The sequence below is a fragment of the Ostrea edulis genome, chromosome 6 (assembly GCF_947568905.1).
Source record: "Ostrea edulis chromosome 6, xbOstEdul1.1, whole genome shotgun sequence".
Lineage (NCBI taxonomy): Eukaryota > Metazoa > Mollusca > Bivalvia > Ostreida > Ostreidae > Ostrea > Ostrea edulis.
The window spans coordinates 77,634,791-77,778,969 of NC_079169.1; the positions used below are offsets into that span (position 1 = coordinate 77,634,791).

The window sequence follows — 144,179 nt, forward strand, 5'->3', positions numbered from 1 at the left end:
TTCTTTCCTATATAAAACTAATACGATTTAGAACCGACATTTTAACTGTTAAACAATTCTCACACTAATGTCTATTGACCGGTAACTGTTGACCGGGCAATAGTCTGCCTTCTTTCCATTGGCTACGCAAGTCACGTGATTATTGGTCTGCTCCTTTGCTTACGCAATGGCGAGGTTCAGTGATTTAACTGATGATAAAATACAGAATTTATTGAATGAAACGCTAAGCAGGAATACGAAAAATGTCATGATTGATTATTAATTCGGATATTGGGTATGTTTTCTTTTAAACTAGTGGATACGTATGCAATTACACTGTCTTGTTAAAAATTCGAAGTCAACATCTCGTAAAAACAACCTTTAAAAAATGAAGATGTATAACAAAACAGTTATAGACTGTGTCTTCGGACAACAGCTGTTTTGTTTGACCCTCGAACGGATTCGTTCTCGGGTCAAACAAAACAGCTGTTGTCCTCGAATCCAGTTAATAACTGTATACTAGTTCGTCAATACAACCTATCATTGGGTCAAATGCTATCTGACGTGTTTCATTCCGATTGTTAGGTCGTTCTTGGCACACTGATTTAGACTACGGATGACTCCGTTTACCTGATCAGGATATAGGACTCACGGCGGGTGTGACCGGTCGACAGGGGATGCTTACTCCTCCTAGGCACCTGATCCTACCTCTGATGTGTCCAGGGGTCCGTGTTTTCCCACCTCTCTATTTTGTATTGCTTATTGGAGTTAAGAGATTGATCACTGTTCGTTATCTTCACCTTTCATGTATTGCTGTCCTCGATAACTAGTGCTTTTTGTATGTCTTGTTACCGGAACTGTCTGCATAATGCAAAGGTTGTTTTTATTTTGTAACACAATAGAGGTCAGCTAATCCGGGTAGTTGAAATTATTACAGGTGTGAACATCGGCGGCCCACGTGTGTTTAAAATTTTTGACTCTCAAAAAAAGAATGCAATTTTCTTTAGGTTTAAAAATTGAGGCAAATACAACAGTCTACTTAAAATTAGATGTCAGATCCACTCGCATACATGTACATGTAATCGAAGAATCTGTTGATCATTACTGTACATAGTTAGTTGTTATTTATTTTATTTATTCATTTATATATTTGTTTTATTTCTCAATCTATTTATATTTGAATTGTTTTTCAATCTTATTCAATCATATTTTGATTATTAGTCTTCTATGGACGAAGTCGAAGGGGACTTTAGGTTTGCACTCCGTCCGTCCGTCCGTCTGTCTGTCTGTCCGTCAGTCCTGCAAATCAGTTTTCCGGACTTTTTTTTATGTGCTTGCAGATATTCATTCGATATTTGGTACATTGCTTTGCCATAACAAGTTACAGATCAAGTTCGAATTTCGTCTTGGTCCATTGATTTTTCACTAAGTTATGGCCCTTGGATTTAGAAAAATAGCAAGCATTATTAGTTTTCCGGACTTTTTTGATGTGCTTGCAGATATTCATTTGATATTTGGTACATTGCTTTGCCATAATAAGTTACAGATCAAGTTCGAGTTTCGCCTCAGTCCGTTCATTTTTCACTAAGTTATGGCCCTTGGACTTAGAAAAATAACATGAATTATCCGTTTTCCGGACTTTTTTGTTGTGCTTGCAGATATTCATTTGATATTTGGTACATTGCTTTGCTATAACAAGTTATAGATCAAGTTCGAATTTCGTCTCGGTCTATTGATCTTTCACTAAGTTATGGCCCTTGGACTTAGAAAAATAGCATGAATGATGTCAGTTTTTCTAACTTTTTCTTTTGTTGTGCTTACAGATATTCATTTGATATTCAGTACATCATGATAATTGCTTTTCCATAACAAGGTACGGATCGATTTTGAAGTTTTCCTGGTCTAGTCTTTGTACCTGAATAGTAGTTGATTTCCAACCATTCCTATCCGGTTTCCCAATCTTCCCTTTTACCATAACCTTGGTCTCATAATGAACTTCGAATATTGTTGCGGTCCAATAATTTTTGCCTCCGTTAGGAGACTATGTATTGCTATACAATACTCTCAGAGTGCTTGTTTCTTTTTGTTTTGTACTGTTCCTTCTTATCCAAGGCGACAGGTTCTTATTGATTGGTTAATATGATGTCTAGATGCACCCCCTCTCCCTTCCCCGCCCGAGAATATGTTTCAGTCTTGCCTGACGAGAAGCTTTTTAAATCATTGTATCTGTTGTCATATACACGTACATATGTATATGGGGGGGGGGGGGGGGGGTTAGTCATCGAGTCTTCCGATATCATAGATAATAAAAAATATATAGCACGGGTTTCTGACAAAAATTGTACAAGCATCTAGATGTATGATAAACCCCATTACTTGTTTCGCGTGACATAATGTATGATATCGTTTATTTGTTTCTGTCATGAATACAACCCTATATCAAATAATACAAAAACGTATACACACATTTATGCAAAACAAGCGCAGATCTAGAAATTCTCCAAAGGAGGTTATCAGTCAAAAACCTTCCGATAATATTATATGCAGCTAATGTGCTTGTTTGATGTGTCTGAATTATATCTATTGGAGACATCACTTATAGCACTTTGATGACTGGAGTTAAGTCTGTCCAACTCTTCCGTTATTCCTAAGGAAGATTTTTCCTAACCTTGTAGAATGTAGCATGAAGCGTGCAGCACTTTCTGTACACGTGAGTTTGTTTACTTTTATAGTATTCAATGTGTATCCATTCAAGATTAGGGATATAATAAGAGGAAATCACGTGGTTCAAGATTTCTATCAAATGAATATTTTATTTATTTAGCAAAACAAAAAAAAAACAGAAAAAAAAAAGCCAGAATTCTCAAAAGTTGTACAAAAATCTTGTTCAAATGCGTTGACAGAGATATATGGGAAGCTTGCGTAATGCGCCCTCTGGTGAAAGAATGATCATTTTCATTTGCCCTGTACCACATTCCCTAACCGCTACATTTTACTGCGGTGACGAAACTTTTTCGTTCCGTCTGTATCGTGGAGCCAATGTAGCGGACTGTTAAATTGTTGAGAATTTTTATGTTTTCTTTTCGTTGAATTCAGTAACCTACACTCATTCGATTCAATGTCAAAAAAAAGTTGTGACTGACAAATAACAGGACATGTTTACATACTGCTATACAGTAACAAACCAAGGAGGTGACTCTTATCGGGAAATTGTTTTTAAATTAAAAGTTAGAAATATTAATAATGACATGAATTACTGTATGATATCGTACAAAGAATAATTAGAAGCTGTGACACAGGTCACAGGCATGGCTTTATATATTTTTTTATTTCTGTCAGCGCCATCGTACACCATCCTCATAAAATATATGCTAAAAGATGACACTTTTTAAAAGACGTTGGCGTAGATATTCGATATTCACGCAGAAAACCTGTGAACATTCGGTTTTACTGTGTTTTGTAAGACGGTGTTCATATTGGGCGCCCCATATCACATTAACCAAAATCTCAAAATTAATGTGTTACTTGAAAGACCATATATCATAGTTATTTTTGTATGTAATGAAGGTTTCATTTTTGCTCGTTACTAAAATTGTACAACCAAGAAAAACAAACCAAAAAAAAGCACACCAAAAAAAAAAAAAAAAAAAAACAACAACAAAAACAAAGACGCAAATTATCAAAACACAGCCATTGTCGTACGTTCTTTCCAATTACATTAATAAAAAAATTATCCCCTTGGTTTTCCTTATATACACATTGTCTACATCTTTATTTTAAAAATATCAATTCTAATGAAATATCCATTAATAAATGATCCCATGGGGATCCGGGTTAGAATAGTTCCTCAGTACCCCTTGCTTGTCGTAAAACACGACTACATGTGGGGGTGGGGGGTGGGAGGGGTACTTCGGATGAGACCGCAAAAACTGAGGCTCCGTGTTACAGCAGGTGTGGCACGATAAAGATCCCTCCCTGCTCAAAGGCCGTAAGCGCCAAGCATAGGCCTAAATTTTACAGCCCTTCGCCGCCAATGGTGACGTCTCCATATGAGTGGAAATTTTTTGAAAGGGACGTAAAACAATATACCATCAATCAATCTTTGATAGGTGTGTCTTCATTGGAATTTCACTATTTAAATTATCTATCAGGCGTCATGATACCTTAAACTTCACAGGGTAATCTACAAACAAAGGAAATCCAGAATAAACGGAGAAATTCACATATATTTCAAATGTCTTGTTCTTCATTAATCGGCCTGTATGTGTAATTTGTACTTTGTTTAAATAGTGGAGTATATGAATGGTGGTATGAAACAATTCTTTACGCGACTATGATAATACATGTACCTGCAATGTCCTTTATGTCTGTCTGCCTCCCTCCAGTAAACAGAACAACTCCCTCATAAAGATAGGTCATTTGTTGAAATTATAAATGACGAAAACGAACAAAATACCATAATGAATAACGAAGTGTGCAACCAGGCTACATGTAACCGTCCAAGAAATAAAATACTGCATAAAAGCATAGTATGCAGAACCAAAACAAAACAATATACAACATGTAAACATTTGTGTTTTACCGAAACATAATTGGGACTAGTTCATTGAGGGGATAAGAAAAAACACAATGATCCCATACGACAAAATATGTTATAGGGTGCCTGCAATATCCCTTTTCACACATGAGCCGTTCCTAGCAAAAAAGACCCTTATCTTATCCAACAATGTTTTTCAAAAAACATCATAATGAAAAAATATGACGTAATATTTTGCATACTTGTAAAGAAATAAGTCACGATTACCAATCACGAGTTGGTTGTCATCTTTGATTGACTGTAATATTTTAACGACAATCAATATTAAGGGATTTTTCTCTATATGTCACACTTTGGCACTGAGATACTTAAGGGCCCTTTTTGCTAGGAATGGCTCAGTCATGATAATCTCTCGTGACACTTTCATAGAGTGTGCATTAGGCTACCCCAGGTTGCGATATATAAATCTAACTACATACTTCGACATGCACTTATCATCGAATGACAACACCTACTCTAACTGCTGTTTAAATATAAACTATGTAAATTGCTTAAATAAGGTCTTACGCTTTAAAATCTTTACGATCCAAGATTTAATATTAGGGGAAGGGTTAGTTCCCATTATTGTGATAACAAGTCATACACATTTACTTAAATCATTAGAAATCTGATTTTTTAATAGGTAAAATAATAGCAGCTTATCTTTTCACATGGTGTTTGCAGTTAAGGGAAGCTAATGTGTACCCACCGCATTATATATGTATTAAGATATATGTATAGGATGTCGCCATAGAACTCAATAGAATTCTGTGATTCCCTTTAAAAACAGTGAAATCATTTATAAATCTGGTTCCAAAATAAAATTTACCGGTCATTCTAGGTTGAGCTGTTGTAGTATATAGATGCAGTAGTTAGTAAGATATTGTTTCCATATCGTAAAAAATGGAAAAAACACAAATAATTCCAATCGCCCTATTAATCTCTGGGACTGTTTTTGTGAGCGTGTCGTTAGGGTTGGGTGTGATGAGCTTGAAGGAAGATTACTGGATTGATTACGCATTAACTACCACCACCACCACCACCATCTCAAGTTTTCCCGCCACTATTGTGGCGGTGACCAAAGCCAATATTGGTTTGTTTACCACGTGTTACAACGTCGATACCACCACGACCATCAGCACCGGATTTAGCACTTCCACCTCCAACTCGAACTCCAATGGCTGTGTAGATACCGAAACTACTGGGTATATCGGAAAAGGTTTGTAAGTTTTCAAGACTTCTCATTTTCATTTGTCTGCGGAATGTATGATGCTGTGATTGGATCTTGAATCGACGGGTTCAGTGACGAACAAGCCTGTCAACAAGAGTTAAGCGTCTTTCACTGGTTCCACGAAACCCATCCTCAGAGAAATCGGTTTTATTATTTCCCCGAAAAAGTGCACATTCTCGTACAATTTCATTTCCACAAATATAGTGCTACTGTACATTAGACAGATATATTAATCCTCTAAACAAAGCCGTTCTATGGTTTCTGATAAGAATAACGTGACCATAGTCAAAGACGACCGCAGACAATAAAATGCGTCATTTTTTTCCGCGCCAAATTACAAGAAATGACACGAATTTACTGGTAAATCAAAACAGTTTTATCACATATTAAATATGTCATTAGGATTTTAGGCCCCTTAGTACATGGGTCTGATATAGCAGACTTTCTTACAAAGTAACTTTTCACCCCGGAATGTTATATACTGACTTTACCCTCAGGTAATTACTAATTAGTAACATTCCACCATATCAGATCCCTTTCAAGATTTGTATTTCATATTTCAAAGAAAAAAAATGATGAAGTTAGCTAGTTTGCACATTACGAGAAAGGTTAAGGAAGTTAGCTAATTGTTTGCACATTACGAGAAAGGTTAAGGAAGTTAGCTAGTTGTTTGTACATAACGAGAAAGGTTAAGGAAGTTAGCTAATTGTTTGTACATCACGAGAAAGGTTAAGGAAGTCAGTTAATTGTTTGCACATCACGAGAAAGGTTAAGGAAGTTAACTAGTTGTTTGTACATCACGAGAAAGGTTAAGGAAGTTAGTTAGTTGTTTGTACATCACGAGAAAGGTTAAGGAAGTTAGCTAGTTGTTTGTACATCACGAGAAAGGTTAAGGAAGTTAACTAGTTGTTTGTACATCACGAGAAAGGTTAAGGAAGTTAGTTAGTTGTTTGTACATCACGAGAAAGGTTAAGGAAGTTAGTTAGTTGTTTGTACATCACGAGAAAGGTTAAGGAAGTTAGCTAGTTGTTTGTACATCACGAGAAAGGTTAAGGAAGTTAGTTAGTTGTTTGTACATCACGAGAAAGGTTAAGGAAGTTAGCTAGTTGTTTGTACATCACGAGAAAGGTTAAGGAAGTTAGCTAGTTGTTTGTACATCACGAGAAAGGTTAAGGAAGTTAGCTAGTTGTTTGTACATCACGAGAAAGGTTAAAGAAGTTAGCTAATTGTTTGTACATCACGAGAAAGGTTAAGGAAGAGTTAGCTGCTCGGCTTTTGAGCAGGAAGCTATAACAGTGTAGGTACCGGTTCAATACTTATTGCATTGGTCCAAACATAATTATACCTTTATTACTTAAAACCATCCAGCTGAATATTGTTTTATGTCGATTCGAAAGGGTTTGGAAAGGACTACGTTTTGTGTCGGAAGGGTTGTTTAACGGTTTCTGTTATCATATTTATGAAACAAGTAGTGGATACGTGACAACCAATTCAAATTCTGATAAATCTCTCAGAACTTAAAAATTTCTATATGTTGATTAACCGAAATGTTGTATGAAAATTGGGTATTTTTGCCATTAATTTAAAAATTCAATATATTTCGCAGGTTTATTAGTTCTATATTAAATTTTGAGATAGACTCTGTATTTCATATGCTAATTTAAAACTGACAATACTCTTAGTATTTTCTTGCAAATTCTAACTTTAATGAATTTTTGCATTCACTCACATTAATCTTTTTTACATCTATATTGTTAGAAGACATGGGTATGTATTAATGTTGACACCAACAAACACAACACTAGTTTATGCGATTGATTGATTGTTTATTGTTTAACGTCCCGCTCGAGAACTTTCCACTCATATTCCTGGTGAAGGACTGCGAAATTTACAGCCTTCGAGCAGGGGGGGATTTTTATCGTGATACACCTGCTGTGACACCGGGCCTCGGTTTTTGCGGTCTCATCCGAAGAACGGAATAAATCGTAAATGCAAAAAGGTCAAGTTTAACACAACAACAAGCATCATTACCCCTGTTTATCTTTTTAATTTCATAATGCCCTTTCAATGTAGAAATTTAAAGTGTACCTTCCAAAAAATTTACATTATTACAAAACTTAGGTTCGTATATTGTATCTCCATAATGACGAAATTGGGGTCTTCTCCGACCTCGTTAAAAATTTCTTTCTTTAATAACAACGCTTTACAAAACCAAACCAAACTACATGTACTTCATGTGCAGTTCGATATTTCCGGATTTTCTCAAAAGCAAGTGAAGGTGTCATTACTATATTTTTACAGTCACGGTGAGTACCACGGTCTTTTAAATTCTCTTAAGAAATAAATTCTATGGATAAATAAAGTAGAAATTTCAAAACCTGTCAGCCACTAATACAATAGGATCTACCCAGATATTCTTGATGGGAAATGAATCAAAGCTGCATGCAATGCCTGGCACAATAAATAACAAAATCATAAAAAAGCCAGAAAAACGTCAGATAATTCGGCCTAGCAATTACCTAGAAGCAACCGTTAAACACTATGATTCGATGTACTGCACATTCATGATACTATCAGGTATATCATTACACTTGTGTTTTTAGTATCATTTAGTCACTAGCTAGTACCTGTAAAGTGGCGGGTCATAAAATTATAATCACAAGTGAACACAGTTCATCATCTATAAGCTCTCTGTATACCTTTGGGTATTTATATTACTGTTGACACCGTAACTGTCAAGTTGCCAGATGCATTCCAACAGATGCAACACCAAATCATTCTTAACCATCATTTCATTAAGCTAAGTCGAATACTGTATAAAGGTTTTCAAAGCGTTTTACAAGAATCTTGTAATTTCGACATTGACAGAGGTGTTGGCTAGAGGAAAGAACACAAGGGATTTATATCCCCCTTGTGGCAAACTTCTTTAAGGCACATGTATTTACACATAATACGGTGTATACTTACATTGTTCACGGACGTTATGATACATGTATTTAGCATTCAGTAATACTGCCATACAGGGAGTGTGGTACGTATGTTAAACAAAAACGATAAATCGTGATCTTATTAAGTCAACAAGTTGAACATCTTGTGTTTGATTCATTATCTTTCAACTAACAGAGACCGAGTGACCATAGCATTCTAATACTGAATAGGCGAGAATGTTCTTGTTTATTTTCTCAAATATGATATTTTTTGCCCTTTCCGTCGCCCATCGAAAACTACGTTATAAAATATCCATAGTTTCATTGGTATTGTGTCAACCGCCCGATTGGTGGGACGTTCATGATTTAGAAGCTTACCTCTGAGACAGACTGAAGAAAATAGTAGAGCATAAAAAAGGAGTCTAATTTTACTTTATATGGCAAAGATCTGGCTCCTTATGACAAGATTGATTGATTGTTTTGCTGTTTTCCGCCACACCCAACAATTTTTCAGTTATCTGGTGGCGCCCAGTTTTTTTTTATCGGTGGAAGAGGGAACCCAGATACAATGTATCTGGGAAGTGACCTTATGACAAGAAAGATGTGACAAATTCGTTCACTCTATTATCATACACCTCCTGATATGTTTAGCCGGGTGCAGGACAAGTCACTCCAAATGCAACTTGCCCTCCGCCCTCCACCAAGTCGCCTCACCCAACAATCAACTCGCCTCCACCTAAAAACTAAATCACCCCTACCGGATATACCAGCTCGCCCCAATGTCACCTCGCTTCGATACCAACATTTCTTTTTGATATATTTATAATGTCTATTTGAAATAAACGACACCACACTGACCAGCATGCAGTTGTGGTACATGTAGATTTCGAGAAAGGGACGTGGAATACGCAATTTTCGAGATATCAGCTCTTTTGTGATGGAGGTACGTTCAGTATTCTGTTGAACGCTCGGGTGGGTACAATATTTATACATGTACATATAGTATAGACTGACTATGTAAATAAGGATAAAAGTTCTGAAAGCGTAAATTTTGTTTATATCAGCCGTTGGTATACATTAAACTGACCATATCAAGAATAATTTGTTTGAATTAAACCATTAAATTAAATATAAAATTGTGATTTAGTTTCTCTTCTACATGAGTGATACTTTTATTTAAGAAAGATGGTGATTATCGATTTTTGGTTAATGTAAAACTTATACGGTACCAATTTTGATACACCAGATGCGCATTTCGACAAATAATGTCTCTGCAGTGATGCTCAACTGAAATGTTTGAAATCCAAAATAAACTTGCTAGAGCTATCATAGGGAAAAACTGTGTGCCAAAAAGTGGAGTCAAATTCGTCTAAGGATAAGAGCTTTGCACGAGGGAGATAATCCTTAATTTTGAAATGAATTTCTAAATTTTATCACAGCAATTAAATATACATCCGTATTTTCAAGCTAGTAACGAAGTACTTAGATACTGGGCTGTAGAGACCCTCGGGGACTAACAGTCCACCAGCAGAGGCCTCGACCCAGGGGTCATAATGTAAAACTTATACGGTACCAATTTTGATGCACCAGATGTGCATTTCGACAAATAATGTCTCTTCAGTGATGCTCAACCGAAATGTTTGAAATCCGAAATAACGATAAACTTGCTATCTAGAGCTATTATAGGGAAAAACTGTGTGCCAAAAAGTGGAGTCAAATTCGTCTAAGGATAAGAGCTTTGCATGAGGGAGGCAAGTTGTCCAGGTACCAACGGAAACAGTTAAAGCCACAGCAAGCAATCTTGCTCAATTCGTGGTAACAATATACACAGCCAGAGTCATTACCACGACCAAGCTGCTATCTTTGTACGATCAAGTGAATGCCAAGAACGGCCTAACAATCGGTATGAAACAAGTCAGACAGCATTTGACCCAATGATAGGTGGAAGTGGCAAACTTCATTGCTATAACGACCATAGAATTTGCGAATTGCTTACTTTAAACAAGACTGTTGAAACTCCCGTAACATCAACTTGTTTGTCAGTAGCCTGCCTCGATTTAATAAAAATTACCATACGCAGAACAAGATCTTGCGTATCGAATCAGTTGAGATATATAAACACCATATGCAGGTGATAATGGAATATTGCTACATAAATATGAAAAGTTTACGATGGAGAAGCTGAGATCATCCCGTTTATCATAAAGATGAGTTGTTAGTTTGCCGTTGATATGTATTTTCAATAGAATATCTAAGTATGAAGCAGAAGTGAACCGATGTGGGAGAAGGGGAGTTGGAATTTAGAGTATTGGTAAGGGTTTAGGGTTCGGGGACATTGGCATTTGGGTGAGTTGGAGTTTAAGTGAGAGCAAGTTGGTTGTCATGAGGCGAGTTGGTTTTTAGATGGGGACGAATTGGTTGCCGGGTGGGGACGACATGGTAAAAATGGAGCGAGTTGTCAATGGGGCGACTCTTTTGCAATTCGTCTAGATAATTCTCAGCATAACTATCATGAAGTTGAATATGATGCCCTAGACGAAGCTTAAAATGCAATTTCTTTTTTTTTTAAATCACATCATTCTGATGAAATACCTTTGTTTGTATTTCACACAAATAATACACGATTTTTATCAGACACTATCTCCAAGCATAGTAGCAAGATGGTTGGAATTCTAAAGCATATTTTGATATAAGAATGTCACCTAAACAAACCTGATAGATAATTATATTCAAACCCAGTCACCTGCTTCTTATAGCCGGCTATCAGTAGTCATGCTTTATCCTTTGTAGTATATGTAGCTACTACTTGTAGCTAGTTTATCTCACTTTCAATCGCTGGCTACTACTAGCTAACTTTTCCACTAGCCGGATACTAGTAGCCAACTTTTCTCTTTTAAAGTAGCTAGTCATTAGTAGCTGGTTATTAGTGGCTGGTTATTAGTAGTTGGTTATTAGTAGTTGGTTATTAGTGGCTGGTTATTAGTAGTTGGTTATTAGTAGCTGGTTATTAGTAGCTGGTTATTAGTAGTTGGTTATTAGTAGCTAGTCATTAGTAGCTGGTTATTAGTAGCTGGTTATTAGTAGCCAACTTTACCTATATTTTCCATCTGTTCTCGTCCATTTCACTTCACTCATACATGTAATACTGTATATAACAGATTCATTCAATGTATTCGCGATTCGTGTGATACTGTATTTTCTTGATATTTGGAGGGTTAAGAGTGAGGGGTGTTTGTTTGTTAAGAGTGAGGGGTGTTTGTTTGTTAAGAGAGAGGGGTGTTTGTTTGTTAAGAGTGAGGGGTGTTTGTTTGTTAAGAGTGAGGGGTGTTTGTTTGGTGAGAGTGAGGGTGTTTGTTTGTTAAGAGTGAGGGGTGTTTGTTTGGTGAGAGTGAGGGTGTTTGTTAAGAGTGAGGGTGTTTGTTTGGTAAGAGTGAGGGGTGTTTCTTTGTTAAGAGTGAGGGGTGTTTGTTTGGTAAGAGTGAGGATGTTTGTTTGTTAAGAGTGAGGCGTGTTTGTTTGGTAAGAGTGAGGATGTTTGTTTGTTAAGAGTGAGGGGTGTTTGTTTGTTAAGAGTGAGGGTGTTTGTTTGGTAAGAGTGAGGGGTGTTTGTTTGGTAAGAGTGAGGGTGTTTGTTTGTTAAGAGTGAGGGGTGTTTGTTTGTTAAGAGTGAGGGGTGTTTGTTTGGTAAGAGTGAGGATGTTTGTTTGTTAAGAGTGAGGGGTGTTTGTTTGTTAAGAGTGAGGGTGTTTGTTTGGTAAGAGTGAGGGGTGTTTGTTTGGTAAGAGTGAGGGTGTTTGTTTGTTAAGAGTGAGGGGTGTTTGTTTGTTAAGAGTGAGGGTGTTTGTTTGGTAAGAGTGAGGGTGTTTGTTTGTTAAGAGTGAGGGGTGTTTGTTTGTTAAGAGTGAGGGGTGTTTGTTTGGTGAGAGTGAGGGTGTTTGTTAAGAGTGAGGGTGTTTGTTTGTTAAGAGTGAGGGGTGTTTGTTTGTTAAGAGTGAGGGGTGTTTGTTTGGTGAGAGTGAGGGTGTTTGTTAAGAGTGAGGGTGTTTGTTTGGTAAGAGTGAGGGGTATTTGTTTGTTAAGAGTGAGGGATGTTTGTTTGGTAAGAGTGAGGGTGTTTGTTTGTTAAGAGTGAGGGGTGTTTGTTTGGTAAGAGTGAGGATGTTTGTTTGTTAAGAGTGAGGGGTGTTTGTTTGTTAAGAGTGAGGGTGTTTGTTTGGTAAGAGTGAGGGGTGTTTGTTTGGTAAGAGTGAGGGTGTTTGTTTGTTAAGAGTGAGGGGTGTTTGTTTGTTAAGGGTGTTTGTTTGTTAAGAGTGAGGGGTGTTTGTTTGTTAAGAGTGAGGGTGTTTGTTTGGTAAGAGTGAGGGTGTTTGTTTGTTAAGAGTGAGGGGTGTTTGTTTGTTAAGAGTGAGGGGTGTTTGTTTGGTGAGAGTGAGGGTGTTTGTTAAGAGTGAGGGTGTTTGTTTGTTAAGAGTGAGGGGTGTTTGTTTGTTAAGAGTGAGGGGTGTTTGTTTGGTGAGAGTGAGGGTGTTTGTTAAGAGTGAGGGTGTTTGTTTGGTAAGAGTGAGGGGTATTTATTTGTTAAGAGTGAGGGGTGTTTGTTTGGTAAGAGTGAGGGTGTTTGTTTGTTAAGAGTGAGGGGTGTTTGTTTGGTAAGAGTGAGGATGTTTGTTTGTTAAGAGTGAGGGGTGTTTGTTTGTTAAGAGTGAGGGTGTTTGTTTGGTAAGAGTGAGGGTGTTTGTTTGTTAAGAGTGAGGGGTGTTTGTTTGTTAAGAGTGAGGGGTGTTTGTTTGGTAAGAGTGAGGATGTTTGTTTGTTAAGAGTGAGGGGTGTTTGTTTGTTAAGAGTGAGGGTGTTTGTTTGGTAAGAGTGAGGGTGTTTGTTTGTTAAGAGTGAGGGGTGTTTGTTTGTTAAGAGTGAGGGGTGTTTGTTTGGTGAGAGTGAGGGTGTTTGTTAAGAGTGAGGGTGTTTGTTTGGTAAGAGTGAGGGGTGTTTGTTTGGTAAGAGTGAGGGTGTTTGTTAAGAGTGAAGGTGTTTGTTTGGTAAGAGTGAGGGGTATTTGTTTGTTAAGAGTGAGGGGTGTTTGTTTGGTAAGAGTGAGGGTGTTTGATTGTTAAGAGTGAGGGGTGTTTGTTTGTTAAGAGTGAGGGGTGTTTGTTTGTTAAGAGTGAGGATGTTTGTTAAGAGTGAGGGGTGTTTGTTTGTTAAGAGTGAGGGTGTTTGTTTGGTAAGAGTGAGGGTGTTTGTTTGGTAAGAGTGAGGGGTGTTTGTTTGGTAAGAGTGAGGGGTATTTGTTTGTTAAGAGTGAGGGGTGTTTGTTTGTTAAGAGTGAGGGTGTTTGTTTGGTAAGAGTGAGGGGTGTTTGTTTGTTAAGAGTGAGGGGTGTTTGTTTGGTAAGAGTGAGGGGTATTTGTTTGTTAAGAGTGAGAGGTGTTTGTTTGTTTGTTGATAAGAGTGAGGGTGTTTGTTTGGTTTCTTCTTCTAATCCCTTCTGTACACTGTGAAATCTCTATTCGACGATTATTCAAAAAAAGGTGGAGGGTCAAAATTCGAAAATCGCTAAAACTATTCATTGAAAATGACACAGACAAAAATACGCAAGTTTAGCATTTTTCTAAATCTAACTGAGCAGAACATAATATCACCTCTGTATTTCATCTTTCATCACATCCAGGTAGGTTTTTATCAAGAAAAGTTTTCGTCGTAAGATTGTTTTTAGTACAGCTGTAACTCTCTTGGTGTTTTGGGGGGAAAACTACTAGCCAACTACTTGTTCTTGACCATACTGTGCAAATTTACCAATAATTTGGCCTCTTTAATGATTGAGACTGACATATACTTACCCTCTCATCAAATATTAAATTGTCAAATATTATCTATATAGCAAGTAGCATACCATGTTCTGTGTTTTCACAACGCATTACAATTCTTTTCAGAAATTGAGATCATTTAATCATAATTTAAATTCCTGAGTGTAACACAATTGAGAAAACATCATAAAGATATGTATGGCAACTTCTTCAGTGTGCAATCGTTCATTTGACGGGATTAGGAGTTTTAAGATTTTTTATAAACACAGTACCCTCTATTTATTGAAAGAAAAACACCTTAAAACCCTTCGTGGAGAAAAATTCAAAAGCTAAATTCGAAGTCAAAACAGTGACCTAAATAATCGTGTAGATCTAGATATGACACATTTATTGAGGTGACCCCTTTAGTGGTCAAGACAAATATTTTGCATTTGAGGATTTATTTCTTTTTAAAAACGTCACGTTTATAGATACCGCTACTGTAAAGAAGTTGCGTTGGCATTAATCGGTATCATATTATTCATTAAAGTAGATTAATGTGTCATGCTGGAATTGAAATAACTTCCCAATCATTTCGTTGATTTTGAAAAAAGTAGCAAATGACAGTCGTATAAGAAAATTTTATAAAAGGAGGTATTTCTTTAAATCTAATTTTCTCAAAGTTTTTGGCTGGGTAGTCAACTCCTCTCACATCTCTAATTTGGCATTCTTCAAACTTTGTACAGTTATGTACACATTGAAGATGTGCATATGTCTTTTTTCACGTGATCAGATTTATTTGTAGTTGAACTTTGTCATTTTTAAGCATGTCTTGAATTAACGGTACCTATTTTTGTAACCAACTCCTCTTACAGCATTTACTTGACATTATTCAGACCTTGTACAGCTGTTAAGGAAGCATTGAAGATGTGCATGTGTCTTTTTGGAAGTAATCGGACATTCTTCGAAAAATTTACATGTAGATGAACTTTGTATTTTTTTAAGCATGGTACCTACTTTGTGTAAACAACTCTTACAGCTTTTACTTGACATTTTTCAGATCTTGTACATTATAATTGTTATAAAAACATTGAATATATACATGTGACATTTTAAAAGTGCTCCTGGTTTTTTTTTAATTCTACATTTAATATGTCATTTTTCCAGTATGTTTTGTAAAAAGGTTACCTACATACTCTGACTTTTATTATAAATGCGTACGAAAACGCGAGGTATCTCTAGGGCAGGCTTCTTAAAAGCATTACATATTGATTTTCTACCACAAATACTTCAGTTTATTTTTCATTTCATCTGGATTCATGTGCTCCTGTTTCTATGATAGATAACATATTCTAAAGCAACCTGGCCATTTCTGTTCTTGAATCGATTTCATTGAAATTTTTGGCATCCCTGTGTGTTTTGAGAACAATCATACATTTATTGGAATTTTAAAGTCAATTTTGAAATGTATAATTACAACTGTATCTTGCCGATGTTTGGGAAATCGAATGTTATGTTCACTTCGAAGGCACGTGTAGATGAAAACAACATTCTATTCTTCTAGTTTGTTGGATCTCAGCCAATCAGAGAGCTCGAAATTATTCTATCATCATATACAGTAATAATAACCATTATTTACTCATGGAATAAAGTGCATGGAAGAACATATACCGCGCGATAGATATTCTCGGAGACAGGTTGCTTACCGCATTTGTATCAGACATAATTATTTTTTTTTTTATCAATAATTGGTCAGTGACTTATATGATAGAGAAATATATTACACGTTTATTGACAAATCATGAATTATCAAAATTCTAATGTACGTGGATCTCGAAAGCAGTAATTTTCTAATATATACGAGTCGAAATTTAAGTGCAAAAAGAGTGTATCTATTACTCTAATCCACAACACTTTCTAGAATTTGATTATTCTTTCGTCCTGAATCAAACATAAACTTCATTCAGATTTTGAATTATATACACACATTTACTAGTAGTTTGCGCAAAGAGCATACATATTTGATATATTTATATATATATATATATAACATAACATATATATATATATATGCATCTCTTCGTCGTAACTATTTCAATATTGTCGTATGTTTTTTTTTTATTTGAAACATGCCAACAGTACTAATAGCAATAGATGATGATTATCTTAAAAAAATAGAACATACTCTTTTTATTTACTTAGCAAACCTCGTTCTACTTTAAAGGATCAACTTTATATTATTCAATTTTCTACAAGAACATGTTTAATCAAAGTTCTGAAAGTACTGAAAGTGGGTAACGAACAATACAAAATGCCCCGAAGATAATGTTGTTATATACTGTTCAGTTCTTTTGCTGCTAGGGAAGAATCGGTGAACAGCAGGAAGCAAACCTAAGATTGAAAATCCACACACTATCATTTAAACAGCAGTCTAGATTAGCATTTAGTTCCAATGAATGAAGATCAAATACATAGGATTTCAAATCCACGGAGAACGTAGCAACTGAACTGAACTGTCCTTGCATGTAAAAAAAAAAACAAAAAAAAAAAACAAAACAAAAAAACAATGTACCAAATTCTTTTGACTGATTTGCAAAACAAAGATTTAAGGCAAAAGCCAGAAAAAGGAGAGGACAAGTGTCTTGAGAACCATCAATCGTATCACACGAGTAAACATTTGATATCCCATACATGTGTTCATTGATCTGGAAGGTAGACATGTACATCATGTGGAAGAAGATATGAATGCTTATTTGAAACGTTTGACATTTCTGTACAACGAATCACTTTCTTTGATCACAAAAATGAGTATCTCCTGGAGGTCACGTTCCTAGTGATTTTTTTTTTTAATTATTGTCTACCTCGTGCAGTTTCTTTCCGAAAAAAAAAATATGGGATCCCTGGTAGATGTTAGCAGTTACGCGTTTCTGTGTAGAATTCTCATTGGTTTTTAGCTCACCTGAGCTGAAAGCTCAAGTGAGCTTTTCTGATTGCCTGTTGTCCGTCTGTCTGTAAACGTTTTACGTTTTCAACTTCTTCTCCAGAACCACTGGGCCAATTTCAACCAAACTTGGCCAAAAGCAGTCTTTGGTGAAGGGCTTTCAAGTTTGTTCATATGAAGTGCCATGTCCCTTTCAAAGGGGAGATAATCACAAAAATGCAAAAATAGGGTGGGGTCATTTAAAAATCTTCTTCTCAAGAACCACTGAGCCAGAAAAGCTGAGATTTACATGAAAGATTCAAGTTTGTTAAAATCATGGCCCCCGGGGGTAGGATGGGGCCACAAGGGGAATCAAAGTTTTGCATACAAATATATAAGGAAAATCTTTTAAAATCTTCTTCTCAAAAATTACTGGGCCAAGAAAGTGGAAATTAACATGAAAGCTTTCTAACATAGATCAGATTTAATTTTGTTAAAATCATGGCCCCCGGGGGTTGGATGGGGCCACAATAGAGGATCAAAGTTTTACATACAAATATATAGGAAAAATCTTTTAAAATTTTCTTCTCAAGAACCACTGAGCCAGAAAAGCTGAGATTTATATGAAAGCTTCCTGACATAGTGCAGATTCAAGTTTGTTCAAATCATGGCCCCCGGGGGTTGGATGGGGCCACGATAGGGATCAAAGTTTTACATGCGAATATATAGGGAAAATCTTTAAATATGATTCAAGATGACTCAGGTGAGCGATGTGGCCCATGGGCCTCTTGTTCTTATTCTCTTCTTGAATTTTTTTGTCCTCTGGTCTGATCATTTTTTTTAGTACAGTCAAGTTTTCTTTTCACACCATTCAATTCTTTGTTCTGAGGGCATTGTTTTAGAAAAGTTTTACCTCCTGAATTGTAATTGCTAAAAGAAAAGTATGGATCCTATCGAGTTACCACCATATTAATTTTCAAATAAAGATTCTGAAAACATGTTCCTTTCGTAACTGAATTTGATTGTACTGCTCAAAATATTTCAAGAATTAGATGTATCATCTATTTAATGTATTGCACTCTTGGAAACCAAAGAATTGTCAACTCTTGAATTATTCAACTCCTGCAGATCATGTTAATTTTAGAATATTTCGGCCCATGAATTGTGCAAGTCTTGCAAATCATTCTATTGTCTCATCGTTTGGATTTTTCAACTCTTACAAATCATCCTATATATTGTTTCATCGCTTGGATTTTTCAACTCTTACAAATCATCCTATTGTTTGTTTCATAGCTTGGAATTTTCAACTCTTACAAATCATCCTATTATTTCATTGCTTGGATTTTTCAACTCTTACAAATCATCCTATTGTTTCATCGCTTGGATTTTTCAACTCTTACAAATCATCCTATTATTTCATCGCTTGGATTTTTCAACTCTTACAAATCGTCCTATTATTCCATCGCTTGGATTTTTCAACTCTTACAAATCATTCTATTGTTTCATCGCGTGCATTGTTCAACTCTTGCAAATGATGTGATCTCCTGAATTCACTCATATTGTATTCATCTTTCTCACTAAGAATCGATTCTAATGAAATACCAATATACTTGGTATGTCTCTACGTAACACGTTATATAAGGTATTGCCACGCTAGACATGCACGAATCGCTTGAAGTTCATGCAATTCAGAATTCGACGGCTTTCTGCAAGCCCATGAAACAACAACCTTAGTACACCATAGTGATACATGTACATGTACAGTATACCATGTTTGTAATGGTCTTGATGAAGACGCGTTTATTTCGAATGAACAGTATTCAACTGCTTTAAACAGAAAACATGGAGGGCAGAATATTTTGATTTAACATGTGTACGACCTTAATGTGTTTTACTGACCGGTCACTATCGAGGGTGTCAGTTTAATGGGTCATCTCATTACTCTGCAGACAATTGTTCAACTGGTGGCCTAATACTTTATCTAAACTTCTGGACAAATATTGACGCATACTTATAGTGAACAATCACACTAATTCTTTCTATTGAAATAGGAAAAATTGTCTACTCTATATATTTGTTCGTAAACCACATCTTGATCCTTACAATCTATTGCAACTATTTATAAATTTATAAGATATAGACCGGTATATAATGTAGTTATTTATAAGATATATAAGATATAGACCGGTATATAATGTATTTATTTATAAGTTTATAAGATACAGACTGGTATATAATGTAGTTATTTATAAGTTTTTATAAGATATAGACCGTTATATAATGTAGTTTTATAAGATATAGACCGGTATATAATGTAGTTATTTATAAGTTTATAAGAAATATACATATATCTGTCTGTAAAGGTATCAAGTCGGTCTTTCACCGAGTACTCACCTGAAGCTGATAAATACTCTTATCAGTGTGTGAAAACATGAATAAATGAGAATCGATAGCAATCGTAGCAAATTATTAGTTGTATGTATCGAGAATTTTCGCGGGTATGATTTTGTCAAGTCGATTCTGGAAATTTCGCTATAGATAAATGTATGATAATTTTGTGGATGTGGAATTCGCAAAAATATTTTTGTAGAAATAAAATCTCCTGTTTTCCTTTAGTGAACAAAATAATTCACAAAATTTAATCAACAATCTGATCAATTTTGGAAATGATAATTCTACGCAATTTTAAGGTACCGTCTTGCCTTACAAGGAAAATTACGACTACACGGTCTGGTACAGTCTTACTCATCTAAATATAATGGTACCGCAGTATTTCTGAAATTCTTACAAATATTCATTTCAATATGAAATCATTCTCTTTGAAGTAGACAATGGTTGATAACGTTATGTTTTTGATCGTTACAGACACAGTTGAAATGATACAGGAAGTAGGCAAGGCCGCTGCTGCAATTGTTGGCCTGGCCCTGATAAGTGGAATTGCTGTCCTTGTTCTGGTCTTCCTCAAGAAACTCGCCAAACCTGTTTGCTTCGCTTCCCTTACTCCAGTTGTGTTAGCTCTTCTGTCCAGTAAGTGTTTGTTTTCACTTTCTAACAGGGAAAGAACTGCGAAGGTGACGTCATACAACTGTATCTTTGTAAATAGAAATGGAACTTTGTCAACAGTTTAGGATTTGTTCACCGAATTAATTCAGTTATTGCGCGCAATAATTGAATTGATCATGATGATCTCTTCAAATAATTAAATCTATCTTCAATTAGTTGAGTTTGTGTTAATTTGGCGCTCCATAGACATCAAGGAGCATTATCGAAGACTTTGTGACGTGCTTTAAGAGTTAATTAAGGTGGCATTTATAGTATATTTATTGCCTGTACACAGAGGTATCTTGTAACACAAGATTTATAGGTTATAGACTTTGTATGGGAAAATATGACGACCGAGTTTTTTGGCGCGTAGACAAAAAACGACAAAAAACGAGATCGTCATATTTCCCATACAAAGTCTATAACCTTTTTATTATATACTTTCAATTTCATTTAGAAACTAACAATAATTTTATTTTTAACAATAACTTTATCGGTTTAACTGAGTAAAATATGAAAAACACGAAAAATTTGAAAATTAACGGCGTAGAAATTTGATTGTGACGTAATGTTTGCGGGCCGGAATGTTTCCAGGCATATATCGTGTGATATATGCCCGCAAACATTTAAAGAAAAAAGAAGAGATGAAATTGAAAGTATATAATAAATCAAAATATGATCAGACCTACAGCTGTCGTATCATAACATAACATGGAAACTATTGAAAAGTGATTAAGAATACATTTACATGTATATCCATAAATAATATAAGAAACAAGTATCACTGACAAAGAGTATCGTTATTTTCAGCTGTGATGATTTTGGCAGCCATTTTGATCCTAAAGGACGAGCTGAAAACTGGAATGACCTTCGGAGATACGGCAATCTATGGCTACATCGCCACGGGTTCTGCTTTCCTGTCAACAGTCATGTATTCCGTGGCAGCAGTCTTCATCATTAAATCTGCGCTTACAGTCTCCAAAACAACCCCGCTGGAGGTCATCGAAAAGCCAGAAAAGGAGAACACAACACTCAAAGAAAATATTTAAGCGTTTTACTTGCAGACTTTAAATAAGGCGTGTTGTATACAAGAATATAGAAGAGTTCACTTTGGGTTATTAGTGGACACTTCTGATTAAGAACTGTGTATACATATATGTATTTTGATGATCACACAATGTCAATCATCACAAATTCTTTGGTTTGATATCGTAACAATTTTATATACCATTATTGTTAATTTCGATCTCAATCATTTACTTTTAAATTGATCACTAATTGAAGTTTTCAGACTGAGATAATCTCGTGTTAAGGTTTGCCCCCTCTGTTGTGACCAGAGCTACGTCATATATACAAACGCCTTAAGCTATGGAGATCGACTATTATTTTACATACGTCCAAATCCGTCCTTAATTCCCATCTATTTACATGTATCCTTACACTGGCTACATGTGATTCTAAAAAAAAAAAAAGCTGTCCAAGAGGTAATACAATGTTGTACAAATACACAATGAAGCAGGGATCACTCGTTACTTCATAACCCCCTATTCTCTTTAGAGAAGTCGAGAGGCATTGCCTTCATGAAGGTTATGCCTCTTGACTTCTCTAAAGAGAATACATAGCCCCCGCCTGCCTGTCTAGAACTCACTATTTAGTTCTTGCTTTGTACGGGGTGTCTATATCTCAACACAGGTCCAAATATAAACAAAGGTCAGACATTGTTTCCCTACATGCTTCTCAAAAATATATGTTGTTAATTGTTGAGTATGTAACTGTCTTTTCCATAAAATATCAAATAAAATTCGGTACATTTGCTCATGGTTATGACATCGTTTTTCAGTACAAACGTGATTGTTAAAGGACACATCGTATGTTACTAAACTTTTTGAAACCCAGATAAACTGCGAGAAAATGGTTATATCTAAACTAAGCACTGCTAGGTCTACAGCATATGCATTCTGTTCTGGTCTTCAAATTCAATACAGAGAGAGACAGAGACAGAGAGAGACAGAGAAAGAGAGGGGGTATTTGTGCCTTGGTAGTATGCCAAAGCATTTGTTTAATTCGTCTATCCTTAAACTCGTTTTTCCATAAATTGATTTTTTTAATTGTTAAGAAAAATAATAATTTAGGTTAATGAAAACTAGATTATAAAACGATATGCACCAAAAAGAAGGAAAGTCAACAGAAAACTATTAATCCTATATTAGACTAAAATCTCCTTAGTTCCATTGTGTGTGGTACACTAGTACTGAAGGATGTGCCAGGATAAAGGCATTGTATGGGATGTCACCATAGATCTAGTGTTGAAAAATAACGCCTTTTAAAAGCAATTGCTTCAACTTTGTAACACCATTTTGTGATCAGGTTTTATTTCAAAACGTGCATGTATATATTTCCCATCATTTGGAACGTGTATATTTAGTTTTGGTTCCTTTATCTTATTCACAGAGTTTTTGTCATTATTTTGTTCTAGAACAAATTAACTTTCGCTAAAAATATGGAGAAAATACAACTCCTAACAATTATCTTGATATCGTCTGGCATTGTTTTGATGGCCATTTCGTTCGGGGTGGGAGTGGCGAGTCTGCTAGGGGAATATTGGATCGATTATGCTTTCACCACTACTACGTCCGCTACGGTGAATGGCATGCCGGCGACAGTAAATGTGGTAGGGAAAGCTAACATCGGCTTGTTCACCACCTGTTACAATGTAGATACCACCACCACCGTCACTTCTATATTTGGATCTAGCACCACCACTCTTAATGCTAACAACTGTGTGGACTCTGACACCACCGGATACCTCAGTAAAGGTTTGTCATCTTTGTAAAGGTTTGTCATCTTTGTAAAGGTCTCTCATCTTGTAAATGTTTGTCATCTTTGTAAAGATTTGTCATCTTTGTAAAGGTTTGTCATATTTGTAAAGGTTTGTCATCTTTGTAAAGGTCTCTCATCTTTGTAAAGGTTTGTCATCTTTGTAAAGGTTTGTCATCTTTGTAAAGGTATCTCCTCTTTGTAAAGGTTTGTCATCTTTGTAAAGTAAAGGTTTGTCATCTTTGTAAAGGTTTGTCATCTTTGTAAAGGTCTCTCGTCTTTGTAAAGTTTTGTCATCTTTGTAAAGGTATCTCGTCTTTGTAAAGGTTTGTCATCTTTGTAAAGGTCCCTCGTCTTTGTAAAGGTTTTTTGTCATCTTTGTAAAGGTCTCTCGTCTTTGTAAAGGTTTGTCATCTTTGTAAAGGTATCTCGTCTTTGTAAAGGTTTGTCATCTTTGTAAAGGTCCCTCGTCTTTGTAAAGGTTTTTTGTCATCTTTGTAAAGGTCTCTCATCTTTGTAAAGGTTTGTCATCTTTGTAAAGGTATCTCATCTTTGTAAAGGTCTCTCGTCTTTGTAAAGGTTTGTCATCTTTGTAAAGGTTTGTCATCTTTGTAAAGGTTTGTCATCTTTGTAAAGGTTTGTCATCTTTAATCGTCATTTATTCACATTGTCGGGAATGTTTCCTGTAGAAGTTTTTTTAATCAATGATTTTCTATGGTTCTGGTCTTGTGCAGTATACATGTACTCTGTTCTGAAAAGTCATGAATACGGAATATTTACCATTTTAAGCATGTACTAACATCAGTACTTAGGGAATGACTAAAATACCGAAAACTGTCTATAGTTATAAGTGATGGGGAATATCTAAAATACAGAAAACTGTGTATAGTTATAAGTGATGGGGAATATCTAAAATACAGAAAATTGTTTATAGTTATAAGTGATGGGGAATATCTAAAATACAGAAAACTGTGTATAGTTATAAGTGATGGGGAATGTCTAAAATACCGAAAACTGTGTATAGTTATAAGTGATGGGGAATATTTAGAATACAGAAAACTGTCTATAGTTATAAGTGATGGGGAATGTTTCTAAATACCGAAAACTGTCTATAGTTATAAGTGATCGGGAATGTTTAGAATACAGAAAACTGTCTATAGTTATAAGTGATGGGGAATATTTCTAAATACCGAAAACTGTCTATAGTTACATGTATAAGTGATGGAGAATATTTCTAAAATACAGAAAACTGTCTATAGTTATAAGTGATGGGGAATATTTCTAAATACCGAAAACTGTTTATAGTTATAAGTGATGGGGAATGTTTAGAATACAGAAAACTGTCTATAGTTATAAGTGATGGGGAATATCTAAAATACAGAAAACTGTGTATAGTTATAAGTGATGGGGAATATTTCTAAAATACAGAAAACTGTCTATAGTTATAAGTGATGGGGAATATTTCTAAATACCGAAAACTGTCTAAAGTTATAAGTGATGGGGAATATCTAAAATACAGAAAACTGTGTATAGTTATAAGTGATGGGGAATGTTTAGAATACAGAAAACTGTCTATAGTTATAAGTGATGGGGAATATCTAAAATACAGAAAACTGTCTATAGTTATAAGTGATGGGGAATATTTCTAAAATACAGAAAACTGTCTATAGTTATAAGTGATGGGGAATATTTCTAAATACCGAAAACTGTCTATAGTTATAAGTGATGGGGAATATCTAAAATACAGAAAACTGTGTATAGTTATAAGTGATGGGGAATGTTTAGAATACAGAAAACTGTCTATAGTTATAAGTGATGGGGAATATCTAAAATACAGAAAACTGTGTATAGTTATAAGTGATGGGGAATATCTAAAATACAGAAAACTGTCTATAGTTATAAGTGATGGGGAATATCTAAAATACAGAAAACTGTCTATAGTTACATGTATAAGTGATGGGGAATATTTCTAAATACCGAAAACTGTGTATAGTTATAAGTGATCGGGAATGTTTAGAATACAGAAAACTGTCAATAGTTATAAGTGATGGGGAATATCTAAAATGCAGTAAACTGACTATACTTATAAGTGATGAGATATCTAGAATACAGAAAACTGTTTATAGTTATAAGTGATGGGGAATATCTAAAATATAGAAAACTGTGTATAGTTATAAGTGATGGGGAATATCTAAAATATAGAAAACTGTCTATAGTTATAAGTGATGGGGAATATTTCTAAAATACCGAAAACTGTCTATAGTTATAAGTGATGGGGAATGTTTAGAATACAGAAAACTGTCAATAGTTATAAGTGATGGGGAATATCTAAAATATAGAAAACTGTGTATAGTTATAAGTGATGGGGAATATCTAAAATACAGAAAACTGTGCATAGTTATAAGTGATGGGGAATGTTTAGAATACAGAAAACTGACTATAGTTATAAGTGATGGGGAATATTTAGAATACAGAAAACTGACTATAGTTATAAGTGATGGGGAATATTTAGAATACAGAAAACTGACTATAGTTATAAGTGATGGGGAATATCTAAAATACAGAAAACTGTCTATAGTTATAAGTGATGGGGAATATCTAAAATACAGAAAACTGTGTATAGTTATAAGTGATGGGGAATATCTAAAATACAGAAAACTGTGTATAGTTATAAGTGATGGGGAATATCTAAAATACAGAAAACTGTGTATAGTTATAAGTGATGGGGAATATCTAAAATACCGAAAACTGTGTATAGTTATAAGTGATGGGGAATATCTAAAATACAGAAAACTGTGTATAGTTATAAGTGATGGGGAATATCTAAAATACAGAAAACTGTGTATAGTTATAAGTGATGGGGAATATCTAAAATACAGAAAACTGTCTATAGTTATAAGTGATGGGGAATATCTAAAATACAGAAAACTGTCTATAGTTATAAGTGATGGGGAATATTTAGAATACAGAAAACTGTCTATAGTTATAAGTGATGGGGAATATTTAGAATACAGAAAACTGTGTATAGTTATAAGTGATGGGGAATGTTTAGAATACAGAAAACTGTGTATAGTTATAAGTGATGGGGAATATCTAAAATACAGAAAACTGTGTATAGTTATAAGTGATGGGGAATGTTTCTAAATACCGAAAACTGTGTATAGTTATAAGTGATGGGGAATGTTTAGAATACAGAAAACTGTGTATAGTTATAAGTGATCGGGAATATCTAAAATACAGAAAACTGTCTATAGTTATAAGTGATGGGGAATGTCTAAAATACAGAAAACTGTCTATAGTTATAAGTGATGGGGGAATTTCTAAAATACAGAAAAAGGTGTACAGTTAAAAGTGATGGGGAATATTTCTAAATACCGAAAACTGTCTATAGTTACATGTATAAGTGATGGGGAATATTTCTAAAATACAGAAAACTGTTTATAGTTATAAGTGATCGGGAATGTTTAGAATACAGAAAACTGTCTATAGTTATAAGTGATGGGGAATATTTCTAAAATACAGAAAACTGTTTATAGTTATAAGTGATGGGGAATATTTCTAAATACCGAAAACTGTCTATAGTTACATGTATAAGTGATGGAGAATATTTCTAAAATACAGAAAACTGTGTATAGTTATAAGTGATGGGGAATATTTCTAAAATACAGAAAACTGTCTATAGTTATAAGTGATGGGGAATGTTTAGAATACAGAAAACTGTGTATAGTTATAAGTGATGGGGAATATCTAAAATACAGAAAACTGTGTATAGTTATAAGTGATGGGGAATATCTAAAATACAGAAAACTGTGCATAGTTATAAGTGATGGGGAATGTTTAGAATACAGAAAACTGTGTATAGTTATAAGTGATGGGGAATATCTAAAATACAGAAAACTGTGTATAGTTATAAGTGATGGGGAATATCTAAAATACAGAAAACTGTTTATAGTTATAAGTGATGGGGAATGTTTAGAATACAGAAAACTGTGTATAGTTATAAGTGATGGGGAATATCTAAAATGCAGTAAACTGTCTATAGTTAAAAGTGATGGGGAATATCTAAAATACAGAAAACTGACTATAGTTATAAGTGATGGGGAATATCTAGAATATAGAAAACTGTGTATAGTTATAAGTGATGGGGAATATCTAAAATACAGAAAACTGTCTATAGTTATAAGTGATGGGGAATGTTTAGAATACAGAAAACTGACTATAGTTATAAGTGATGGGGAATATCTAAAATACAGAAAACTGTGTATAGTTATAAGTGATGGGGAATATTTAGAATACAGAAAACTGTCAATAGTTATAAGTGATGGGGAATATCTAAAATACAGAAAACTGTGTATAGTTATAAGTGATGGGGAATATCTAAAATACAGAAAACTGTGTATAGTTATAAGTGATGGGGAATATTTAGAATACAGAAAACTGTGTATAGTTATAAGTGATGGGGAATGTTTCTAAATACCGAAAACTGTGTATAGTTATAAGTGATGGGGAATATTTAAAATACAGAAAACTGTCAATAGTTATAAGTGATGGGGAATATCTAAAATACAGAAAACTGTGTATAGTTATAAGTGATGGGGAATGTTTAGAATACAGAAAACTGTGTATAGTTATAAGTGATGGGGAATATATAAAATACAGAAAACTGTGTATAGTTATAAGTGATGGGGAATATCTAAAATACAGAAAACTGTGCATAGTTATAAGTGATGGGGAATGTTTAGAATACAGAAAACTGTGTATAGTTATAAGTGATGGGGAATATATAAAATACAGAAAACTGTGTATAGTTATAAGTGATGGGGAATATCTAAAATACAGAAAACTGTGTATAGTTATAAGTGATGGGGAATATTTAGAATACAGAAAACTGTGTATAGTTATAAGTGATGGGGAATATCTAAAATACAGAAAACTGTGTATAGTTATAAGTGATGGGGAATATCTAAAATACAGAAAACTGTCTATAGTTATAAGTGATGGGGAATATTTCTAAATACCGAAAACTGTGTATAGTTATAAGTGATCGGGAATGTTTAGAATACAGAAAACTGTCTATAGTTATAAGTGGTGGGGAATATCTAAAATACAGAAAACTGTTTATAGTTATAAGTGATGAAGAATATTTCTAAATACCGAAAACTATCTATAGTTACATGTATAAGTGATGGGGAATATTTATAAATACCGAAAACTGTTTATAGTTATAAGTGATGGGGAATATCTAAAATACAGAAAACTGTGTATAGTTATAAGTGATGGGGAATATCTAAAATACAGAAAACTGTCTATAGTTATAAGTGACGGGGAATATCTAAAATATAGAAAACTGTGTATAGTTATAAGTGATGGGGAATATCTAAAATACAGAAAACTGTGTATAGTTATAAGTGATGGGAAATATCTAAAATACAGAAAACTGTGTATAGTTATAAGTGATGGGGAATATTTAGAATACAGAAAACTGTCTATAGTTATAAGTGATGGGGAATATCTAAAATACAGAAAACTGTGTATAGTTATAAGTGATGGGGAATATCTAAAATACAGAAAACTGTGTATAGTTATAAGTGATGGGGAATATCTAAAATACAGAAAACTGTCTATAGTTATAAGTGATGGGGAATATTTCTAAATACCGAAAACTGTCTATAGTTACATGTATAAGTGATAGGGAATATTTCTAAAATACAGAAAACTGTGTATAGTTATAAGTGATGGGGAATGTTTAGAATACAGAAAACTGTGTATAGTTATAAGTGATGGGGAATATCTAAAATACAGAAAACTGACTATAGTTATAAGTGATGGGGAATGTTTAGAATACAGAAAACTGACTATAGTTATAAGTGATGGGGAATATCTAAAATACAGAAAACTGACTATAGTTATAAGTGATGGGGAATATCTAGAATATAGAAAACTGTGTATAGTTATAAGTGATGGGGAATATCTAAAATACAGAAAACTGTCTATAGTTATAAGTGATGGGGAATGTTTAGAATAAAGAAAACTGACTATAGTTATAAGTGATGGGGAATATCTAAAATACAGAAAACTGTGTATAGTTATAAGTGATGGGGAATATCTAAAATACAGAAAACTGTGTATAGTTATAAGTGATGGGGAATATCTAAAATACAGAAAACTGTCTATAGTTATAAGTGATGGGGAATATTTAGAATACAGAAAACTGTGTATAGTTATAAGTGATGGGGAATATCTAAAATACAGAAAACTGTGTATAGTTATAAGTGATGGGGAATATCTAAAATACAGAAAACTGTGTATAGTTATAAGTGATGGGGAATATCTAAAATACAGAAAACTGTGTATAGTTATAAGTGATGGGGAATATTTAGAATACAGAAAACTGTGTATAGTTATAAGTGATGGGGAATGTTTAGAATACAGAAAACTGTCTATAGTTATAAGTGATGGTGAATATCTAAAATACAGAAAACTGTTTATAGTTATAAGTGATGGGGAATATCTAAAATACAGAAAACTGTCTATAGTTATAAGTGATGGGGAATATCTAAAATACAGAAAACTGTGCATAGTTATAAGTGATGGGGAATATCTAAAATACAGAAAACTGTGTATAGTTATAAGTGATGGGGAATATTTCTAAATACCGAAAACTGTGTATAGTTATAAGTGATGGGGAATATCTAAAATACCGAAAACTGACTATAGTTATAAGTGATGGGGAATATTTCTAAATACCGAAAACTGTCTATAGTTATAAGTGATGGGGAATATCTAAAATACAGAAAACTGTGTATAGTTATAAGTGATGGGGAATATTTAGAATACAGAAAACTGTGTATAGTTATAAGTGATGGGGAATGTTTAGAATACAGAAAACTGTCAATAGTTATAAGTGATGGGGAATATCTAGAATATAGAAAACTGTCTATAGTCATAAGTGATGGGGAATATCTAAAATACCGAAAACTCTCAATAGTTATAAGTGATGGGGAATGTTTAGAATACAAAAAACTGGGTATAGTTATAAGTGATGGGGGAATATCTAGAATACAGAAAACTGTGTATAGTTATAAGTGATGGGGAATATCTAAAATACAGAAAACTGTCTATAGTTATAAGTGATGGGGAATATCTAAAATACAGAAAACTGTGTATAGTTATAAGTGATGGGGAATATCTAAAATACAGAAAACTGTGTATAGTTATAAGTGATGGGGAATATCTAAAATACAGAAAACTGTGTATAGTTATAAGTGATGGGGAATGTTTAGAATACAAAAAAACTGTGTATAGTTATAAGTGATGGGGAATATCTAGAATACAGAAAACTGTGTATAGTTATAAGTGATGGGGAATATCTAAAATACAGAAAACTGTGTATAGTTATAAGTGATGGGGAATATTTAGAATACAGAAAACTGTGTATAGTTATAAGTGATGGGGAATATCTAAAATACAGAAAACTGTGTATAGTTATAAGTGATGGGGAATGTTTCTAAATACCGAAAACTGTCTATAGTTATAAGGATGGGGAATATCTAAAATACAGAAAACTGTGTATAGTTATAAGTGATGGGGAATATCTAAAATACAGAAAACTGTGTATAGTTATAAGTGATGGGGAATATCTAAAATACAGAAAACTGTGTATAGTTATAAGTGATGGGGAATATCTAAAATACAGAAAACTGTGTATAGTTATAAGTGATGGGGAATATCTAAAATACAGAAAACTGTGCATAGTTATAAGTGATGGGGAATATCTAAAATACAGAAAACTGTGTATAGTTATAAGTGATGGGGAATATCTAAAATACAGAAAACTGTGTATAGTTATAAGTGATGGGGAATATTTAGAATACAGAAAACTGTGTATAGTTATAAGTGATGGGGAATATCTAAAATACAGAAACCTGTCTATAGTTATAAGTGATGGGGAATATCTAAAATACAGAAAACTGTGTATAGTTATAAGTGATGGGGAATATCTAAAATACAGAAAACTGTGTATAGTTATAAGTGATGGGGAATATTTAGAATACAGAAAACTGTGTATAGTTATAAGTGATGGGGAATATCTAAAATACAGAAACCTGTCTATAGTTATAAGTGATGGGGAATATCTAAAATACAGAAAACTGTGTATAGTTATAAGTGATGGGGAATATCTAAAACACAGAAACCTGTCTATAGTTATAAGTGATGGGGAATATCTAGAATACAGAAAACTGTCTATAGTTATAAGGACATTAGACAATTCACAGGAGAAACTACCCAACAAATCTAGGAAATAAGCCGTTCTAGAAAAAAAAAGTTTTAGCCAATAAGAATGGGAAAATGTCTACCTATAAAGAAGGTTAATTAAACATATATGTATGATAAAAAGTGCACGGAAACAATCATTGAACCTTCGTGTACAGGTGTACATATGCAAATAGGAAACCTGGTCAAGTACTATGCTGTGGTCGAATATGCACCTGGGCGGTTGGGCAGAATCATCAAGACTTTCATGTGTTTTAAATTCTTTCAACGTAACATAGACATGTTCTAGAAGGCTGATTTAATGAAATGAAAATTACATTTTTATTGTAACAGGTTTGACAGACACGATCCAATAACGAAGAAAAACAACAACCGTGAATTAAACGGCACATTATGTAAATTAAATTGAAAAATTAAATCAATAGCACAAACAACTTCAGAGTCTCTCTCTCTCTCTCTCTCTCTCTCTCTCTCTCTCTCTCTCTCTCTCTCTCTCTCTCTCTTTACTGCACGATCGTATAACTCGGCGTAAGCATGACATTTACACAATAGTTTTATCGCGCGTCATCGCTGTTTTCTACACGCGTAGGATCCTACCGGATAAACAGTATCAATTTTTATTCCTCATAGAACTCCGTACAAACTTTCGTCCCTCTCTTTCTTTCTCCAATCTAATATATTGATCTTAGGCAAATGTCCGCCAACATTTGAAAATTCATTCCAAGCGCTGATAAAAAAAAAAATAAAGCACATAACCTGTGTAGGATTCCATTGCGTTTATTATAGGTGATGAAATGAAATGAATGCCTCTCATTGCAACATTTGTCTGATTGGAGATTTTAACTCCTGGGTTGCCGACGAAGATGATTAATATGAAATGAACAATTTTTCAGAGTATGAAATCCATCTAGATGATTTTGATTTAGATTATCTTACGGACAAAGACAAGTTAGATGAAATGAATGTCAGTCGAAAACTTAATAGACGACGAATTTTATAACCTATGTTTTGTCATGCCAATATTTAAGACTTTCGAACAATGTACGTATCGCAAAAATTTCATTACAGACCAAATATCATAAAATTTCACGATTTATCTCCTTCTCAGAATTTCAATTTACAAGATTTGTCGAGGCTGGATACTTTAACTGAACTCTTATATGTTTGCTTATCCCATGTAATTATGATAGGTAGATTTGAACTGATCTCAGCGAGATTTGTCGAGGCTGGATAATCTAACTGAACTTTTCCATAGAGGCTAGTCCAAATATCCTGCCTCGACGAATATCGCCGAGATCATCGTCGGAAACCCACGGTCGGTCGCAAAAGGCGTGGGTTTCCGAAGATGCGATGTGATTAGTTTAAACATAGTATTAGCGTTTTAATTTCACAGTGGAAACAGCGAAATTAAATACAGATATCAAAACAATGTTATGCACAGTGTCAAAACGGCAAAAATTAAATAATACATTCTACATTCCTTTTGGTTCATCACCTTTGATTGTTTAGGTTTTTCCTCCTTTTTGCGCTTTGTAAATTGCATTGCTTTCTGGATTTCTTCGCTATACTGTGAGTACTCTTTTTGGAATGTTTCAGACACAGTGCAGACGATCCAGTCAGTAGGTCAGGTGGCCGGCGTGTTCCTGGGACTAGGCCTTGTCGCCGGTATAGTCGTTCTTGTGCTTTTCATCCTGAAGAAACTCGCCAAGCCTCTCTGTTTCGCCACTCTCGTTCCAGCTGTACTAGCCTTCATTTCAGGTTAGAACATTTTCGTTTAAAAGTAACATTCTTTTCGATAGCTGGAACTTGCTTTTATGTCTATATTTTAATGAAAACATACACATCAGTGTTATAACATTTCAAAATGTGATCATGGCGCAAAACGCGATATAAAATCATGGTAGCCCAAAGTTGATACGTGTATGTAAAAACTTATACGGTACCAATTTTGATGCACCAGATGCGCATTTCGACAAATAATGTCTCTTCAGTGATGCTCAACTGAAATGTTTGAAATCCGAAATAACAATGAAGTTTTAGAGCTATTATAGCCAAAAACAGCGTGCCAAAAAAAGTAGAGTCAAATTCGTCTAAGGATAAGAGCTATGCATGAGGGAGATAATCCTTAACTTTGAAATGAATTTCTAAATTTTATAACAGCAATTAAATATACATCCGTATTTTCAAGCTAGTAACGAAGTACTTAGCTACTGGGCTGTAGAGACCCTCGGGGACTAAAAGTCCACCAGCAGAGGCCTCGACCCAGGGGTCATAATGTAAAACTTATTCGGTACCAATTTTGATGCACCAGATGCGCATTTCGACAAATAATGTCTCTTCAGTGATGTTTGAAATCCGAAATAACATTGAAGTTTTAGAGCTATTATAGCCAAAAACAGCGTGCCAAAAAAAGTAGAGTCAAATTCGTCTAAGGATAAGAGCTATGCATGAGGGAGATAATCCTTAATTTTGAAATGAACTTCTAAATTTTATAACAGCAATTAAATATACATCCGTATTTTCAAGCTAGTATGTTGATGCATGTTCTCAGGACTGTGTAAAATTTCTAATAATGCAATGTGAGAAAGAGAGGTTCACCAACCCCAAAAAAGCAGCTTCTCAATCTGACTAAAGTACAGAGCTATATAAGTGTGTACTGTAGTCAGATTGGCAGTTTGTCCATTAACATTATTTTCTATGATGTACCCTGAATTTTACAGTACAGAGCTATATAGGTCTGTACTGTAGTCAGATTGGCAGCTTGTCCTTTAACATTATTTTTCTATGATTTACCCTGAATTTTACAGTACCAGTCAAAAGACAATCAGTGAATGACCGAACAAAGTAAAAGTCTATAAAATAATCCCCAGTTCTAATAAACGCTTATTCAATACCCCGTCTTGATATGTATTTTCAGCCATCATGTTAATATCAGCTCTGGTAGTTTTGAATGGAGAACTTACAAGTGATATGAAACTGAGCGAAACTTCGAATCTTGGAATCGTGTCCCTAGTCTTTGCCATTCTAGCCACAGTGGCCTACTCGGTGGCAGCTGCCTTTATCATCAAAGGAGCACTGGTCGCCAAAACGGGCCCCATGAAGGAACAATCTACCACAAAAGATGAGAATATTACACAGAGTGAGGACAAGTCTGCTGAGGCTACTCCATGATACACATTCCCCCTGTCGCTGTTGTTGAGGACGTGATTTTTGTTAAATAGAGATTTGATTAGGGGCCACAAATGAAGCTTGTGTTGTGGATGACTTGTTGGTACGCGTATAGTACTTTCTTTCACACTATATCTGTCAGGAATACTAAATGTACATGGTATATAAGGATATGCTTTTCTAAGGTTACAACGACTGTTTATCAACAGGGCTAAAGAAAACTGGTCTTTCGTTTGAAGGTCATAGTCGAATTCTTGTTGTAAAATTAGTACATCTTTCTAGGAAAGAAATATATTTCACAATATACTTTCATGAAAATGAAGAAAAAATATCTGTTTATTTGAGTTTAATTCAACAAGCATGAATATACTGGATCATTCTTTAGATAGGGATGTTGGAGAGACTTGATATTATATATGTACATAATATTTTGGTATGCATAGTATTATAATTGATTCTAATAAATTGCGACTCCCAAGTAGGCGACAAATTCAGAGAATTCGCTTGCTGCTCAAGTGTACATTTAATTGTCAATATTTTGTTGTGAGTTTTCAATAAAATTGAAAAGGAGCAAACAATTCTTCACTTTCATAAATTGTTAACAAGAGTACCGCAAACGGTACAATATACACCCGTCGGACACACAGTTGCTTGTGGACAGGACTTCCGGTACCCCCCTTCTTTTATTTTTAAATGTTCAATTCCTTGGGTATTTCGGACGTATTTTTGATAAAATATGTAACTTCAGAGTTTATCTATTTCAATGGAATACACAAATCTCGCATAGAAACCGTTTTTAAAAATGTCATATCACCGATCATAATATATGAACATATATTATGATCAGTGATATGACATTTTTAAAACGGTTTCTATGCGAGATTTGTGTATTCCATTGAAATAGATAAACTCTGAAGTTACATATTTTATCAAAAATACATCCGAAATACCCAAGGAATTGAACATTTAAAAATAAAAGAAGGGGGGTACCGGAAGTCCTGTCCACAAGCACCTGTGGTCGGACAGTGAAATTCAACCTGGAAGCATATTGTGCACTCTGAATTGATACAACACACATTCTGAATAGAAAAGCTTTAAAGTGGGTCATGGTGCACCAATCCATCTGACATGTGAACTGATTGTGCATTTCTCCGAGAGTGAGGTTGAAACAAAATGTCAGTGCAATATCTATGATGATAAAAAGTCCAGGAAACCATTTGATCTACTTTTAGCCCTAAAGTAGGCCATGGTGCACCAATTAAGTTGAAATGTGAACTGATTATGTATTTCTCTGAAAGGGAGGTTGTGACTAAATTTCAGAGCAATACCTGTGACCATACCAAAAACAATCTGGAAAACTGTTTGACCTACTTCTACACCTAAAGTACTGTAGGTCATTGTGTGCCAATCCAGCTGGAATGTTAACTGCACTTGTCTTCCTCCAAGAGGAAGCATTTGACTAAATATCAGGGCAGCATCTGTATCCGTAATGAAAAATGTCTGACCCATTTTTCAGTCCAAAAGTAGGTCAAGGATGGACCAATCCAGTTGAAATGTTAACTGAACTTGTATTCCTCTGAGAGGAAGCCTTTGACTAAATATCAGGGCAATATCTGTATCTGTAATGAAAAAAAGCCCGGAAAACTGTCCGACCTATTTTTTAGTCCAAAAGTAGGTCAAGGATGGACCAATCCAGTTGAAATGTTAACTGAACTTGTATTCCTCTGAGAGGAAGCCTTTGACTAAATATCAGGGCAATATCTGTATCTGTAATGAAAAAAGCCCGGAAAACTGTCCGACCTATTTTTTAGTCCAAAAGTAGGTCAAGGATGGACCAATCCAGCTGAAATGTAAACTGAACTTGTATTCCTCTGAGAGGAAGCCTTTGACTAAATGTCAAGGCAATATTTGTATCCAAAAGGAAAAAAGCCCAGAAAACTGATTGACCTACTTTTAGTCCTAATGTAGGTCATGGATGAACGGACCAATCCAACTGAAATGCAAACTGAACTTGTATTCCTCTTATGTGTAAATTTCAGGACAATATCTGTGTCTGTAACGAAAAGTCCTGAAAACTGTTTGACCTACTTGTAGCCCTAAAGTAGGTCGAGGATGGACCAATCCAGCTGAAATGCATATTCATTCTTACAATTCTTGAGGGAGATATTGTGACTAAATTTCAAAGTTGTACATGTATCCAATACGGAAAAAAGTCCGGAAAACATGACCCAGGACGGACAGCCAACCAGCCGGACGAATGCAGACAGCGCCTTAACATAATACGTCCCATCTAATAATAGGCCTAAATTAATCGAGGAGAGATTTACCTGTTAAATTTATTTCTGAAAAGATGGATTTATTTCACACACTCACGCATTCGTGCATGTGTGTACATATCAACAGATGTTCACTATTCAGACTATCTTTGTTACAATTACAGTTTTATTAATGTTTGTTAGTTTTATTTTTTATTTTCAATTGCTGTTGCATGTGTATTATTACTAATGCTACCATGGCTATTGCAAAGATCAAAGGAATACCGTGGATTCTGTGATATACATACATGTACCTTCATACATAATAACTGACTGAGAAAATTTATACTCATCTCACTCGTACATGTTGTAAAACAAATTCATAAATGACTGAAGAACATATGTCATTTATTACAAAACAATCATCTGCATTCCCAGAGCGATACACATGTAAACATTGCGATGCACCTTTTTCTTCAACTTTGTATTCAAAGCAATTAATATAATCCATCAACATTAAAGTAATATTTGAAATATATTTTCAAAATAGAATTAGAATACCCCTACCATCTCACCTTTTTTATCAGCAAAAAAACGATGAAGGCCTTTTTGGAAACTGCCATGACGTCACAAAGACCTAATTCGTAGTTATATGAGAAAATGATTGGTTGTATATTTGTGAGCCGTAGTAAAATAGAAATAAAGTTCTTGTTTTCGTGTATGTTGCAGGATAACCCCCTTGGTCTCGAAATGTTGATTTGAAATATAAAAGCCTTGGCTAACGCCTCAGCTTTTTACATTTCAAATCAACATTTCAAGAATAAAAAGGTTATCCTGCAACATATACGAAAACATGATAATTATTTCTTAATTCTAACCCTCCCCCTCATTATATTCATGCAGGATTATTGATTGATTGAATATTGTTTAACGTCCCTCTCAAGAATCTTTCACTCATATGGAGACGTCACCATTGCGGTGAAGGGCATTATCATCTCGACAGACTTCACCACCAATCTTTCATCATTGTTTAGTTAAAATTTGAATATATCATACATAACTTTATTAACTATGTTAACAAATCTTTAACTCAATGAAAGAGATACAGTGTCTGTTTACATATCCGCAGAGCAGGCCAGGGATCAATTACATCACAATGTAAATTACATTACCATTACTTAGAAAATTTACCATTACCATTACCCCGATTTTTAAATGTAATGCATTACATTACACATTACTTGAGAGTGCATTACGTTACATTCCACAACATACAGATATTAAAGAAATGGCAGAAAAATTATTTCTTTATAATAATTTACGAATTTTAAAGACAATATATATGAAGTTGATCCTTTTGTTCATACGGTCTTAAAGAAAATCACTAACATAATGAATTAATTTAAACCTCCAAAATATCATCAAATATTTAAGAATGGAATGTGCATTACAGTATATTTTCTACAAGTAATGCATTACATTACCATTACTTGTAATGCAAAAATGGCCCATTACACATCAAACCCCTATTACACTGAAATTGGCATTACATTACCATTACACATTACCCCCAGGCCTGCACACTCTCGTCTTCTCCTATTCTCTATAGAGAAGTAGACAGGTATAGCCTATATCCACAGAAGTGTATGTAGACTATGCCTGTCCACTTCTCTAAAGAGAATAATCTTCCAACTGTATTTAGTAACTGCTGTAGACCAGATATTGATGCCTGGTTTTAAAATATTTTCACATTCTTTCACAAACAATGTGTGCATTCCATTGACATTACCAAGAATTTTATGTGCACAGCAATGATTTCATATAACAAATCATTTAACATATTACGCTGCCAATCAAACTGTATTCCGTTGTGTATGAGGGTGGCAGTGAAGAAGTAAAGCCGCAGGATGGGCTTGATGCCAAGGATTAGCTCACTATGCGAGTCAACTCAAAACTTTGCTAGCTGCTTCTTCAATTGTCGAAAGGTCCAATACATGAGAAAATAAAATATGAAAAACTTTATATCCACAAAAAAGTATCTTTAATATTTTTTTGTAATGTTGCATATAGACATGGTGATAAAACACATTGAAATGAGATTGTTATTGTTCATGGCTCACAATAAAAATATCAGCTTGTTTCCATGGAAGATGCATCCACACCTAGATAAAAAATAAAAGATTTACTAGTAAAATGCCTTAAAATTAAATAGCCAGTCTGCAATATTTACCACATTCTACGATGACATTATGTACACATAAATGCATTGATGTAAAATGTTTACATTATATCCAAAGGACCTTTTTCAGCTTCCAAAACATTTGAACACTTAAAAGTTATTCAAAAGTCCACAGTAAACCCTATTCTCAAAGTCAAAATTCTTTTTTTATCAAGAATATCAGTAAAACTCCCCAAACCGCATCAACCAATGAACTACTGGGCACTTCATATGATGAACGATGACAGGTTTTAGGAGATTTGAGCTCAGATGAACGGACATGACAGCGATTCATATGATGAACGATGACAGGTTTTAGGAGATTTGAGCTCAGATGAACGGACATGACAGCGATTCATATGATGAACAATGACAGGTTTTAGGAGATTTGAGCTCAGATGAACGGACATGACAGCGACAATATGCTCCATCAAAACTTTTGGGGAGCATCAAAATGCAGACCCAATGATTAATATTCAGTATATTTTCTTTACACATGTAATCTGTTATTCTAATTTTAAGAGGAAATTTATTGAGCTGGATTGTAAGGCCTGCATCTTATAATCATGATGAAAATCTCTGTGTTACCCTAAAGGCATCTTACTCTGCCTCGAAACCAGCAAAGAAGACTTAGAATTAAAAACTTTGACAATTAGATTCATTTGTCAAATTAAATTTAATTCTGGGACGGCTTTGAATATCAGCATATAAAGAAAATAGAATTGATAACCAATCTAAATATAAATCTACAGGGTCACTTTATCCTTAATCCAGCTCATTGTGAATATCAGCCTCCATATACAGCAGCTTATAATACATGTATATATTGATGTTTCTGAGTTTAAACGATTTGTATTTTATCTAACTAAATGTATGTATCCATTAAATCAAATAAATCATAAAACAAACAGAACAAGTTACATTTCACAGCACTTGGCAAAAGTCAAGAGTCTTAAATTTCTCCCTAATGTACAAAGTATATTTCTGTACAGAAAACATGAAATAAAATATTTACCTAGTTCATTAAACATAAATTCCTGTTGGTACTCTTTCAAGAACTGAGTCGATCTTGATTCGTCCAAGAAGAGTGAGTACACTCGCTTAATGTCGTCCACATCAACCTCCGTTCCCTGAAAAACACATTCAAACCTTTATCACAACATGCTAAAAATTCAAACTCTGACCACTAAAAATAGGTGAATATAGATTTTATATGTGACCACTAAAAATAGGTAAATATAGATTTTATATGTGCATAAACTTTTGTATACTGCAAATCACTTTTTATATTCATCAACTTCATTTTCAGGTAAATTGATGAGATTGGCTTGACATGAAGCAGTAACACATTTAATAAATTTACAAATCATGTACATGTACCTGATAAATCCAACAAGATGAAGTTTTCACAAAACTTAAGCAATTCACAGTACATGTACCTTTTATTTCTGACGGAATGAAAGTTTAACTTCAAAGTGGTCTAAACTTTCATTATGAAAAATATGAAATACTTTCATTTTTAACATAATGGACCTCAAAATGCTGGGTGCATCTATTTTACCAGGGGCTCTATTGTCATCAATTCTTTTCAGTGTTTACCACCACAAATAAATGAGGCAGAAAAAATCAATCTAAAACATGTATTATACATGTACATCATCATAATGGCTGGCTTCCTTTTGAATAATATAAATACATGCATCAGCAATAAATCAATATGCCTAGCTAGGTAGCTCAGTAAGTTAACGAGTTGACTGCTAATAATTGACCACACTGTATTTCACAGTTTCCATATAACTTTTTGTCAAGTTCATATCAAATAATCCTGATATAGAGCATCCTATAGCAATCACTGGATGACATTTTTAAATTTTTTTTTTTTTTTTTTTAAATAAATTTCAACAACACTACGACCATACCCTCTACCAATAAAACTGAAGACTATTAATTGAAAAAAAAAATCAAATCTGTAATTCAATGATCAAACAATAGTACAAAAATCTTCCAAAACTCTCTATTTCATAGCACGATGGTGATATCCTGAAATTTTATGCACAGCATTGATGATTCAGAAGAGCAAAATCAGAATAGTGTGTTCTACAGAATCCTAATCTGTAACTCAATGATTAAGTATTCACGCATTCACATAGAATAATGTAGCTGCAGAACTGTAGCTCTCTGAAAAAATATTGGGACAGCTTACTGTTACAGATTTTCATAGAGTACAATATCTCTGTCAAAGGAAGAAAAGTGGCATGGTTGATTTTCACCATGTGTGTTCATGCTCAACTAACCCCAAGGCAATGGTGGTGTGGATCAAACTGGAATCTTAACGTTAATAGCAGTTGCTATTTTTAGAAACAAAACACCCCAGATGTTTTTTTTCCCTGTTACACAAAGCAGTCTCCTACGTTAGATCCCTCGCTCCATCAACAAAACAAAGACCGTAACATCGCATCTATCATCTTGCCCTAGCCATAATTAATATTGTATTTCATAAAGCGTACTCATTTTAAATATATATAAAACATTGCACTGTACAGGGGATCAGAAGACTAGAATGAAAATGAGTCAATCAGGTCAACGAGACATGACTTTGTGAGATTGAAAAGGATGCTCAATATGATTATGCAAATATTTCCCCGACGTTGAAAATTTTACGAATGTGTGGACTCGAATTTTCTCTGTCCTAATCTTTAGCACTCACTGTGCTTGCTATAAAACCTCTGTACATCTTACCTAAATTTACCAGTATTTTTACAAGAACATTGCTGGACCATTAAATTCTGAAGAACTGACTGAATACACAAGTTCCAAGATATCAACTCTTCTGTGATGGAGGTACATTCAGTATTCTGTTGAATACTTGGGTGGGTACAAGATGTATACATATGTTATAGACTAGCTATGTAAATAAGGATAAAAGTTGGTATACGCTAAACTGACAACATGAAGAAGAATGTTTGTTTGAATTCGGCCATCAAATTAAATATGAATTTATTTTTTATTTCCTCTTCTGCACGAGTGATACTTTAATCAAAGAAAGTTGGTGATTATCAATTTTTGTTTAAGCTATTTTATTATCAGATAATCATAAACTTACTAAAATTGTGTGTCCCAGCAGTTTGGGTGGTTGCATGATGTCTGATAATCATCCTTTAGGCGATATATGAAGGCAGCGATAAGCATTTGTACCCACCATGTGTGGACGAAAGTATGTTTTGCGTCTCACTGTACGTAAGAGTTCCACAAAAGGAAAGAACTATTGGGCAACTCGGAAATTGCGTATTGTTGCATCTTCAATTAGATCTTAAATCAATGTACAATGAACAAACCTTTCGCTTCCTGGCTACTAGATTAGCTGTGGTGATGAGCTGAATGGCATATCTCAAAGACGTCTCCATCCCTATCCTTGTTAACACAATCAGGGCCTCATCACTCATTTCTACATCTTCCTCCTCACATCTATGAAAGAAACAAAAATTTCAGTTCATTGCACAACATTCCTAAGCAAGTGAAATTTCATCATAAGATCACATTCCATGGATTTATTTCGTCTCCTTTCATCCTATTTATCCCCACTAAGGAAGCTAGATATTCGAACCTGTTTAGGTTATTTCCCCTCGCTAAGGAAACTAGATATTCAAACCTGTTTGGGTTTTGTGTGAGTGCTTATGTCTGTTTGTGGACAAAATTACATAAAACCTTGAATTTCATACAAATATTCATAAATATAGGTCTGATAACTGACAAAAGGATGATTAAATTCTGGGACCAATCTGTGAATGGGATTTGTGTTAAATGATGCTTTTGTCATTGATATGAAGTCACTGTTTAATTCAGCTGTAGACAAAGAGAGGTAAATTGTAAAGATTGAAAAGCAATGCATGTCCTCTCCCGGCTCCAAGTCGAGTCATTCCTGAAATATTCGTGTGAAAAATCGGCATGAATAATTATTCGTCAACAGTTTATGTATAAAATTAAAAAAATAGAATAGGAAAATAAAATTTATTTCATATTTTCACATCCCCCCCCCCAAATAAACCAAGAGAACCCCTATGCTGAGCATCTCTTCGTGATATATGAAATAAATATATAGAAATGCATTACTAAAGGTGTAATGAGGCCAAATGCTTTTGAGGAATATCAGGATGAATCAGTCCAGATGTTTTATGCATTTTCAGAGTATGTATGTGTATCTTGTAGAAGCTCTTTTTTTTCTCTCTCTCCGAGAAGGGAGAATTTTTTTTTGTATTACGGAATGATACTTTATAAATGCACAAATGGATTATAAACACTTTATTGATGCATTAAAAGGTCTATGGTTTGTGACTACTACAACTAGTTATTAGCATGAGATGTATACCATGATATTCTGAAAATAATATTGATGTTTTAAGAAATGTTATCATATAATTTTCTGTTGACAAATATCTTTTCAGATATCAAAATAACAAACAATGCCTCAAAATTTAAGTTCAGTTACTTTCAGTAATACATACACAAAATCACATACTAAATTTCAGCTTCTTAAATCAGAGCATGGTGAAACAAGAGGCCCAATGGCCACAACACTCACCTGAGTCACCTTGGCTCATATTTAAAGATTTTCCCTATATATTTGTATGCAAAACTTTGATCCCCCCCCCCCTTGTGACCCAATCCTACCCCTGGGGGCCATGATTTTAACAAACTGAAATCTGCATTATGTCAGGAAGCTTTCATGTAAATCTCAGCTTTTCTGGCTTAGTGGTTCTTGAGAAGAAGATTTTTAAAGATTTTTCCTATATATTTGTATGTAAAACTTTGATCCCCTATTGTGACCCCATCCAACCCCCAGGGGCCATAATTTGAACAAACTTGAATCTGCACTATGTCAGGAAGCTTTCATGTAAATTTCAGCTTTTCTGGCCCAGTGGTTCTTGAGAAGAAGATTTTTAGATGACCCCACCCTATTTTTGCATTTTTGTGATTATCTCCCCTTTGAAAGGGACATGGCCCTTTATTTGAACACACTTGAAAGCCATTCACCCAAGGATGCTTTGTGGCAAGTTTGGTCGAAATTGGCCCAGTGATTCTGGAGAAGAAGTTGAAAATGTGAAAAGTTTACGAAGACACCGCCGCCGATGACAGACAATGGACAAATTTTGATCAGAAAAGCTCACTTGAGCCTTTGGCTCAGGTGAGCTAAAAAGTCTAGAAAACAAAAATTAAAGAAGTTCAGTCTATCATGAAACTAAGTCTTACAATTTTTGTTAGAATAATTCAACCATGAAAAATGTGAATTTTAATCTGTATCTACTCACAGGTAACCACATATCAAATTTCAGTTTCCTAAGTTAAAGCATTGACGTATAGAAAAGTCTAGAAAACTATATTTGGCACAAAGTCCAATAAATGTTGTAAAAATCAGTCAACTGTGACAAAACTTACTTTTGATCTGTAAACATACATTAGTAAATCACATACCAACTTCAGCTTCCTAAATCAAGGAATGATAAAAAATGATCCAGAAAACTAAGAAGGACAGAGTGCAAACTAGTAGTCCCCTTCAGCTTCACCAGTAGGGAACAAAACAGACAACTTGTGGAACCTGGGAGAATTGTGTTCTCTGGACACTTGTTTTATAACAAAATCTGCTTCGAAGCCCACAAGTGAAAATAGGTATTTCTTCTCAAGTATCCCAAACTACTGCTAAACATCAAACACTATCAAATACTTTCCTTTCACTTGGTTTTTTCCTTGTTGTGTTTCACCTGCATATTGTATATTTACCTAATACATGTAGTAGGGATCTGCTTGACCTCTTTTTCCTGGTATGGGATTGTGGAGATAATAAGCAGTCTGTATATTTACCTAATAGTCAGAATCTGCCTTATTTCTTTTTCCTGGTACGGGGTTGTGGAAATGATGAGCAGTCTGTCCAGTAAATCAATAGGAATACCGTGCGGACTTTGGTACTGGGTTCCTCGAATCCTGCAATTCATCACAAGGTTAGACTTTTAAAAAGGTCAAATAATCCTACAATTCATCACAAGGTAAGACTTAAAGGTCAAATAATCCTACAATTCATCACAAAGTAAGACTTAAAGGTCAAATAATTCTACAATTCATCACAAGGTAAGACTTAAAGGTCAACTAATCCTACAATTCATCACAAGGTAGGACTTAAAGGTCAAATAATTCTACAATTCATCACAAGGTAGAACTTAAAGGTCAAATAATCCTACAATTCATCACAAGGTAGGACTTAAAGGTAAAATAATCCTACAATTCATCACAAGGTAGGACTTAAAGGTAAAATAACCCTACAATTCATCACAAGGTAGGACTTAAAGGTCAAATAATCCTAACATTCATCACAAAGTAGGGCTTAAAGGTCAAATAATCTTTGAAAATGTTACGGACCTGTCCCTGTGTAAGCACTGAATTATCTATTTTTAGATTAATGTAGTACTATTATAAAATATCATTGATAACAAAGTGTATTGCTAGATCAAGATGGGGGAATTTTAGACACTTTCTGTGACCTGTCATAACTATAAAGCAAGTAGAATTGTCCAAATGAAAAACTAAAGGTTACCATGCCCTTCCATGATAACCCAAATATTCATACTATCTTGTTTATACAAGATACAGTTTGTATGTCCAAATTTAATTCAGTTTGTTAAATTCAAAACTAAAGAAGTTCTGCACTTTTTTAATAACTTACCTTGTGATACCTCTGTTTGTGGCCATGATGAGGATCGGAGCCATGTCTGATTCTAAAGCTCGATTTAGGAACGAAAAGCATTCAATGTCCAACATGTGGACTTCATCAATAAACAGGACCTGTAAAATCCAAAAATGTTACATTTCTTACTCAGGTTAATACTTCATCAATAAACAGGACCTGTAAAATCCAAAAATGTTACATTTCTTACTCTTACAGGTTAATGAAATGTTTAAGAGATGAAAGAAATTCCAACTTGTAGTAAAACGTCTGTAAAACATAGGGCTGTAACAACATACTGGTATATCAATATATTGCGATACATTAAAATTTTGTATTGAATCACAATCCAATATAAATGTACCAGATTTTCCCAACATAATTTGTGATCATTCTCGTAGATGTTAAGTTATCTGTCGTGGTATTCCTTTACTAGACTGAGACGCTTGTAAAAAATATAGCATTGATACAACCTCTTACAAAATTGTTGGTGGCAGAATTGTCAGAGTACGATCACATGCCAATGAAAAGGCTAAAGGTGAAATCTGGAGCCACTTTTGGATAAAAGTTCAAAAAGCATTAAAAAATTTATTGATCATTCAGTACAAATATGAAGAACAATTACATTTTTAAATTGATTAACAGTAAAAAAATCTATTAAATTAATTTGTACTTTTATATCAATCATCAACTAAAAGTTTATGTTCAGAAACAGAAAAATATTCATCAAATAATTCTTATTATTACTCAACTTCGCCCAAAGTAAGAACAAAAGAGTTATTCAAAGCTACACGATAATACAATACTTTCTCAGTAGTGACAATACACAGTCAAAAGAGAAGTAACTCTTCTCATGTGGTTATCTTTCCTCTCATCGTAATTTGTTTTATAACTGTTGGCCTCTTTCTAGGGGGAATTCCATTGATACAGAGAAATTCCTACATCTATTCCTACAATGTCGATGGACGCATAGTTCATAATCTATGTACCCAATTACATCCAGGAATTTCAAAATGGCAGAGAAAATACAGTCGGTGTGGTTTTGTTTGAGGTGTCAAAAGCCATTCTTCAAATTAGTTTCTTAAACCTTATACTTTTATAGCATCACGTTAATTTATTTTAAATAGACTTAATTAGTAAAATCATGACTGACTTTGTGTTTTATAAAACTTTTGTATTTAAATGGGTGTAGATCTTTAGATAAACTGCAATATTTCGGGGGTGGGGGGGGGGATGTTAAAAATTTAAAGTGATACTATAAAAGTATAAAGTTTAAGGAATCAATGTGATGCTATAAATGTATATGGTTTAAGAAATTAAGCAATGCTATAAAAGTGTGAGGTTTAAGAAATTAATGTGATGCTATAAATGTATATACAGTGTATCAGGGTAGAAAACATTACTCAGTAAGCATACAGTAAATGTAACTTATCAGTAAATATGGGTCTTACCCCAGGAACAATTTCAGCTTTTCCTTCCTCTCTCCATTCTGCAACCTTAGAATTAATTTGTTCTCGTACTTCACTCTTTATTTCTCCAGTGTCACCTATAAAAATCCCGATTCAAATAAACGATCAGTGTCACCTATAAAAATCCCAATTCAAATCAACATTCAGCACATGTGTCACCTATAAAAATCCCAATTCAAATCAACATTCAGCACATGTGTCACCTATAAAAATCCCAATTCAAATCAACATTCAGTACATGTGTCACCTATAAAAATCCCAATTCAAATAAACGTTCAGCACATGTGTCACCTATAAAAATCCCAATTCAAATAAACGTTCAGTGTCATCTATAAAAATCCCAATTCAAATAAACATTCAGCACATGTGTCATCTATAAAAATCCCAATTCAACAAAACGTTCAGCACATGTGGTGCGTTTCATACTACTGTACATTTCTAAATATATGTGAGGAATTTATAATTATGTAATTTCGTGAGAAACAACACTTGCAAAATAAATATTGCTCCCTGTTATTTCTATGGTGATGAAATACATGTACAAACTCTTGATCAATAGTTCACTTGTGAATTTATGTCCTCGTGATTTGACATTTATGAGTCATTTTGTGATATTAAGTACTCACGTAAAATAAGAAATCTACAGTATTTAGTCTCAGATTATACATAGCTGACTCTTCTCTGTGAAATACAAAGCACCTGTCCAGTAGTACACACTTCCATAGTAGTGTACTTTGAATAAGCAGAAATATTCTACCAAAACATTTTAAAGAAATCCTTCTCTTTGATAATTCAATGTGCACCAGGAGATTTTCTGATACCTGAGAAGAGAGCCAGAAATCCCTGGGTTCTGCTGTTGATGACATCGATCTCGTGTAATGTTACAGTATGTACAACTTCTTTTCTCTTCTGTAATTCTCCTTCTGGACACTGTACAAACTTTGTCTAAAACAAGGAGAAAATTCCATAATAGGCTGTCAAAATGAAACCCTGCATCAGTAATCCTTATCATTAAAAATCTTCAATACATATCTTCAATACTGTTGTTTCATAAATCCTTGTAACTGTAATTGTCTCTATAAATAATCACTCAATGGTATCTTTTTTTCCCAAATACATATATAAATCAGTGCAACTGTACAGTTTTTTGTTTTTGTTTAAACAGTATTACCTGGGCACCCATTGCATCATAATCACGAGCTCTTGTGAAAGATCTTCCCAATTTTGTTATTTTTCCTGTGGCTTTGTCTATGGTGATAATATCTCTGAAATCAAAATATACACAAATTAAAGAGTCGTTACTCACCCAACAAACCAATTACTGTAAACTAACTTTTATCCGTGAGCAATGACTGTGTCTACATTCCCAAACACGACTTTCTCACCAACATTTATTGTCGAGAACTAGTCATTTAAGAAATCAATTTCATTTCAGAAATACATGAGGGCATGAACTGCAACCCTTCATGTCGGCATACTACATGAAGCACATTTTATGTATTTTCAAAAATGAAATTTATTTCTTATATTTACATTCTACTTTCATTTCTGTTGGAATTCCCAGCCATTAAAATAGATGTGCTATATTTATCAAGATTCATACATGCATTGTTTACAAATGCAACCCATTCATGAGAAAATGGCTATCATTACAATTTGTCAAGACCTAAAGGCAAAAACATTGGATTGTTAAACATTTGTTTATGGACCACATGTATGTCTGCATATGTGTGAATATTACTTGCCACTGATAACTTTTCTCATGAGCGATTTGTGAATAATTGACAATATTAGGGTGTACGAAGACACACATTGCCCACATCAGAATTCTGAATCTAACTTGACTTACCCAGCCTGAACCTTTTCTTTTGTTAGAGATTCAATCATTTTCTGACCAAGGTCATAAATTGTTTCCATTTCTGTTGTTTTCAAAGTCAATTTTCCAACCTTTGCACCCTACAAAAGGTAGTGCATGTATTGTTTTAAAAATCATATTGGAATGCTTCATGCAACACTTTATCTGACTTCTGCAAGATAACAGTGACATTTTAATTACATGGAAATAAAAAAAATGTTAATCTAAACCAAAGTGGAAATAGGTTTCACTCTACAAACATAAAATTCAAAGCTGTAGATACTGTAACTCTTAATTAAGTTGAATTTACCATAAAGGAAGAATGTCTCCCTAATGACATGAACAAAAGCTCTTCAGCTAAGACTTCAGAGCAGATGTGTGTTGTGTGCATGATGTAAATCACAACAGTTTCAAGAGATCCTCATTTGTGGGTGACTTAAAAAAAACTATACAATATAGATAGTGCTCTCTTGTTCAACCACCGTTGCTAGCAACATTTATTGAGTCCGGGAATACCTACCCTGCCTCAAACAATGGCTGTATGATCAGCATAACCCTCAATTTTCATGAATATTCATGAAATGATACAATCAATTATTGACCAATCATAGTCACAATAACAGATTTCAATATTTTAATAGCTAGTGCTGTAGTGTTTGCTTACAAATAATAACAGACAAAAAAGCTTTTTATATGTACAGTGGAACCTCGTTTTTACGCTTCCCATTTATAACGTCAGACTGCATATTACGTTGGAATTTTAAAGTACAAAACGGTTTAAACCATTTTTTAATAAACCTATATAAAATAGACCTGGTCGTTACGTTGTCCCTAGATGCTGCAACTCAGTATTATGTTGTAAAAATTCTGACAAAAACGCAATAAACCTCTAATTATTCAATATTAATTCTCAAGGTAATCAGCCAGTCACACCTAGACTCTTCTAAGCGGTGGGCAAGTAAATTTCCTGGTCTGTTAGGGGATTAGAGACGCTCGACTGATCTTGCTTTGGTAGATCTAGCAACATCAATACAGGACTATTACAGATGAATACACCGTAGACTGATCTTGCTTTGGTAGATCTAGCGACATCAATACAGGACTATTACAGATGAATACACCGTATCGAAGCCAATGATAAACAATTAAATAATGCTAATCTAGAAATTATACAATACTTTGTAAAATTTACACCATTTTTCATATTTTGGAAGAAATAATAATTTCTCAACAACATGCATGATTACCGTCGTGTGAATACTTTCACTATTAAAACTCCAATTACGGACAGCTTTGGTTTCAAACATACGAAATTTAAGGTAGGAATGTTAGTACAGCTTGGGTAATGGTTTGGACAGGGTTAGGTGATCAAAGGAGCCAGCACCGATAATTGCGCATTAAACAGTGTTTAGCAATTAAAAAATTGTCAGTTATTTTGACATATAGCTTGGGTGTAATTAGATCTTGACCAGTTTAGAGAATAAGTGTGGGGAGATTGCTGAGAAGGCAAAGAAATAGAAGAAGATAACGGAATTCATCAGCTGGATTTCCTAAACTTTTAAAAGTTTTCCCACAGTGTATGTTTAAATTGCGTGAATTTTATGCCAGTGTTGAGGTAAGTAAAATGTTCCTTTTTTTGGATGTTTGTTCTTTAAAAATAAAACAGAACGGAATAAAAACAATGTTTTGTTATTTATAAATTCATGTACGTAGTTATTCAAAGAAATTTATATAAATGCATTATGTAAGAAAGCAGAAGTTGAACAAAATGGCAGAAACTAATGCAGATCTGCATAGGAGATTAACAAAGATAAGCAACACTTATTAAAACATTATGTATCCTACAAATAAAGAGAAGGGATAGGAACATGAAGAATTACGGACATAAATAAAACAAAGTGGCATAGTCTTTTAAACAACAGTGGCTATGCTTGCCAATTCTGGAACAATAAACTTATTTTGATTGGCTATTGTGTCAGTTTTACCCAATCAGGATTTGTTCGTCTACGAGCCACGCAATGATCTCTGAGTGGATTTTTAATTAAAAAATTATAGGAGCTCCCCAATTGGTTGATATAAGAACATAAATATTCATAAAGTCAAGGACTTTTAGAATCATACAACCAAGGGCTAGTGTGAATGGAGACAATAGGCATTGTTTGCGACAATGCTGTTTACATACCGTTCCTGTAGCTGGTCTGTCTATCTGGATTTCTACAACTTCCCCTTCAATGATTTCTGTTTCTTCTCTACAAAATACCATTGACAAAGCATTTCAAATTCCAACTCAACTCTAAGGTTAATGAATATTCCAGTAAAACTGCACTACCGATGTCCAATAATCAAGCTGCATGTCTTACTTAATTCTAACGCCAATGGATTTCCTAAAAGCTTGTGTAAGAGCTTCAGTCTTGCTCATCTCCAAAGAAAAGATTTCACTGCCTGCTATGCTGGTGAAAGGTGTATCATTTCCAAGAGCTTGGGCCATACCTGTCAAACAAAAGTTTAGTGCATCATCTAGTCTGAACTCAAATAAATACAAAAAATAAAGGAAGCTTAGGGGCAAGATAAAAAGATAAATGTCTGACAAAAAACTAAATTCACAAAGTTTTCAACATGATGCCCCCAACCCCTTTAGAAATAGATATGATGAATGCTGAAACTAATCAATTAACAAGTAAAAATATATGATTATAGATAATACTCTGTATTCCTTTTCTACTGTTTATTTACAAATGAAAGTGTACATTAAAACTATCAAATGTTAATTTAAAGATAAAATTATGTGGTTTTTAACAGTCACTTGTCCTTTTTCTTTTTCCACTTACATGTATTACTGTAATAGATATCAGATGACAGAAACTTACGGGAGATTTTATACCCCCTCCCCTTAACTATTTGAATTTAGATTTTTATCCGACATTGATCTTTTGATCCCGCCCCTTAATGCAAGATTTGAAAATTGTGCTTCACTGAAATTACCTGAAGATTACTTTTTTTCTAAAAGTGAAATGTTTTACATCATCATGAATACTGCTGGGTAATGAACAATACATGTACTAACAAGAGGCCCATGAGCCACATTGCTCACCTGAGTCACATTGGCCCATAGCTAAAGATTTTCCATACATATTTGAATGTAAAACTTTGGTCCCTATTGTGGCCCCATCCTACCCCTGGAGGCCATGATTTGAACAAACTTGAATCTGCACAATGTCAGGATACTGTCATGTAAATTTGTACTTTCCTAGTCTAGTGGTTCTTGTTGAGAAGATTTTAAAAAGATTTTCTCTATATATTTGCACGTAAAGTTTCATCATCTATTGTGGCCCAAACCTACCCCCTGGGGGCCATGATTTTTACTATATGAATCTGCACTATGTCAGGAAGCTTTTGCGTAAATTTCAGCTCCTCTGGCCCAGTGGTTTTTTAAATGACCCCACCCTATTTTTGTGATTATCTCCTCTTTGAAGTGGGCATGGCCCTTCATTTGAGCAAACTTAAAAGCCCTTCACCCAAAGAATGCTTTGTGCCAAGTTTGGTTGAAATAGGCCCAATGGTTCTGAAGAAGAAGATGAAAATGTGAAAAGTTTACGACAACAGACAATGAACAAATTTTGATCAGAAAACCTCTGACACTTGAGCCAGGTGAGCTAAAAGTCAGAATGTATTGATTATTCTATGTTCTTTATTTACATCAGATCAATTAAGTCAGGAAGATGGTGTGATACAGGAAAGGAATAAAAAATGAAGATAATTACCCATAGCAATGGCAGTTTTTCCTGTGCCTGGATGACCTGCTATTAGTACAGCTCTGCCAGCTATTTTTCCATCCTGTAACAAAAATAAGAAACTCGTGAGAATTTTTTTTTGCAACTTTTCAGGTATGCCAGTGCACATACAATGGCCTCCGTTTACAACAAAAGACCCATGGACCATTTTGGTCACCTGATTTACTTTGGTGCTACTGTGATTTTCAATTTATTCCCGTGAAAATATTTGACCCCATTTTATGGCCCAAACCTATCCCTAAAAGGTCATGACATAACCAAACTTGAATTCACACAACATGGGGATGCCTCAGTTCCAATATGACTAACATGACATTACTGTTCTGGAGAAGGAGACTTTTTAAGAAGATTTTCTTTCCTGTGTACAGGTATATGTTAGATTTTATCCACTCTAACCCCAGGGTTGATTATTTGAAATTTTAAAAAATTGCCCAATACATACCTTGATCATCTCCAGTATGACACCAGCTGCCCGCCTCGCTTCCATCTGGCCCACCATACCTTGGGACACATTTCTGGCTTCCAAAGCATCATCCAAACCCAGACCACGGATATGTGAATGGGCACCTATTGTGATCAAGTTTTGAAGTCTGTATGTATCATGATGCATGGCAGATGTAAGTTTATGCACATTTCTGTAATTTTTCATGGCTCAACATATACAACAAACATGATAATCACTGATTCTACACAAAAGATACATTCATGCAAATATGTACATGTAAAGTTTAGGAAAACTGCCAGTCTGAAGATTTTGTCTACCAAAAATTGCTTTTGATCAGAAGGAAGTAACAGTTTACATTAGTAAATTTATTTAAATCTCTGACACACAAAAATCAAATTAAAAAAAACTTTGATATGCTATCTGTTCTTTGGATTACTCGACAAGCTACAAAAAATGACATTGTATTCATATATTTCTGTATGTACTTACAGGTTTATTTCATAAACATATATAGTAATTATTAGTACATACACTTTTAAGTTCTGCATTGTACTTTCATACATTAAATGGTTTTTTTTTTTAAATATTTAAATAACTTACCTATTCTTTCTATCCTTGTTACTTCTCGTACTTCTTGAACTTTTTCTGCAGTTGGCTTCACAAAAAATAAATAATACATATAGGTTGAAGTTATGAACATTTCATCCAATTTAATTCAGTAGCTAATAGTGTTTACCATTGGCTAACAAATTTCATTAAATAATACTCATTATAAGAGCTCTTTTTGTATTTTACGGGTACTTCACTTGTCCATGGACAAGTGAATTATTCTGTAGAGGTTAATATTTGCACTGAAATGTCTTATGGGAAACGCTGCACCATAGAAATTTCATATGGATGAAAAATGGAGGATATGTGCAACAATATTTTCAAATTGAAAACTTTAAATTAACTTTATTTAGTCAAAAAAATGCAGTTTTAGTAGAAAGTAAACTGGAAAAAAAATTAAAACCCCTGCTGTACTTAAGCCCATGATCTCCAGTTCAGTAGTTGACATGCTAACCTAATGAACTACTCATTTAGGCAATGAATTCTGAATATGTTGAAATGAATAGACAAATATTGCTGATATCTATATTTTCATCCAATGGCATATCTTAAATGGAAGTAAGCCATTATGACAATGTAGAATACCTCCTTAAAACATTGTAATGAGATTTTTTAATGTCTTTGATAATGATTTATTCTAATACACAAGATCGTAAATATTGAGTTAGCGGAACTCTCTTGTAAAGAAGTCCGGAAAAGCGTGTCGATCTTGGGTATTTTTTGTTTATTCAAAACATGGCATCGGAAGACGATTTGACCTCCATGTGCTTTCCACAATTAAAAGTATTTTTAAATGAAAGGTGTGTAAAAACGTCTGGATACAGGAAAAATGAACTTCTGAATTTAGCTCGCGAAGCTATATATTTTGACACAAGCTCTTCTCAGCTTTGGGAATTTCCTGGCTGACAGCAGTGGGAAAAAATCCACCACATTTCCATTAAAATATATCAGTTGTGGATATTTCTGTGTATTATGTTTCTTTCTTGAATCATTACTACAGTCTACTGCAATGCATTGATAGTACACCATTGTTAAAATCGGGTGAATCGATCACGACAAAAGTTGTAGAACTGGTATTATTTACCAACATGCCCAAATTCTTGCATACTCTGGGTCTCGCGAGACTTTGAAAGCGGAAAGTAAAATTTAAAACCAAGACGGAAAAAGTAGTCGCAATCTTGTATATTCTTAGTAAAAAAAACCAACAACTGAGGTTCAAGGTACATAATGTGTGAAATAATGGAACTGAGGTAATGAATATCTATATCAAAAAATACTTCAGCCAATAAAAACAAAACTAATGCAAATTCTTTAATAGCAATCAAACATATGGGTAGAGTAACTTTTATTTTCTGTTCATTTACATCACCTACTCTTGTTCAACCAGATGTTTGGAATTTTCTATAAACTACAACAAGTGAGTCTGGTAAGTCTAAGACTCTAATTACAATTGTGATTATTGAATCTGATTGGTTAAGATCACATCTCCAAATTGACTTCAAATTAATTATCATGGGAAACCAAAATGAAAGTTGGCTACATATATATCATATCTCCTTGGTACTACTAAACAGAGAACCCTGGGGATTTTTAATTAATACAAGTGTGTGAACTCTTTTACTACATGGATTATTGATAACAATGCATATATCAATTAAATTAACACATATTAGTGATGGGAATCCTTGAGAATTTCGAAATCGATGATTGGTTTACTGTAACTAACTAATTATTGATTATAATTGGACATAAAGATAAAAATCAATACGATTTTTGAAAGGGTTTACAAGCCAAAACCGGATATCGTTTGCTTCAGTTATATCCCTGTACATCAAAGTTACATGTTATTACCTGAGTACAGATGATGATCCGGCATAATTAAATATAATTAATGTTCAGCAAAGAGAAATAAGGAAAGAAATTCATTTTATTAGAAAAAAAATCAAATCTATTGTCTCGAACTGTAAACATGATAGGCATGTGCAGAGTAACAGTGACCTTTGAAAGTGGTATTTATCTATGTAATTCACACATCGCTTTGCTCGTATCAAGATTCTCTTTGGGGGGGTCCTTCGTTTATATGCCAAAATCAAAGTACGTCTATCTGACCATGCAAACATGCTTCATTCCCTGGGTATGGATATTTTCACTTTCATGTGTGTTGATATTACAATAAACAAAACTTTTAGGATACTAGATAGGTCAGGGCAGGAGTATTCTTCAAAAACTACAGTCGTTGAAAAAACAAAATCTAAAAATCGATTAACTGGAATAAAATTTTCATAATCGAGCACTTAGCATATGCCAACCATCGACTGATTTTCGATTTTAATCAATGATTGGAAGACCACTAACAATTCATTTTATTGAAGAAAAACTATTTCCCCTCACAGCTTGTTAATTTTTGTAATCTTGGTCCCGATTTAATAAATGTAAAGAACTCTAAGTTCTGTGAGAATAAGTATCATGTCATGGGATGTAATTTATTCATTATCATAATTGATGTTGAATTTGTTTCACTGACAAATTGACTTGCGTTCATTCATTCATTGTGTGAGAGTTAATTCCCTTTGATAGTGGTTACTATTATTGGAATGCCCAGGGGAGTAAGGGTGTGTTAGATTTGTTTTTCTAGTTCTGTGAGTGAGTGTGCATGTCTAGCGCTAACTTTAACATCACGCACCTGTTTTTATTATCAAAAATCCCGACACCTCAAAAGACGGACCTGAACATAAGTAGCTCATTGACTATAATTACTTCAGAAATCTTCTGGATTTCCTAAACTGTCTAGCATGGTAAGACTTTATCTTAATTAAAACTATTTTATATATAATAAATAATTTTATTTAGTAAATTATTTTCACGTTAAAACTTTGAGCGCGGTTGGACGTATGTGAGTTGATTTCATTATATTTGTAGATTACCACGTTTACCACTTTCATCACGTTCATGATTCCATGATTTAAATAAACAGCTTTATCATCTTTATTTGCGTTTGGAGTCAATCTGAACTCGGGAAAATTCTTTATACAACATTATTTTACCCTTAATTGACATATCGTATAAATATATCAATAAAAGATTTGTACTCATATAAAAAATTTTGTTTTGTTTAATATCATAATGGATAACACAATTTGTAATTTGTTTTTTTTTCAAAATTTGTAATCGAATCATTCTTATAGATCTAATTGTTAGCCTATAACAAAGAGTAACATTTTATCTATTAATTTAAAAATGCTATCAATGAATGGAAGTCTGGCTCCTCGATATTTATGTTTTGGCAAACATAAGAAACTTTGTAAATTTGATTTTCATGACTTGAATCAATGTGTTCAATCATTTAAAAAAAAAAAATACCGACCTACCTAGCACCTACCCACCTGAAAAATGTGGGTCGGACTCGGAGTACTCCGAGTAGGCCTACATCAAAAAAATGTTTAGTGATAGCCTCAAATATTATCATACTACAGAAACAAAAACATGTTCATTGATTTTTAACAAAAACTAAATATGTCAAATATCCTTTAATTAACATTGCATGCACTTGACTAGTCATGTTTACAAATTATGTTCTAGCATGTTCGATATCCAAGTACGAATTCAGATGTCAACAAAGGCACGTGTTGGCGATTTCTTTGCTCTACCCAATTGATACAAAAATTGAAATCAACCAATATTCATTAAAACAGCAAACCGCTTAACCTCTTTTGAAATTATGGTAATTAAGAAGCGGTGTAAACGTAAACGCTTGTCAAATTGTTGAGAAAGTTGTTAGGCTACTTACTGCTGCCATTTTTGCCGGTTTATGCTTGTCAAAGCGCCCTCTACAATATAACAACAAGATGGGGACCCAGTGCAAACATTTTCAAAACAATGTAATCGGATAAATTGGACAAGGTGGCTTATATAATACAAGTTTATTTTAAAAATCAGTGATACTATCTGTTCTCCTGATTTTCTCTCTGTATATATTACGATGAATAATCATCAAAATTAATAAAACGTGAAGAAAACAATTATACATACAACAAAATTAATAAAACGTGAAGAAAACAATTATACATACATGTACATACAACAGGCTGGAGCTCACCAAAATCAATGAAACTTTCACAAATGATGCTCTAGATAAGATTGATAGGTTAAACTACTATTTATTTTGTGACAATATGTTTTCTAGGTTTCTTTTTTACAGTTGATTAAGCTTGGTGTTATTTTTCAGCATGTAGGCCTATACCATCTCAAGTCATGGCGTTTTTATCAACTATCATATAAAAGAGGGGACAAGCGATAATTCCAACCTTGCATGTAAAAATCAAGGGAAAAGTACATCCCCACCAGGGGCGGATCCAGGAATTGCGGTTACGGGGGGCGCCACTTTATGAGACAGTGGGTTCAGGGCGAAGCCCTCGTGGGGGTCTAGGGGGCAAAGCCCCCGGAAGCTCCTGGATTTTACAGATTTTATTGGGCTTGAAATATTTCTCCTACTTAGTCGTGTGTACTATTTTCTATCATTTTTTAAAGGTGAAATTAATAAAATGACCCAAATTAAGTTCTCCCAAAAAAATAATTCAAGAAATCAAAAGATTTTGTAATTTATTTCTCCGGGAGTGGAAGAAATTATTGCTTCTTTTATCGTTTAGTACATTTTCCGAAACAAGATACCGCGATTTACCTAAAATTTGAAAATTTTATGGGGGGGGGGGGGGGAGGGGGGCGGCTGCGCCCCCCCCCCCCCCCCTTTTCTAAATTTGCCACTGCCCACCCCCGTTTCCGCAGCTAGGATAAAGTGACCGTGAGTCGGACGGTTAACGCTATTTGGTACCGCTTGCAGGGCGGCGACCACGAGTTACCTGCCCCTATACAATGAGTTAATTGCCCCTGTATTTCAGTTAAGTTGTACTTAAAATAGGCTAACTCTTGCGCAAAAAAAGATAGAAAATATCAAATATGGGAAAGCGGGACGATAGACCAAACATATCTACGAAGAGACCGTTGGTGCCAGAAATATCTCTGTCTTTAGTAGTGTCCGCGAGGTATATTAATTTATAAAACATGAGATATTAGTACCATATTGCCCGGGAATCAAAAGATTTTTGCAAGATCGGTAAGTATATTCAATATAGGCTAAACAAGCACAAGGCCAGGGCACGTGGTAAGTCATTCCGCAGCGCAGGAATGACCAAAACTAGCCTACTACGGTACCATTTACAGAAATTACCAAAAAAATGACAAAAATTACCGAGAGAGGAGCTAAAATGACCTCAGTAATACATGACATCTACTATCATATTCACATTAAAAATTTTGGTCCCTCCTTTGACGACTTCAATAATTTTTAATTTCGGTCATATCTTTGGTATTTTCTGTGAACGTTTGTAATTTCGGACATTATATGTAACAATCCTACTATTCATTCCACAATGAAGGCCAGTGGGCCTAGATTTTTAATTTGATACACGTATAAACTTAACACTGCGCAAGTTACGTCACGGAATGCAGTATAGGGGAGGAGAAAATATTTGGCTGGACCAGGAGTCGAACCTAGGATCCCTGCATTACTAGTCAGGTGCTCTAACCACTGAGCTATCCAGGTCGATATCCACGGTCCGTGTAGCCCTAACTACTAAATTCCTCCCTTTAATTTGTTTTTGCCGTCGAAGACACACAACCCAGATTCATTTCACCCCTGGCAGGACGAGTAGTCACGGCACCAACTGGTAAAATCTTGCACAGAGGTCCCTAGGTTCAATTCCCGATCCAGCCACAAATTTTCTCTGTGTATGTCTATCTGAGACTGAGTTGGAAAATTACGGTATCTTCATAGTGACAAACTAATGAAAATATTGATCAAATTCGACTGGTCAAGGACTGTTAATATAAATAAATTTGAAACATTGGTCATTGTAATGATTGGTTTCATGTTATGCTAAGCTTGTGTTTCAAGACAAGGCTGTCTTTGTTGGTGATGATACTGATGTATATATTTAGAAACAAGTAATGCTTTGATTTTGATTACAGGTGTGGTCTTTTAAAAAAATTAATGCATGGCAAGGTTGATAGTGAGACTAATAAATTCTTTCAGCAGAATTCAGCTAGACACACAAAAAAAAAGACAATCACTACAGCCTTCCAAGAAGATGGACTGCCTCACAATAGTTTCCTTGAGGACTGTCTTGAAATATCCAGAGTTTAAGGTATGCATTTTGTACACCATGAAAATCAGCTTATAGTTTAGCTGTTATCTAATTAGAGGGAATTTTCAATAGGGACTGGGTCTTTTCATTTGCTGGACCCTTATGTAACAATGACACTGTTCTTCCACCCCTGTTAGATCCACTATAACTTTAAGGAAAATAATTGGATCATCCTGTCCCACCAATATGCACATCTACAAATGAGAATGAAGCATTGCACAAAGTTTCAAGACTATCCGATAAGCCATATAGGAGAAGTGTTCACAAGATTTTGTGACAGACAGAAAGACAGATGAAGTACAAAAACTATGTCTCCCCCTGGAAGAGGGGAGACATAATTAGAATTTTTTTTAGACAGAAAGGAATGAGATCTCTGATACAGATTTTGCTATGAATATATATCATGTTTTGCTGAGTGAAAACATTTTTTTCTTCTCTTTTATTTATACGTATCTAAGCACAAAGTAATTAATACTTTTCATACTTTCCCAATTTGAACATTTTATGTGTCAATTTTCCCAATTCTACGGACTCTGGACCCAGTTTGAAAATGGTAGGAAAACCCCTGCGAAGACTCAAATATGAAATCATTTTCAATTAGAGGTTAAAACATTTAGTGATGAATTAATTACTGGAATTTATGAGGACTACTGAGACATGTTAAAATGGTGTCACATTTGTCTTCAGATTCAAGAAACGGACTCTATCTGGAAAAGGAAAACAATATCAAAGCTCCTCTGTGAGAAGTTGGCCAAGGAAAGCATTCAGAAGAAAGTGGAGATTCATTGTTTTTACCAGATCCAGCAGATCACAGAAAGCATCTAGTAGGGGAGGTAAATGAAGCATCTTTTACTCCCTATATACAGGGCTTGAAGCTAACTTTTTATGTCACCAGTATTCCTTGTGACAAGACCTTTCCGTGGGTACCAACATTTTTGACCCCGTGACCTTGACCTTGGAGTTTGACCTACTTTTTGAAAACTTTAACCTTGCTAATAACTTTTGAACATTAAGTGATAGAGCTTTGATATTTTACATGAGTGTTCCATGTGACAAGACCTTTCCAGGGATACCAACATTTTTGACCATGTGACCTTGACCTTGGAGTATGACCTACTTTTTGAAAACTTTAACCTTGCTAATAACTTTTGAACAGTAAGTGATAGAGCTTTGATATTTCACATGAGTGTTCCTTGTGACAAGACCTTTCCGTTGGTATTAAACCTTTTGACCTTGACATTTAACTTACTTTTATTTTTTTTTACATTGGTCATAACTTCTAAATGGTAAATATTAGAGCTTTCGTATTATACATGATGATTTCTTTTGACAAGATCTTTCTACTGGTACCAAGATATTTGCCCGTGTGACCTTGACCATCTTTGGAATTGGCCATTATCTGGGGCATTTGTGTTTCACAAACACATCTTGTTTTCAAAAAAGCCTGAAAACTGTCAAATGTCATACAGATTATTGCTCAGGAAAAGATGTGCGCATTTGTCGAGCAAAATAAAAATGATATATATTGTGTATTAATTTAAGATGAAAAACATACTTGAATATGAATTTGCTCGATGCATGCACTGTATGTTTTCTGATAAGAAAACCACCTGAATTTGTGGATATTTTCATTGAAAATGGCATTTTTGCAATTTTATGCCAACTTCTAGCTCACGTCATATGACACAAATCATTTTGCTGATCAAACTGAGCAGATTTTGGGTTTGCTAATCCATACCTTATTTGAATGCCAGGGTTTGAGCTCCAAGTGAAATCATCAATATTTTGGTCCAAATGACTTTAGAAACTGTACCTACTTCTTTCATAAGTATATTTTCCAAAATGATGCTTTAGAAAATTAACTCATCTGACTGACGAAAACAAATGTCAGTCAGTCAGCCAGACTTTTAACCAGTCACGGAGTGAAGGGCATACATTAATTTCGAGCCCTGTATATATTGCCAGACAAGTAGTCCAATCAGATTATAAACTTTAACTGAAAAATTTACAAGCCCATTCATAAATTAGAGACCGGTGGCAGTGCAGTGTTTCTCACCAATGCTACAATCCCTAAAATTATGCTATGTCAGTAATTCCCAAATGTCACTGGCATCAAACTTTCAATATACATAAATGAAAATTGTAAAACTTAAATTCTGTTGGCAAAGTTCAGCAAGAGAGGCATACATTTTGTTTCAAATCCCCTTATATAATTACATGTATTCATTTAGAATGTTTTCTTAGTTTCCAGGATCAAGCCAGCCATTAGATGAGACTATTATATCAAAAATACATTTACTTGTACACGAGGGCACACAAAGCGTTGATGAAACAAAAAGACATTTCCGTCTGTTTGTAAAGGATACTATTTCACCAGGGAACACCATCTCAGAATTTAACAGATGCTTTTACCCCGCCAATAAGGATGTAAGAAATCACATTTACAGGGCACCGAGATTTTGCCAGTAAGTTCTAAAAAAAATTTTTCTCAGGCTCAAATGTGCTTTTCTGATCAAAATTTGTTAGTTGTCTGTCGTCGGCATAAACTTTTCACATTTTCATCTTCTTCTCCAGAACCACTGAGCCAATTTCAACCAAAACTTGGCACAAAGGGGAGATAATCACAAAATTAGGGTGGGGTCATTTAAAAATCTTCTCAAGCACCACTGGGCCAGAGGACCTGAAATTATCATTAAAGATTCCTGACCTAGTGCAGATTCAAGTTTGTAGCTCACCTGAGCTGAAAGCTCAAGTGAGCTTTTCTGATCATTTTTTGTCCGTCGTCTGTCTGTCTGTTTGTCCGTCCGTCTGTCTGTCCGTCCGTCTGTCTGTTAAACTTTTCACATTTTCGACTTCTTCTCCAGAACCACCGGGCCAATTTCAACCAAACATGGCCAAAAGCATCCTTGGGTGAAGGGCTTTCAAGTTTGTTCAAATGAAGGGCCATGTCCCTTTCAAAGGGGAGATAATCATAAAAATGCAAAAATAGGGTGGGGTCATTTAAAAATCTTCTTCTCAAGATCCACTGGGCCAGAAGAGCTGAAATTTACCTGAAAGCTTCCTGACGTAGTGCAGATTCAAGTTTGTTCAAATCATGGCCCCTGGGGGGTAGGATGGGGCCACAAGTGGGGGGGGGGGTCAAAGTTTTACATACAAATATAGGAGAAAGCTTTAAAAATCTTCTTCTCAAGAACCATTGGGCCAAAGAAATTGACATTTACATGAAAGCTTTCTGACATAGTGTAGATTCAAGTATGCAAAGGGTAGTTTGGGCCATAATAGGGACTAAGGTTTTACATGCAAATATATATGAAAAGTCTTCAGATATGGGCCAAAGTGACTCAGGTGAGCGATGTGGCCCATGGGCCTCTTGTTACAAATCATGACCCCTGGGGGTAGGATGGGGTCACAATAGAGACCAAAGTTTTACATGCGAATATATAGGGAAAATCTTTAGAACTGGACCAGGGTGACTCAGGTGAGCGATGTGGCCCATGGGCCTCTTTGTTAACCTATATCTTTTATTTGTGTGAAGATATTCAAACATTAAGAACAGACATATATATATATAAATCTTTTTTTCTTTCATTTTTTCATCCAGGGTAGTTTAGAACTGTGTGCATTGGTTTTGGAAGAATTTGGGCTGTTTAGGCTAAAATCCATTATGTAAGTTCATCTTTGTGGTGCACAAATTCCATATGGTCATTTCAAATAGTCAACATTGCTTCTATTTTCAATCTGAAATTCTACATGTATTTTGTTTGAGAGATGAAAACAATTCTCGAAACATTATCACCGTTATCTTTAATTTTCCATCATACTTGTGTCAAAGAGTTGAACTTTCTTTACCAGTAATTTTATATTGACTTCGCATTGTGTGATATATAAAGTTTTTATGATTTTATTTTCTGTCTAAGATATTCAATATTTAAAGGAAAAAGATAATGGTAGGAGATGGTAGGATAAATTCTAATTATTCAGAGAAACTTGATAAATACTGAGTTTGAGCTTATATACTCGATAACACAATAGAAGAATGCAATTTACTAGTTAAACTTTGATAGGATGCTAAATTTAGGATGAGCCAATAAGATTATGTCTTGTTTTTCATGTTACAGGATTGGACAGAATATGAACACACACATCCAATACTTCAAAGATATTATGTTTGTGGAGGCAGAGATTTTGATTGCATCCACTGTTTAGAATACATCCTTAAGGGAAGCAGACTGCCGCCTTTACCCAATGATATAATGATTAATCATAACTATATCTGTTTTGTACCAAATAGAAAGAGCATTGATTCAGGTCATTTTCAAATCCACTGGCATACATTGTACTATACATGCAACCTTTTCAAACTTTACATTTAAGATTTTATAAAGGAAATATCTTAATGTTTCACATGTTTACCTTTCACTGTGCTATGTAATTCATTATACCTGCCATTATGCCAGTCTTCCTGAACATAATTTGTTTTCTGCAATTTCATTGGCCAAGAGGCTTAATCCTGGGTTATCAGATTGAGCATTTATATTTAGTATCCCATTGATTTTGTCAGCCCTATATAAGGAGCTGACTCAGATTTACTCACTCTGCTAGGTTAAAGAACTCTAAGGTTTGTACTTTTCACATGAATTTCGTGTTCGCCTCTTATCTTTTACATAGAGTAGGAAATGAACATAACATTGAGTTAGGGAACTATTTAGATTTTACATTATAATATGTAAATACCTTAGCAGAGTCAATTTACTTGGTTCAGGGTAGTATCAGATATTACTTTTTCAGAGTTTAAGTGTTTAGGCTATCTCAATGTTTCTATAGTTAGCCTTGTCCTATGTTACTTTTAGATGTATGGAAGCCTTTTAGTGTTATAACACTATATTTATGCCCCCATTCAAAGAAGAGGGACATATTGGTTTGCACCTGTTGGTCGGTCGGTAGACCACATGTTGTCCGCTTAATATCTTAAGAACCATTCACTTGATCGTAATATATTTCATATGTGGGTTGGTTATGAAAAGAAGAGGACCCCAATTGTTTTTCAGGTCGAAATGTCAAGGGTCAATCTACTCTGGACATAGGAAGACACTGCCTGCTCAATATCTTGAGAACCCTTTGCTTGACAGACATCAAACTTGGTACACTGGTACATCTCAAGGAGTAGATTTAAGGTCATATGGTCAAAGGTCAAGGGGTAAACTGGACATAGTAATATATTGTCTCTTATGTTTTAAGAATTATTTGCTTGATTGACACCAAACCTGGTACAGCATAAGGAGTAGATGACCCCTATTGATTTTTAGGTCACTTGGTCAATCCACTCCTGACATAGGAAGATATTGTTTGCTCAATATTTCGAATTGATGATACTACTATCAATCAAATTATGCATATGTATAACCCTTTTCAATTTTGCACCATGGGGGCTTATATGTAATTGTTTTACAAACACCTCATGTTTTATAGTTTGTGAAAGCTTGTTAGGGTCATAACTTTAGATTTTCTTATTATGGTACTTGCCCGTCAGAGACTGGACATATTATGGTATGGTGTTGTCTGTCCGGACCTTGTAAGATGGGATACAGACTGAACCGTAAGCTCTAGAATCTTACAACTTGGTACATTTGATCACCATAAAAGGAAGATGCTTATTGTTTTTTAAGGTCAAGGTTGTAGGTTCACTTAATAGGAAAACCTTGTTCGAGAAAATTACAGATTCTTGAACTGAGTATTTTGAGGAAACATTACATAGAAAGTACATGATTTGTCAAATTTCTCCCAATATTCAACTGAGAACCTTATTCTGCAGAGTATTTGTATGGGTATGGAAAATGTGTATGTGGCTATGATTTTGATTTTTGTTAAAAATTTTGTTGTTGAAAATTACAGGTTTAACCGAGTCAGTTTTTGAGGAAATATACATGTATTAAATAAATGACGGTTTGACCTTTTAACTCCTCTCACAGTTTTGAAGCTAGGGTCTTTGTAAATAACTTCTTTGGTGTTTTAGAATATTTACAGATTGTTGATCATGGTCAATTTTGGGGAAATATTTTCCGCAGAGCTCTAGTTGTCTATCTACCGGCCTCCTGTCACTTTTAAGTTTAGGAGCTTTTATTCATGGAAAGAAAGTATGTGACAATCTGATGATGGCTGATACTATTTAAAGCCTTTTTATACGCCCGTCTTAAGATGGGACGTATTATGGTATGGCGTTCATGTCCGTCCGTCTGTTAGCTTTTTCGTGTCCGACCCGTAACTTAAATACTACAAGGCCTAGAATCGTCAAACTTTGTCTGTAGATACATCTTGGGTAGAAGGTGTGTCACACATTAAAACCAGGTCACTGTGACTTTTCATTAAGAAGATATCCGTCTGTCCGTCCGTCTGTTAGCTTTTTCGTGTCCGACCCGTAACTTAAATACTACAAGGCCTAGAATCATCAAACTTTGTAGATACATCTTGGGTAGAAGGTGTGTCACACATTAAAACCAGGTCACTGTGACTTTTCATTAAGAAGATATCCGTCTGTCCGTCCGTCTGTTAGCTTTTTCGTGTCCGACCCGTAACTTAAATACTACAAGGCCTAGAATCATCAAACTTTGTCTGTAGATACATCTTGGGTAGAAGGTGTGTCGCACATTAAAACCAGGTCACTGTGACTTTTCATTAGGAAGATATGGCCATATATGGCAAAAACTTGTCCGACTCATAACTTGAAAACTATTAGACCTAGAATCACCAAAATTGGTCAACTAATGCATCTTAGGTAGAAGGTGTGTCGCATCCTACTTTAAGGTCACTGTGACATTTAATTAAGGTGATATAAAAAAAATGTTTTAATGGGTACAATCTATACTGTTAACAATATGTGACGGGCATATCATGTGCCATGGCGGTGCACTTTATTCTAGAAATGGCATCAGAAAAACACCCTATGTAACCTTTTCTGCTTGTACTCATTTATTTTTATTGGAAAACTTATTACTTGTTATCAGCTACTCTAAAACAATATTGACTTGTGCTATAATAAATTTGTAAACTTTACAAGTCTTTTCATTTCAAACAAGGTGTTGAACAAGTTGTTGAACATCATCTGGGATTCACAACCAAACAGGTACAACATGGAAACAGTGTGTTCCATGATTTCTGTAGTGTAACAAGTCCAGCTGATCCCAAGTACACTGTACTATTGACAACGATTGTTTTTGATAAGCACAATAGAAGTTCTACTTTGGGAGAAGCTATAATTATTTTAGTCCTAGCATACACTGCTTCCTGTTAGAGTTAGGGTGCTGTATAACTTGGTACCTCTTTGAGATAAAATGCTTTATCATCAAATCATAAAGCATCTTCCCTCTAACAGATACCAGATTATAAAGCACCCTCCCTCTAACAGGTACCAGATTCTATAAAGTACCTTCCCTCTAACAGGTACCAACTTACAAAGCACACTTCCTCCAACATGTACCAGATTATAAAATATCCTCCATTTATAATCTGGTACCTGTTAGAGGGAGGTTGCCTTATAAGATGGTACCTGTTAGAGGGAGAGTGCTTTATAAGTTGGTACCTGTTACAGGGAGGTTGCCTTATAAGTTGGTACCTGTTAGAGGGAGAGTGCTTTATTAGTTGGTACCTGTTAGAGGGAGAGTGCTTTATTAGTTGGTACCTGTTAGAGGGAGAGTGTCTTATAAGTTGGTACCTGTTAGAGAGAGAGTGCTTTATAATCTGGTACCTGTTAGAGGGATAGTGCTTTATTAGTTGGTATCTGTTAGAGGGAGAGTGCTTTATAATCTGGTACCTGTTAGAGGGAGGTTGCCTTATAAGTTGGTACCTGTTAGAGGGAGAGTGCTTTATTAGTTGGTACCTGTTAGAGGGAGAGTGCTTTATAATCTGGTACCTGATAGAGGGAGAGTGCTTTATAAGTTGGTACCTGTTACAGGGAGGTTGCCTTATAAGTTGGTACCTGTTAGAGGGAGAGTGCTTTATTAGTTGGTACCTGTTAGAGGGAGAGTGTCTTATACGTTGGTACCTGTTAGAGGGAGAGTGCTTTATTAGTTGGTACCTGTTAGAGGGAGAGTGCTTTATTATTTGGTACCTGTTAGAGGGAGAGTGCTTTATAATCTGGTACCTGTTAGAGGGAGGTTGCCTTATAAGTTGGTACCTGTTTGAGGGAGAGTGCTTTATTAGTTGGTACCTGTTAGAGGGAGAGTGCTTTATAATCTGGTACCTGATAGAGGGAGAGTGCTTTATAAGTTGGTACCTGTTACAGGGAGGTTGCCTTATAAGTTGGTACCTGTTAGAGGGAGAGTGCTTTATTAGTTGGTACCTGTTAGAGGGAGAGTGTCTTATACGTTGGTACCTGTTAGAGGGAGAGTGCTTTATTAGTTGGTACCTGTTAGAGGGAGGTTGCTTTATAATCTGGTACCTGTTAGAGGGAGAGTGCTTTATAATCTGGTACCTGTTAGAGGGAGAGTGCTTTATAATCCGGTACCTGTTAGAGGGAGAGTGGTTTATAAGTTGGTACCTGTTACAGGGAGGTTGCCTTATAAGTTGGTACCTGTTAGAGGGATAGTGCTTTATTAGTTGGTATCTGTTAGAGGGAGAGTGCTTTATAATCTGGTACCTGTTAGAGAGAGAGTGCTTTATAATCTGGTACCTGTTAGAGGGAGAGTGCTTTATTAGTTGGTACCTGTTAGAGGGAGAGTGCTTTATAATCTGGTACCTGTTAGAGGGAGAGTGCTTTATAATCCGGTACCTGTTAGAGGGAGAGTGCTTTATAAGTTGGTACCTGTTACAGGGAGGTTGCCTTATAAGTTGGTACCTGTTAGAGGGAGAGTGCTTTATTAGTTGGTACCTGTTAGAGGGAGAGTGCTTTATTATTTGGTACCTGTTAGAGGGAGAGTGCTTTATAATCTGGTACCTGTTAGAGGGAGGTTGCCTTATAAGTTGGTACCTGTTAGAGGGAGAGTGCTTTATTAGTTGGTACCTGTTAGAGGGAGAGTGCTTTATAATCTGGTACCTGTTAGAGGGAGAGTGCTTTATAAGTTGGTACCTGTTACAAGGAGGTTGCCTTATAAGTTGGTACCTGTTAGAAGGAGAGTTCTTTATTAGTTGGTACCTGTTAGAGGGAGAGTGTCTTATAAGTTGGTACCTGTTAGAGAGAGAGTGCTTTATAATCTGGTACCTGTTAGAGGGAGAGTGCTTTATTAGTTGGTACCTGTTAGAGGGAGAGTGCTTTATAATCTGGTACCTGTTAGAGAGAGAGAGTGCTTTATAATCTGGTACCTGTTAGAGGGAGAGTGCTTTATTAGTTGGTACCTGTTAGAGGGAGAGTGCTTTATAATCTGGTACCTGTTAGAGGAAGAGTGCTTTATTAGTTGGTACCTGTTACAGGGAGGTTGCCTTATAAGTTGGTACCTGTTAGAGGGAGAGTGCTTTATTAGTTGATACCTGTTAGAGGGAGAGTGCTTTATTATTTGGTACCTGTTAGAGGGAGAGTGCTTTATAATCTGGTACCTGTTAGAGGGAGGTTGCCTTATAAGTTGGTACCTGTTAGAGGGAGAGTGCTTTATTAGTTGGTACCTGTTAGAGGGAGAGTGCTTTATAATCTGGTACCTGTTAGAGGGAGAGTGCTTTATAAGTTGGTACCTGTTACAGGGAGGTTGCCTTATAAGTTGGTACCTGTTAGAAGGAGAGTGCTTTATTAGTTGGTACCTGTTAGAGGGAGAGTGTCTTATAAGTTGGTACCTGTTAGAGAGAGAGTGCTTTATAATCTGGTACCTGTTAGAGGGAGAGTGCTTTATTAGTTGGTACCTGTTAGAGGGAGAGTGCTTTATAATCTGGTACCTGTTAGAGGGAGAGTGCTTTATAAGTTGGTACCTGTTACAGGGAGGTTGCCTTATAAGTTGGTACCTGTTAGAGGGAGAGTGCTTTATTAGTTGGTACCTGTTAGAGGGAGAGTGCTTTATTATTTGGTACCTGTTAGAGGGAGAGTGCTTTATAATCTGGTACCTGTTAGAGGGAGGTTGCCTTATAAGTTGGCACCTGTTAGAGGGAGAGTGCTTTATTAGTTGGTACCTGTTAGAGGGAGAGTGCTTTATAATCTGGTACCTGTTAGAGGGAGAGTGCTTTATAAGTTGGTACCTGTTACAGGGAGGTTGCCTTATAAGTTGGTACCTGTTAGAAGGAGAGTGCTTTATTAGTTGGTACCTGTTAGAGGGAGAGTGTCTTATAAGTTGGTACCTGTTAGAGAGAGAGTGCTTTATAATCTGGTACCTGTTAGAGGGAGAGTGCTTTATTAGTTGGTACCTGTTAGAGGGAGAGTGCTTTATAATCTGGTACCTGTTAGAGGGAGAGTGCTTTATAAGTTGGTACCTGTTACAGGGAGGTTGCCTTATAAGTTGGTACCTGTTAGAAGGAGAGTGCTTTATTAGTTGGTACCTGTTAGAGGGAGAGTGCTTTATTATTTGGTACCTGTTAGAGGGAGAGTGCTTTATAATCTGGTACCTGTTAGAGGGAGGTTGCCTTATAAGTTGGCACCTGTTAGAGGGAGAGTGCTTTATTAGTTGGTACCTGTTAGAGGGAGAGTGCTTTATAATCTGGTACCTGATAGAGGGAGAGTGCTTTATAAGTTGGTACCTGTTACAGGGAGGTTGCCTTATAAGTTGGTACCTGTTAGAAGGAGAGTGCTTTATTAGTTGGTACCTGTTAGAGGGAGAGTGTCTTATAAGTTGGTACCTGTTAGAGAGAGAGTGCTTTATAATCTGGTACCTGTTAGAGGGAGAGTGCTTTATTAGTTGGTACCTGTTAGAGGGAGAGTGCTTTATAATCTGGTACCTGTTAGAGGGAGAGTGCTTTATAAGTTGGTACCTGTTACAGGGAGGTTGCCTTATAAGTTGGTACCTGTTAGAGGGAGAGTGCTTTATTAGTTGGTACCTGTTAGAGGGAGAGTGCTTTATTATTTGGTACCTGTTAGAGGGAGAGTGCTTTATAATCTGGTACCTGTTAGAGGGAGGTTGCCTTATAAGTTGGCACCTGTTAGAGGGAGAGTGCTTTATTAGTTGGTACCTGTTAGAGGGAGAGTGCTTTATAATCTGGTACCTGATAGAGGGAGAGTGCTTTATAAGTTGGTACCTGTTACAGGGAGGTTGCCTTATAAGTTCAGGGCCGTAACTGCCGATGAGGCAGACGAGGCAACTGCCTCGTCTGATTTTTTGGCAAAAAAGAAAATAAAATTATATAAATGTTATATTATAGGATATATGTTTAAAATGAAGACAAGCACCTTTGTCTTTGACACCATATTACGATTCTTTACATAGTACAAATGAAACACAAACATGATAAATTGGGATTTAAAAAGTGTCATTTTCAGTCGTAAAGTCAATCGGCGGCCCCCAATCCCCTGCCTCCCCTGATTTAGAACCCTACTTACGGCCCTGAAGTTGGTACCTGTTAGAGGGAGAGTGCTTTATTAGTTGGTACCTGTTAGAGGGAGAGTGTCTTATACGTTGGTACCTGTTAGAGGGAGAGTGCTTTATTAGTTGGTACCTGTTAGAGGGAGGTTGCTTTATAATCTGGTACCTGTTAGAGGGAGAGTGCTTTATAATCTGGTACCTGTTAAGAGGGAGAGTGCTTTATAATCTGGTACCTGTTACAGGGAGGTTGCCTTATAAGTTGGTATCAGTTTTCAAACAACAAATATGTAAAAGTCTTGATATCCTCTATGGAAAATAACATTTCAAGTTGATTTAAAGTGTACACATTGTTAATTGTAATTAAGCGTATTTCATATCAATGTGCTGTCACAACATTCCGTGAAATTATGAATACTACGACGTTCTAATGGTGTATCAAGATTTTAAAATATTCTGCCCGAAATTTGTACATCAATGATTTAGAAATATCAGTCTAATACTTTGGGGAGGGTGTGATGCTAATACATCCATCATAACACACGGTACCTAATATGCATTAAAAAATATATATATGTTTATGCATAGAATTACCATTTTTCTCAATTCACTGCAACAGTGTATCATTCTTGTTAACAATGTAGATTATTAACATTTGTCAGGGTTTTTTGATACTTGCTTATGTAATATATGTCTCTTGATTTAGACGCGGGTTGTGTCGAAAATCTGAGTTTTAAATAATCAACAGTGTTGTGCTTCTCATTTTTAGAACCGATTGATTTGAATATGATTGAAAGTATTCATGTTTCCTACGTAATTGATAATAAATATACATGTGTTTGCCAACCACAATGGAGCTCCAACATGACCTATTTTACCTAATATTGGTCTATCAAGAAATAAGTATAAAAGAATTGACACACGATGATTATTCGTACGAATCATTGTGAATTATAAATTGGCACGAGGGATAACTCGTACCTACATAAGATGAGATAACTCGTGGTCGTCACCCTGTAAGCGGTACCAGATAGCCTCGACCGAGTCGGACACCCTTCTCTTTCCTTCTCGTATGCAGATTTATTCCGATTGTTTCTCCTCTGGTATTTGGTGTTGCCCGAAAGGGCTCGAAATTATTTACTGTTTTTTGCTCGGATCATCCCGGTATTTTACATCATAATGCATTCAGATGCGATAAACTTCCAAGATTGAAATTTGTTCGCAAGTCGGACACATTTAATATTGAGTCGGACAGTCACACTCATATCATTACGAATCATACAGGCAGGTAGCTTCAAGTTGTATATTGTATGCTACTGACAAATATTTTATGTATAGTTTTTGTGAATTCATTAAAATCGTAACACAGGAAAGTACAGTACTTGATTTTAAAAGAAATAAATCCAGTCATGAATTATTTAAAATCAGATGTAAGGAATGGAGTTGTACCAACCAGACACAGGGTCAGGGAGGGGGTACGATCTTTGACAACGTTCACTTCCTGTTATATTTATATGTGAAGTTAGTATTTATTTTCACATGCAAAGTAAGATATATTTCTATATTATATAAGGGTCTTATGTATTCTCCAAACAAATTAAAAACTGAATTTAAAAAATTCGAAAGAAACGTGAATTCTGCATTTTCAATATTAAATTTATTATATAGCCTATTTGTAATTAATATATTCAAATTTTTTTTTTTTTTTTTTTTTTACACTTTTTGCCAAGTTTGATCGATTAAAATATTACTTGGCGGGTCTTCATTTTTTTTCAGTATGCTTTTGATGGCCATGTGTAAAATCAACTACGATACCGTAATCGAAGACGGGGTTACAACTCTTTGAAGTTTAATCATTGCTTTATTTAATCAATCACAGAGAAAGATTAATTTATTGCATGAATTTTGTTAAAATCAACATCAAAGTTGTCCGACTTTAGATCGTGTCCGACTCATGATCACTCAACCTTATATGCCTGAATTTAATTTAATCTGATATGCGGTTTGAATACCCAAAGGTCTCAAACATTGCCAAAAAAGAAAAGCAAAACCTGCGTTAATTAGCAATATATGTATATTGTATTCACTGCGTGTTTCCTGTTTAATTTCTATTGAAACCCACTACTTTTCATTTGGAACAACCAAGACAATTTATTTAATTCACGTCAGATCCTTTTTTTTTTTTAAAAACATTGTTTAAGTGCAATCTGCCGCCTAGTATACATGTACGTTCCACGAACTACTATATGCTAAACAAACTGCGTTTTTAGCACAAAATTTTCTGACGAAAAGGGGGGGGGGGTCCCAATCCTCCCCCCCCCTTCTGGATCTGCCACTGATATCTTTGAGCTTATATTGGCACTCCACATTCTTCCCCTTAAGAAATATCCATGCTTATAGACTATACATTTACATTGTTGACATACTTCCTTTGAATAGTCCTTTCTTTAAGGGACCAGTTTAGAATTTTCTAAATCTTTAGCCTTTCCCTCAAAGTTTATGCATGGTTACAGACAACACATAATATAAATTCATGCCCGAAAATAAATTCATAAAAAGGATATTGTTGTGTATATCAAAGTTTTATTCTTCATCAGTCTGACCTTTGAGCTAATTAGCGCCCAATGATTCTCGTTAATACATCTTATTTTCTGAAGACCCTCAACTGTGTCACAACAATTTGTGCATGAATTACAACATAAAAACAGAAGATGTATCTTTAAGCTCCGTAAGACTAAAGTTTTCATTCATATCTTCTTTTGTTGAACTTTGTAAACCCAACTTCAATTCCATATGCCACCTTATTGCAAAACTTTGTCCAAACCCAGTGACATTTATGAATGATAAAATATGCTCATCAACCCAATTTCTGATCAGAATTATATACAAGGTCGTAAGAATTTATCAGAAGTAACCATGTGGAATGGAGGAAATCTCATCTGAGAGAATGAATATATTTTGGACAGGGACAAGGTTTGCAAAGTCCCTGAATGAAACATGCAACTCCCAAGTGTTAATTTCCCTAGCTTACCCCACATGGATCGACTCATGATGGATTATTTTCTTCTTCTCTCATTACTATCCTGTGTGATAAGAGTTATCACATTCGCAAAAACCTCGTGAAAACAGCCTATATCTTGCAGTCATGACATTGTCCATTATCATCACAAAAAATTCTGGCACTTAATGTGGTTCCACCCTCCTGCGATGTCATAAGATTTTGCAAAGTCAATGATTTATTAAGATTTATGCATGTCAGGAACATAAATTTTGTTGGAGTCTTTTTCAATAGTTATAGTAAAAAATCTTGTTAACCATAGAATATTTCAAAAATCCAACTTATATATGAATAATCAATTATATGTTTCAAAATATTGAATCCAAGGGCAATAACTGTTTTCATTATATTATTTATCACGTCCATTATGCAATATATTTCCATTATTTTCCACTAACATTTTGTATATTATTTTAAAGAAACAGTTTCATGAAATTGTTATGAATACTATTATATCGCTACAACCAGTTTTTGAAAAATTTTGATAATGCTGTTTAAAGAAAATTGCAATTTTCTGACCTTGATAACAGGTATATTGTGCTAATTGATAAAATTTTTATTAATACCGTAACATGCTTATTTTATCAGTTTTATTTCTTATTAAAGGGACTGATTCACGATTTTACCCAAACTTTTTGTTTTTCACTTTTGATGATCAGAATCTACTGTCTAATGTGTTTAAAAGATTTCACACAAAAATTAATTTTATACATCATCACAGAGGCTCATTTTACAGGGTTTATTCTTTGTTTTGTAAACAAAGATTGCGGTATGCTATTGTTTATGACATTTTCAAAGAAATGGATATCAATTTAAGTTTATTATATCTTTGACATTTCAAGCATTTTTGAGGTAAAATGTGTCATCTAAAAGTTACAATTTGTGACTATGCAAAATTAAGATGCATTATATTACATAATCAATATTTTACTTGTTTGTTTGTTTACATAAAAAGACTCGAGTCTTTGTTTACATAACACATATTTAAGGCTAAAATCTTGCATTCAGAAGGTCAAAATTTTGGCTGTCAACATTAAATGAGTTATATTTGTAATATGCAACATCAAAAATGAAAAATACTTTTATCAAAAATCGTGAACCAGTCCCTTTAAGATCAACAATCAAATAATAGATTTAACCTATAATTTTAGAAAGGTGGAATACCTCAACAAAGTTCCACCCTCCATTATTGTGTGCTAATAGTTCATTTTTTAAAAATTAATACTGCAACATACTTATTTCATCATTTTATTTGTTACTAAGATGTATTATTTGAAAAATCAAGGATCAAATATAAAATTGAACCTATAATTCTAGAAGGGTGCAATTACCTTAATGCTGCATAGTTATGTAATTTTAATAATATCTTTATCAAACTGACAAATATATTCAACCCCAAGAGTGATATTTTTGTAATCCCACATGGATACTCATAAATATTTCTACAATCTCACATGGGTAGTAATGGGAGAAAAGTCAATCTGCATGGTAGCTTTATCGAAATGCATTGACCTCTTATCACCGTTACAGTTTTGGATATTAAAGAAACAACATAGCAAAATATATAATTTAATTCAGATTGTTAAAAAAACATAATTGCACATAATATGCCACTGGCACTACTCGCATTCACTGGGTGGCCTCATATGTACAGTATATAAATATTGCTAAAAAAAAAAATACAAACAGTAGCTCGACTACATGGTATTCACAACACCTTCAAATAATACTTAAAAATCAACAGAACATGCAGCAATATTGCAAAAAAGCCATATATCTAAAATTATTTTTGAGATCATTCACAGCTCACTGACTTTTAATATTATTTACTTTTGTTCATGCCACAAAAATAAATGTTTTGCATATCCTTATATCTTAGGAATAAGTATCACCTTTCCAGAAATTTTTGAAAAATGATCGGTAAAATTGAGACATTTTTAAAAATAATGCATGCAATATCAAATCATATAGTACATACATGTACATATTCAAAAATTGTGATTGCACATTAATATATGACTGATCAATACATATATATACTTTATCCTTTAAATAAAGAGAAACTTCAACATTCACATTTTAAATACACCAAGTACAAATATCAAATATAATATCTACAGCACACACATAGCCGAAGTGTCCCTGGTATAGAAACAACAGTGGAATGTTTATCAAAACTGTACAAAACCAAATGATGCTGCAGTACAATTAAAAAAGAACAATAAAGATTGCCACAAATATGGATATTTTCAAGGATTTCAGGCAATATTGAAAATATATATACATTTCATTTCACAACTGAAATATGTAAATGAGCAAAACATATGCAACTGGGGGGGTGGGGGTGGGGTGGGGGGGGGGGGGGGGTGTGGGAGAGAAGGATTGGTCCGACAACTATGCCTAGGTATACAGCCTGGAATGTATAGTTAACAAGAGGCCCATGGGGCCTAACGGTCACCCGAGTACCCCACAAGAAATAGCTAATAAGAAGTATGCAAGATTGCATCTTTAAAACTTTTGAAATGGATGTTATAAGTCTTTTTTGATATCATAAGCAATGATCATTAGTTCTAAGGGGCGAGATCAAAAGATCCATGTCGGATAAAAATCTAAATTCAAATAGTTTGGGGGAGGGGGAGTAAAAAACTCCTGCAAGTTTCTGTCATCCGACATCGATTGCACTTTCATGAAAAAAAAAAGACAAGTGGCTGTTAAAAACCAAAATAATATTACATTTTAATGAACATTTAATAGTTTTAATGTACACTTTAATTTATGAATAAACCATAGTAAAGGTATACAGAATTGAACTTTTTGATCTCGACCCTAATAATATTGTCATGAACTTTTATCATTGATCTTTAACTTGGCCAAAAGGCTTGGGCCTTAACCCTTGACTCAGGGGTCACAAGTTTGACCTCTATGCTTATTATAACTATGCACTGTTTATCTGCTGAGTAGAGAAGATTTTGAAAGATATAAATGTGTAGTACAGTAATTTCTTAATATATGAGGCCTCCATGTTCATAAAAACTTGTCAATTTGTTTGGAACATGTTCTAGAGTGTAGTATAGAAGGTTCTACTTTTTAAAGTTTTGGCCTATCTATTGAGCCCACACCAATTTCGGTGCAAAACAGTTGAGTATTTTCTGAAAAATTAAAAATGTTCAAACTAAGTGGACAAAACACAGCGAGGAACAGGCACAAAAAGCACTTGGTCAGCTGAGTAAATCAGGTGATCTAACAAATGGTCCATTTCTGTCTGCTTTTGCTGGAAGTTTAATGGACAATATTTGGTTACACCACTATACAGTGTACACAACATTGAACATTGAATGTAGAATCCTCTTGTAAAAATCTGGAGTTAATGAATGCTCCTGCACAATAATGCCACATGACTAGTTATGAAGTAAATCCAATTAGATCTATCACTGTGAGGCTTCAACAATTAACCCTCCTACATACAAATTGGCAGTGAACTTCCACAGGACTTAAGATGTCATGTATTGTCATCTTCTTCTCTCCGACTTATTTTATCAGCGACTTATCCCATTCCTGGAAGCATTTTCACTATATGGCAAGCAAAATGAGGAAGTTTTCCCCAACAAAGACACTGCGTGTTAAGTTACTATCAGACAGTTGATTGTTTTGTATTATGTGTCAATTTGTCTGCATATATTCCTATAAAAGATCCATCTTCATTAAATTTACTAATGTCTAAATCTCCACCATATTCACCCATACTGTCTTCGTCACTTTCTATCTGTTTGCCAAAATCATCTGAGAGAGATATGTTGTCCATTTTGTGACCATCTTCATCTCTGAAATTGAAAAAAAAGGAACTTTAATCACACAATACAATCTACATGTACATACATCAATATGTAATAATCGTAAATTATTAACATACATCACAAATCATTACAAAATCTGGTGATCATTATCGCAATCTATGTAACAATAGATTGAATAGTGATGGTTGGTTGTATATTGTTTAACATCCCTCTCGAGAATATTTCACTCATATGGAGACATCGCCATTACCGGTGAAGGGCTGCAAAATTTAGGCCTATGCTTGGCACTTACGGCCTTTGAGCAGGGAGGGATCTTTATCGTACCACAACTGCTGTGACACGGGACCTCAGTTTTTGCCATCTCATCCAAAGGACCTCCCCATTTAGTCGCCTCTTATGACAAGCAAGGGGTACTGAGGACCTATTCTAACCCAGATCCCCACATGATGTGTAACAATAGAACACAGAAAACAGTTTCACAAAATTAAGCTGGCAAAATGACTATAATTCAGTCAGCCATTATAATAACAGGGCCACAGAAAGAGGACTGTTTCATCACTCATGAATAGGGTGAGCTCCATTGAAAGGGGGGAAGGGCTTCATGATTATTGTAATATGTCAGGGAATTTTGCAGTGAAGGACAAATTTGATTTTATATTTTTATAAAAAGAAGATTACATATATATTATTATAAAGAAAAAGTTTATGAAACTTTTTACCAAAAGATTTGTATGAAAATAGTTTCTTTAAAAATATTTTCATAAAAAGAAAATTACATATATATTTTCATTAAAAAAAGTTTATGAAACTTTTTATCAAAAGATTTGTATAAAAATAGTTTCTTTAAAGAGATTTTGATAAAACATTTTCTTCCCATAGGGTTCCATTTACACTTACGCTCTGGATAAGTCATGGAATCCACTGTCGGCTAGTTCTTTTTCTGGATCATGCCCGGCAGCAACTTCTTTTTCATCCACTAAAAGAAACATAAAGAATTAGCTAAAATAGCCGTTTATTCTACACAGAATGTAAAACTTACAAGGTAGTAAAACTTACAAGGTAGTAGTATTGTGGGACAACATTAATGCGTCACATCTTTTTTCTCTAGATGCTATTCAAATCCATCAACAGTGTAACTAATTCCAAGTCAAAAGCAGTAAATGCTTGTCTAATCCAGATATGCATGGAACCAGAAAAAATCTTCAGCACAAATGACACTCAGAATACAATCTAATTAAAATCAGATGTTAGATCCCTCGCAAACTCGCCACACTAACATCCAACACATCGAAATGAGGATCATATTCTTGTGAATAATCAGGAGACTGATTTAGCCAATCAAATTAAGCACAACTAATTTTAAAAGTTCAGAGTTTTTAAAAACCTATGTTTACTTTTTATTTGCACTTGTATACATTTGGATATCTTTGCTAGCCACTTACCGAGTCTGGGAGTACCGTGGCTGCATGATCAGCAAAATTCTCGATTTACATGAATATTTATGAAATTTTACAATCATTTATTGACCAATCACAGATTTTGATATTCTAATGGCTGCACCCACTGGTGTGGTTTGCGACAATGACATTTGGAGTACATGTACTAGGAATTTTACATTACTGTATAATGTTGAAGACGGTAACACAATTCAAATGCAACCCACTAATGAGCCATTCTGGTGTTGCAATGTGCAGGAAGATTGAAATTTCACCTGACAGAGCAGTTAAGGTACCCCTTTACACTATTCAGTAAGAAACCGGACTTACCTGGATACGTTCCACTTTTACAAGTATTGTGATACAGCATGCAGACGATGAGAATGATGACAATGATTAGTATGATAACTCCAAAGATGATTCCCAGAAACCACAGATTGGCCTCAGCTGGTGGCTCTTGAGGAACTGCAAAAAGATTTGAATAAGAACATTGTTTGCAAACAATGAGAGAAACTTCCTTTGAACATAACATACTCAAAGATTCCGTAGCTCACCTAAGAATATGTCATCTAGAAGAGAGACAAAATCTCACAAATAAGGATCATTAAAACCACACATTACTACTAGTTTGATATCAATAATCCTTTTACTTTACAGGGTCTAAATAATTAATTTTCTGGAAAAGCATATGTGACACAACATCTAGAAAAGTTTGGATAAGATCTTCATGTGTAAAACTTGATTCAAAACTATAACCTGGACACATATACATTTAGAAAGTGTAGGTCATATGTAGCATCCTAAGCAGGACTGGGATCACATCAGAATTGGAAAGTTCTAAGGATTTAACCTGGTAGAAAAAGGATATTTAACATTTGACTCTTTTATCTGGGCAACATCATCATCATCTTTGCAAGTTTGAGCTACGTGGGACAAATAATTCCTTTCCATACAGACCTGCTCCAAAATGTGTGCCTTGGGTAGATAATATTAATGCTGGGCACAAGCTTCCCACAATTTTGCTTTGATGAAGTAACAAAGTTTTCAATTTGAAACATGCAACACACTATAAATCAAGACTATAAGTATAAAGAAGTACTGTATGCTGGAGAATAATAAGAACGGTGAATGGGATATAAACTACCGGTATACTGCACAAAAAAATGTTGAAAGAAAATATTTTTTAAAAAGAAGAAAAAAAACACACATAAACATAAAATTGCATGATACTTGATCTGTATGGATCCGCAAAATTATTGCATGCAACATCTGAATCTTCTACATGTACCAATCTCAGTTGAAGAAACTAGGAACAAGACGGGAACAACATGCACAAAACACCAAGTTCGCCTAAAAAATGTCTGTTTTAGGCTTCATTCCTCACCCACTGCCGCAATCACCAAAATGTCAGGATAGAACCACCAAAACAAAATTTGTAAATTTAAAAAAGACCAGTCATGCAATTTGTTTTTCTTCATTCTGTGCACAACTTAACATTGATCATGACTGAGGATTTTGATGAATATGACTTTATATACTACATGTATATTGAAGAGTTCCTATAAGCTGTAAGTTTTCATTGTAAGCTAATCAAAAGATAGTAGTGCTTTTCTGAAAGATTTACTTAATTTCCAGACATTCTATGATACATTAAGATAATTGGGTAGCACTTGGACTGAAATCATTTTCCCAAAAGATAGATGAATAGCGTTTACCGTTTTGTACTCAGTTACAACAATAAAATGAATTTTAAAGTTCCCGAGTTATCTGCACTTGCGTACAACAATAAAATGATTTTTAAAGTTTCCAGAGTTATCTGTACTTGCGTACAACAATAAGATGATTTTTTAAAGTTTGTCACCATGTTATTTTCTACTTCAATGGTCTCTTTTGATGCAATACAACACCAGGGAACAAAGTTTGCTATTTTAGTATTGGGTATTCTAGGAGTGTTGTACTGGACCAAGATAACCTGTACTCTATGATGAATATACTATGGATGACTTCTTCATACTGAACTCTAATGGATACTTTTATTATAACTATCTATAATATTATCCTAATTAGTGTATAAAAAGTCCTCAATTCTGGGAATAATTTGAAGTCATTTACTATTACTTTATTCAATGTTTTTATTATGTTGCCTTAATTACTATATTGTATGGATAATCAAATACACTATTCATAATCTTCTGATTGGTTTAACTGAAAAATGTTTTTATCTAATAATTATTGTTTTACAACATAAATATGAATCTGCCATTATATTATTCACAGTAACTGAAAAATAACAAAATGATGTTAATGAAACAATCAAAGCCATAAAAAGATGGAGAGCATTGGTGTAATCTTACCAGGCGGTAACGGATCAGTGACATCTAGGAACAAAAGCCACCAGGTCAACATGGTCAAATTGCATCATAGGTTTACCCCAATAAATATTCATCATCATATATCATAATTCCATACAAGCAACTGTTCATGATGAAATGATGGGTTATTTCATAGCAGAAAAATGTGACACCTTTTCAATGAAAGAAGCAAAGACTTGAGGATAGAAAGACTAAGGCTGAGGCTTAATTGAAACAATGTCCCATACAGGTAACTCTCGAATTATCGCCACTCAATTCATCGCCATTTTCGTTATAACGCCGCATTTTTCAAGGAACATTTTTCCTGTTACTTAAAACTCTCGTTAAAACGCCAAATTCGCTATCGCCATTTGCCACAGTGTTTTCATTACAAAAGTCTATTTCAACGTGTTAATTATCTCGATAAACCGCCATGGGTGCACGTGGTCAGTGAAGCAGTAAATTGGTCATTATCAATCTCCAGCGTACACCTGGACAGAAGGATCCCAGTAATTGTTGTATTGAATAAACAAGAAAAATACTTGAGATGAACTGTAGTCAAGTTGTTTATACATCAAAGAAACACATTTCAATTTAGCTATGGCTTCGCCACAAAAGAGGCCGGTCCTGTTAAATTTCGATGAGAAAAAGGAAATTATTACGTACCAAGGACATCATCAAAAATGTATCCATCAGGATATTGCAAATCATTTTTCTGTTTTATGGGAAAAGGCTATATGAAAAGAAGGACAGTGGGCGACATCTTAGCAGCAAAGGATCGCTCACTTACATAAGTATTGTAAATAGAGGAAAGATAACTCTTACATATAAAAGAACGGTAACTCTAACTCTTCAAGATGGCAGTAATTCAATTCATCGCCAAATTCGTTATAATGCCATAATTTCATAAGAACAAAAGGTGGCGGTTTATCGAGAGTTGACTGTATTTGATAAATTAACAATAAGCTGTGAAACAGTTACCAAAAGATTTCAATTTATACAGGAAAATGATCATAATTTCTCATCAAAATGTTTTCATCAGCTAGTGCATTTTTCTTTTAATGGTATAAGCTACTGTGTAGTAAGTTGACTGAACTTGAACTTCATTAGTATTAGTAGAAATAATATACTTTGCACATGTAATTTCTTCAGGAGAATTCTAATACATTGTATATATATGTGTGAGTATTTATAGTTTAATTCCTGAATTTCCAGATACATGTACTACAATGAACCAGACAAAGGGTTACTAACAGATGTCTATAAACTACATCATAACAAACGTATGATCGTTCTAGCACTCACAGTCCCTTACTTGTAGGTACATGTATATACTTACTTGTAAGTACGTTTGTGACAACATCTATGTGAACAAACTCGGCATCATAGGAATGATATACTTCTATTGTGTATCGTCCAATAATTCTAAAAAACTCTTCTTTATCTAACCCCTGCGTGTTGATAGTGAGGTTTTTGTTATCGTTGGAGAGCATCCAGGACGCTGAGTTTGCTACATTAATAGTTATGTTGTTTGAATCCGTAAATCTCCATCTATACCGCAGATTCAGAGCTGGATCTGTGACAGCATCCACAGCAAGAGACAGCAAGCTCTCTCTGTCAACGCGATAAGATTTCTCTGGTCTAAGCAATATCTTAATGGGGTCTGAAATACATACAGACATCATTAGACATGTAGTCATTACTTAAAAACTTCGGAGAATGAAATGTTTAAAGAATGTAAATAAATAAATATTTTGGTTATTCAATCAATGACAAAGTATGTCGGCATCTAAAGAGGGAGTTTTGGAACCATACAATTTTCTCAGGAAAGGGGTGTGGCATAATTCAAACAGTTGTTAATATCATTCAATGCCTGGAGTCTACCAGTGACAGGAAAACGACTAATCTTAAACATGGGAAAATACAAAGGAAGTCGTACAATATACAGAGGAAAAGACATTTGACCAAACTAGTCTGAACACTCTGGATATCCGTCTTATTGCACAACTAGTGGCAGAATGGTAAATGAAGACACTTTTTCCTTTTCAGGACACAACTACCAACAGTTATATGCAAATAAAGCTGCAACCACTGTTAGTTTTTTCAACAATATACAGTAACCCTTGACATCATGTCTTCTATCAACTTGTAAATTTGTCACGCAACAAATAAATAATCATGTGTTCTTTATCATTTCATCGGGAAAAGTGAGTAATTATAATTAATTAATTGTAAATTTACATGTCCTTCCAAGTTCAGATTTTATTGTAAAACCAAATGAGTATCAGGAATCTGCGTGTATCATGATGGCCTTTTTGTACATACCAATGACAGCTAAGAAAGCATCCTTAAAGATCATGCCCTCGCTGTTTTCTGACACACACTGGTAACTGCCGGTAGATCCTGGTCGGGCTGAGGTGGCCTTCATGACGTCTAGCACGGTCAGTTCCTTCATGTCTTGACTTACCAAGTACTCTACACCTACTGAAATATCCAAAACATGAACGCATTTCATTCAAGTCCCCTTTTTCATGCATAAAAGAGGTGCATAATAATATAAATTTGTAATATGTGCAAAGCATTAAACCAAAAAAAAAGCAAAATAAAAATATGACAACAAAAACAAGAGAGATAACGCAGTCTACTATACGTGTACGACATACAATCAGTGGTGCTTATAATTGTCAAAATTCCACTGACGTCTTATGAATGCCAAATCATCAAATCTTAATCACATTTCAAACTAGATAATGCTAATTCAATTCTGTATAAAACAGTTCTGTTTAGAGTTACCGCTGTATCCTACACATACAGTATCCACCCATTGTATTGCTTGTCTTCAGTTTTGTTCAGTTACTGAATATATTCCGCCTGCTTCCTTCATGCATTATGTTAGGAATATACACTATACGGTAAAACCGGTTTAGTGCTCACTACATCAGTAATTATCCCATTCAAATCTTTTAATTTGTAGTTGATGAATGTAAAATATCACAAGTGTGTGCACACTAAGTAAGTTTTACAGTATAGAATTAATGTCTATTGACCTTGACTGGCACCAATGTCTCTGCCATTTTTCTTCCATATTGGTAGGGAGGGAGGGTCTTCGCCAGGAACTGACATGACATCACAGTAAAATGCAGCATTCTTCCCAGCAGAAACATAGGAATCAAGCATCTGAGGATTCTTGTTTTGTGGATTTAAGTAAGGTGGAGCTGAAGAAAATACAACAAATGCACCACATTTTCTTAGTTTTCACATATCAAAATTTAATGGCCAATCCACTTCCAGCAACATTTTTTCCCTTTCATGTATATACATGTATGCCATTAACCAGCACAATTACACATATGAAACAGCAATTCCTATCCAGAGTGCAGCTAAGAGACACCAGAAGAAGTCTTGGGACAATATACTTGCTATTGTCCAAACACCCATTAAATGGGCACATTAATATTCTGAACATAAATTAACATTTATGATTAAAAAGAGGGAAAGAAGAAACACATTCTGTAATTAGTTCCAAAGTGATGCAAGAGATAAAAATGTAGATTTCAAACGATGTCATGGAAAAGCTGAATCATTTCCATTGCTGATAAATAGATTCAACATTTACTCGTGAGAAAACAGTCCTGAATCTATCAACAAGGAAATGAAATAGTCCATCACTGAATCATTTCCATTGCTGATAAATAGATTCAACATTTACTCATGAGAAAACAGTCCTGAATCTATCAACCTGGAAATGAAATAGTCCATTTATTTCCAAATCATTTACATAAAAATGTCTTTAGAGCTGTAAAGAAAAAATTATCTTATGAAGATTGAGTGTCGAATAGAAAATATAATTCTATAAAAACTCACATGTTACGTTTAACAAAGACTGCTGCTGAACTTTATTATTGGCAATACATGTGTAGTACCCTTCATCATCAAAAGTTATATTTTTCACCAATAACTTTCTACCATAGTCAGCCAGTTCATATTTTTGACTGCGTGTAAAGTTGATCAAATCCAGGTGTGGAGTCTTCCATGTTATGCTAGGTATTGGACTGAAATAACAGCATTTTTAATAACCTGTGTCAAAAGTATATAGCTGAACTAGATGTTAAAAACAAGCCATGTGATTAATAATTGTTTTAATGATACCTGTGGTCAGAATATGACTGGCTACCACAACCAAAGCCTTAATATTTCACTTTACAAATACAGCAACAGAGACATCTAAATTTAAATGTCACCTTTGTGTTTGCACCAGAGATTAAAAAAGAAAGTGACTGTCGAAAAAAAAACTCATTCACGTAAAGTTTCAGAATTTCTACTGTCAGCTGTGTTTCAAGCAATTCTTTTTTCTTCTTTTAATCTGAATATCCCTGTATTAGTATGATATATACAGTCATGAAACCTCTGTATTTAATGTATTTAGGAGAATTCATTTAGTCCACTAAGTAAAGCCCCTGATTATAATGATAGTACATTGACTAACCTTCCAGCGAATATGCACTGGAGTGTAGCGCTTTGTCTCAGAACAGCCTTGACTTTAACGGAATTATACACAGCTTTGGGCTCTATAAGCTTTGGAGTAGATTCTACAATAAAAATGTAATGTATATTAATGTTGATTTTCCAAAAGGTACTAATTTATCTTATTTCTTTATACATTATAGAGTTTATTATATCATGTGACGGTAAAATAATCAAGAGGAATAACTCTCATAATAAATGTTTTTCAAAAGTAATCAAAAACAAGATGTGTTTGTGAAACACAAATGCCCCCGATATTGGCCAATTCCGAAGATGGCCAAAGTCACAATTAAGGGCAAATATCTTGGTACCAGTAGAAAGATCTTGTCAAAGGAAATGCTCATGTACAATATGAAAGCTCTAATATTTACCATTTAGAAGTTATGACCAATGTAAAAAAAAAATTAAAAGTAGGTCAAATGTCAAGGTCAAAAGGTTCAATACCAACAGAAAGGTCTTGTCACAAGGAATACTCATGTGAAATATCAAAGGTCTATCTCTTACTGTTCAAAAGTTATTAGCAAGGTTAAAGTTTTCAAAAAGTACGTCAAATTCCAAGGTCAAGGTCACAGGGTAAAAAATGTTGGTACCCCACGGAAAGGTCTTGTCACAAGGAATATTCATGTAAAATATCAAAGCTCTATCACTTATTGTTCAAAAGTTATTAGCAAGGTTAAAGTTTTCAAAAGTAGGTCAAACTCCAAGGTCAACGTCACGGGGTCAAAAATGTTGGTACCCACGGAAAAGTCTTGTCACAAGGAATACTCATGTGAAATATCAAAGCTCTATCACTTACTGTTCAAAACTTATTAGCAAGGTTAAAGTTTCAGACAGAATGACAGAAAGGACAAAAACAATATGCCCCCCGATCTTCGATCTCGGAGGCATAAAAATATTTACTTGTTCATATCAACTTATTATCAACATTAATGTTCATGATAAAACTAATTCTCAATCTTATACATTGATATCAGGAGTAACAAGCATCTAATTCTTTTCAGTTTGTCCCAACTCTACAACAAAACTGAGAGCATCATATGTACACCACCAACATGCAGTAAACAGAGGTTCAGTGTGTTAAATCTGAGGATATTCTCTAACAGATTAAAATAAGAGACCCAAGGGCCACAATGTTCACCTGAGTTACCTTGGCCCATATCTAAAGATTTTATATATTTGCATGTAAAATTTTTATCGATCCCTATTGTGACCCCAACCTATTTCCGGGGCCCATGATTTTTACAAACTTCAATCTGCACTATGTCAGGAAGTAAATGTAAAATTCTTTGGCCCAATGGTTATTGAGAAGCTTCGGCTCAGGTGAGCTAATAAAAATGGTTTACTGAATTATACTGAATGCTGCTAACTAATACTAACTGATAATGTTAAGAGACGTCATGCTGCCTTTAGTAAAGGTCTTGGTTACTTCGTTCCACAGTCCACATCCATACTCCTGTCCATCCCAGTCCTCTTGTTTTACATTTAGAATGTGTAAATTTCCTACAAAGCAAATCACAACTTAATCATATCAAAGTTAAAGAAAAAGAATGTTGAAACTCAAACAGCAGTAATAAGCTGTATACAGTACCAACATTCAAGCTATTCTGATATATATACTTTTTTTTAAAAAATACATATCAAATAAGATCATCATGACTGAACAAACCTTGATAAATATCATAGTATCCCTAGTCAGATTCAAAAGAAAAAAATCAATGACAAAAAAATACCCACCCTCATCTCAAAGAATCAAACATGATCAACAATGTACAATATAAGTTGGGAACCTAGCACTCTTTAAAAAGTCAATAACAATAAGTGATAAGTTTTACTACAATGTACAGTTAAGTATACACAGCCGATTCCAAACACGAGCCACACTTTTCCAACAAAATGCATACCTTTGCCATCCACTGCTATTCTTTCCGACACCCTAACATTGTAGTCTGTACCTGGGCCTTTCTTCCACTCAACTCGACATTCAGCCGCAGGCTCGCATTTTGGACGGTTACGACACTGAATCAGACACTCTTGGTACTCAGTACAGTCTTGAGTCACAGGTTCTATAGGAAAACTTCCCAAACCTACACAGAAAGAGCTTTGTAGATGATACATGTATACTGCACACTCTCTGTAATCCAGTCTCATTCATAAAAGATGTGTGTAAAACAGAGAGAAAGACTTGCCCCTTGCCTTTCTCACGACCTTAGAACAAAGTGAAAATGCTAATGTAGAAAACATTAATGGCTTACGAGCTTCCTTGATTTTTATTGGTGGGGAGAGGGCCGTGCCATATTGATTACTGGCAAAGCACTGATAAGTTCCGTAATCCTCATACTCAATTCGGGTAAACGTAATGGTGCCTAGCTTGGCATCTACTGCAACTTGTCGACTATTTCTCACTGCGACGTTATCTTTTCTCCACTGATAGCTACAAATCATATCAGAATAAAACTTCATCAGCATGACAAGCTATTGTATCACAGGTTCTTTTCATTCAAAAAGTTTCATCTCAATTCACACTTTTTCAAATTATGTTACCTTTTATAATAAGCTGATAGGTGTAAAAAGAGACAGACAGAAAAACAGATCTTCTAAAGTATTCTAGTATCTAAACCAGAGTTAATTGCAGCATATTTCATTTGAAGAATGAAAGAAACATTTATCAATCACACATTTTGACTTTTCATTTAATTTTTATTTAACAAGAGGTATTATAATTGTTTCTCTGTGTGTGACCATGCCCCTTTCCTTATTTTCGCAGTCAAAAGAAGATATATCGTTTTTAAGAACATGTAGATCTAATGTTAGAAAAAGGTGCATTTTTTGGAAATCTTCAGTGTCAATATATAGGGGTCCTCAATTTATTTATATCTATCCTTAATATTTGGCTTATAATGGAAAATAACAAAGTCCTTTGCATCCATAGATGTAATATTTATGGTACCCTAAAACATATCTCAATCACCCTAAAACACATCTCAATTACCCTAAAACATATCTCAATCACCCTAAAACATATCTCAATCACCCTAAAACACATCTCAATCACCCTAAAACACATCTCAATCACCCTAAAACATATCTCAATCACCCTAAAACATATCTCAATCACCCTAAAACACATCTCAATCACCCTAAAACATATCTCAATCACCCTAAAACATATCTCAATCACCCTAAAACACATCTCAATTACTGTATTCACAGTAAACCCAAACATCATATCCCAATACACAACTTCCGAGATGTCAGCTCTTTTGTGATAGAGGTACGTTTAGTGTTTTGTTGAACGCTTGGGTGGGTACAAGATGTATACATATACTATAGACTAGCTATGTTAATACGAATAAGAGTAATGAAAGTGTAAATTCTGTTTATATCAGCTGTTGTTATACATTAAACTGACCATATAAAGAATAATATTTGAATGAATTAGGCCATTAAATTAAATATAAAATTATTGTTTATTTCCTCTTCTGCGCGAGTGGTATTCTAATCAAAGAAAAATGGTGATTATTGATTTTAGTTTGAGCTATTTTATTATCAAATACTAATAAACTTATTAATATTGAGTGTCCCTGCAGTTTGGGTGGTTGCATGATGTCTGATAATCAGCGTTTAGGCAGTATATCATTGCAGCAATAAGCATTTGTACCCACTGCGTGTGGACGACAGTATGTTTTGCGTCTCACTGTGCGTAAGAGTTCCACAAAGGGAAAGAACTATTGGGCAACTCGGAAATTGTGTATTTCCTGTCCACAGTACTCTCATCTATCAAATTACCCTATGCATTGTTTCCTCCCTTGCCCAAGACTGTAACAAGCATAGTAGACCAGCACTGTAGTCAGCGTGCCGTGTAGACAGAGAGTGGATAAGTAGCGGCTACAGTTAGCGTGCCTTGTAGACAGAGTGGATAAGTAGCGGCTACAGTTAGCGTGCCGTGTAGACAGAGAGTGAATAAGTAGTGGCTACAGTCAGCGTGCCGTGTAGACAGAGAGTGGATAAGTAGCGGCTACAGTCAGCGTGCCGTGTAGACAGAGTGGATAAGTAGCGGCTACAGTTAGAGTGCCGTGTAGACAGAGTGGATAAGTAGTGGGTACAGTTAGCGTGCCGTGTAGACAGAGTGGATAAGTAGCGGCTACAGTTAGCGTGCCGTGTAGACAGAGTGGATAAGTAGCGGCTACAGTTAGCGTGCCGTGTAGACAGAGAGTGAATAAGTAGTGGCTACAGTCAGCGTGCCGTGTAGACAGAGAGTGGATAAGTAGCGGCTACAGTCAGCGTGCCGTGTAGACAGAGTGGATAAGTAGCGGCTACAGTTAGCGTGCCGTGTAGACAGAGTGGATAAGTAGTGGGTACAGTTAGCGTGCCGTGTAGACAGAGTGGATAAGTAGCGGCTACAGTTAGCGTGCCGTGTAGACAGAGAGTGGATAAGTAGCGGCTACAGTTAGCGTGCTGTGTAGACAGAGTGGATAAGTAGTGGGTACAGTTAGCGTGCTGTGTAGACAGAGTGGATAAGTAGTGGGTACAGTTAGCGTGCTGTGTAGACAGAGTGGATAAGTAGTGGGTACAGTTAGCGTGTCGTGTAGACAGAGTGGATAAGTAGCGGCTACAGTTAGCGTGCTGTGTAGACAGAGTGGATAAGTAGTGGGTACAGTTAGCGTGCCGTGTAGACAGAGTGGATAAGTAGCGGCTACAGTTAGCATGCCGTGTAGACAGAGTGGATAAGTAGTGGGTACAGTTAGCGTGCCGTGTAGACAGAGTGGATAAGTAGCGGCTACAGTTAGCGTGCCGTGTAGACAGAGTGTGGATAAGTAGCGGGTACTGTCTCTATCAGTTTGACTTACGTAGCGGGTACTGTCTCTATCAGTTTGACTTACGTAGCGGGTACTGTCTCTATCAGTTTGACTTACGTAGCGGGTACTGTCTCTATCAGTTTGACTTACATAGCGGGCACTGTCACTATCAGTTTGACTTACGTAGTGGGTACTGTCACTATCAGTTTGACTTACGTAGTGGGTACTCTATCAGTTTGACTTACGTAGTGGGTACTGTCTCTATCAGTTTGACTTATGTAGTGGGTACTGTCTCTATCAGTCTGACTTACGTAGTGGGTACTGTCTCTATCAGTTTGACTTACGTAGCGGGTACTGTCACTATCAGTTTGACTTACGTGGGTATTCTATCAGTTTGACTTCCGTAGCGGGTACTGTCTCTATCAGTCTGACTTACGTAGTGGGTACTGTCACTATCAGTTTGACTTACGTGGGTACTCTATCAGTCTGACTTACGTAGTGGGTACTGTCTCTATCAGTCTGACTTACGTAGTGGGTACTGTCTCTATCAGTCTGACTTACGTAGCGGGTACTGTCTCTATCAGTCTGACTTACGTAGCGGGTACTGTCTCTATCAGTCTGACTTACGTAGCGGGTACTCTATCAGTTTGACTTACATAGCGGGTACTGTCTCTATCAGTTTGACTTGTGTAGCGGGTACTGTCTCTATCAGTTTGACTTGTGTAGCGGGTACTGTCTCTATCAGTTTGACTTACGTAGCGGGTTCTGTCTCTATCAGTTTGACTTACATAGCGGGTACTCTATCAGTTTGACTTACATAGCGGGTACTGTCTCTATCAGTCTGACTTACGTGGGTACTCTATCAGTTTGACTTACGTTATATCCCCATTGGTTGCCTCACACTGGACCGTCACTGGTGTACTGTGATCAATTTGAATGTAGTACTCTGGCTCGAATATTTTTGTTAATGATGGTGGTCTATTAATTACTGCAAAGATAAATATTCTTGATTCATAATCTCCTTTCTTATATATATTATAATGCTTGTAAAGTCAAAAATATAATGTTTTCAATTGTTTAAAGATTATCAAATTATAATAAGCTTTTTACTTAAAAGTGGTACATGTAGAAAATTGTCCTTGAACATATTCATGGGAAATAAGTTTGGTCCCCCCCCCCCCCCCCCCAAAATTCCCATCTTTTTCTGTTTGTACTAACCTTGGCAAAAGCATAGGCATATCAAAACTATAAAGCATATGATTCCAAGCCACTGGAGCGCCATCCTTAACAAGTTGAGACACAGCTATTCAGATCAAAACATCCCCACACCTCTGAAAAAAGTGAAATAAACATGATATCAATATTATATGAAAGGTTTCAAATTTTACAAGATGAATGAAAAAATATTAATACTAATGTATTTTTATTAGTTAAAGAAAGAAAAATACAATGGTTTCAATATCGTGTTAACCATAGGATATTGACTACTAACACATTCTTAAAAATTATTCACGAGTCAGATACCGATCTATGTACATTCTGTAGCCAACAAAGAGAAAGCAGTGAACATCTATTGTATGAATGTGACCTAGTTCAAATATTTATAAGGAACGTATGTGAATGGATCAGCAACATGTTTTCTTTTGATGTTGTAACTTGTAAAAAAAGAATATATTCTTGGATGTGCTGAGAATGAAATTAGTAACATTATAATTACCACCTTAAATATTATATATATTGTTGTAGATGTCAGAACACAATGCTTGTGCTAATTAGCTATAAGAAACAACTATGTTGAAAATGTTTTTCAAAAAAAGGAAGTTATTCGAGCAACTTAGAATACAATAATAAAATTTTAGGAATTTATATTGCTATATGTATGGATATTGTCAAGTACACAATTTAGTAAATTACATGTAAAGACTGTCATTATATGACTGTCCTATACTTTTAAACCTTGGCCTACTTTTTGTATAAGGATTATGTAGCCAGAGTATTATAACACTTTTTTTTACATATACTGTTCTGTTCTCTTTTCTTCTTTCATTATTTGTGAGTGCTTGTTGTATATACATATTGTTTTATTACCTATTACCCCATATCCACTGGTTAGGTTGGAAAGTATAGGGGTTTGTAAAATCCTAACCCAATGAATGCCAATAATTATAAACAACTTTTATTCACACAAAAAAAAAAATTATATGGTAACATTCAAAACCAAATTACAACTACAATGAAACATATGCAGGTACCATAAAATGTATTCAGATTACACAGACAACCAGAATACAGAGTATTCTTATGAACTATTAGTATTCAAAGTTTATAGTGCTGATATTCCGTACGAGTATTTTCTGTGGTTGGAAATTTTTGCGATTTGATCTATCAATGGTATCAAATTATATTATGCATTTTCAATTTCTGCAGCTGCATTATACCTATATGTACCTATGAGCGTGTATATATATATTTCACAATTGTAATTTTTGCGGCTTTTTCCTATCTGCAAATTCCGAAAAAAAATGGACAACCACAGGAGATAGCCATTATACAATGTGTGTCATGGTTAAGACCACATTTTGGATTGCACAACATCCAAATTAGACAAGTTACACTCTGCCATCTTAGAGAATCTCTTTTGCTTTGCAGACCAAGATCTACATCATGATGAGAGAGCATAACTTAGCAGTGCATGTAGCTAAACATGCTTCACTTGCCAGCTAAAAAGATAAAGAGGATTTCCTTTAGCATGTATTGGTTATTTCCATCATGCAAAGGTTGCATTAAAGATCAATTTCTTAATTACATCCACTAGCAGAAAATACACATACAATATGTTAACTTTTTTCTTTTGTGGATGATAAAAAACCACAAACTTGCACATGTGTGGCACAAAATAAATTGTGGGCATATCATATCATGTCGTTTGTGCATTTTTCCTTGTTCATTCACAGATGTCAGAAAATCAATGTATGATTTACACAAAATACCTACTCATCCATGTTACCAACATGCTCTTGTCAACAGCTGCTGAATTGTAAAAGCGAATCAGGGGCATTTCAATTTCTCATATATACTAAGTTAGCAGGGTATGATACTTCATTAAATATTCATAGAAAGGTCAAAATAGCTATATACTGCCAGAAACACACACCACTTCTAAATACAGTTTCTCCATCTTACTCCATTCTTTCTGCCTCTAGAAAATTATGTTAATTTGTACCTTCTTTTTATGGATATAGATAAATATACAATTCAGTATGTCATATAAAGATTACATGTGTAATATATTCCAAAAAATCTAAAAGAAGTCCTCCCCAACAACCTTAAGAAATTGCTGGTGGGCAAAACAAAATATGTTCTTTCCCAATCAAGGTGGGAAGTGGGGTGCACCCTTCACATCCACCCTAACACACATATACATCCATCACTGCATCTCAAAAACATGTTTGCTGCTAATGCATATATGATTCATGTCCTCATCCACATTTGTACCGCCATCAATCAATTAAAAATACAGTATCATAAACCTTTCAGGACTCCTATGGATTTTCAACACCTAGGGCATTCTTGATAGCTGTTGTTGTCTGATGAAATATGAAGCATCTACTCATATTTCATGCAGTCTCTGTGGTACATTAATATTAAACAGATGATATACTATTGAACACACCTGATGAGTGAATCTCATTAGGATGATTTCTGTGAATATCACAGTAACGTCCCCAACCATACCCATGTACACAATCAATAACGAAAAGACTTTGTGATGGGTGCAGTGATCAATCATACCTGGGGCTAGTATGATTAACATACATAGTCATCTCATTTCCGCATTTTGTATGGATGTAATAGATCTGGAGAAATTGACCAGTCAGGTACTATATACACAAGGTACTCTAATGAATGGCAGACTATAGAACAACTGAGGACCTATATCCCAGAAGAATATTTGATATCTCCAAAACTGTTATACACTATTGAAGAGTCTCAAATCACATTTAATTATATAGCTTCTTCATCAGAAATTACCAACTTCTTCAATTAAAATGTCCTGCCAATGAACTTTAATAATCTGAAGTCAACAACATCAAACTTTTACATTATATGTCATTGTAAACAAATTAACATCTGGAGTCACAATTAAACTTACGGAGAAGGTTCCAAGTTTAAATCCCTTTTGAAATTCTTTCCTAGCTGTATAAAGCAAATGTCTGAATTGATATACACATCCGGCACTTTTGATATAAACTAGGATTATCTTTAAAACAGATTCCCAACAGCACAATTTTTGTCACTGGTACATGTTCTGACTGCTAATTAGGGATGTCAAAAGTGTACATAATATGGCAGATAGATTATGTGCAGTCAGCTTGGGTATGTACAGCCGTGTAACGAGATCTGTATGAAAACCTTACTCCAACTGTTCTGTGTCAATCTCCGGAGACACCCAACACGCAAGTCTATGATCACAAACAAGTCTTAATCCACCAGAGTAAAAATAAAGTGTGCTAACACCTAACTTGATTGCAGCTTTTTCATTGACATGAACACAGCAGAGGAGATCAAGTACAGGATTTTCATTACCTTACATGAATAAACTGTTTAATCATTAGATGTAGGGAGTGCATTAATTCTTCCTTGTTTTACAGGTACACTCATGAAAATGATTAATTTAAAAAAAACAATATAAGTACAAGCGGAAATTGACTTCTGGCTACGACTGACCATCTCTAGCACATGGCCTGAGCACCTGGGGGTACCCGACAACACATGTTACTGATCTGTCATAGTCTTTTTGATCTGTTGAGCTAGTGATCCACGAACCACAAAAAAAAAATCACTTACAGTCGCTTATGTCTCCTGGAACAATGACCATTTTCCATGTTTAATCAACAGGAATAAAATCCTCACATTATGAAGGAGAGTCTGAATGCACTAACACCAAAGATCGAAGAAGATCAACAATAGACCCTCAACAACAAGAGAATTAGATGACAAACTTGTCACATTGTGTAGAGTAATTGCTTCTGAAGACTTAATTTATATACTGGTCCACCCAGGCAGCATTCAGCATACATAAACCTTACTATATGCCTGACCCTCAATAAGATTCCAATGCCTGCAGTGTAATAATAAATAGTTCTTAATGTGATATACCCTATGTGATACAATATCAATTAATACACGTTTGTTCATGAATTGTGTATACCTAGAAGATTAAGATTAAACAGAATTAAATAGACACTGCTTGTGTATCAATCAAGACCAGGGACTATTTAAAGAATTATAATTCTTATACAAAAACAATGCTTACCTTATCTTTAATACCCATGTTCAAATGAATGGCAATATTGTGATTACATTCTATACAATTTAAACATTGTATCTAAAACATCTTTTTTTTTTTTGCCTCACCATTATAGTGAATTCTGAATGACCTTTTGAGGTCTGTTATTATAATACATTTCGTCATGATAAAAGCCATCTAAGTGCCCATTTTCTGGCCACAAAATTCTCAAACCATGTAATTCATTCCATTTACAGATATATGTTCTAACATTAAAACTGGTGATTCAACAGAAGCGTGGGAAATGGCTTCCCTTTTCAATGTGAAATTTCATAGAAATTTTCGTTTTTCTATAGTTTGGAGTATGTACCATTTACAAAAATTATTATGATAAATTGAATAATTTACCATAGTTCCTGTCCAGACCAATTTTAATCAAGCAAACAAATTTTCCATATTTTGACATTTGAAAATATGTAGATTTAATTCCAAAATAAAACTTTCAATACAAAATTATCTAAATTATACAAGAGGCCCACAGGCATTATCAGTCACCAGAGTATTAGTTAAAAGTAATCACTATAGTCCCAAGGGTTATGGAACCTTGAAAATATTTCCTGTTCTGAATATCTAAGCTACAAATTCTAATATTCAGCTATACAGTATAAAACAACATGTGTTCTTAAAACTTAAATGCTCTTGAAAGTGCCTATACTAATGAAAGACTTTACATAATATATATAACAATAACACGATATGACTAATTTGGGCCTGTCCTCGAGTCAAAACCCTGAGATAGCAAAATTCACAATTTTGGTACATCTTTTTCTGCTTTTCCTAAATATGCATTTAGTTTTTTAAAGTGCAATCTGATTAAAATACAGATCTCTCAAATAGCGCACAGCACAGAGAGCTCTGTATCTTAATCAGATTGTTTAAAGTGTTAAGTATAGCAGAGAGCTTTTTGGTTGCTACATTTGTACTTCCATTTTACACGTTTCCGTTTAACTGCCACCTATTGGCAATGAGATTTTTTGAGAAATGATTAAAATTCTGTAAATTGAATAATTTCTCAGGTAATAAGAAGCCCATGGGCCACAATGCTTCCTTGTGTCATTTTGCTCATACAAAGAAGTTTGGGACACTAAGATCATAATAAATCCTTTTACTTCTACCGTGGACCTGTTCTGGTTCCAGAGTCAGAAAATGAAGAAAATTGGATGATCTACATCACACGAGGACACTTTCATATTAGTGAGACTAACTATATCCCTGAACTTGGTCAAAGACTTAAAAAGATTTTGTCTATACATGTTTCTGGTTACAACTTTTGTGGTCCCATCCTGACCCTAAGGATCATGGTTTGAACAAGGCTGATTCTAAACTACATGAGGATGCTTGCATGTTAATTTCAGACTGCACCCTTGAGGTTCTTGAGAAGAATATCTTTGATAAATGAATTTGTTAAGTACATGTGTTCCATTTCAAAATTTAAACCCCAATTGTGGCCCATACTGGCTCCAGAGATCCATAATGGCTACAGAGATAATGATTTAAAGAACCTGAATCTTTATCAATTTATATTAGACAAATTCTATGTAACTTGTAGCTTTTCTAATACAGTGGTGATATTTTCGTTTGATTGCTGTTTTACACCCCATTTGAGGATTTTTCACTCTCTGCCTGTAGACCACCTGCTCTAAGTGACGTACCTCAAATTTTGACATATGATAATGCATGATAATCAAGGTCATAGCAGTATCATGCCTACACCTATAGTAACGAAGAAACTCTGTTTTTAAGGTCGTATCTAAAGACCAATGGTAAATGCCATAGGATTGATGTCGCACATGGATGAGAATTGAACTCATATCCTCTGACTTGTGAAGCAAGTGTCCAAAGCAATAGGCTATATCACGATTCCTGAAAAGAAAACCTGTCAAATTCCCTTCCCTATTTTCACTTTTCCCAGTTATCTTCCCTTCAAAAGGAGCATGCCCGTGATTTCATTTGTCCTATGACCCCTTCCCAAATCAAAAGAGAGTGCACAAAACCATAAGTTGCAGATAATTATAACAGGCTCTTTTATAATGGAGAACAATTTGCATGTGCCTGAACAATTTGTAAAATGAACAAAGCTTAATTCCTGTCAAGTTCATTGAAGCTTTCATCTTTTGAATAATTCATGAAGTTGCATTTTAATACCGGTTAAAAGAAATATCGATATTTCTTTTTCCATCTGCCTCCTAAACATAATTTAGAGCAATGTAATCAACAGCTGTTTAAAGTTAAAATTACCTCCCCCATCTGATCCAATCATATAAACAAAGAAAATGTCAAACATATAATAAAATATGCTCTCTTTTTTTTTTCATCCTATCAAAATGGAGTTGGAGGAAACAGAGAACCACAATGGCACATATGTGTGACCAAGTGAGTATGTAAAATGAGCACTGATGGTTTTTTCAATAATCCACAAACACACACACATATATATATATATAGATAGATAGAAGTATAATTGTTTGATTGTCTGTAAAATATAATCTAAAATATCTTACATTCTATTCTGAAGGACTTGGTACACATGAACAATTATACATGTGCCACATTCTTTATTGTGCTCCCCATGTCTGGAAATATTCAATAAATGTATTGAGAGATGTTTTAAAATGGCATAAGAACATTCATTTATTAAACCCGAGTGTTCACTGCATATCATAGCTGTACTTTAATGTCTGAGGTGCCTCTAACTCTACACTATGACAATCCAAATATTTTCAGAAAAGGAATTACCCAAAAACTGAAGAAATGAAATTTTAAATTAAATTTCAATTCTTTAGTTGAGAAATTTCTTATCACTGAGTGTGTGTGGGAGAGGTGGGGTATCAACCAAGGTGAAATGTTTTAAGGTAGCTCATTATACCAAAATTTTATTCAATGGCTCATTAAAACGCCTCTTATGAAGTATGATGTCATCATCGAAAGAGTGATACAATTTATGTATTCTCTCAATTATTTCAAATGAATTTTTTGTGATTTTTTTCTGGAATGATAAAAAAGGTGTTTTGTTTGCAAAGAGATTCTACAGTCCAAATTTCGCTATGATTTGGTGCACAATATAAATGTCTAATTAAATATGTCTAAACGATTCAAGACAGATGTTCTATATTTTTTAATAAAAATCTATAAACAACTAATTCAGGTTTAAATTTAGAATTTATTTGGGTTCACATGAAATCCCTAAACATACAAAACTACATACCTCTCTATAACATATAAATATCTCTTGTATAAAATACTAGCACATGATAAAACATAAATTGAAATTTGGCGTTCTGGGGACTACTCATTACCATCATAACAACAACTTATCAAATCTGACTTAATTAGAAATTTATGTCATAAAGCTAATCACAAAGTTGTGCTCAGGGCCGATCCCAGAAGGCTTTAAGTACCAAACGAGGCCTGGGTCCAAGTTAAGCACGGATCCAATTCCCATGGGCCGTAATACAATGAACCAAGCCTGGGGCTGATCCCGGAAAGCTTTAATCCCCAAACAAGGCCTGAGGCTGATCCCAGCAGGCATTACAAGCATTGAACCATATGCCCGGGAACGATCCCAGAAAGTATCAAAGCAGACAACTACTTAAACAGAACAGTGACAAGGCTCAGATACCCACAATTATCCTAGATAAACTGAACATACCTGTGGCCGCTAGCTCCCAGAGGGCATCATAACAGACAAGACCATGCCCTCGGCCAATCACAGTGGGCATCAAAGACAAAGTGCAACCTACATCACACCTTAACTCCTACTACAGACCCTGAAGCATGCTACTACACCTCCAAAGTGTTTCGTTTTGTGCAAACCATTCATCATTCAGTGCAAACCGTTCACCGTTCTTTCCAAACCGTTCACCATTCTGTGCAAACCATTCACTGCAATTCCAAATTGTTTTTCTTCTCTTTTTTTTAATTTTTATTTTTTTACCACAATAGAGGTCAGCTAATTTGGGTATTTGAAATTAACATTCATACAAAAGGTGTGTGAAAATCGGGGACGGGTAATTGAAATATGACAAGAGGTGTTATAATTTTTTGTCTCTCAAATATTAATGCAGTTTTATTTAGATTTAAAATTGAGGCAAGTACAACTAAAATTATGTTACTTGTTTTCTTTATTCATCTATATATTTGATTTATTTCTCAATCTATTTCAATCATATTTTGATTTTTTCTTTTTGTTTTGTATTGTTCCTTCTTATCCAAAGTGACCGGTTCTTATCGACTGGCTAATACCGTGTCTTGCCTGACAAAGTTTTTTTTAATCATTTGAATTGTCTGTTGTCATACGCTTACATAAAAAAGGATAAGTTTATTTAACATTTGTCTTTGAGAAGAGGCCTGGAATATATAAATTGCACATGACGTATTTAAACAACTGTACAAATATAGTGAAACAGATGCGACCATTTCATTTTCAGTGAGTTTAATATAATACAAAGCTCCATTTCCTTCTGAAGAACTGGACAACCCACTCTCTCCTCCAATCTCTCCCTCTTTGGTTCTAAAAACATTTCAATTGCATGTTTGTTCAGTTGATCAAGCCGTAAGTTATGGTTCCTGTAAAATCAAGATATCTCTCCACACAAAAACACAATTTTTTCCTCACAGAAAATCCTTAGAAAGTGAAATGGAGTTCCATTTAAGTATTTTGACATATCTGTCTGAATCTGAAAGATAGATGTTTTTATGAGTAATACTATTTAAAGACAAATTCTAAAGCCAAACCTGAACAAGACATTAACAGCTGCACCCACCATGTTGATCTGTCACTTCAAAATGTTTGAAAAACACATGAATAAAACAGGATTCACCTATAAACTAAAGCCTCGAGTAAACAGCACAAGCCCACGCACATCCAATAATTAATGCACTCCAATTTTCACTCACCAATAATTTTTTGCAAGATATTCTTTCCAAACTGTCTTTAATTGGATATCAGTTGAACAGGAATTAAATTCAAAACTCAATCTTAAAACATAAAGACAATAAGTTTTGCAAGCATTTCATGCCATTTTTAGTTGCTGTATCTATTTAACAGACCTGAGCATTCCTTCTTCCTCATTTCACAGTCAACTTGTCAAATTATTACTGGAAGTTGATTATTAACCTCCTGATGTTAATTACACCAGGAAAACAAATTCCTACGGAAATTAATACAGCTGTATGCGTTTAGCATCTTCAGTGGAGAGGAAGGTGTTTGAACATGAACGGATGTAGAGGTAACAAAGAGAATTATGAAATGTTCATAATAAAGTAAGCAACAGTTGTGAAATATCTCAAGATCATCTGATCATTGAGGGGCTCTGGTAACAGAGGCATTCCAAGTATTCATACCTTTAATAACTATCTGAACACAAAGACATCAACTAGCAAGAAAGAGAGAGAGAGAGAGAGAGAGAGAGAGAGAGAGAGAGAGAGAGGAAGGAGTCAGAAAGAGAGAGATGGAGAGAAACTGAAAAATATAAATACTTTCAATCATCAGATATTTACCCATGCAGTTTCATGTAAACATCATTTCTCCACTACATCAAGTCTTGATTTGATCTACAAAATATCAAATAAGAGAAATGAATATATAATCAAGCCACTCAGATTTTACCAAAAATGTTAACGACTGGCAAGGGAGGATGGACAATCATATCACATCTGCCCAATCTTATTACCGTCCTATGTGATCATTCAATCACTTGCAGTTGCATTGTAAAATACACTTTAAAAGCAAAACTCAGACTATTGTATAGAAGCCTGTTGTTTGCAGCCAGCCTTTTTTTCCTTCTATATGGTGTCCTAATATTCAATCTGAAGCGATTGATGCATTCAGCATGAAAATGGTGCAACCCTCCAGATTTTCATTACATTTTCATCAGATTTGCTGCCAAAAAATCAATGTAGTATGTGGAATTTGTTTGCTGGAGCATGATTGTGTACACGGTAATATTTTCTTTAATCCAACAATGGTATGCAAAATTATGTGAACTTTATTAATAAAGATTTACATTCTTATAAATGGAAAGCAAATCTGCCCTGGCCATCATCTGTCAAATGCCATAATGGGCTACTCACACTATAAGTCAAATGTCCCAATTCGTGCTGCTAGTTGGCCGATGTTTTGTGCAGAACATGCATCCACGTTTAGATGCAATTAATAAAATTAAGTAAATATCAAAAGTATACGTTAAGATTGTAAAATGACACATGATCACGATACAAATAATTTGAGGGATGTCGTGTTGCATACTCTAAAACCAATTAAAAAACCACTACGAAAACTAGACCATGTACATTCCTGTAATATGTATAGTTTGCATTGATTTAAGAGGCCCTAATATATAAAATCAAGGGAAACACACACACACATGCCAGATATTGTCTATAATTCTGAAAAGAGTCCATTACATTTAAAATCAATAACAACCTCAGGATGCAACTGTGGTGTCAACAACCAAATTAGATTAAAAGTTTAATCAATGACCGTAATGTACTATACTCATAACATTACACAGACCAGGGCAAGTGGTATCCCAACACCTTCAGGGTTTTCCCAGCGCTCACAATCTAGTTCTAATACAGATGACATCAAAGACAATGACCTTATAATTATTTTCTAATTCAAACACAATACTAAAATCATAGGTATAACAGTTCATAGTGTTGCCTGTGTATTCTCACAAATGCAACCAAGCAGCTTTGATCCTACAATGAGTGTTGCAAATAATGTGAAATAATTTTGTTCACATGCTTGAACGACTTGCTTGTCAATGAAACCTTTTATGTTGCCTATCACATGTAAAACCTTATGAAAGCTCCTGATAAACGAAAATTCAAATAAGCATGCATAATTTCAAAGAACATTCTGATGATAAGTATCGAGTTGTGCTTGTATAATAATGGTAAGGGCTCGTTACTTTGCTTCAAATGTTCATAAAAACTATACGCATCTAAAAATGTAACACCCAAAACATAAGTATAAGGGGATTTATTACAATAAGCAGTGTTCAACTATAACTAGGAAACATTGTCGTGCACACAGCTAGGTAAGCATTTCTCTGTGAGGTGGTTGTAAACAATTTTTTCATCACATTATTGACGACACTGATTGAGAAGGATCATATGTTAGAATGGATGGTCATCGCCTAGCTGCTTTGATACAATATGTCAGCACGGATCACCTAGCTGCTTTGATACACTGCACATGTTAATTTTAACTCAAACAGTATTTTATAATGATCATTCATAATAGCATTGAACAGCAGGCACTGCCTATATAAGTCCTCTCCGTAGAAGGTACAAGGTCATACAAACTTTAGAATATATACTGTGTTAGTGTATATGTTAGAAAGGATGGTCATTGTCTAGCTGCTTTGATATTTTAACTAGATGCATTTATGTATCAGTGTTATCCATGCAATCACTCACACACACACACTTCCAACTCCTGGATTACGAGGGGATACAAATCTTAGAACTTTGATTTATATAATGCAGAAGTTTTGGGGGTTTCTTCTATCCACTATGAAAGCTCTATACATAACACAGAGTTTGCTTACCCTCCCAAGCCTTAAATTCAACTTGTAGGTTTTCTTATTTTAAAACAAGATGTGTTTGTGAAACACAAATGCCCCTGATAATGGCCAATTCCAAAAATGACCAAGGTCACAAGGACAAATATCTTGGTACCAGTAGAAAGACGTTAAAAAGGTAATTAACAAAAAGTTTTTTAAAAAGTAGGTCAAACTCCAAGGTCAACAATTTTGGTACCCATAGAAAGATCTTGTCACAATTTAAGAAATACTCATGTGAAATACCAAAGCTTTAGCACTTACTGTTTAAAAGTTATTAGCAAGGTTAAAGTTTTCAAAAAGTAGGTCAAACTCCAAGGTCAAGGTCACAGGGTAAAAAATGTTGGTACCCACAGAAAGGTATTGTCTAGGGCTGTAACAGGTACCGAAATAACCGAAAACCGTGGTTCATGTTGTTCGGGTCCGGTTCGGTTCCATTTTTCCGTATTTCGGGTCAGGTCTGGTTTTTAAAATAGAATCATTATGTCGTCAAAATCCTCAAAGGTGGCTGTATTTTGATCAATTGTTAAAGTATATATAAGAGATGTCAGACGCATTGAAAATACGCCACAGGAGCAACATCGTCAATGACAAAACAATGAAAGCATGGATGGAAACGACTAGAAGTGACAATGCTGTTTCTAGTACCATGGATGTCAAGTATAAAATAGAGGCCAGGTCTGCAAGTAATTATTGTGACAAAAGACAATAAAGGTTTTTGATTTTAACAGTATATCAGATTTTTAAAATAGTTATATAGACCCAAACCGAAATACCCGAACCCGAAGTAAAAATGTTAGAACCGACCCGACCCGACTCGAAAATATTTGGAACTGTGACAGCCCTAGTCTTGTCACAAGGAATACTCATGTGAAATATCATAGCTTTAGCACTTACTGTTCAAAAGTTATTAGCAAGGTTTAAGTTTCAGACAGAATTACAGACAGGACAAAAATAATATGCCCCCGACCTTCGATCTTGGGGGCATGAAAAGGCCATCATTAAATTAATTAGTCATTTTATTGTTTTCTGTAGAATTCCTAGTTATAATAAATTTAAATATTTCCTTAGTGCTTCATTAGATCTATAATCATTAGTTAACTTTTATGGATTTTATCCAAATTGAATCCATAAAAGTTAACTATTGTAATGATAGATCTAATGAAACACTAAGGAAATATTTAAATTTATAATAATGGATACAAAAAACACATTGGTTTAAATAAAAAAGTCAATTTTAATAACTTGAGTTCTTTCGTTTAAAAATAGCAGCAATAGACTCTAGAATACAACTACTATGACAATTTCTTTTCAAAAGTTCATGCAATACCAAAAAAAATTTGCTGATGCCATAAAGCTGAAAATCATACATTGAACATCACTAAATGTGACATAAATATTATTGTACAAGAGAAGAATTCATTGTTCACAGTAACTATATCATCAATCACACTCAGTTACATGTACTTATGAAAACATTCTAAAATCCTCCACTGGAATCAATAACTGAAAAAGAATCCATTTCTACTTACACAAAATGCTAATGTTTCTACACAATTAGCAGAACTTGAAATCCTTTCACTCACAATCTATAATTTGAGAACAAAATGCAGCTAGAATATTCCACAAATTTCATCCCGATCAATACAGCATCTTGTTGTGAAACCACTTGTTTACTTCCAAAATGGCTCTGCATGAAAGCACACAGGCACAATTAAATCAATAATCTATCACAAACACAAGTGACTCAATCAAACGGCTGCGGATGAGAGAATAAATATCATATCTGTAAGTCAGGAAGGAAAAAACAAATCTCTTAAGTCAAGGGAAACAACTCTTTCACTAACACAAGAATGTCTTCAATTAAGCAAGTCGGAAAACTGATATTGATAAATAAATTGTCTTCCTAATCCTATAGCTGTGTTGAAGAATAAGAGCGGGTTCTCCAGGAACTACAACTGTCTCTGGCCTCTTTATCATAATTTTGTCAATAATGATTTTTAGTGAAAGTTTCAACATATTGTCAACAGCTATAAAATTTTGACAGCCAAAGCCATGGATGATGGGAGTTTCTCACATCAGATCAATTTATCTGATTCAAAGATCAAGTCTCAATGAAAATAAAGATATTATTTAATCAAAGTCTGCTTACAAATATGAACTTCAAATATTTAATAACCTACAGTCTGATTTATGAGATTCACTACATCTGCAGGTTGCATCACTCTATTTATGTGGAGGTTCACGTCGAATCATGGCCGAAAGAAAATAATTCCTGGAACTTTGCATGTTTTATGGGACTTTCCTTATGAGGTAGGCTCTCCAATTTTTTGTGAGATGTAAATTCAAGTATTGTGTTTGAAATTTTGTGAGTAAAAACCATGAAAGAAGGATTTAAATATTTTTTTGAATTTTTGTTGCAGAGGTGGGTGATTTGGCTTTTGACCAGCTGATTTTGCACGTGCTTGACTTCGATGTAAACAAACTCTCACGCCTTGCTGGATTGGTATGAATTTTTTGGTATGAAAATGCTTATTAAGAACTGTACTACATGATGTGAAAGTAAAATTTCTGAAAAGTTAACTTTAAGGAAGCAGGGTCAGGTCAAAGGTGAGTAATTTTGGCAAGAAGATATAGGCAAAATTAATAGAGTGGTGCAACCTGCAGCGAGGCAATCCGGGAGGTAAATGTTTACATATACACGTTTGGTGTACTTTTTTAAATCGAGATGGGGAGTCTGGGTAATTACATAGACATATTTTAAAAAACAATGGATGCCACGTGGCGAGAAGAGAAATTAGCAGTTTTATTAGAGAAGGTATATAGGGGTAGGGTCAATGGGTTGGGGTGTAATTTTCATGATGTTAACTTGGCTAAAAACAGACGGGGTAGGGGGAATATCTATGGCAGAGTTAAAATAACATTTCCAGAGGGTACACGTAAAGTTTTATTGGCACACAGGCTCATGTACATGTTACATACAAATGCATTACACATTCCACATAATAAACATGTATCACACATATGTCACAACAGTCTTTGCATTAATCCACTCCATTTAAGTTTAGAAGCACCACACATAAATAACAAAAGGCAAACATGTACACATTTAGTACCTAAAGTCTGTCTGAAGCACCCGGGATATCCAGATTGTCTTTTTGAAAGTTAAATCGAGGTAAGTCAAATTTCACTCAACACTATTTTTTTTTTCCTGCTTACTGTAGGAGTGTTCATTACTTGTCCTTGGGCTACACTGTGGTAAGGGGGGATCACTCATGCCCTTCAGATACCCTGTTTGAGTCTCGGTCCCTTTCTGGAAATATAGATCGAATTTTTCTCTCACAAGGACTTGTCTCCTGGTACGATAGGTCTTAGAAATTCCTCTGTTTGCTGTGTTCGTACAACTCTTGCTTTCCGGGTCCATGGTTCATCCGGTGTATAGAGAAGATCTGAGGCTCAAGGTTCCGAAAACAGGTAACATTCTTTGGGTTGGATTTTGAATACCCGCGATGTAGTCCCTCAGACTTCTGAGTGTTGGTCCCATATCTGGTGGCTATGAGTGTTGTCCGGCTGAATCGGAAGTTGATGAGCTGGCGTAAGGTTTCCTCATCGTCATCAGTCGGGTTAAGTGTTCTGGCATGGGTTGGGAGGTAGTCTTTGGCCCAGTGTCTTTCGGGTGTGCCGCCGCAGACGAGACAGTGTTCGGCACAGGTCTTGCCACATCTGCCCGAGTAGCAGTGTATTATGGCATCCGTGGCATAACTCAGGGTGTTGACCAGCTTTCCTGTGTCACCTCGGAACTTCTTGACTGCTACGTCGTATTCTGCAGTGCATCTCTTCATGAAGTCCAGCGAGAATTTTCTTTTGATGGCCAGTTTTTGGGCAGTTGTACGTCCAGGAAACATTCTCTCGCTGAACTTGGCATTGTCAACTGCTTTTTTCTGGGACTGGGCTAGGTGATGGGTGTCCCTCAAGGATTCTACCACTTGACCAGACTCGGCCATGGCCCTCTCGACGCCCCGGAAAGCAGCACTATCCCCGTCTGTGGTGAAGTGGCTGATTAGTGTGGGCTCTTGATCGTTGAGAAATTCCCGGCAGATTTCCTCTGTCTCCTTGTCCTCCCTCCCCATGGGATCCTGTAGTCGTAGGTTGGCTGTGCATTTTCCAGGGTGTTCCGGGCATGGGATTTCCTGTGATCTTTTCTTGCAGAGCTTGTTTTTGGTGATGCAGCCAATAATTTTTTTCTCTTCCGTTACATTTTCAGACATGGTATATGTTGCCTGGGTTGCTGGCTGAAAAGGATTTCTGTCTCGAGACCAGTACAGAGGATTATTGTACCGCCCGTCACCTTCCACAGGTATTGGTGTCTCCCGTGGGAACCCACAGTTCTCGATGAGGTCTTTGAGGTGAGCCCTTTCTCTTTGTAAGTCCTCCTGAACCATTTCCACAATCATGGGCCCAACCTTGTTTGCATTTTGTTGTAAACAATTGGCTGATGGTGCTGGACAGTTGAGGGCATGGAAAATTTCCTGCAGTCCAGTTCCCATGATGGGATTGTCCAGGAGGGCTACCAATACAGATAGGTTTGGCTTTGCTGGCTTGGGTCCATGTTTTCCGGTGTCGACTTCCTCGTAGAGTTTGGTACTCTGGCTGTGGTAAGTGCAGTACTTGCACTTTAGGCTCTCTACCCAGCAGACTCCCTTTTGTTGTTCAGCTGGGTAGTCAAATTGAAGGTTGGTTGGGCAGGTTGGGCTCTCTAGTTTGTGCTGGTGGTAAGCTAAATTGAACATTTCACAGTTTTCCCATGTGAAAAAGTCTGTATGTGTTCTTCTCGTCGGGGATGCAGGGAGTTTTGGTCTCGTCACAGGTGCCCCTTGGCTGCAGTTGCATGATGGTGCTTAAAGGCTGCGTACTGTCTGCATGGTCTTGTAATATGCATGCTCCCGTTTTACTGACTTCCTCCAGAGTCTGTTTCCTGGTGTATTTAATCTCTTTTCCCCTTCTCTCCCATCCTCCATGGGCTGACCCTCTGCGGCAGCCATCTTTTACTCTGAAATATCCACTTTTTGCCTTAATACTTTTTCCCTTCATTTTTACCAATTTATGACTGTAATGCTAGTTTTGTCTTTCTCTTTCTGTTATCTGAAGTCTAATGATTGAGTTTGATGTTTGGATGCTTAACATCTCCCAAAGTGACAATATGTATTATCTTGTTTCTACAGGACCCCCCTTGACAGCTCAACTTGACCATGTCCAGGAAAATCAGAATGCCTTGCTGGGTGCAGTGAGTAATGTTCTCCATCTTCCCATTACAATTAAAGATAATTCTACATGATACCAACTATATTTCAAAGGAATTGAACAACACCTTAAATTTGATAAGTTTAATCAAGAACATATCATCATATTTCAATTGCAATTTTACACATCAAATCTCAATAAAATATAAGTATACCACACAAAATCACCAACAATTTTCCTATATACAAGGTAAGGCCTTCCACAACAATATAAAAAAAATCACCGTCATCCATTACAAACAAATAGGTGAAAAATCCAAATTTCACATACACACATTTTTTTTTATCAGAATTGCTCAAAATGGACTCAATTTCATCCAAACACACCTAATTTACCCAAGGCCTGTTTCACTTCATAAAGATCAGAAATCCAAAAAATGAATGTACAGTCACACACACATATCATTCAACTTCTTTTTTATGAAGTTTATTGAAATTTAAAGAAACCATATTTTTAATGCAGGTTGCATCACTCTATTTATGTGGAGGTTCACGTCGAATCATGGCCGAAAGAAAATAATTCCTGGAACTTTGCATGTTTTATGGGACTTTCCTTATGAGATAGGCTCTCCAATTTTTTGAGAGATGTAAATTCAAGTATTGTGTTTGAAATTTTGTGAGTAAAAACCATGAAAGAAGGATTTAAATATTTTTTTGAATTTTTGTTGTAGAGGTGATTGATTTGGCTTTTGACCAGCTGATTTTGCACGTGCTTGACTTTGATGTAAACAAACTCTCACGCCTTGCTGGATGGGTATGTATTTTTTAGTATGAAAATGCTTATTAAGAACTGTACTACATGATGTGAAAGTAAAACTTCTGAAAAGTTTACTTTAAGGAAGCAGGCTCAGGTCAAAAGTGAGTAATTTTGGTAAGAACATATAGGCAAAATTAATAGAGTGCAGACCAGATGTTAATATAAAGTAGATAGTTATTTATCAATAGCACAACCACTGTACATCTCATCTTCACAAGTCAAGGGTTATTGGCTCGTTATCTCGTTGTTACCTCACACTAACGAGGTAATGAATCAATAACCCTTGACTTGTGAAGATGTGTACATCTATGTAAAGAGATAACTCCTGGTCAGTGAATTATGTCAATTCCCAACAAATCTAAGTTTGCAATTCAAACTTACAGGTTATCCTTTATAGTGATGCGTGTTGCATAATAAATCCTTGCACATGTTGCATGATAAAAGCACTCTGCATATAATGTTTTGATCCAGTCTAGTGCAAAGTGTTTTTGCTTTACCCGAGAATGCAATCTAGTGCAAAACACATTCATGCTTAACCCGAGGATGATAGACAAAAAGGTAAATCAGGTTGGGGAAAATGGGGAGGGGGAATTTCTCAGCAACTGATTGGGGGGCACAAAATCAGTCCTCAGTACATTCAGACGGTGGGGTACCCAGAGAGTTAAATGCCCTAAAAATTCCTGGCCAATAAGAAATTATTGAAAAATCCACACCTCAAATATTTCTCTAGTAACTTCTTTCTTTGGAGAAAAGGGGGTTAATTACTCTCCCTTAACTAACCCTCTGAATGAAAATAGGCAACTAATAGCCTCTTTCCGAAAGGACTTATTAACATGATAGAATGGAATTATGTCAGTAAATTTCTGCATACCTTCTGACAGAATGCAATGGGGTGGTCCTAGTAAATTTTGGTGCCTTTTATGATTATATATAGTTTACTGTATTTTGTTATAATAGTAAACTTCATGTAAAAATTTCATTCTTTCTCAGCATCTGCCATATAATTGACAATACTAATTACTCAAACCTTCCTGACTTCATGACTCCACTGAGTAACACACGACATAATCTGAGACTGTTTTTCCAATTCAAAATAACCACACAAATTTCTCCATGTCTGAAATGAGTTTTGATCTCTTAGTTTTGAACACAACACTGAATATTCATGATAGATCATTCATGTGTTTAAAACTAAGATAATGAGATCAAAACTCAATCTATATAAAAAACATTTCTGAGCCATTGTCAGTCTGGCTAGAGGATTTACAATTTAAACAATCAAATTTATACCAGCTATAGACATTATAAGTTTACACATCTTTTTCAAAACTAATAAAGAGCCCAAACTGGAATATCTTGAGATAAAATTTTACTTTCTTGAAGACTCCAGATGAATATGATGCAATGCTACAATTATACCTGTAGCTTAACGAAGACATTGTTCTTGGGTGAAATAATCTCTATTTCCAAATGAGTTACTGGTTGAAAATATGAACCAAAATTGGAATCCGAATGCAAGTAACCTCTGGTGTATTAAGCAAATCTTTACCACCTTCAGCCATGCGAAGCTTACAACATATTTTTTTAATTACACTGTGAAAAAACATGTTTTAAAAACTTTTTTTCTTTATTTTTGTAAGCTTCTTGTTACCTTGTATGTTTAGCATCTATAGATATAAGTATAGGTTTTTAATTTGGGGTACTTACCATTAGTCTAGATCATAGTATGAAGTTGTGCAGCATGGGCATCACTCAGAATCACGGCAAAGTTCTCTCATTGCCTCTGATATGACAAAATGTTTGGCATCCAGTCAAGATGACACAGAAAGGCTTGATAATGAGTTCAGACTGAGCAGAAAGTCAATTACACTTCACCTTATCTCAAAAATCACCAGACTAAATGAGTTCAAACTGGGATGGGAATCCATTATTTCTAGTCCATTAAAATTGAGAGTGAAAAGAACACATTTTCAACAGCAACATATATTAATGTACCCAAATTATCCGAAATGTGTGACCTTTTAATATCTTGATCACAGGAGTGAATTTCATTAATGGATAGATCTACAGTACATGTATATAAATTAATTGTTGGGGATATAATATCAACATGGACATCATTTACGTCCAGATGGAAAACTTAGACATCATTGAACATGTTCTAGTGAATTTGATAACTTTTATGAAACATAATTGTACATGAATACTTGTGTACCCTTGTCTGGCTGCATGAATTTTAATCATATTGATCAAACCCATAAGTCTACATTAAAATAATAGTGTAGATCTATGTAATAATACTGTAGGTATATTAATTCAAAAACTGCATGCAGGTATATATATATATATAGGCTATCTATGGATAATTATCTCAGATAACTATCACAGTGAGATTATAACACTTGTATACTAAATCCCTATAATTAAAACCCTTCGATTATCTCAAGGCCAAATTAATTAGTTCTGTTGCCTACCTTTTAATCAATAAGTCGAGTAAATTGTCAAAATTTCTATTTTCACTTTTTGAGGGAAGTCTATAAATCCCGGTACTGTAGTGTACAATGCATACAGTACGGTTAATACCAGTTGCAGATAGGCGTTCAGATTTGCGCCAAAAGTACGATGGTTAATGGTTCGACCAAAAATCAATACGCATCAATCATCAACTGCCTTCCGGTAGGTGCACAAAAGCTGTCAACAAATTGGCCCCATCGCTTAGCTTATCTGCTAAGTGATCGCAACAATTCCAAGTTTACTCAGGTGTGTAAAGTAAATGCCGCTAAATATTATTACCTGAATATGTCACATCAGCTTTCTTTTTAAAAACATTGCCCGAGATGCACCATTGTCCAACATTTTGTGGTTAGGTTTGGTAAACCACAAGCTATTTGTATATTGATTACGTGAATCTGTACAAACGTTCTCTTCCACAGGTGAAAACACAAGAACTTTGATTACATCCGGGTTTTCTTTATTAGTCAACTGCGTATGGACAAAAGCGCGCGAAATGTAAATTTGAAGGGAAAAAAACAATGTCTTGCATATAGTCCCATCGTCGGATACCCACGGCCGATCTCGTCTACTGGTGAGTAGAAGACGAGATCGGCCGTGGGTATCCGACAATGGCAAAGTCCAAAATAAGCCCTTAAAAAAACCTTTACTAGCCATCATGTCAACAATGTCTTGCATACCCTTAAAAGTCCAAAATAAGCCCTTAAAAAATACCATCACTAGGCTAGTTATTATGTCAACCCTAAAGTCCAAATTAATATTGTACATAACCAGTGAGGGTATTTCATGTAAAGGGCTTATATTTTTGAGTTATCAGTTTTGGATCACAATGACAAAGTTGTGCATTATCTATAAATGTCTATTTCAATTGTAATAGGAAGGGAGAAAATGAAACAGACCAGACCGGGATTTGAACCCGGGCCCCCTGAATCTCTAGTCAGGTGCTCTACCAACTGAGTTATCTAGCCACCGGCGATCGAACCCGGCTGACCGCCACACAATCATTTTGATGTAAAGAGTAGTGGGTTAAACAAGGCGATAACCTTTCCCCTACTCTCTTTAATATATTTATTGATGATTTGTACTCACAATTTATGAATTTTAACACACAGCCACCTGAACTTCAAAATGTTGAAGTTGGTCATTTATTCTTTGCAGATGACTTAATTCTCCTCTCAACCACAAAAGAAGGTCTTCAAACCTCGATTGACTATCTTTCAGAATATTGCATGAAGGAAAAATTAATGTTAACCTTGATAAAACTAATACTATGATTTTATCAAACAACTCAACATTCTTTTTATTATAATCACTCTATAATTCATCTCACACATGAATACGAATATCTGGGAATTATCTTCACTTGTAATGGTAAACTTAAATATGCAGCTGAACAGCTAGCTGACCGTGCACGGAAAGCTTTTTATGCAACAAAAAATTCTTTACCCTTTTATGATAAATTATCTGTAAAAACTCTATTAAAACTTTATTCTGCTCTTATTGAACCTATCATTTTATATGGGCCTGAAATTTGGATTACAGACTTCAATATTAATTAACATTAACAACTGTGACCCTTTGAAAAATGCAGCACTTAGTATTTAAAAAAGACATTTTGGCTGTACAGAGGAAAGTTTCAAATTTAGCCATTAAATATGAACTAGGAACATTTCCCATCTGCTTTAAAGTATTTAAATATTACAAAAGACTAAAAAGCTGTGGTGATGAAAATGGTATTAAAAATCCAATACTTCTGGCTGTCAAATTGGAAGATGATAACCTTCATGATACTGGCATACAGGAAAATTGGCAGGGGCAAATAAAAAATTAAGAAATAAGCTAAATCTTCCATCATTAGATATTGATGCAAACACATTTTACAATTACTTGAAGAATTACTATATTGATAATGTTAACATGCAACTTCAAAACACTGAATTTTCTAAACGTGGAAAATTACTCTTTTACAGAAAATTAGGAAGAACTATGAATTACAATTATTTGAAATTTCCAATTGCAAAAGTAGTACGCTCTAAATTAACAAAGTTAATGATATCTGCTCTCCCTTTAGAAATCGAAACTGGTAGATATTCAAAACCAAGTATCCAGAAAGAATGTCGTTTTTATCAGTTTTGTAAAACTATTGTTGAAGATGAGTTGCATTTTTTATTTGACTGCTTTATGTATAAAGATATAAGAAAGAAATATTACCCTTTAAAGAGACACTACAGCTCATTTTGCGCAAAAATCATGAAATGACAATTTTCTCAGGGCTTTCTCAATTTTTGTTGCATTGTTGAATGTATGAACTTTGCGAAAATAACACTTATCTAAAGTTAAAAACTCTCGTTTTAACGTAAAAATTAATACTTTTTGATGGCCTATACAAAAAAATATCGAGTCTCCTCCTTCGGTCTTCAGACGCATGCGCATAGACAGTAAACAGTGCAGCATGTCGTCAAGTGAGTGCAGTGGATATCGATAGATCCAGAATTTTGAAAGATTCTATGAGAAAAGAGGTAAAAATAAAATGAGACAAAACTCATACGTGAAATAAAATTTACCTTGGGATCAGTATGACCGTTGGAAAACGAAAAGCTAGGAGAAACGATTGTAACTCAGTGGCGGATCTAGGATTTCCGAAGGGGGATGTGAAAGTCAAATATTAGCCAAAGTAATCGGCCATTCTGGGTGCAAAATTTGGAGTTTCACTCACAATTTGTGGTTAAAAAGGAGAGGGGGATCCTGGCCCCCCTAAATCTGCTATTAGGACTAGCCGCGAAGAACTGCTTTAAAAGTGTTATTTTTATCTGAACACGACAGGTGTTAACCAGTTGTAAAAACATCGGTCAATAAGAACATAGGTGGGTTTCTGTTGAATTATGATTTATATAATTACTTATTATAATGAGCAGGAAATAATCTAGCTTATACTTGAAAGGTGAGTGTGGTCCCCTTGAAGGGGATTCCTACACAACACCTTTGCTGTCATTCAAAACCACGTGATGTAAATAAGCATTCAAAAGTCCGAGTCAGCATGAAGAAACCTTTGAATTCCGGACGATCTTCAAAGCGCAGTTGAGAGTAAATTAATGCATCCAATTGTTCAAAATTGTCAGTATCGATATGATTTTTATCATTTTATCAATACGTGTTTTTAAAAACACTTTATTAAAATGTGGGAAATGAGCTGTAGTGTCTCTTTAAACATCTATAATTCAAATGATGATAATAATTATATCAAAAGAAAACCATTGTAAAGTACTATGCAACCCTGTCAATGCTGTTCATGCTAGAAGGTTCTGTCGATTCTTATTTGAATGTTTTGAATTGCACAAGAAAAGTTGAGTGCTATAATTATATTACTAATATCATATATACAATACTAAATTGCATCCATACAGTTTAATGCGTCACATGTACATGTGGGGTATGTATGTGTATATATATATGTATGTATATATATGTATATGTATGTATGTATATGTATGTGTGTATATGTATGTGTGTGTATATGTATATATATGTATGTGTGTATATGTATGTGTGTATATGTATGTGTGTATATGTATGTGTGTATATGTATGTGTGTATATGTATGTGTGTATATGTATGTGTGTATATGTATGTGTGTGTATGTATGTATATGTATGTGTGTATATGTATGTGTGTGTATATGTATATATATGTATGTGTGTATATGTATGTGTGTGTATATGTATGTATATGTATGTGTGTATATGTATGTGTGTGTATATGTATGTATATGTATGTGTGTATATGTATGTGTGTGTATGTGTGTATATGTATGTGTGTGTATGTGTGTATATGTATGTGTGTATATGTATATGTATGTATGTATATGTATGTGTGTGTATGTATGTGTATGTATGTATGTGTATGTATATGTATGTGTGTGTATGTGTGTATATGTATGTATGTATATGTATGTATATGTATGTGTGTGTATGTATGTATATGTATGTATGTATATGTATGTATATGTATGTGTGTATGTGTGTATATGTATGTATATGTATGTATATGTATGTGTGTATATGTATGTGTGTGTATGTGTGTATATGTATGTGTGTGTATGTGTGTATATGTGTGTATATGTATGTGTGTGTATGTATGTGTATGTATGTATGTGTATGTATATGTATGTGTGTATATGTATGTGTGTATATGTATGTATGTGTGTATATGTATGTGTGTGTATGTATATATATATATATATGTATATATATATATATATATATATATATATATATATATATATATATATATATATATATATATTCAAATATGTATATGAACTGTTTTACTTGGTGTATTATCATATATCTCATATTGTTTAACGTGATTGTATGTCAACATGTTTGGTGAATCAATAAATTGAAATTGAAAATTGAAAACGAGTCCTAATAATTCAAAATTTTCTCAGGGGCGAGCAGGAGGGGGCGATCCCTTCCCACACCGACCCCCTCCCACACCGCGCCTCGTTGAAACCTTCAGTTTCATCTTTTGAGCCTACACATCGAAATAGTCCTAGCTACGCCCCTGGCAGGAGACAGTGCTATAGAACAAATTATTTCATTCAGTGGTGAAATATCCACTTCCACCGCAAACAACATTTATACAATTAGCCTATGAATAAAAAATAACAAATGTACAAAGTGTTCTCAAGTGAATATGGCGGTATACTGGAACGATTAGTTTAATTCAATATAACTATTATCATTATCATTGTTATTACAGTCTACTTCATTACTATACATTTAGGAAATAACCATTACATGTGGATGCGATGCGCCATGCCATCTCCTTCTCTCGCGTAACAATTTTATTCGTACTCGATGTTAACCATCAGTTAGGATTCCACGTATCTTTAAAACAATATTTCAATGTACACCTTTCACTATTTTGTCTTTCTGGACAATAGGCCTATTTATAAACACCTCATAAATTAATTATTGACAGTGGCGGATTTAAGGGGGGCCCCCGCCCCCCGCCCCCCCCCCCCCCCGCCCCCCGCCCCCCCCCCCCCTCTAAAATTTTCAATTTTAAGGTGAATCGTGATCTCATGTTTAGAAAAATGTAAACGATAAAAGAAGCAAGAATTTCTCTCACTCTCAAAGAAATAAATGACAAAATCTTTTGATTTACTGAATTACTTTTTTTGGGGGGGGGGGATTACTTACATCCCCCCCCCCCCATAAATTTTCAATTTTAAGGTGAATCGTGATCTCTTGTTTAGAAAAATGTAAACGATAAAAGAAGCAAGAATTTCTCTCACTCTCAAAGAAATGAATGACAAAATATTTTGATTTACCGAATTACTTTTGGGGGAGGGGAGAGAATTGCTTACATTTTTTCCAAAAACCCTTAAAATTTGCGTCATCTTATTAATTTCACCTTATTAAAAATGACAAAAAATAGGGAAAATGAGTCCATGTACACAGGCGACATATTTCAAGCCCTATAAAATCTGTAAAATCCAGGAGCTTCCGCGGGCTTTGCCCTGGACCCACTCAAGTCGGTCCCCAGACCCCCTGCCTCATAAGATTGCGCCCCCCAACCGCAATTCCTGTATCTGCCCCTGATTGAAGTTGGTACATTCTGTAGATATTCTGGTATTACTAGGAATGAACGAATTTGTAACAGATGCAACTCCGGTTCATTAGTATAGGTATAATATAATGAGATTCATTTTTTGATTAAATGTGAAAAGTTTGTGGACGATCATGAGAAAAAATCTGTTTGTGGTGCTATAGAAAAAACAGTAAAGAATTTTACTAAACTTAATGATGAACAAAAATTCATTTACATATTATGTTCAGAAGAGCCATCTATTCTAGATATAACTGAAAAATTTATTCTGAACAATATATATGACACTGTATTTGCATGTAACTTTCTTTACTTATATAAGTATAAATACAATAGTTGATTTGTACTATAGTTTGGCGTGCTTTCTTTTGTTAAAAGTGTGGGATATCTGTACATAACCCACACTTTTCTTCAAACCCCGCCCACAAACGCGAAAAAACAACATCACTGGCCACTGTATGAGGTTCCCCCAGATCAAAATTGCCCATATCAAACACGGATAACTGACTCAGACTAAATTCTTCAAATTAATATAATATTTACACTCAGTCTCATTTGTAGCTTGAGACAAGATAATATCGTACATGGTTTCATCTCAAAGACTTTATATGTCCATATTCTTCTCCATGTTTGCGAACAAGTCGAGAAACACAGTAAGTCGAAATACTGGTATCATTTATAAAGAATTTATATAAGATCCAATTACGTGATAAGAACGCGTTCGAGAGATAAACTTGTTTTGTGAACAGCGGCGGCCAATCAGACTTGTATTTCTTTCATGGTTTCGCGCCATACAATCAAAATATGTATTACAGTGAAGAATATCAAATAGGATTTTTAAAGGAGTAACTACCATCATCAAGTAAATATGTTGTTAAATTTTTAAACAGAAAAATGCTCAAATATGGATTCTTAGAAGTTTAATTGTATTTAATTTCAACTCTTTGAAGCAAATACCGGTACTAGAAGTCGGAAAATGAGTAAATGTGAAATAATAATATAAAAACCAACAGTCCCAACATTTATATGCATTTAAAAAAAGTTTTTTAAAAGAATAATTAATGTTCATACATTTTTTTTGTGATAGGAAGTCATTTTGATAGAAATATATAGAGTACAAAGTGTAATGTACATGTAAAGACAAAAAATTGGCACAGTTTAATACAGTTTAGACTGTCACTACTTCGATCGTTCATCATTAGAATTTGACCGAAGATAAATTGTACAATAATTTATCAAGAAGGGAAACCGAAGATTATTTCAATACAGTCTCTTTGGTTAAATAACACCTCATACCAGAAAACACCAGCACATGACGAAAAGTTAGAAATTTACGCCCGGCGTCTTTTTTCTCCTGGTTATATATATATGTATATATAGTAGAAAAATAAGATTAAATTACAGTATGAAAGGCCAATAACAAATATACATCCAATTATTTTATAAAATGTATTTGAATGAAAAAGTGAAGATAACGAACAGTGATCAATCTCATAACTCCTATAAGCAATACAAAATAGATAGTTGGACAAACACTGACCCCTGGACACACCAGAGGTGAGATCAGGTGCCTAGGAGGAGTAAGCAACCCTTGTCGACAGGTCACACTCGCGGTGAGCCCTATATCCTAATCAGGTAAACGGAGTTATCCGTAGTCAAAATCAGTATGTGTCGTGTAGGAATTTCCTCGCCCCCTTTTGTACTGTTTTAGTGACCGAATTGTTTCTCATTTTAAGGGGTGTCCCACCCCCTGAAAAATCCTGGATCCGCGCACGTAACTCCCTATTAGTAAATATCACTCGTCGTGTTGGGTTTTTTTTCTAATGAAAGATTGATAAAATCTTGTCGCTTTGAAAGCTTTAACAAGCGTTACAACAACTTGGCCTGCGATAAGAATTTAGATGTCCAACGATATTTCAGGAACTAGTTTACCTTTGATTATTATAATTACTACCTGTAGATATATCAGTATATCATTCGTTTTTACTGCATAGCCTTTCTATAGTCAATTCGGCATCAATCTGATTCTTTCCACTGTCATGTGATTTATGATTAACATTTTAGAAGGAGAAAGATCAGGCCTCTTACATTTACTAGTCTATCATACAGTTGTGAAGACCTTGCCTTAATTAAAGGCCGGGAGTAACCTAGAAAATTTTACACCCCTACAGCAATTAAGCATATATGGCAAGAGGGCAGGGCTTAGCAGTGTTATCAGAATAAGCAGCAGTCTGATGCTTGACTCTACACGTGCTCTGTAGCAGACGATATTTTGAACAGGGAGACTGGCATGATTTATCAAAATAAACTAAAGTTTTCCCGCATTTTTCTACCACTCTGCTCGATCTGCGAGGCACTGAAAGGCTATGTTTTTACTTTAACAAAACTTCACCCTAGGAACTACAAAATGAATTCATCATTGTTTTATCCATGTCTTTTAAAACATGTAGTTTTTTTTAATAATATACACAAATATTGGTATATATGATATACTAATACTTATGATTTTCCTCTTGGTACCTTTCAATTATGAGAAGAATTTGGGGGGAAATTGTAGCTGTGCAATGGAGGACATGTGCATTGAAGGGTTATTAAGAAACATTTTGTCCATTATGATATTTGGAGACCTACTATCTGTGATTGTCTCTTTTGGCATTGTAATGTTCACACGTAAGAGTCCAGATTGAGAGTAATTTTAGAGTGATGGTTGATCAATTGGACATTTGTCATCATTGGTGAGAGACAATTAATGGGAGTTACACAACTGGCCTAGGAGATTGTTGCTTAATCAGACAAACATCGATATCATGCTTGACATTATTCGAGAAAAGGTACCAGCAATCCTGCAAAACTCTGAAACAGTGATCAGACTGAACAGTCCGAATGAGTTATTTTCATAAAGTTAACCAATTTTTTTAATGGAATGTGATTATATATAATTAAAAAATAAAATTTGGATTTACCAATGATATATGAGTAAGTACTTTTTTTCCACGTTATACAGTGATTTGATTACATGTTGCCTTTGGTGCAATCCCTCTTATCTAGAACTAGACAAGCATGCTCCTGCAATATGCGAGTCAACATCCGGTGTAAACAATAACAAAAGATAATCACACCCACAAACTGCCAATCTCTAGTTTGAAATACAAATTTAGCCCTGCTTCAGATTTTTGAGGCCAAAATTAAAACTTCATGAGAATTTATATCTAAAATAGATATGGCCAATATATGCACAGTTATGAGGGGAACAAGCATACCTATTTTAAAATTGCAGTACAACAGCTTAATCTTTATTTTTGCAAAATAAGTGCTGCAATCTGAATGTGACCAGAAAATTCATATATTCCACCATTTTCACCGATTGGCTGCTTTTATATCCAATTGCCGGCCTTTAAGAAATGTACATACAGAATATGAAATTTTGTATAGGTCAGATTTTTATCCAGGTCAAGGTCACAAGAACACATACCATTGTATCACATGCAAGGTATTTTCATAAAGAATGTATATATACAAAATATGAAAGTCCTAGCGTAAATAGTTCAAAAGATATTTTCAAAGATTTTTCTTATATATCAGCATATAACACTTTGGTCCCCTATTATGGCCCCAACCTACCTCTGGGGAACATGAAATGCACCAACTTGGATGCACTCTATATCAGGAAGCTTTCATGTAAAATTGACATTTTCAACTGGGGTTTTTTTTTTGGTGAAGGCTTTTAAAGATTTTCCCTAAATACTCGCATGCAAAACCTTGATCCCCTCTTGTGGCCAAACTCTATCCCCGGGACCATGATTTGAAGGGAAAAAAAGCACCTTGAATTTCAACTATAACAGGAAACTTTCATGTAAATTTGAACTTTTGTGACCCAGTGGTTCCTAAAAAGAAAATTTTAAAAGATTTCCCTATACATTTGTATTTAGCATGTAAAACTTTGGTCCCCTATTGTGGCCTCACTCTACTCCCGGGGGCCATGATTTTAACAAACTTGAATCTGCACTACGCAGGAAGCTTTCATGTAAATTGGAACTTTTCTGGCTCAGTGGTTCTTGGGAAGAAGATTTTTAAAGATTTCCCCTATATACTCGTATGTAAAACTTTGATCTCCTATTGTGACCCCATCCTACCACAGGGTTTGAACAAACTTGAATCTGCACTATGTCTAGAAGTTTTGTGTAAATTTGAACTTTCCTGGTCCAGTGGTTTTTGAGAAGATTTTTAAATGACCCCACCCTAATTTTGCACTTTCGTGATTGTTTCCCCTTGGAGAAAGGCGGTGCCCTTAATTTGAATAAACTTGAACCCACTTCGCCCAAGGATATGTTTGCAAAGTTTGGTTGAAATGGTTCCAGTAGTTCTAGGGAAGAAGTCGAAAATGGGAAAAAATTACTGATTTTACGGGGGATCATAAAAACTTGAAAGCTCTTGAAGTGAGCTAAAAGGTGTAAATAAATCTGTAAGGAGAACATTCACTGAGCAGGTAAAATGCCTACATGTGTACCACAACTTGGCAAAGCCTGTATGATTCTAACCTAAGACCATTGAGACTGAGAAAAGCACATCAGACAATCGAACTGTTGAAAAGCACTGATACTGACGCTAGTAAGGCAGACTTACTTGAGCTTCTCTCTGAGAAAATAAGTGCCTAACAATTGGTATGAAACACGTCAGACAGCATTTAACCCAATGACAGGTAATTACAGGTCATTACCAATACAGCTAATTACAATTACATTTTTCAATACCTGGGTAAGGAGGTTGCAATCCCCCATTTGGTGAAACATCTTTGACAATAAAGGTCATCTTTTTTTAGTTTGGGGTTTGCAATATCCTTCTTTTGGGGCGGAAAGATACCATTTTGGGTCACAATCCCCTTAAAAATTAGATCCGCCCCTGTATCGAGATGACACAGACTGTGTAATGCCAAATTTTGACGAATGAAATTATTTGCAAAGTATCGAGACCGTCAAAAGTATCGAGACAACACATCCTACTAATACCAAATTTAGACATCGAGATTGGATCTCCAAGAGGCTCCAATCTACCTCCATCACCTGGGATTATCTCAAGATCGTCAGAGTAGTCAAATTCTTCAGTTAGATAAGACTTAATATTTACTTCTCCTGTGAGTTAAATTGATACAAGATTTTATTAAAATTGTCTCATTTTCAAATGTACAAATGTATCCAGAGTTGTATTAATCCATAACTATTTCAAAAATATGTACAGATGTATGATGTAATGCAATTCTCTTTATGATAATCATTGTGACCAAGTCTATTGCGTTTATTTTTAATAGTATTATTCAGATGAGCTAATAAGGAATGTCTCATTTGGTGAGCATTTGATCTCCAAGTAAATTTAGAATTTATATTGTGAATTGTTTTCACTGCTATCTTTACCATAACAAATAATAACCCCTCAGAAGAAATATGCTATTCGGGCGTGTTTCATTAAATATTCAGTTTAATAGTTTAAAGTAAAAGTTCACTTTAAAATATCTCCAAATGGTTTGAAACTAAATATTTTTCCATTAGTACTCTCTGTACTTTGATGATTTTACGTAGTGGCTTGAGAAAATCAAAGTACTGAAAGTACTGAGTGACGGAGCTTATATTGTCACATGACAATGTATAATATAAATAATGGTAGCATGAATTTTTTTCCAAGTTATGTGTAACATACTACTTTCATTTATATGTCGATTCGATATATCCCTGTGAGCTCGAAATAAAAGACACCACAGAGTCGTCCACTTTGCTTCATACTTAGATATTTTATTGAAAGTAGATATTAACGGCAAACTAACAACTCATCTTTATGACAAACGGGATGATTTCAGCTTCTCCATCGTCAACTTCCCATATTTATGTAGCAATATTCCATTATCACCTGCATATGGTGTTTATATCTCTCAATTGATTCGATACGCAAAAGCTTGTTCTGCGTATGGTTAGTTTTTAAATCGAGGCAAGCTACTGACAAACAAGTTGATGGTACAGGGGTTTCAACAGTTTCGTTTAAAGTCAGCATTTCGCAAATTCTATGATCGTTATAACGATCTAGTTTGCCAATACAACCTATCAATGGGTCTAATGCTCTCTGATGTGTTTCATACTCATACCGATTGTTAGACCGTTCTTGGCACACTGATTTTGACTACGGATAACTCCTTTTACCTGATCAAGAAATAGGGCTCACGGCGGGTGTGACAGATCGACAAGGGATGCTTACTCCTCCTAGGCATCTGATCCCACCTCTTGTATATCCAGGGGTCCGTGTTTCCCCAACTCTTTATTTTGTACTTGCTTATAGGAGTTCTGAGATTGATCACTGTTCGTTATCTTCACCTTTTCATTCAAATACATTTTATAAAGTAATCGGATGTATTTGTAATTGACTTTACTTACAATTGAATGCGTTTCAATTCATTCCAAACAATCAAGCACTAGTATTTTCAATTATTTTTCAATGACATTCTTTATTCAAACTGAAAAGTTTGCAAATGATTGAATGAAAGTGTCTGATGATAATATTGTTAGTCTGTTTCACTTTTTTTTCAAGGGATGTTTATGCAATAATGGAATGTCTCATGATGTCTATATACTTGATGCAACATGGCCATAGAGCCCAGAGCTATAGGTGAAGGTCTAATTTTGTTCACGTGTGAACCCCTATCCTACCTATGAACAAAATTACAAGCAGAAAAACACCTGAGTAAAAATTCACTTCAAGAATTTTGAAATAAACTTCAGTTACTGAAATAAATTGGATTACATTCTTCAAAGTAACTGAGAGTAATTAATTACATTGGTTAGAATCAATGAAGTTGTAATTGCAAGTAATCGACAGAATTATCGATGTAATTGAAAGTATTAAATACATATTACATCTTCAAAGTAATTGATCCCATCCCTGCCCTTACCCATCTCCAGATCCGCCATTGCAATAGAGAATATGTCGCCTTGATGCATTTGGCATCATACAACATTATATACCGCCTCTCAATACTTTTCAGTTAATCTCTTTCATTATGGACCACTCTATACACAGCTAATCCTCTCCTAGCTATGATCTCTCCGACTCCTAGTAACTCCAAAGCTGGTGTATATGGGTTTTTTCCAGCTCTCATCTCTGAAGATTTCAACGTTTCATTTGCATACATGTTGAACGAAATGAACACGAAAAAGGCCAGTTTTTTAATTTCTTGGTTTACGGATTTTTTTTCTTCAATAATTAGGCTCGACCGGGAGAGAAAAAAATAACATACAGGTTTTCTATATCTATCGATGTTATATTTTTAATGAAACATTAACATCATTTCGTGATTTTCGGTTTGGCATGTTGGATACTTATAGAATCGACGGAATTATAAAAAAAAAAAAAAAAAAAGAAGTAGAAATTTGCATTTTATTTTATTTTCAATTCCCCAGAAATTAGGGTCAGCGAATCCGTAAACCAAGAAATAAAAATAAAAAAAACCTGTGGCCTAACTAAGTAATGACAAAGAAGTTCAACAGTGTAGATGCCGATAATCTGTGTAGCTCATGTCAACTTGATATATCAACATTATAAACAAAAGGAGACGATACAGAGTCGGAAAAAAAACCGTCAACTAGCAAGAATCCATACATCCCAGACTGCATCATTTCATTTGTACAAACTATCTGCAACTTTTAGGCAACAATATGTGACGCATCTTCACAAGTCAAGGATCATTGATTCGTTACCTTGCACTAGAGGTAACGAATCAATGACGCTTGACTTGTGAAGATGTATACGATGTGAAGTAGTGGTATTTAATACGAATAAGTTCGGAACTGTTCTGGACTTCTGAAACAGAAAACAACTGGTGGCTAGAAAACCATTCAGTTAGTATGTGTGCAGGATATGGCTTATTAATCAATTAACACAGCAGGTGTACTTGTATTCGATCTTCATATACAGGTATATCTAAATGGAAATCTGTTTATCTGATGATCACTGCAGATGGAGACTGCGGATGATCATGTTATACATGCATTGATTATTTTGTCTTTGACGTTAATGATCTGTACTTAGTCTTTATACCTGTGAGGGTAGACAAGGTAAAAAAGAAAGAGAGAAGGTAGGCGGAAAGCTGAGAGACTCTGAGGAGAGAGAGAGAGAATGTATGTATAGAGATAGAGTAATAAAACTAGACAGTGAACTTTTTATCCTAGCTCCGCACAGTACATGTAGGTTAAATCATTTTCTACATGATTTTCATTTTGTTTTTATGGGGTGCCGTTTTACTATTACGCAATTTCCGAGTTGCCCAATAGTTCTTTCCCTTTGTGGAACTCTTACGCACAGTGAGACGCAAGACATACTTTCGTCTACACGCGGTGGGTACACATGCTTATCGCTGCCTTCATATATTGCCTAAAGGATGATTATCAGACATCAAGTAATCACCCAAACTGCTGAAACACACAATTTTAATAAGTTTATGAGTATTTGATAATAGAATAGCTCAAACAAAAATCGATAGTCACCATCTTTCATTGATTAAAGTATCACTTGTGCAGAAGAGGAAATAAAAAATAAATTCATATTTAATTTAATGGCCTAATTCAAACAAATATTCTTCTTCATATTGTCAGTTTAATGTATATCAACGGCCGATAAAAACAAAATTTATGCTTTCATAACTATTATCCTTGTTTACATAGCTAGTCTGTAATGCATGCATACATCTTGTAACCACCCAAATATCTATTCATTTCAAGAATTCAAAATACTACAACACATTATAAGTATAAACAATTTGTTGTTGTTCTGTTGGTTTTTCTTACCATTTCTGATGAATAAGTATAGATAACATTTCTGATGAATATGTATAGATTAGATTTCTGATGAATAAGTATAGATTACATTTCTGATGAATATGTATAGATTACATTTCTGATGAATATGTATATATTACTTTTCTGATGAATATGTATAGATTAGATTTCTGATTAATATGTATAGCTCACATTTCTGATGAATATATATAGATTACATTTCTGATGAATATGTATAGATTTTATAAGGCGCATTTGGACGTAAAGGGTTTGAGTTGTTTCACTTGTTTACTCATTTTTACACCTGCTGTGCAAATGAAAACAGCTGGTGTGCAATATTAATATATTTGATGTCTTTTGAAATAGTTACATTTGCAAATAGTTCCATTATTTGCGTAACTTGTACGATATAGAGACAGTTATGGATTTTGGAAGATTTCTTTCGAAAGAAAAAAAAATGAATAGCTATTGTTTCTGATCATATCTTGTATTTAAATACTTTATCTTATAAAGGCTTCTTCTTCTCTAATCTATAAATACGTATATCAAAATTAATCTCCCATCCCAATATTTCTAATCAATATGTTAACCACAAAGTACGTGTGTATTGCAATTTCAACCAAATCGGTAACATCGAATTCAACAGACCTGCATAAACAAAGGAAATATATTTTCTGAACAAATTCAAAGTATATGACCCGATGTCTAGAGATAAAACGTGAAAGTCGGCAGATATTAGAATAATTTTGTTTTTCTATGATGTAAATCATTTTGTAAAGTTTTTGGCCTTTTCTGTAGTTTCTGAATATATTATTCATTTATGTGAAAAAGTAGCTGAAATGCGACAATAGGCGCATTTTTTTACGTTAAGGGTTTGAGCTCAATAGCCCTAATGGGATATCATGTCCCAGGTTGGGGACAATCGCCCAATCGGGATATCTATATTATATGTAAGTCATACTACCAACAAAGATTCATACCTCCGAGAAATGTAAAGGCTGTAGTACATGTAGATATTTGCCATCTCGAACTCCTAAAAAAAAATACCTCATATATTTTTTTCTTCCAAATTGAAACTCAGCTTTATTCCATTACGGATGATTTATAACAAATATTCAGAAACTTTGTGTAATGTTTTTTTATTAACATATATGACAAATCACAAACAATAAATAATCTAGTTTGTAAAAGACGCTCTTGTTTGCAAACACAAGATATATTACATGTTTAATTTTTTTTTTTAAATCTACACTTTAGTTTCAAATTGTGTATATATGTATTGCACATTTCACAAAGTCATTGAGGGATTGACTGCTATATAATTAAATTGTCGTCAATATAACACTAATACGATTTTTTTAAAAACCCAATACTATACATGTACCAACTAAACTGTATCATTCTAATACCACCTTCACACTCACGGATTTTTCTTACAAGTCCTTACGGATCTCCGACTCGTAGTCAATCGCAAGCATTCGTAAATCACTCGTCGGTATCCGTTAATAACTCGTCACAACTCGCACACACTCGTAAGGATCCGTGAAAGAAGGGGCAAATTTTTTGACATGTCAAAAAAAATTTACGATTGTCCACGGATTTCATTTTCCGTAAATAACTTGTAACAATCCGTAAGTATCGTAAACTGGTCGCAAGAACACGTAAACTGCTCGTAAGAATCCGTAAAACACTCGTCAATTTTTTTTTTTACGAATCTTTGCGGTTAGTTTACGAGTTGTTTACGGATTATTACGAATGCCTAAGTGATATTTACGATTTCATTCACTTCGGGTTACAATCGCTTTACGGATTGTTCAGAGTCATTACGAGCACTCTACGTATATAGATACGATTACTTTACGAGTACATACTTAAACTTACGATTAAGGAAAGGTATTAAAGACGCAAAATCTGACAGTTTCTTTCAGTTGTTATCAAGACATCAAAGAAGTTACACATCTTGCATACAATATTCATACATGCTGTTACAAGTTATGTCAGTTGTCGAATGATGATACAAAGCCAATTGCGAACACTTTTGAGTAAAAAATGTAAACAATCGTAACTAACTCCTAACTATTCGTAACAGTACGTTATCAACATGTTAACAGGTCGTGATTTACACGTAAAAGCTAAACTAAATCGTAAATGTCCGTAATATACTCGTAACAATCCCTAAAATGCTCGTAAAATGTCGTTATTTGCTCGTATTTATCCGTGTTCACTTGGAACAAATCGTAAATGTGTGCCGTAAATGCATCGCAAGAACTCGTAATAAACCGTAAATGGCCCGTAAATACTCTTAAAGGGAAAGGCAACCCTAACCACATAGTTGCTTTTATGAATAAAGTATTACTTACTGATATCGTAATTGACAGTCTTTAACAACAAAAATCCTTGCTTAACAATTAAATCAATATTAATCTATCATGTATTTTAAATTACCCGTCGCTAAGAGAGTGGCCATTGAAGTTTAATTTATGACGTCACACCGTCGGTTCCGGTTTATTTCATCGGCAGCACTGTAAACACGACAAGTCACGAACAGTTAAGTTTGGAGCTGTATAGATTTGAGCCCGTTCTTAACAGCTCTTTAAAGTGTCTAAATCGTAACAATCTGTGTACTTTTACGGATTTGTGGAATACGTAAGGATTCGTAAGAAAAATCCGTGGTACATAAGACACAAAAAAGTATTCAGTGTGAAACTTTGAATAACAGAGACCCTTCACCCAGTTCCATACATACTGTTTCAAATTCTGTAAAATTACTGTCTCCATAAAACCTCTACTAGTATGAATTAACCAATTGATTCACACATCTCTTTCATGCTTTGTATCTACTGGGATGTTTGAATACCTATATAAACCACTGAAATACGATTTGAAATCTAAAAATTTACTTTTCTTATATAAATCTCGATTGGTCACGATACATCAGTGTGAAATTTTCAGGGGGGAATCATGAAAAATTCCTACTTGTGTGGCTGTTCACTCTTTCTAAACCTAAGGGTCTTTGTACAGATAAATGCACATTCATATAATTATACACACGCAAGCAATATTGACATTTCTTGGTACCAAACTATTTCGTATTACTATAACCTAAATACCCCAGTTTCTGAAGTATCACGAGGGTTCCACCGGAAACAATACGTTATCCGCCCAGTCTTTCCAAAGATTATCTTTCATCCGGTGACAGTATTCACACAAGTTCGAAAAATCCCCTGAAAATCAGTCAGAAGAACAATAACACATCCTGTTCTATATTCCATTTCATTTTTTTTAAAATTTCCCATTATTAGTGAATCATAATTATGAATAAAATCAAAATTACCTGTTTCTCAAGAAAATACTTATGTGTTATACATGCATTTTGTTGATCTCTTTCAGATACATTCGTTCCATTAAATAATCCTAAAAATAAAAATAAAATAAAATTCTAAAGCTGCGTCTTACCTCTTAGCATAGCATTTGGCTCTGAACCTGGCAGATGCCAAAGAAATTGAGATAACTGGCCAAATATACTACAATCCACCGATGACGGCCTGTCTCCGAAGAAATAGTACTTAGTTCCTGTAAATATGGACACCATATTACTTTATCAAAGCGGTTATATACATGTATTAGGGGTGAAACGATACAGCACTTTTCCGATTTCATTCTTTAAGATTCAGTCTAAGAAATTCCTGCTAAATTTTAAACGGGATTCAGGCATGATATGTAAATGAGTCTGCTTTGAAGCAAACAAGCACAACAGTTATCCTTTAACATGGCTTTACCAAACATCAGATAACTCATTCAACAGAACAGAAAACAGATCAAATGAGGTCTGCATGAAAGTGTACTTGAAAAAGGTCATGAGCACATTTCATTTATTGATATTTTCCTTTCCCAAGTCATCATTTTCACAGAGAAAACATCGTTTCCATACATCGCATCAGAATCCTTTCTCCCCAAATTTTGCCGTATGCCAGTGGTTAAAGCGCTTGCTTCGCAACCAGGAGGACTGCGTTCAATTCTCCATTCCGGCGCCATGTCTTTAAACATAGCGACTAATACTGACTATTCCTTCGCCAAACGCTCAATGATTAGAGCACCTGACTAATAATGCTTCTATCCAGGCTGATATCCATGGCTCATAGTCTAAACCATTACACTCATTCCTCCTAAAATTGCCCTCGCCGTTGAGGACACACAACCCTAATTTTTTTGCTCCTGGCAGGACTTTGACCTACAAGTCCTTGGGTGGTCAACGGCACCTTAACGTAACCTTAAAGGAGATCATCTATGGCTGGACCGGGAATAAAACCTGGGATCCCTGCATTACTAGTAAGATGCTTTAACTTCTGACCTATCCAGCAATATCCATGGCCCATATTGCCCAAATATCTACAATGGAAATTCTCCCGTGAGTTGGGGACTATAAACTGCATCATCGTTTACATTACGTCAAATGCCGTGGCTGTATGATTTAAAAAATCCTCGACTTCATGAATATTTATGTTTATTAGTCAACCAATCGGTGAGCTTCCATGGATTTTTTTGGTGGAAAGAAAATCATTCGGAGGTCATTGCGTGCTCGTAGCGGAATGATCCGAGGATTTCCAATTGAGAACAAACTGGACACTTTTTAGCTGTTGTAACTAATGGACGCTTCTTTGGTGACTTCACCAGTGTAATAAATTTACCATATAATATGCGTAACCACGCCGCTTTCTTTAGACCAACTCTTGTCTTTCAGATTTCAATACATCCACTTTATCTAGTAAGGTGTGACTGCTGCTTTTACCTAGAAAGTCCTGTATATAGATGTAAAATGAGAATACTTTAAAGTCCTGACTGTTTTTGCTTGGTCCCGAGTTCTTAAATCAGGATATTCCAGGATGTCCAGAATTTTGAAAATTCAAGCAATATTTGACTGCATACTTTTTATAAAATTCTATTTTATAGTCACTATGATAGTAGTATATTAGAAGTTACAGAATCGTGATAAAACTGAAGTGAAACTTCTGGCAGAATACTACAAGTACAATTTCTGACAAATTATACTTTTAAAACTGAAGTCCAAGTCTTTGCAAACTTCTGACAAACTCTCCATGAATGAATTGCGGATAAAACTTTTTGCAAACTCTAGGCAGCGCGGCATCCCGGCTCACTAAGTGCCGCAAGCAGCAAAAAGTTACAAACACGAAAGGAACGGCTGCGGCGGACTAGTTTTTTGCCGCAAATTTGCTGCAAACTTCAATTTGGTAACGGTAGCTTTACCAATGAATTGAAGAAAAAAACACCCATTAGACACGCAATTCCTTTGATAGTATGTTGAAAAAAGAAAAGAAAAAGAATTGTTTCCAATTCATTGATAACACCTGTTTCAATGGTTTCCGCGTAAAAGTAAGTTACTTATGTATGCTAGTTACCGTTTCATGCTGCAGCAGAATATGTATCCTTGGTGAGACGGTATTGCTATGTCTCATTTATATATCGATATTTTATGCTCCCTATATATCTTACACGTAGCCTCATTCATTTCTGTTGGTCAAACACCGAAGCGCAGCTAAACTGGTGAGAAATAGGAGGTTGTGGTATCATCCAGAACCAATCCACGCTTGCACAGTTATCCATTTAAAGATGGCTATAAGCCATTCAGAGAACGCGTACTATTAGTACAGGGTATCCCTACTCACCACAGTGTCAAATCTCCGGGACTACATTCCCCAATAATATTGGTTGGAGTTGTAGCGTAACGGAATATGCTGAGCTGACCAGAGCTTGCAGGATATCACATGTATAACTAAACGTTTGAACCGAATCGTAAAAATTCCGGATGGAATCGAAAGTCGAATTGAGAGGTCTGCTGTGTGATTTGACTACCTTGCAATGTAACGTTCCACCACTAGTACATTTGAAATATTAAATATGGTAAAGAATTTTTGCAATTGCATATCACTTACTGTCCGAAAATCAACCTTACGAGAACTGATTGTAAATGGATGTTGTTACTTTGAACAGAAGACTAAAATAAAGAGGAAATGACTTACCTAGAAAATCTGACAATGCTTTAAAATCTTTTCGCAGAATTCGTAGCAGTTCTGCTTCGCAATGTCTGCCGACTCCTTGGGTATACGTGTTCTTCTTTTGAACATATGTACCGATGATCAAGGCTGGACTTCCCCAGTTTGCTTGTCTCAAACTTAATTTTTCCTTGTCAAAAGCCCACCTCCAGTGTACCATTAACCTGAAAATAGTTTCACGCACACTCTAATAGTATCCATGTTTATCACATACGCAGTAATGTGCACCGCTAAGGTGATATGCCCGTCCGGAACAACGTGTACATATACAGGTACATCAACAACATAAAAATGTACGACTTTTCAACGCTTTGCACGACCAAACCCCACGATAAATTAACATCATAGACAGTTACTTCTTCAACAAGTATAGAAAAAGGAAATATTCATATCTAGTGATCAGTCAATCAAAAAATTTCTTTGTCAAACACCACTCTGATTCTACGCACAAGTACATGAATTCTGAAGTTGATATTAAAAAGATGTTGGAGTTCATCAATGGTATTATCTTAGTAGTCTTTGGTGATCAGGTCTTCCAACACTCTGTTGGAATTCCCATGGTCACGAATTGTGCTCCTTTATTAGCAGGCCTGTTTTTTATTCTTACGAGGCAGAATTTATGCAAAAGCTTCTATATGAAAAGAGTTATCGCTTGTTACGGGCTTCAACTGACATTTTGTAATTCATTATTCACATAACAAAGTCTTGGGACTAATTCAAATGTTGTAAATTGGTTGATATATTTTCCCAACAGAACACCGATTCTTAAAACATCTATATTAATATTTACCCTAAATTTTGTATACAAAATTTAGTATCTTGGCCAATATTTCAAAAGTTTGATCTATAGACCCACTTTTTAAGGTTCCATATCAAATTTTGAGACACGACCTTGTAGCTTATGTGCAATTTTAATAACCGACAATACTCTTTGTACGAGTAAGTTATTTTAGAACGGTCAAATTCTATATATGTTGCTTTTTTTCCGTATTTTAAGTACAAATGACTGTGTTTCCAATCTAATAACATTGAAATTTTTATATCTATACTGTTTGAAGACAAAATTATTTGAGAAATGCTGACTTTAAAGGGAAAGGCAACCCTAACCACATTGTTGCTTTTATGAATGAAGTATTACTTACTGATATCGTAAAGGACAGTCTTTAACAACAATAATCCTTGCTTAACGATGAAATCAATACGACATTACACCGTCGGTTCCGGTATATTTCATCAGCAACACTGTAAATATGACAAGTCACGAACACTTAAGTTTGAGAAGTTAAGTTTGGAGCCGTATAGATTTGAGCCCGTTCTTTCGCATGAAGAAATTGAGAAAAGAAGACGTTCAGTCGAGTCGCAGGTACACGTTTCTTCATACAAAACTTGTCATTACGCAATTGATGGATCCACAGTTTACAGTATTTTCCTTTCGGATGATTTGGTTGGGTCAGGAATTTCGAGAAAAAAAACCCCCTTTTTTTCACATCTCCCCTTCGCATTAGTGCAATTAACAGCTTGACAGGAAGGCATTATCCTATTTATTCGTAAAATCTACCACATTCACATCTTTGATGATTTTAAAAGCTCATCAAAACTGGAACAGACGGCATGACGTCAAACTTATTGATTTTTGTGGTCTTTAATACAAAAGAGCTCCACACCAAGGCAGCCTCTATAGATGGTGGGAATTTCAATTTTTAACGTTTTCAAATTAGTACTGAAGCTTATCTAGGCCGTATACCAACAGAATAGTATGCTAAAGTTTTATCATATAATTAATCCTATCATTTATCATGTAATTTTTTAAAAGGCTGCCTTCCCCTTTAAACGAGACTATTGAAACCGCTGTAACATCAACTTGTTTGTTGGTAGCCTGCCTCGATTTAAAAACTGATCATACGCAGAACAAGTTCTTGTGTATTGAATCAGTTGAGAGACATAAACATCATATGCACGTGATAATGGAATATTGCTACATAAAAATATAGAAAGTTAACGATGGAGAAGCTAAAGTCATCGCGTTTGTCAGAAAGTCGTCAACATCTAGTTTGAATAAAATATTTAAGTACGAAGCAGAAGTGGACGACTCTGTGATGTCCTTTATTTCGAGTTCATAGGGATGTATTGAATCGACATATGAATGAAAATTAGTATTGTTATTACGTTGTCGATATATGTAAATGTAGAATTGAAGGTCACAGCAAGAGATTTTTTCTTCTCACGTAGAAGTTTTTGAATAAATTCTGCTTCATAAGAATATAAAACCAGGTAAGCTTTGAACAAAAGAACACAATTCGTGCCCAAGGGAATTCAAATGAATATTGACGATATATATCTGATAAAACAGAAATGGCAAAACCCTGCAGAATCAGAGCTATTTGATTAAATTTATCTTTCCGTCACAAACTGAAGTCCTTACAAACCCTTTATAAATTTGAATCGAAATTAAAAAAAAAAAAAAGTTATTTAAACAATAAAATGCTTTCTTTGTTGTTTCATCGGGCGATGAAGGTAGCTAGCATTGCAGGGGGAAAATGCATAGTATTAACCCGCTTATATTTATATGTATCATTTAAAAATATAAACTAGAAAATTAAGATCTAAAGTATCATATGGTTGACCCATTTGTTATTTAAATGGAACACCCAATGCACTTTTTGACCTTGATGACCCTCCATATTTGGTAATGATTTTGCAGACAGGTGGTACTAGAAAACTGGATTGAACTTGTTTGCAACAAACATGTATTTATTGCAGGATGAAAGCAATGTCATTTCAAAAGAAATATAAGAGAAAAGATTCAATGAATGTAAATACTCGAATAAATGTACCAAAGGAATAAGTATTGAACCAGTACCTACACAATATATACGGGCATTTAATTATGACAGTGTAACCTACAATTCATATACTTTTTGTCGTTGTTATTAGCCATCGAGTCAATTGAAGTCCATCGATACATGCAAGTCAAGTGACAACATTCATGCATCAAAATGAAAGGTGGGACAGGTGTGTAATAAACAGAATAGTGTAATAGTAAACAAGAGATGTTTGTAAAACACATATGCCCCCCATGGTGCAAAACTGAAAAAGGTTATACACACACATCATTTAATTGAGAGTAGTATTATCAATTCAAAATATTAAGCAAACAGTATCTTCCTATGTCAAGAGTGGATTGACCATATGACCTAAAAATCAATAGGGATCATCTTCTCCTGATGATGTACCAGTGTACCACGTTTGATGTCTGTCAAGCAAAGGATTCTCAAGATATTGAGGGACAGTATATTCCTATGTCCAGTTTGACCCTTGGCCTTTGACCACGCGACCTCAAAATCAATAGGTGTCATCTTCTCCTGATTGATGTACCAGTGTACCAAGTTTGATGTCTGTCAAGCAAAGGGTTCTCAAGATATTGAGCGGACAATATATTCCAATGTCCAGTTTGACCCTTAACCTTGGACCATGTGATCTGAAAATCAATAGATGTAATCTTCTCCTGAAGATGTACCAGTGTACCAAATTTGATGTCTGTCAAGCAAAGGGTTCTTAAGATATTGAGCGGACAGTATATTCCAATGTCCAGTTTGACCCTTGACGTTTGACCATGTGATCTGAAAATTAATGGAGGTCGTCTTCTCCTGAAGATGTACCAGTGTACCAAGTTTGATGTCTGTCAAGCTAAGGCTTCTCAATGTATTGAGTGGACAGTATATTCCTATGTCCAGTTCGACCCTTGACCTTTGACCATGTGACATCAAAATCAATAGAGGTCATCTTCTTCTAAAGATATACCAGTGTACCAAGTTTGATGTCTGTCAAGCAAAGGATTCTCGAGACATTGAGTGGTCAATATATTCCTATGTCCAGTTTGACCTTCGACCTTTGACCATGTGACCTCAAAATCAATAGGGGTCATCTACTCCTGAAGATGTACCAGTGTACCAAGTTTGATGTCTGTCAAGCAAAGGGTTCTCAAGATATTGAGCGGACAGTATATTCCTATGTCCAGAGTAGATTGACCCTTGATGTTTAACCTTTTGACCTGAAAAACAATAAGGGTCCTCTTCTTTTCATAACCAACCCACATATGAATTATTATTATGATCAAGTGAATGGTTCTCAAGATATTGAGCGGACAACATGTGGTCTACGACCGACCGGCCGACAGGTGCAAACCAATATGCCTCTCTTCTTTGAAGGGGGGCATAAATATCCTTACCATATGTTATAACCCAATCATGCTAATGCAATACTAGTATCAGACTGAACCAAGCACAGGGACTTGTCTTCTGTATGTAAGGTGTAATTTAAACGATGTTTTAATTACCAAAGCGCGTTGGCATCTTTATAAAACGACTCCAAAGGTGATTTCAAAGAGGATTCATATTTATTTTTATTTTTTTCATTTTCCACAATCTAGAAGACAAGTCCCCGTAGAATCGAGGGTTAATGCTCTCAATGGCCTAGTTTGATTATCAACCATAATAGTTGTCTAGTTGACTTCCGAAACTTAATTGCGCATTCCTAGTTTGCTTCCGGACCTTCAGTGTGTATATCTGGTTACTAAAGTTTAACCATTCTGGCCTAGTTCGATCATCAACTATATAGTAACTAGAGTTGAACCAAAGTACGATCGAACTGCCTTTGGTCGAAACCGGAAAGGGTGTCACTGCGTATGTCTGGTCTCGCTCAAACTAATGTAGCATTTAAACGTAATATTACTCATACTTCAAATAAGGCACAAAAGCTAGTAGTGAGGGAATGTCGCCGTTGTTGAGCAGCACTACGTGATTCCCAAACTACACCTAAAATTGTAAAACTCAGAAAATTATCGACCATTGGTGGAAAAAAAAACACCAAAATAAATATTTATCATGGTTTTTTGTGATTAGCCGTTCCTATATAGATAACCAGGCTCTGTTAGAAGTGACAGTGACAAATGTTTCGGATTTGACCTTATAAACGGAGGCCCCGTGTCGCGGTAGGCGTTAGCATGATAGAGTATCCTGGTATGGCCTTGAGCGCATTCCACTACGAGCTGGTGACGACTATATGAATGGAAAAAAATCTCCATTTGGACGTAAAACACCAGACAAACAGATGTGTAGCTTCCTTATTTAGTAATGGCGCTTGTGCTTATTTTTTAAAACAGCTTTTTCCCCGTGAGGATCCGGGTTAGAATAGGTCCTTAGTACCTCCTTGCTTGTCGTAAGAGGCGACTAAATGGGGCGGTCCTTCGGATGAGACCGCAAAAACCGAGGTCCCGTGTCACAGCAGGTGTGGCACGATAAAGATCCTTACCTACTCAAAGGCCATAAGCGCCGAGCATAGGCCAAAATTTTGCAGCCCTTCACCGGCAATGGTGACGTCTCCATATGAGTGAAATATTCTCGAGAGAGACGTTAAACAATATTCAGTCAATCAATCTAACAGCTTCTATTTTGAATGGGTGATGGAAGGAAAGTATTTCAAAACTCTCCTAAGGACATGTTCTCACCAGTAAGTGTGTTCGTCTACCATTCGTTGTAATGACCTACTAATGGCTCTTTCTGCAGTGGACAGGTGGTCGTCAATGTTAAGCCGCAGCTTCTCTGTCAGATACTCCATGCAGAGCTGAGAATCAGCCATGATGAGGCCATTGTACTCCACCCACGGTACCTTCCCCTTCGGTCCTAGTTTATAATCTCGAACTATCTAGAACATTCGCAAGACTCATAATGTAGAATTTACTGTTTGGGTGAAGTATATCAATATACACATTATATATTTTACACTATATTTTCATTATACGGAATTTTTGGGGGTATGGAGACAATCTTGTAAAAGTACCCAATGCGTTGTAAAGTACGGAAGATTATCTTGAATGCGAACGTTAACACTTTATAAGGTTTCAAAAATTTTATTGGTAACATTAAGAACTGTACATACCTGATAGGGAATTTCTGCCATTTTAAAAAATGTTTCAAGTTTGAGAATAAATGGTGACAAACTAGGGGCATGAGGACCTTTGCCACAGTGATGTAGAAGAACCACATCATGGGAACAAGACTGGATTCTGCAACACACACAGTACGGACAAGTCAAAATAAACTATATACTAGTACATAAAGAGTATATGATCTACATAACCTGTCTATTATGGTAGGCTCCCGGGGATTTTGCGACCCCCCTACAATTTTGCTCTAACGTAAGATATTCCGTTCGAAAAAACTTATCTCCCACGGAAATTTTAATCAAGCCAAACACGGGGTGGGGGCGGGGGGTGGGATGGGAGGATACCTGACAGTAATGTACGTAACCGGTGATAAGTGTAGATTTCTCATAATTCATTTGACATTCGTAACCGTAGTATATTGAAAGCAATATTAGCTTTCGATATACTGTGGTTACGATGACAAAGCAAATATGATATGATCTACGCGTTTCTTTCAATAAAGCCCCAATAAACATACTCGTATTCTTTATTGACGCCGGGTTGTGTAATGGGAATTTTACCTGACCGATATCTTTTTTGTCCTCTCTCAGGTAATTTTTGTGTCATGTAAATACGTTGTTCAAATTACAGCAAAACAATATATTCTTTTTATTTCAAAATTATGGGGGGGGGGTGTTACATTGTATTAAATAATGGTAAATAATTTTTATACCTAAATGATGTATCAATTATATGTATGAGGTATTGATTTTTCTTTGATTATTTTTGGTTGAAAATATGAATAACCTAGCATTTCATTAGCTCTTCTGTGCCGAAGGCTCAAAGAGCCGAAGGCTCAAAGAGCTATTCATTTGGCCCTATGTGCACAGCGTGCGGTGTGTGTCAACTTTTTGGAAAAAGGGCTATATCTCAAGAACCCCTTGGCCAATTTTTGTCTTTGTCACGGGGTATCCTTGGCCCAAGGGCTGTCATTTGTATTAAAACTAGGGTTGTGACCCTTTAACAAGGGGAGATAATTAGGAAAATGCAAACAAAAGTAGTGGTTGCTAAAAAATCTTCTTCTCAAAAACCACTGGGCAAATGATCACCAAACTTATGCATAAGGATGAGGATAGGTTGTAGATAAAAATTGTTTAAGGCATCATCCTGGGGCAAAGGGTGTGTTCTCAAGGTCACTTCAAAGTTGACCTTAAATTTCATGTTGTTAAAACTTTGATATTTTGCTTAGTATAAGGACTAGGGTCATCAAATTTTGTCAGTTGATGCATCTTAGGACCTAATATCATGTTGTTTCAAATGTAGGTCATGGTGACCAACTTTTTGAATTTCGCAGGTAATTATTATTAAATGGATTTTGATGCATATCTTGGACACTCTTGAGCCTATGATCATCAAAAGTTGTCAGTTGATGGATCATGGGACCTTAAAGTGCGTCATGTAAAAAGTATGTCACTATGACCTACTTTCTGAATTTTATGACATCATTTATGAATACATTTTAGGTTGTTATTTCAAATACCGAGAGGTTTAGAATCATCAAACCTTGTAAGTTGATGCGTCTAGAGGCCTCAAAACATACTTATAAAAAAGTAGGTCACGGTGATCTACTTTTTGAATTTTGCAGACATTCAAATTTCACATTTTCAATTCTAGATGCATATTTTGGACACTATGAAAGCTAGGATCATCAAACTTTGTTAGTTGATGGGTCTTGAGTCTTCAAAGTGTGTCGACCAAAAAGTAGGTCACTGTGGCCTTCTTTTGGAATTTGACGGCTATATTTGAATACTATTTGACTTTTCATTTTGTAATTATTTTGATTGCCTAATCTAATGATGTACTGTATGATATCGCATTCATACACTATCATGTGATAGGTCTTTAAAACCTTGTTAATTGATGAATCTTGGTTAGTGAGAATTTTTGCCTGTTCTACAATGTATCAGAAGAGCTATTCTAGGCCCATGGGCCTCTTGTTTAAGGTAAAATAGAAAAAAGCCCTTACCTATTATGGTTTCTACGTGACTTCAATATCAATAGCAATGAAGTGCAAACAATGGCAACCAAAACAGGGATCAAATGCTGTATGTCCAAGAACATTTTGATTTTCAGTCCCAACGGCTACCTTGAAATTGATCATAGAAGATTAGGAAGAAATTACGCAATGCACAAACAACTACACGTGTACAGCACATTTATAACAAGGATTAGAACAGTTCGCATGGAGTGAATTTAAAGGTTATTATCTATCCTTACCTTTCAGTTCTTTTTTAAAAAAATTATCTCCCAGATGTACCGAAAAAACGAAAATTCACAAATAGATACCAATCGGAATTTCGAACATGGCACTCCCCTGACATTTCAACAACAGTACTCTATGTAATATTCATTTAAACAATAAACCAAATTGAATTTTTGAAAGATGCGGTATATCAGTCATTCTGTTAAGATGTCTACCAGATACATATCGAGGTGTTCTATCAAAAATCACCCATCCGGATTTAAAAGCGACTTTGTCGGTCGATTGCCCTTTATAAGCATACTGTTGATCGTGTTGATAACCTTCGAATGCTTCAAATACCGGTACTCCCACAAACAATTTTGTCTTTATTAACACATGGTCTGATATGTGGTATAACGCTGTCACATTTCATCTTGCATAACTTGCGAAGCATTGTAAATATACTGTCACTAGATCAAACTGAAAATTTAAACCTGGTATTCAGTTCCCTATAATGTGCATTAATAAACCCCTTTGAGCTCCTTGATACGTTAGGTGATATCGTTCGCGTGGATGCCCGTAGGTCGTTCATGTAGTTTCTGGTCATAATGTAATGGGAATAGAAAATAAATAGCAAAGGATGTGATTTTTGAATAGATTGTCGTCCTCTCATCATATCCGCACTTTCTAAAGAAAATGTGGTCCGTCCGTCCGTCTGTCACATTTTCTTCTTTAAACCCGTCTTTCATTTTAAGCAGCAACCAATTATTTTTTGAAATATGATAGTTGGTATCCTGTACATGTGCAGCAAGGTTTTGGAACTTTCAATTTCACCATGGGGGTGAAACACCCCCCCCCCCCATTTTTCTTCAAAAACCTGGTTCCCACAACTCCTCTTTCATGTACATCTTACGCAGCAAGATTAATGGTGTCCTGTAGATGCGCAACAAGGTTTTGGAATTATCATTTTCATCCCGGGGCCTGAAGTAGTGGTCGAAAAACGACATTTTTTTTCGACAAAAGAACCTCTGGTTCCCAAAGTTCTCCTTACAATTTACTTAGTAGCCAAATCATCTTTTTAAAAAGAATTGTTGGGTGTTCTATCGGTCCTACTAAATAGAGTACGTTAGAGTACGATAGAGTACTTTAGAGTACGCTGGTAAAATTTCATAATTTAATACAATTTAACCGCTGTTCGTAGATGTTTTTACTTTAATTTAACCTAATAAATGTATATCTGGAATATAATGTGTTTGTTTTCACTATTTTAGGAATTGTTACAGTTTACCGTTTGATTCCGATCCCGATCAAATTTAACTACATATCTATATTATTTAAGGAGGTATCCTACACCAAGGAAATTTGATATGGATGAAAAGTGGAGAATATGTACAACAATATTTTGAAATTAAAAAATTTCAAATTTACTTCATTTAGTCAAAAAATACAGTTTTAATTTAAAGCAAGAAACTGTCCGATAGTATAAGTCATAGAATGCTGAAGTTAACAATGCACACTCCACTCTGTATGCTTTTCAATAAATCTCGGCGTGAAAAATCCATTCCAAGATACTGGAAAGTGGCTCATGTTTTACCTCTTTTTAAAAAGGAAGACCCGTCTCTGCCATGCAATTATAGATCAGTGTCCCTTTTAAGCTGTGATAACAAAGTTATGGAAAGAATAATTTTAAAACATGTATACAATTATTTTCACAAAAATAACTTATTTCACAAATATCAAGCAGGATATTTGCCTGGTCATTCTACAGTTTTCCAATTACCAGAGACCTATCATAGCATTGTAAAAAAGTATCAATTATGGAAAATCTTGTTGTGTGGTCCTCTGTGATCTATCTAAAGCATTTGATAGAGTTTGGCACAGAGGTCTTTTATTTAAACTATATACTTATGGAATCAGAGGCAATATTTTTCAGTGGTTAATTAGTAGTTATCTCTCTTGTCGAACCCAAAGAGTTATGTACAAAGACCAATTGTCTTCAAGTGCAAGTTAAAATGCAGGGGTACCCCAAGGCTCTGTTCCTGGATCTCTATCATTTTTAATTTATGTTATTGATGTTGCTGAAAATATGACGTCTTTCTGTAGATAATTTGCTGATGATAACTCAATTCAACATGCATCTAAGAATTTAAATGAAATTGAATTCACTTTAAATCAGGACCCTATAGCGTTCTAGATGAATGGTGGAAAAAAAAGGTTGTTAAAGTTTAATCCCTCTAAAACTAAAGCTGTACTTTTTTCTTTGAATAAGAACATTGCTCCTCCGAAAATTATTTTTTCAAGACTGTCAGTTGGAGCATGTGCCCGTGCACAGACATTTAGGATTGTTTGTTTCATGCGATTTGGGCTGGTCCCAG

General features: G+C 35.0%; 5 protein-coding genes and 1 long non-coding RNA gene across 24 annotated transcripts in view; 3 read left to right on the plus strand and 3 right to left on the minus strand.

Moving 5' to 3' along the window:
• The first annotated feature begins 2,499 nt into the window (after window positions 1-2,499).
• Window positions 2,500-22,240, plus strand: LOC125645973 (uncharacterized). Its single transcript, XM_048872032.2, has 3 exons — window positions 2,500-2,689; window positions 20,285-20,446; window positions 21,272-22,240. Exons 2-3 carry the CDS (start codon window positions 20,296-20,298, stop codon window positions 21,508-21,510), a joined length of 390 nt encoding a protein of 129 aa, XP_048727989.1. The 5' UTR covers window positions 2,500-2,689; window positions 20,285-20,295; the 3' UTR covers window positions 21,511-22,240.
• A 721-nt stretch (window positions 22,241-22,961) lies between these two features.
• Window positions 22,962-35,294, plus strand: LOC125645971 (uncharacterized). Its single transcript, XM_048872029.2, has 3 exons — window positions 22,962-23,277; window positions 33,149-33,310; window positions 34,470-35,294. Exons 1-3 carry the CDS (start codon window positions 22,962-22,964, stop codon window positions 34,721-34,723), a joined length of 732 nt encoding a protein of 243 aa, XP_048727986.2. The 3' UTR covers window positions 34,724-35,294.
• A 3,699-nt stretch (window positions 35,295-38,993) lies between these two features.
• LOC125645964 (ruvB-like 2) lies at window positions 38,994-57,933 on the minus strand. Its single transcript, XM_048872020.2, has 15 exons — window positions 57,862-57,933; window positions 54,066-54,120; window positions 53,463-53,587; window positions 52,991-53,063; window positions 51,590-51,719; window positions 51,412-51,478; window positions 49,224-49,330; window positions 48,546-48,639; window positions 48,196-48,319; window positions 47,357-47,451; window positions 45,906-46,024; window positions 45,050-45,169; window positions 42,529-42,658; window positions 40,209-40,323; window positions 38,994-39,137 (listed from the first exon to the last, which is right to left on the minus strand). The coding sequence occupies exons 1-15, from the start codon at window positions 57,868-57,870 to the stop codon at window positions 39,106-39,108; spliced, it is 1,395 nt and encodes a 464-aa protein (XP_048727977.1). The 5' UTR covers window positions 57,871-57,933; the 3' UTR covers window positions 38,994-39,105.
• A 1,046-nt stretch (window positions 57,934-58,979) lies between these two features.
• LOC130046966 (uncharacterized) lies at window positions 58,980-67,324 on the plus strand. 3 transcript variants are annotated; one of them, XR_008796045.1, is made up of 5 exons: window positions 58,980-59,184; window positions 60,163-60,274; window positions 60,962-61,107; window positions 63,876-63,940; window positions 64,393-67,324. It is a non-coding gene; the product is annotated as an uncharacterized LOC130046966 (long non-coding RNA). The 3 variants fall into 3 exon arrangements; XR_008796046.1 differs by having other exon boundaries at window positions 59,101-59,184; window positions 60,166-60,274; XR_008796044.1 differs by lacking the exons at window positions 58,980-59,184; window positions 60,163-60,274; window positions 60,962-61,107 and adding an exon at window positions 62,542-62,739.
• Window positions 67,325-76,310: 8,986 nt separating this feature from the next.
• Window positions 76,311-113,661, minus strand: LOC125645961 (neuroglian-like). Of its 15 annotated transcripts, none has more exons than XM_048872005.2 (17): window positions 113,425-113,661; window positions 102,506-102,559; window positions 99,508-99,579; window positions 92,875-92,987; window positions 92,533-92,644; window positions 89,113-89,291; window positions 88,762-88,944; window positions 88,238-88,360; window positions 86,823-86,925; window positions 86,201-86,388; window positions 85,384-85,551; window positions 84,662-84,820; window positions 83,676-83,999; window positions 82,340-82,363; window positions 80,316-80,450; window positions 79,447-79,525; window positions 76,311-78,576 (listed from the first exon to the last, which is right to left on the minus strand). In XM_048872005.2, the coding sequence occupies exons 4-17, from the start codon at window positions 92,936-92,938 to the stop codon at window positions 78,387-78,389; spliced, it is 2,031 nt and encodes a 676-aa protein (XP_048727962.2). In that variant the 5' UTR covers window positions 92,939-92,987; window positions 99,508-99,579; window positions 102,506-102,559; window positions 113,425-113,661; the 3' UTR covers window positions 76,311-78,386. The 15 variants fall into 15 exon arrangements, with proteins under 15 accessions (XP_048727962.2, XP_055996826.1, XP_048727966.2 ...); XM_056140851.1 differs by lacking the exon at window positions 113,425-113,661 and adding an exon at window positions 113,106-113,377; XM_048872009.2 differs by lacking the exon at window positions 113,425-113,661 and adding an exon at window positions 106,107-106,252.
• Window positions 113,662-128,690: 15,029 nt separating this feature from the next.
• The window catches only part of LOC125645970 (failed axon connections homolog), a 20,873-nt gene continuing 5,384 nt past the window's right edge, over window positions 128,691-144,179 (minus strand). Inside the window, exons 1-7 of one of the 3 annotated variants that reach the window (XM_048872028.2) lie at window positions 141,840-142,108; window positions 141,589-141,708; window positions 139,577-139,703; window positions 139,146-139,342; window positions 133,607-133,803; window positions 130,903-130,982; window positions 128,691-130,792 (exon numbers count right to left, since the gene is read on the minus strand). In XM_048872028.2, coding sequence (XP_048727985.2) covers window positions 130,754-130,792; window positions 130,903-130,982; window positions 133,607-133,803; window positions 139,146-139,342; window positions 139,577-139,703; window positions 141,589-141,683 — 735 coding nt within the window. In that variant the 5' untranslated portion in view covers window positions 141,684-141,708; window positions 141,840-142,108 and the 3' untranslated portion in view covers window positions 128,691-130,753. Of the gene's footprint in view, window positions 130,793-130,902; window positions 130,983-131,024; window positions 131,142-133,606; window positions 133,804-139,145; window positions 139,343-139,576; window positions 139,704-141,588; window positions 141,709-141,839; window positions 142,109-144,179 lie in introns of those variants that run through there. The other 2 variants (XM_048872025.2, XM_048872026.2) reach the window with 2 other exon arrangements.

What these genes read in the sequence shown, in the direction of transcription:
- LOC125645973 (XM_048872032.2), top strand. Translation starts at nt 20,296, where the DNA reads ATGATACAGGAAGTAGGCAAGGCCGCTGCTGCAATTGTTGGCCTGGCC. An exon ending in TGTGTTAGCTCTTCTGTCCA is followed by an intron (nt 20,447 to 21,271) that starts GTAAGTGTTTGT and finishes CGTTATTTTCAG; the next exon opens with CTGTGATGATTTTGGCAGCC.
- LOC125645971 (XM_048872029.2), top strand. Translation starts at nt 22,962, where the DNA reads ATGGAGAAAATACAACTCCTAACAATTATCTTGATATCGTCTGGCATT. An exon ending in CACCGGATACCTCAGTAAAG is followed by an intron (nt 23,278 to 33,148) that starts GTTTGTCATCTT and finishes GGAATGTTTCAG; the next exon opens with ACACAGTGCAGACGATCCAG. An exon ending in TGTACTAGCCTTCATTTCAG is followed by an intron (nt 33,311 to 34,469) that starts GTTAGAACATTT and finishes ATGTATTTTCAG; the next exon opens with CCATCATGTTAATATCAGCT.
- LOC125645964 (XM_048872020.2), bottom strand. An exon ending in ACAAACAGAGGTATCACAAG is followed by an intron (nt 45,170 to 45,905) that starts GTAAGTTATTAA and finishes GATGAATTGCAG; the next exon opens with GATTCGAGGAACCCAGTACC. An exon ending in AGGCAGATTCTGACTATTAG is followed by an intron (nt 42,659 to 45,049) that starts GTAAATATACAG and finishes TTTCTTTCATAG; the next exon opens with ATGTGAGGAGGAAGATGTAG.
- LOC125645961 (XM_048872002.2), bottom strand. Translation starts at nt 92,938, where the DNA reads ATGGCGCTCCAGTGGCTTGGAATCATATGCTTTATAGTTTTGATATGC. An exon ending in GTCTTTGTTAAACGTAACAT is followed by an intron (nt 85,552 to 86,200) that starts GTGAGTTTTTAT and finishes TATTTTCTTCAG; the next exon opens with CTCCACCTTACTTAAATCCA. An exon ending in TTCCATGACTTATCCAGAGC is followed by an intron (nt 78,577 to 79,446) that starts GTAAGTGTAAAT and finishes TTTCAATTTCAG; the next exon opens with AGATGAAGATGGTCACAAAA.